The sequence below is a fragment of the Ranitomeya variabilis genome, chromosome 7 (genome assembly GCF_051348905.1).
Source record: "Ranitomeya variabilis isolate aRanVar5 chromosome 7, aRanVar5.hap1, whole genome shotgun sequence".
NCBI classification, from domain to species: Eukaryota; Metazoa; Chordata; class Amphibia; order Anura; family Dendrobatidae; genus Ranitomeya; species Ranitomeya variabilis.
Window position 1 is genome coordinate 43,419,712 of NC_135238.1, and position 121,896 is coordinate 43,541,607.

Genomic DNA, 121,896 nt, shown 5'->3' on the forward strand with positions numbered 1-121,896 from the left:
CCAACGTAGGAATGATCCCCGGCTACTTCTAGTGTTGGCGTTAGGAGAAGATATATGGTCAACCCAGTTACCACTGCCCTATGAGCTGCCTTCCTCTTCCGATCTGGTTCCTGTGTTTTTCCAGAATGTGGTTCGTTTGCACGGCATCCCTGAGAATATTGTGTCAGACAGAGGATCCCAGTTCGTTTCCAGGTTCTGGCGATCCTTTTGTAGTAGGATGGGCATTGATTTGTCGTTTTCGTCTGCTTTCCATCCTCAGACTAATGGACAGACGGAGCGAACCAATCAGACTTTGGAGGCTTATTTGAGGTGTTTTGTCTCTGCTGATCAGGACGATTGGGTGACATTCTTGCCGTTGGCTGAGTTTGCCCTTAATAATCGGGCTAGTTCCGCCACCTTGGTTTCGCCTTTTTTCTGCAACTCTGGTTTCCATCCTCGCTTTTCTTCGGGTCATGTGGAGCCTTCTGACTGTCCTGGGGTGGATTCTGTGGTGGATAGGTTGCAGCGGATCTGGAATCATGTGGTGGACAACTTGAAGTTGTCACAGGAGAGGGCTCAGCGCTTTGCCAACCGCCGCCGCGGTGTGGGTCCCCGACTACGCGTTGGGGATTTGGTATGGCTTTCTTCCCGCTTTGTTCCTATGAAGGTCTCCTCTCCCAAATTTAAACCTCGTTTTATTGGGCCTTACAAGATATTGGAAATCCTTAATCCTGTGTCTTTTCGTCTGGATCTTCCTGTGTCGTTTGCTATTCACAATGTATTTCATAGGTCCTTGTTGCGGCGGTACATTGTGCCTGTAGTTCCTTCTGCTGAGCCTCCTGCTCCGGTGTTGGTTGAGGGCGAGTTGGAGTACGTGGTGGAGAAGATCTTGGATTCTCGCCTCTCCAGGCGGAGGCTTCAGTACCTGGTCAAGTGGAAGGGCTATGGTCAGGAGGATAATTCCTGGTTGGTCGCCTCTGATGTTCATGCGGCCGATTTAGTTCGTGCCTTTCATGCCGCTCATCCTGGTCGCCCTGGTGGTCGTGGTGAGGGTTCGGTGACCCCTCACTAAGGGGGGGGTACTGTTGTGAATTCGCTTTTTGCTCCCTCTAGTGGTTACTAGTTTTTTGGACTCTGGTTTTTCTGTCATCCCTTTTATCCGCACCTGGGTCGTTAGTTAGGGGTGTTGCTATATAAGCTCCTTGGACCTTCAGTTCAATGCCTGGCAACGTAGTTATCAGAGCTAGTCTGCTGTGCTCTTGTCTACTGATCCTGGTTCCAGTTATATCAGCTAAGTCTGCCTTTTGCTTTTGCTATTTGTTTTGGTTTTTGTATTTTTGTCCAGCTTGTTCCAAATCTATATCCTGACCTTTGCTGGAAGCTCTAGGGGGCTGGTGTTCTCCCCCCGGACCGTTAGACGGTTCGGGGGTTCTTGAATTTCCAGTGTGGATTTTGATAGGGTTTTTGTTGACCATATAAGTTACCTTTCTTTATTCTGCTATCAGTAAGCGGGCCTCTCTGTGCTATACCTGGTTCATTTCTGTGTTTGTCATTTCCTCTTACCTCACCGTTATTATTTGTGGGGGGCTTCTATCCAGCTTTGGGGTCCCCTTCTCTGGAGGCAAGAAAGGTCTTTTTATTTTCCTCTACTAGGGGTAGCTAGATTCTCCGGCTGGAGCGTGTCATCTAGAACCAACGTAGGAATGATCCCCGGCTACTTCTAGTGTTGGCGTTAGGAGTAGATATATGGTCAACCCAGTTACCACTGCCCTATGAGCTGGATTTTTGTATTCTGCAGACTTCCACGTTCCTCTGAGACCCTCGCCATTGGGGTCATAACAGTTCTCCCCAGGGTTAATCTCAACCTTGTTACAAAGTAGGAAGCCAGTTACAGCGAAACAATATGGCAAGATATGGAAAAAGTTTCTGTCTTCATCAGGTGCAAAAATAGGGAAAGAAATTCCCCTTAATTCCATATTAGAGTTCCTACAAAAGGGGTTAGAGATGGGGCTGGCCACTAGTACCCTGAAAGTTCACGTGGCAGCATTGGGAGCCCTATTCAATTTTGATTTAGCTTCAAATAGGTGGGTCGCTAGATTCATAAGAGCAGCAGGAAGATCAAGGCCTCTTCCGGTAAAAATCGTTCCTCAATGGGACTTAAACTTAGTCCTTAAAGCCCTGACCAGTCCACCATTCGATCCATTACACGAAGCTTCAATAAAAAACCTATCTCTCAAAACCGCTCTGTTAGTCGCCCTCACTTCTGCACGTAGGGTCAGCGACTTACAGGCTCTTTCGGCTAACCCTCCTTACACACAATTTCTAGAGGATAGGGTCATTTTAAAAACAGACCCAGCATATCTCCCGAAAGTGGCTTCAAAGTTTCACAGGTCTCAAGAGATTTCTCTCCCCTCCTTCTGTCCCAACCCTGTAAATAAGAAGGAACAAACATTACATACACTAGATGTAAGACGATGTCTCTTACGTTACCTAGAAGTCACGAAAGAGAGTAGGGAGGATGCCTCTCTGTTTGTGTGTTTCCAGGGTCCCCGGAAGGGGAAAAAAGCATCGAAAGCCACCATAGCAAGATGGATTACGGATGCCATCAGTCTTTCATACTCGGCAAGTGGGATGTCCGTTCCCGGGGAGGTTAAGGCTCACTCGACAAGGGCAGTGGCATCTTCCTGGGCGGAGAAGGCCGGAGTTCCCATAGACCAGATATGTAGAGCTGCTACCTGGTCCTCACCATCTACATTCTATAGGCACTATAGATTGGACCTAATCTCCTCTTCGGACCTTACCTTCGGTAAAAGGGTTCTGGAAGCGGTGGTCCCTCCCTGAATGTACTATCTATGCAATTCTCTCCGTGGTGCCGTCATGGGCGATCAGAGAAAAATATAGTTCTTACCGATAACGGTATTTCTCTGAGCCCATGACGGCACCCGTACATTCCCTCCCTTCACTTATGGGTGCTCACATTAAATAGTGCCATAGTTTATTCATAGTTTTAAAATCACGCGGTATCTCGTTATGCTAAACAGTTAAAACTAACAAATGTTTTAGTAGTCTCCCATCATTCTCTATGTAAAACAACTGATGCAGGAGAGGTACCGCCTTTTTATCCGTAGGTTTCCTGTCCTTGGTGGGCGGATCCCCTCTCTCCGTGGTGCCGTCATGGGCTCAGAGAAATACCGTTATTGGTAAGAACTATATTTTTCTTATTTATGTTTAATAAATTATTTTAACATTATATAATTTTGCCTTTTCCTCTTTTTCCTTTGTTATATTTACAGAGGATATGGTAAATTATACCTTCCAAACATCTGTTCCATATATAAAGCCCATTAAGTCCTCCCCCTCCCCCATAGTATGATGTGTCCATCACAGCCCCCCGCACAGTATGATTTCCATCACAGTACCCATACAGTATGATGTCCTCCATTGCCCACTCTACAGTATGATGTCCATCATAGCCCCCCATACATATAAGATTTCTATCACAGTCCCCATACAGTATAATGTGCTCTATAACCCCATACAGTATAATATTCCCCACAGTCCCCATACAGTATGTTCTCCCTAACCCCCATACAGTATAATGTCCAGCACAGCCTCCTGTACAATATAATATCCATCACAGTCCCCATACAGTATGATGTCCTCCATAGCCCCACACAGTATGAGGCAGTCCACAGCCCCCATATAGTATTATGCCCTCCATAGTCCCACACAGAATGATGTTCTCCACAGTCTTCATACTGGATGATGTCCAGTGCAGTCCCCCATACAGTATAATGTCCTGCACAGTCTCCATACAGTACAATGTCCACTATGGTCTCTCATACACTATAATGTCCACCATAGACCCTCATTTAGTATGTTTTCCTCTATAGCCCCCCATACGGTATGATGTCTTTCATAGTCCCCATACAGTATGATATCCTCCAGAGCCCCATATACAGTATGAAGTCCTCTATATCCTCCATACAGAATGATGTCGTCCACAGCCCCCCATGCACTATGATGTCCTCCATAGCTCCCATACAGTATAGGGTCCTCCATAGGCCCCCATACAATACGATCACCTCCTTAACCCCCCCCCCCATACATTGATATACCCCACCATCCAACTCCCAGGCCCAGTAATATAAGAAAGATAAAGAAAACTTATACTCCCTTAATTCTTGTGGCCCAACCACCGCAGCCTCTGTCATCATCTCTGTCTTGTCTCGCAGTGAGATGGCTCAGGTGACATGATGCAGTGACGTCATTCCCTGTACAGAGCTAGCATCCAGCAGGCCATAGGCCGGAAGAAGCAAACGAAGGAGCAGAGAGTGGGTGTCTCTGTGCTCCGCCACAGCTATTAACAGAATAAAGACTGGAGCAAAACCCTGAGCCTTGGCAACTACTGGTTAAGGAAATTGGAATGAAGTGAAAAGTAGATCCAAAAGGATGTAGAAGTAGTTCATTGTGAAAAAGTTACTGAAAGGCACGAAAAGGGTAATGGCTGGACCGGCATCTCCATCAGGTCTGGCCCTGACTGTATATTAACAGCTGTCATGCAGATACCGTGGGTTGTAAAAAATATTGTTATTGTGGGAATAACTTATATATTATATTTTATTATTTTTAATTAATTTTCCCTAATATACTGTATATTTCTTCAATTTAAGATACAATAAAGCAGAAAGTGAACCTTGAATTGTCCTTATTCTTTATTTCTTCTTATTCATTATGCTTCGCGACCCCTGGGGAAATAAATGCTAAATGCAAAGTTAATGTCATTTGTGGCCATTTGTAAATCCTACAGCAGAATGTCATCATCTCCTGATTGCCTTGTGGCCGTTCCTACAGGGAGCAGACAGGTATAAATAGTGGTATGTGTGACACACAGGAGAGAATCCGGGGTACACAGAGCTGTTACCTGCACAGGTGAGACCTCAGGACCAGGGGGTGACAGACAGAGATACACACTGACTATACAGTGATTATGAATGACTGACGTGATACAATGTACTTGGGGTACAATCATCCACACACATGGCTTCAGGATCTATTTAGAATGTAGCTTCCATCTCCTCCCTTCTGGTTTATGCAAAAAAAACCCTTAAAAATTATAGCAAACTTACAAGTAAAAATTCCTCAAGATTCCTCCAAAGGGAAAATGAAGTGATAGTATCCACCCTCGATTGCTGCTCGATTGAAATGATGGAATTGGTGGACCTTCCGTTAGAACCTGCACTTTATTATTGAAAGGGAATCTGTCGTGTTATTTCAAGCATCTAAACTGTACCCAGTACGTTGTTAGTGATGCAATTTTTTTAATTAAAAACGGTGCTGCAGTGTTGTCCAAAAAGCACTTTATATAGTTGTATGCTTGTTTAATTACAGGGGAGTACTTCATTTTTTGTTCAATTACGGGTGTCGCCGTCCACTCAATTTGATTGATTTCCCTGGTTGTGCCAACGTCATTGGAATCCTGCACTTGCGTAACGTGGCACTTGGAGTCGCACTTGCGCTGTGTTGAGTGGGCAGCCACACTTGCACAGTGTGTAGCGTGGAGCTAGTCATGTTTGCGCAGTGTGTAGCGGGGACCTTCGCATCACGGCACATTTACGGCTCCCTAATTGCCACGGCGCACACACGGCTCCCTGCTCGACACTGCGCAAGCATGGCCAGCTCCACACTACACACTGCACAAGCATGGCTGTCCACTCAACACTGCACAAGAATGGCTCCAAGCACACCACACAAGCGCGGGATTCCAGTGACAGCAGCACAACCAGGGAAATCAATCAAGTTGAGTGGACGACGCCTCCCGTGACTGAATAGGAAATGAAGCACACCCCTATGACTAAATGAGCAGGTACCATATAACTATACAAAGTGCTTTTTGGACATCATGACAGCACTGCTTTAAATTAAACAAGCGTTAGTGATGCGCATTACATCACTAACAACTATCAGGGGACAGTTTAGATGCTTGAAGTGACTTGACAGGTTCCCTTTAACAGAATCAGCTCAATCTCAAGCAATGGCTACTTGATGGATAAACAATCTGTTGGAAGATCGATATTATCCAAGCCTAGATAGGTCCACCAGGGTCCTGTCCACCATTATCTTGATAGTAAAAAGCCATGGGTTTGCTGTTTTTTCTCTTTGCCTTGTTCCTTCTATTCTTCCGACCATGATGTCCTTCACTCGTGATTGCTCTCTTTGTATGATGTGTCCAGGTAAGTCATAACTTGGTGATCCTTGCTTAGAGTAACATGTCTGCCTTGATTTGTTCCAAAATTGTTTAGTTTGTTTTCCATGCCTTCCATGGTACTGATAACATCCTTCTCCAGTACCACATTTCAGAGGTATCGATTCTTCTTCTGTCTTGTTTCTTTATCGTCCAGGTTTCACATCCATATGTTACTAAAGAAAGTATCAGACTATGTATGAGCCGTGTCTTCATCATCAGTGAAATATTCCTTGATTTGAAGACCTTGTCTAGTGACTTCTTTGCTGACTTGTCCACAGCAATTCTCCTATTGACTCCTATTCCGATGTTGACGCTGCACTATAGGGTCTAAAATAAAGGGCATTTGAGAGATTGCGCCCATAAATAGAGCAAGTCCCAAACAACGGTGCACATGAGACCATACTCCTCTCTGCAGGAAGAGATAAATGACTATCTACTTGTGTTTGCTTACAGGTCAGGCCACCTCCTGGTGCTGACCTTTTTCTGCAGAGACCAGGGCAATTAAAATGTTTAGTTGGGCAGAAGTTGGTGATCACTGATTATATCAGCCATTTCTATGAATTTGTCTTTCCAGGCTTCTGGAGAAATCCATATTCTAAAAGTCTTTTAGATCTTCTGGAAAGGTAGACAATTATGATCAAAATCAATGTAGTCCTCACCACTGGTCCATGATGCCAGACACCACAATAGAACTTGGAACTTTCACAACTTTCACAAGGTTGGCATCACCAGTCCCCATCAGCCTAGTTCTGTATTTTCATAACTTTCATAACCATTACAGGAGAGAAGGTTGGCTTCAACATCAGGACAGGTTTCCTTCCTCCATTTTCCTTAATGATTAATAAATATTTAAACCATCTAAGTTGTATGAGGATGTGTCTCACCAACATTCAGTGTAGACATGTTTACTTTAATTCCCTGATAACTGTTTTTTTCTCTTTTAGCCTACATTCGGGGCTGCTCCGTGATGGTAAATTCTAGTATTTCTGCCCTGGCATTGAAAATTGCGTTGTTTAACTCTAACATCCTCTACTTGTCATTACTAACATTGTTGCTGGTCTCCTTCATCCTGTTCCTCTGCTGTATGGTCATTATGCTGAGCGTGTATTTCACCACCTCCCACATGCACGAGGAGCCCCGCTACATCCTTTTTGCCCACATGTTGATTAGTGACACCATTTACACAAGCACAGGACTCCTTCTCTTCTTCAGTGTGATATATCTAGTTTACTTCCCTGTGCCCATTTGCTATATAGCAGTGACCATAACTTCTTTGGCCTTTAAGATTGCACCATACAACCTGGCAGTGATGTCCTTGGAACGTTATGTGGCCATCTGTTTCCCGTTACGACACACAGAATGGTGCACCCGCCAGAAGACAATTGTGACCATTGTGGCCATTTGGGTAATTGGGATAATGCCTAACTTGGCTGATTTTATGATTTTGTGCCTCTACGTAAAGAATGACTACTTCTCTCTTTACTGTCTCTGCACAAAATCTGAATTTATGAAGATTGAAGCTCAGAGTACCTTGAGGTCTGTTATCCAAGGCTTGAGTTTTTCTTTGGTGGGGTTGGTCATCCTCTTCACCTACATCAAGATCATGTTGGTCGCTAAGAAAATAAACTCTGGAAATTCCGTGGCTTCCAAGGCTGGTAAAACGGTCATGCTCCACGCAGTTCAGCTCTTGCTTTCTTTAACATCCTTCTCCTATAACCTGACCGAAACATACCTGAGACAATTCTTCTTTATGTTACCATTGATCAATTTTTTCTTCTTCATGTGTCTTCCAAGGTTCATCAGCCCCTTAATCTACGGCTTCCGGGATGAAACCTTCCTCAAATACATCAAGCGAATTGTGCTTTGTAAACATCTAAGAACTTTTATAAATTTACGGACATCATAAATTCTCTTGTAGCTTCCTTTCTCTCAATAAAAAGATTAATTTGGTTTTCAAAAATTACTGATTAAAATGTTTGAATAATTAACTTGTATTTAAATGTAATGATAAGGATATTTACAAAGGTTTTGGCAAGATCTGTGGGGAAAGGTTGGTTGATTATTCAGCCAAGGCGACTGTAGTGGAGAAGTTTCTACAAGAAATACAACATTTTAAAAAAAATGTAATACTATTATCATTATTATTTATTGTTATAGCGCCTTTTATTCCATGGTGCTTTACATGTGAGGAGGGGTATACATAATAAAAACAAGTACAATATTCTTAAACAATACAAGTCATAACTGGTACAGGAGGAGTGAGGACCCTGCCCGCGAAGGCTCACAATCTACAAGGGATGGGTGAGAATACAGTAGGTGAGGGTAGAGCTGGTCATGCAGCGGTTTGGTCGATCGGTGGTTACTGCAGGTTGTAGGCTTGTCGGAAGAGGTGGGTCTTCAGGCTCTTTTTGAAGATTTCGATGGTAGGCGAGAGTCTGATGTGTTGTGGTAGAGGGTTTCAGAGTAGGGGTGATACGCGAGAGAAATCTTGTATACGATTGTGGGAAGAGGAGATAAGAAGGGAGTAGAGAAGGAGATCTTGTGAGGATCGGAGGTTGCGTGTAGGTAAGTACCGGGAGACGAGGTCACAGATGTAAGGAGGAGACAGGTTGTGGATGGCTTTGTATGTCATGGTTAGGATTTTGTACTGGAGTCTCTGGGCAATGGGGAGCCAGTGAAGGAATTGACAGAGAGGAGAGGCCGGGGAATAGCGGGGAAGGGGGGGGGATAGGTGGATTAGTCGGGCAGCAGAGTTTGGGATAGATTGGAGGGGTGCGAGAGTAATACGTCACCATTTCCATAGATTTAATGACCAATCTGGTCCATTGCAGGAGATGTAGAATTTTTTTACATCAGATTAATGAAGAGTCTCCCATAAATCACAACAGTAGAGATTACTATGTGCAGACACTGAACAGGCAAAGATCAATCAAAGGAATCAAAGATTGAAACGAGTAAAATAAATATTATTATTATACTGTATTTTATTATAGTTATGTTATTTTGTTAACATATCATCAATCTCAAATCAAGGGACAATTGTACGTCCCACCTTATGTCTCCAACATAAACACAACCGGTTAAGGGGGCAAGCAATTAAAATTTGGATAATTAGATAGTATTGTTGTATCCTACTGGGCCATTTACTAAAGTGACAAGTACTAGATATCTGTCCATAAATTAGACTGGAATTGAATTCTACTAGAATTTTACAAAATTTGTGGAATTTATTTTGTAATTTGCTTCCATGTGGATTCAACAAAGTGGCAGCTGCTGGTTGCCATTTTTCTAAATTGTACAGGGCCATCAAAAGTAAAAAAAAATCCTTAAACTCACTTAATCACTCACTTGTCCGGGCCTTCCGCTCCTTACCATCACCTGTCCGGTCAAAGTTGCATATTCTAATCCCTGCCGCTCACAGGATTTACATATGATGGTGGGAAATCAGAAGATATGACGATGACCGGAAGAGTGGCGGTAACAAGCAGAGGGACAGGAGAGATGAGCAGCGAGGTGAGCATAAGGACTTTTCTTTTTACATATTTCAGACCCCAGAGCATAATAACGGACACTAACCCTTCACCCCAAAACCTGTCTTCACCTTCTTGACCAGGCAAAATTGTACAATTCTGACCACTGTCACTTTATCAGGTAATATCTCTGGAATGCTGCAACGAATCAATGATTCTGAGAATGCTTTTTCATGACACATTGTAATTTATGTTAGTAGTAAATTTAGGTAAAAATTTTTAGCGTTTATTTCTGGATACATCAGAATTTTGGTGAAAATTAAATTTTGCAATTTACATTTTTATATCCTTAAACTAGTTAGTCATGCTGTACAAAATAATTTATAAATAACATTTTCCATATGTCTACTTTACATCAGCACAATTTTTTAAACATAATTTTTGCTGTTAGGAAGTTAGAAGGGTTAAAAGTTAATCAACAATTTCATACTTTTCCAACAAAATTTACAAAACTATTTTTTATACAGACCACATCACATTTGAAGTGACTTTGAGGGGCCTATCAGCCATAAAAAAAAATAAAAGTGACACCATTCTAAAAACTGAAGCCATCAAGTGCTTCACAGGAATTAATGCAATATGGAAGGAAAAAATAAAGTTTTCCCACAGAAATGTACATTTGTCCTCAATTTTACATTTTTTTACAAGGATAACAGAAGAAAATCAACCAGAAAATTTGTTGTAAAATTTCTCCTGATAATGTTGATACCCCATATGTGGTGGACAACTACTGCGCGGCAGGACTCGTAAGGGAGGAAGCGCTATATGACTTTTAGAGGGAAACATTTTCTGGAATAGATAGTGCCATGTCAAGTATTCAGAGCCCCTGATGGGCCTAAGCAGTGGAAACTCCCCACACGTGACCCCATTTTGGAACTACACCCCTCAAGGAATTTATCTAGCGGTGTGGTGACCACCTTGATCTCACAGATGCTACAGAATTTTATAATGTTGAGCTTCGAAAATGAAAAAATACATTTTTGCCACAAAAATGTTTTTTAGCCCCTTATTTTTTCTTTTTCACAAGGGTAACAGGAGAAAATGGACAATAGAATTTATTGTGAAATTTCTCCTGAGTACGCCAATACCCCATATGTGGTTGAAAATGACTTTTGAGGCAGAATACAAAGCTCAGAAGTGAAATAACGCCATATTGTAGTGCAGATTTTGCTGCACTGGTTTGAGGGTGCCATGTCACGTTGTCAGAGCCCCTGAGGTGCCAGAACAGCAGAACCTCATTTTGCAAACTACACCTCTTAATTAATTCATCTAGGGCTTCAGTGATCATATTGACACAACAGGCAGGGCAGGGACGAGGGGTCGGCATCTGCCCAGGGCGCTACCTCCAGCTTACATGAGGGGGCTCATTTTGAAAAAAAAAACAACTGAAATTGCTGAATCCCTGCCTCTGCCCATCACATTCTTCCAGCCGCAGGCATTCAGCAGAGCTATGGATAGGGTGCGGTCACACCGGGTAGCAATGTCAGTCACTGACAGCGCTCACCCCTCTCTCTGCTTGTACCCCGGCCACTGTTCAATCCCCACACTCAATTGTAGTTACATCTGGAGACAGAGCTGCGCTGGACAGTGAGCCTGGATTAGGTGAGTATAAGCTTTTTCTTATATTTTTTCATTATTTTCATAAAGAATGGAGGTTATTATACCTAGGGCCGGTGAGGACATTCCAAGAGGAGCTGGGTATGGAGAGACAAGAGGGGCTGTGGAGACATCACACGAGGGGCTGGATAAGAGGACATAAGGAGATTGCTATAGGGACATTATAAGAGGGGCTGTCTATGGGGACATTATAAGAGGGGCTGTCTATGGGGACATAAGGAGCTGGCTAAGGGGACATTTCCAGTTGGGGCTGCCTATGGGGATATAAGGGGCTGTCTATTGGGACATTACAAGAGGGGCTAGCTATGGGGACAAAAGGAGCTGGCTATGGGGACATTTTAAGTGGGACTGGCTATGGAGACATAAAGGGCTGTCTATGGGGACATTATAAGAGGGGCTAGCTATGGGGACATTAGAAGGGGGCTTTCGGGGCATAATGAGAGGCTGACCATACTGTATTGGATGCTGTTGGGGACCTTATATTGGGGGTTGTGTTACCATACTGTATAGGGGGCTGTGATGGATATACAGTGTGGGGTGCTGTTGGGGACATTATACTGTATATAAGGGTCTGTGAGGCCATTTTACTGTATGGGGTGCTGTGAGGATCATAATACTATATAATGGAAAACTATGATGGGCATCATAGTGTATATTGGGGCTGTAGGGATGAGGACTGCCTTACCCTGTTCTTACCCTTGAAGACAACAGACGTGCTATGTGAATATCGTTGTGAGGTTTTATTTGTAACAGTAATGTGTGCATCATGGTGATGTACAGTACATATGGTATAAGCTAACGATAGGACAGCATAGGGTATAGAATAAGGATAATGGTTTAGCATAGAAAATAAGAAATGGTTAAGGATAGCATTAGACCAGTGGGTGGGCACTAGTGCTGATAAAAGGGGGGTACTTCCTGGTTAGAGGAAGTTCTGTGTCAGCTAGAGAAGTGTATAGTGGAGTTCAAGATCAGATGGAAGGGCAGCATGGGTGCTGGGGGTAGCATGGGCCAAACGTTCAAGGCAGTGGGAGGCTAAATGGAGATCCCAGATGGACATTCCAACAGCGTCTGGTGGAGCCCAGGGCTTGGGCCAGTAGCATGGAGCGGGCCTGGTCTTCCGACGTCACAAAGTCAGTGGACATGGAGATACATGGGGTACAGGTGGCTGGTCCCAGGTTCACTGACGGAGTGGACAACAAATCTCTGAGGCTGATGGAGTCAGTGGGCTTCGGGGTATCCCATAATGAACAAGTGGCAGAACAGAAGAGGAGCTGTACTAAGGAGAAAGGAAGTCTATCCCACCTGTATCCACCTGTTGAACTTGGACTGTTTAGTAAAAGTTTGACAGTTGCAGAACCAGGTGGCCCTTGCATTGTGTGTGGCGGCTCCTAAGGACGGAAGCCTGGAAGCAGTGTAGACCTGCGGCCTACAAGTGAGTTTGAGGTACCCCACACCCTACAGCACAATGGAGCTGCTACACCACTTTTCTGTAAAGTGCCAGAGCATAATCGGACAGCAGTTCAGTCGCGACAACCGCTCTTGGGCACATTACATATGGGTGGCTTTGGTGACTGACACACTGTGTAGGAGGACAGTGTGAGAAGGGGGCACAGTTTGGAGAGAACAACATAGTTGGCTGGCTGAGGATATAGTGTGAAATGGGCACAGTATGAATATGGAGATGGGGCAGAGTGCAATGGGGCACAGAATGGAGAGTGGTTAGCATGGTGGGGGGACAGTATGGAGTTATAGAGTGTAAGAGAAAACTGTGTAGAGGGGACCCCCATGGTGTAGGCCATGGTTTATAGGGGCCAAAGGTGTGGTGGTTATAATTTAAAATGGCAGACACTGGGGATGTTATAGCTGATAATGTCAGACAGAAGGGTGGTTATACTGTAAAACCACAGGGTCCTGGTTCTTACCGCGGCTTTGCTTTCCTCACAGGGAGAGTGATGTCACTCTTGGAAGCAAGGGAAGATCTTCTTTATCAGGTAAACACAAGCATACAACATGTTCACACTCCAGGCCAGAAGGGGGAGCTCTGATCCAGCTTGTGGGTGGCTCCCCTATATATATATATTCTGGTCTGGAGTGAAAGTGAGTTAGTTCCTGTCAGAGAGACAGAGGAGAAGGAAGCAAAGGGGCCGTGCAGCCACGAGAAAGTGCTGCAGCTCCTGGACAGAGATAACACAGAATGAAGAACAGCTTGTAGTGAGTGTGCAGGAGAGCGGAACACAGGAGAGTAAAGAGCTGGGGAGAATAGCTGCGACTCAGCTACCTCCTTGCAGAGTGCAGATACCGGTAGCCAGAAGACCAAGGTTGTTTCCAACTCTAAGAGGCACAGCAGAAACAGGCTACACGTCACCTGTCCGCCATAATACCCAGGAGACACAGTAGCGCATAGAGCCCGGGTCGTGATAGAGTCCCTGTAAAAAGGCTTGAGCCACATGCCATACGGGTTAGTGTCCCACCTTTAAGAAGGACAGAGAAAACAGTGAGGACCTTGACAGAAGCCACAGGCAGCAAGGGACTACACCACAGCGCTAGTAGGAAGGCTTTCAACTCCACCTGGTAAAGGGGACTCTGACCTCGCTTCCAAGCTAGCCGGACCCTGCCTGTACCTGTAATCAGGGACCCTGTACTGTGACAGCCTGTACCTGTAATCCGGGATCCTGGACTGTGGCAGCCTGAAGTCTTCAGTAAAACAGGTAAAGAGACAGCAAACCTGTGTCCTTCGTTTCTTTATACACTACCCACCATCTCCAGCTACACACTGGGAACCACGGGGACCCAACTTCACCTGTGGGAAGTTATACCATCTTAGCTGCCATAACATCACCCCAGAGGACCCCTTTTGAGCAGCGTCGGTCCCCACTGACTGAATACCACAGGTGACATCACGAACACAAACTTTATTCAAATGCCTTTTACATGGGCGCCCAGGGCCATGGACCGGGTCACCGCAGCCGTGACACTTCCCCTTAAGTATTGGACCCGATACCGAGTACCCCTAGGCCCTGGTGGGCATTCCAATACCTCATTAAGGCGGACAGTGTGAAGGTCATATACTACAGGAAGCTTATTTAGGTCATTATATGTATAGATATTTTTATGCAAAGGGAATTTTAATAATACTGCATGTCAGAATGTGCTGCAGAAAATTGGAGAACTGGAAAGTCAGCAGAGAAGAGCTGTTGATATGAAAAGTCACTATGAACGAGATGGAGATGAAAATAAAGAAATTACTAAATCAGGGAGGATGTCACCTATAAGGTACCTGGTGTAAGTGTTTACTTATTTATACTGACTATGTCTCATCAGAATGGAGGTTCCTGTATGGTCCACAGTCTGATAATGACTGATAACAACAACTCCCAGCATCTACTTACTGTTGTTAAGGACATACTTGGAGTTGTAGATTCATGAGATACAAATGTATATGGGCCTGACTTCCGACATTACAACTGATTGCTGTACGAAGCTTGGTGATGTATACATGTACTGATGGTGGTCTGATTTTGTATTTATTTACTGTCAGTGGTTTTGTCATGTATTCATGTAATGATGGTGATTTTAGTGACCTATTAATTACTGATGATGGTTCTTGTGCCATTTTTACGTGCTGTTGATGGTTCTGGTGATGTTTACTTGTACTGATGTATTCATGTAGTGATGATGGTTCAGGTGTGAATACAGCATCAGAACTATCATCACAAGGTGAATACATCACTAGAACCAGGCAAAATTGTACAATTCTGACCACTGTCACTTTATCAGGTAATAACTCTGGAATGCTGCAAGGAATCAGTGATTCTGAGAATGCTTTTTCATGACACATTGTAATTTATGTTAGTAGTAAATTTAGGTAAAAAGTTTTAGTGTTTATTTCTGGATACATCAGAATTTTGGCGAAAATTTAAATTTTGCAATTTAAATTTTTATATCCTTAAACTAGTTACTCATGCTGTACAAAATAACTTATAAATAACATTTCCCATATGTCTACTTTACATCAGCACAATTTTTGAACCATAATTTTTGCTGTTAGGAAGTTAGAAGGGTTAAAAGTTAATCAACAATTTCATACTTTTCCAACTAAATTTACAAAACTATTTTTTATACAGACCACATCACATTTGAAGTGACTTTGAGGGGCCTATCAGCCAGAAAAAAATAAGAGTGACACCATTCTAAAAACTGAACCCATCAAGTGCTTCACAGGAATTAATGCAACTTGGAAGGAAAAATTAACATTTTATTTTTTTCCTACAGAAATGTTAATTTGTCCTCAATTTTTCATTTTTACATGGATGACAGAAGAAAATGAACCATACAATTTGCTGTAAAATTTCTCCTGATAATGTTGATACCCCATACGTGGTGGACAACTACTGCGCGGCAGGACTCGTAAGGGAGGAAGCGCTATTTGACTTTTGGAGGGAAACATTTTCTGGAATAGATAGTGCCATGTCAAGTATTCAGAGCCCCTGATGGGCCTAAGCAGTGGAAACCCCCCACACATGACCCCATTTTGGAAACTACACCCCTCAAGGAACTTATCTAGCGGTGTGGTGACCACCTTGATCCCACATATGCTACACAGAATTTTATAATGCTATACCGGAGATACAAGAGTCAAAAACTGGCCAAAATTTAAACAATCGCCACACATCCAAAGTAACAAGACCGCAACATGTGAAAAAATTTAGTATGTAGAAAGAAACGGTGTGGATCCAGCTCCGGGATAAAAATGCAAAACTTACTGAGGACTAAGGGCATCTTTGTTGCCCGAAACGCGTCCAGGTGCTGGTTGCTCTCCGTCACCTTCATGCTGGTCATGTTCTAGCAGCGTTTTAAATGTTTAAATAAAATTTTGCATTTTTATCCCGGAGCTGGATCCACACCGTTTCTTTCTACATACCAATCAGTGTTGTGGCAGCAACACTCTGTATCCGTGCTCGGACTGACTTCTACCATCTCGTCTGAACTAGGGGTGAGCTGAAATACCGTTCTTTTTTCATGTGCAAAAAATGTAGTAGACAAGTAAAAGGGCTAATTACCCATAAGTTACAAGGTGTCCCGTCCGGCTCCTGGTCACAGACCCCAACGCGCGTTTCGCGTTTGTGTATTGCCGCTTCCTCAGGATGTGTGGCGATTGTTTGAGTATGGTTAGTGCCACTCTGTAAATACAACATCTGGTTTAATCGCTATGCATCAGGCTTATAAGCATTCATGTGAGGGTAATAATTACTTTTTTTTGTTATAATAGCTGATTCAATTTTTGTCCCTGTCTGCTGCACCTGGGTCATTGGTTGTATCCACAGATGTAGTCACATTTGAAAATTTTTGTTTCTTATTATATATGTATGTTTTTAGGTGGAAATTGATTTTTCAATAAATGTGTTTTGTTATTATTACTATTTTGGCCAGTTTTTGACTCTTGTATCTCCGGTATAGCACAATTGTTATTGAGTCGCCTAATGTATGCTATTTACTGACGTTCATTTTTATACAGAATTTTATAATGTTGAGCTTCGAAAATGAAAAAATACATTTTTCCCACAAAAATGTTTTTTAGCCCCTTATTTTTTCATTTTCACAAGGGTAACAGGAGACAATGGACAATAGAATTTATTGTGCAATTTCTCCTGAGTACGCCAATACCCCATATGTGGTTGAAAATGACTTTTGAGGCAGAATACAAAGCTCAGAAGTGAAACAGCGCCATATTGTAGTGCAGATTTTGCTGCACTGGTTTGAGGGTGCCATGTCACGTTGTCAGAGCCCCTGAGGTGCCAGAACAGCAGAACCTCATTTTGCAAACTACACCTCTTAATTAATTAATCTAGGGCTTCAGTGATCATATTGACGCCACAGGCAGGGTAGGGACAAGGTGTCGGCATCTGCCCAGGGCGCTACCTCCAGCTTACATGAGGGGGCTCATTTTGGAAAAAAAAACCTGAAATTGCTGAATCCCTGCCTCTGCCCATCACCTTCTTCCAGCCGCAGGCATTCAGCAGAGCTATGGCTAGGGTGCGGTCACACAGGGTAGCAGTGTCGGTCACTGACACCGCTCACCCCTCTGTCTGCTTGTGCCCCGGCCATTGTTCAGTCCCCACACTCAATTGTAGTTACATCTGGAGACAGAGCTGCGCTGGACAGTGAGCCGGGATTAGGTGACTATAAGCTTTTTCTTATATTTTTTCATTATTTTCCTAAAGAATGGAGGTTATTATACCTAGGGCCGGTGAGGACATTCCAAGAGGAGCCGGGTATGGAGAGACAAGAGGGGCTGCGGAGACATCACACGAGGGGCTGGATAAGAGGACATAAGGAGATGGCTATAGGGACATTATAAGAGGGGCTGTCTATGGGGACATTATAAGAGGGGCTGTCTATGGGGACTTTATAAGAGGGGCTGCCTATGGGGACATTATAAGAGGGGCTGTCTATGGGGACATTATAAGAGGGGCTGCCTATGGGGACATAAGGAGCTGGCTATGGGGACATTATAAGAGGGGCTGTCTATGGGGACATTATAAGAGGGGCTGTCTATGGGGACATTATAAGAGGGGCTGTCTATGGGGACATTATAAGAGGGGCTGTCTATGGGGAAATTATAAGAGGGGCTGTCTATGGGGAAATTATAAGAGGGGCTGTCTATGGGGACATTATAAGAGGGGCTGTCTATGGGGAAATTATAAGAGGGGCTGCCCATGGGGACATTATAAGAGGGGCTGCCTATGGGGACATAAGGAGCTGGCTATGGGGACATTATAAGAGGGGCTGTCTATGGGGACATTATAAGAGGGGCTGTCTATGGGGACATTATAAGAGGGGCTGCCTATGGGGACATTATAAGAGGGGCTGTCTATGGGGACATTATAAGAGGGGCTGTCTATGGGGACATTATAAGAGGGGCTGTCTATGGGGACATTATAAGAGGGGCTGCCTATGGGGACATTATAAGAGGGGCTGCCTATTGGGACATAAGGAGCTGGCTATGGGGACATTATAAGAGGGGCTGTCTATGGGGAAATTATAAGAGGGGCTGCCTATGGGGACATTATAAGAGGGGCTGTCTATGGGGACATTATAAGAGGGGCTGCCTATGGGGACATTATAAGAGGGGCTGTCTATGGAGACATTATAAGAGGGGCTGCCTATGGGGACATTATAAGAGGGGCTGTCTATGGGGACATTATAAGAGGGGCTGTCTATGGGGAAATTATAAGAGGGGCTGTCTATAGGGAAATTATAAGAGGGGCTGTCTATGGGGACATTATAAGAGGGGCTGTCTATGGGGAAATTATAAGAGGGGCTGCCTATGGGGACATTATAAGAGGGGCTGTCTATGGGGACATTATAAGAGGGGCTGCCTATGGGGACATTATAAGAGGGGCTGTCTATGGGGACATTATAAGAGGGGCTGTCTATGGGGAAATTATAAGAGGGGCTGTCTATAGGGAAATTATAAGAGGGGCTGTCTATGGGGACATTATAAGAGGGGCTGTCTATGGGGAAATTATAAGAGGGGCTGCCTATGGGGACTGTTATGGTTACCCCAATGACCAGGGGAATAAAAATACAAAACGGACTAGCTCTCGGGTGATGGAAACTAAGGTCGACCGTGACCTGAACCTGACCCAACACTTACAGTAGCCGGGGGATGTACCTACGATGCCCTAGACACCACGCGCCAGCCGGAGATCTAACTACCCCTATAAGAGGAATATACAGGCCTGCCTTACCTCCAGTGAGGAACCCCAAAAGATGATAGTAGGCCCCCACAGATATTGACGGTGAGTTCAGAGGAAATGACATACGTAGGATGAACAGCAGATTTAGCACAGTGAGGTCCGCTTACTAGATAGCAGAAGGACAGGAAAGTGTTACTTCACGGTCAACCTAAAAACACTATTCAAAAACACCATCCAGAAATTACTTTAAACTCCAGTGACAACTCATGCCACTGGAGTAGTAATTTTCTGTCCACAAGAGCTTCCAGCACTGAAGAGTCACATTGCAGATAGCTGGACAAAAATAGCAAAAACAAGAAACAAAATTCAACTTAGCTGAACTGGAACTTGAGGCAGGTGAATGCAACAGAATGCTACTAGCACATTGTTGGCCGGCATATGACTAACAGCCAAGCAGCCTTAAATAGGAAACTCCCCTAGAGGGTGGCGACAGGTAATCAGAGATGGAGGAAGGCACATAAGAGACACTACCATAACAGACCACCGGGGGAGCCCACAAACCGAATACACAACAGGGGACATTATAAGAGGGGCTGTCTATGGGGACATTATAAGAGGGGCTGCCTATGGGGACATAAGGAGCTGGCTATGGGGACATTATAAGAGGGGCTGTCTATGGGGACATTATAAGAGGGGCTGTCTATGGGGACATTATAAGAGGGGCTGTCTATGGGGACATTATAAGAGGGGCTGTCTATGGGGAAATTATAAGAGGGGCTGTCTATGGGGAAATTATAAGAGGGGCTGTCTATGGGGACATTATAAGAGGGGCTGTCTATGGGGAAATTATAAGAGGGGCTGCCCATGGGGACATTATAAGAGGGGCTGCCTATGGGGACATAAGGAGCTGGCTATGGGGACATTATAGGAGGGGCTGTCTAAGGGGACATTATAAGAGGGGCTGTCTATGGGGACATTATAAGAGGGGCTGTCTATGGGGACATTATAAGAGGGGCTGCCTATGGGGACATTATAAGAGGGGCTGTCTATGGGGACATTATAAGAGGGGCTGTCTATGGGGACATTATAAGAGGGGCTGTCTATGGGGACATTATAAGAGGGGCTGCCTATGGGGACATAAGGAGCTGGCTATGGGGACATTATAAGAGGGGCTGTCTATGGGGACATTATAAGAGGGGCTGTCTATGGGGACATTATAAGAGGGGCTGTCTATGGGGAAATTATAAGAGGGGCTGCCCATGGGGACATTATAAGAGGGGCTGCCTATGGGGACATAAGGAGCTGGCTATGGGGACATTATAGGAGGGGCTGTCTAAGGGGACATTATAAGAGGGGCTGTCTATGGGGACATTATAAGAGGGGCTGTCTATGGGGACATTATAAGAGGGGCTGCCTATGGGGACATTATAAGAGGGGCTGTCTATGGGGACATTATAAGAGGGGCTGTCTATGGGGACATTATAAGAGGGGCTGTCTATGGGGACATTATAAGAGGGGCTGCCTATGGGGACATAAGGAGCTGGCTAAGGGGACATTTCCAGTTGGGGCTAGCTATGGGGATATAAGGGGCTGTCTATGGGGACATTATAAGAGGGGCTAGCTATGGGGACATTATAAGAGGGGCTGTCTATGGGGACATTATAAGAGGGGCTGTCTATGGGGACATTATAAGAGGGGCTGTCTATGGGGACATAAGGAGCTGGCTAAGGGGACATTTCCAGTTGGGGCTGGCTACGGGGATATAAGGGGCTGTCTATGGGGACATTATAAGAGGGGCTAGCTATGGGGACAAAAGGAGCTGTCTATGATGATACTATAAGATGGGCTGCCTATGGGAAGTTCACCTTCCAACAAGACAATGACCCTAAGCACACAGCAAAAATAACAAAGGAGTGGCTTCAGAACAACTCTGTGACCATTCCTGATCGGCCCAGCCAGAGCCCTGACCTAAACCCAATGGAGAATCTCTGGAGAGACCTGAAAATGGCGTCTACCAACGTTCACCATCCAACCTGACAGAACTGGAGAGGATCTGCAAGGAAGAATGGCTGAGGATCCCCAAATCCAGGGGGGAAAAACTTGTTGCATCATTCCCAAGAAGACTCCTGGCTGTACTGGTGCAAAATGAGCTTCTACTCAATACTGAGCAAAGGGGCTGAAGACTTATGGCCATGGGAGATTTCAGTTTTTTCTTTTTCAATAAATTTGCTAAAATTTCTACATTACTGTTATCTTTTCAGTCAAGATGGGGTGCAGAGTGATCATTAATGAGAAAAAAAATAACTTTTTTGAATTGACCAAATGGCTACAATGACACACAGAGGGCATGAATACTTTCCTCACCCACTGATTATACCTATGGCTATACTCCATTTCTGTGTTAGTCTGTGTTGTTGTATACAAGTGACTGGTTCTCACAAACTCTTTTGAAGAAGCAATAAGAAATGGGCAACATTAACGACTGTATACGTAGTGGTCAGCTAATGAAACTTAGTGCAGCAGATGAAGCGCATCATGTTACTTCCCTAATAAATGGGAAGATGCACAGCAGCGCCATCAACTCAGAACCGGCCACAACCAGTGGGAACCAGCTACACTTGTCTACTGTTTGGAGAAGTCTGGCCAGAAGTGGCGTTCATGGAAGAATTGTGGCCAAACGTTAAAAAAAGTGACAAAAAGAAGTGATGGAGGTGATTGCGGTCACCAGATACTGATGATGGAGGGAACGGGCGGTCAGCAAATATTGATTTTATTTAGATTTCTCTTTGCATTTTGTTAATTGATAAACTATTCACACTTCTATTTTTTAAAGAATTCTAATTTTGCAGCATTTTTTTCAAACATGTCTAATAGGTTTGCGCAGTACTGTATATATAGAAGTCACACTTGGCAAACGTTCTAGCTCATAATTATAGGTATCAGGTCAATGACTGAATCACAAGGGTATAATGATTGCAGTTCAGGTCCCACTGGGCTTGATGTTGTGCAGTGTGATTACCCGGGTGGGAAGAGATTTGGAGCGGCCCTCAGAGCAGGGAGGGTATATATATATATGTGTATATGTATATATGTGTATATAGACTTGAGTCATGGGATGTGACTGCTGATCTGAGATGTGGTGAGTGTGAAGAGGCGGCACAGACATTTTGTATCCACTATAACAAGATAAACAAGAATCATTCTACAAAAGAAAAACTTTTATTTTGCCTTTTTGGTTGTGAATTGTTAAATGTATTTACCAAAGCCCCTTATTGGGGAACGTCTGACAACTATTTAAAGTGTATCGCCAGCTTAAAGGGGGTGTTCACCTTTGGGGACATGACTTTTTTTTTAACTTAAATGCATGTAATTAGGGCTAAAAATATATTTTTTTGCAATTGGGCTTCTGTAAACATTTTGCACCTTTTACTTTTTGCAGCCTCTGGTTGCATTGTCTATTGCAATGTGTTAACTGAGAATTCGTCGGTCAGCTCGCTATGACAATCTGATGGAGGACTTTGCATCTTTATTTGATTAGTCTTCTTCTATTGCTCGTTTCATCCGATTTGTAACCGTAAACCACATCAAAGTTAGAAGTGCAGGGACACAAAGAGTCTGTAACAGCCAAAAGGTGCAACGTGTTTATGGAAACCCAATTGCAAAAATGATTGTTATCCGCAAATCCATGCATTTAATAAAAAAAATGTCCCAAAAGGCAGATGACCCTAAACACTGGTGAAGACACAATGTGGACGGAAAGTTTTAGTTTGTATTTTTTCCTTATCAGGGAAACATTGAAAAAGTTTTGATTTTTTTTCAGTTGTGAAACTTTTTTGTTGTTGTTGGAAGCGGATATAAATGTGCGTGAAGGTTTCACAAATGTGATTGTTCATCATATGAAGGTAAGACTGTGTTTTCTTTTTTTTTTTTCAGGAAACCAATTTATATAAAAATATTCAGTTGAAAAAAGAGCAATGCAAAATTCTCCAGCTCTGATACATGAGACAATTATCCGGTGGACAGGTTATTTTTTTTAACTCATCCTGTTGATTAGATGGCTGCCCTAACACCTGTCCTGTCTGCATACTTTATTTTATTCCAGTAGAACATTTCTTAAAGGGATTCTCCATCACTTATCCATTCCACCCAAATGGGTGATGTATGGGACAGTTGCAGGGAGAACCATGCGATGTACAGATACACAGCTCATCTCTTTTAATTCATAGGACATCTCTCTGCATACAGCAAGAAGTCTCCACATTTAGGCAGAAGAGAGAGGAAATCCCTTTAACAAAGCACATAGGTCCTCATCTGTGATACTAGAGACAGCAGAAATACAGGGAACAATGTGAAACTGTGCTCCTGACAAACTGCAAGTCTGACGTTTTTAAATTTTGGAATGGAAAAAGGAAGGAACAAAAATAATAAAACAGAACAGAATGACAATGTTTGGTTTCAGCAGCCTCTATGTATCACTGAAGAATAATAAAGCAGATAGAATAGAATGACAGTGTTTGGTTTCAGCAGCCTCTATGTATCACTACAGAATAATAAAACACATAGAACAGAATGATAATGTTTGGTTTCAGCAGCCTCTATGTATAACTGCAGAATAATAAAACAGAACAGAATAATAATGTTTGCTTTCAGCAGCCTCTATGTATCACTGCAGAATAGTAAAATAGAACAGAATGACAATGTTTGGTTTCAGCAGCCTCTATGTATCACTGAAGAATAATAAAGCAGATAGAATAGATTGACAGTGTTTGGTTTCAGCAGCCTCTATGTATCACTACAGAATAATAAAACACATAGAACAGAATGATAATGTTTGGTTTCAGCAGCCTCTATGTATAACTGCAGAATAATAAAACAGAACAGAATAATAATGTTTGCTTTCAGCTGTCTCTATGTATCACTGCAGAATAGTAAAATAGAACAGAATGACAATGTTTGGTTTCAGCAGCCTCTATGTATCACTGCAGAATAATAAAATAGAACAGAATGGCAATGTTTGTTATTAGCAGCCTTTATGTATCACTGTAGAATTATAAAACAGATATAACAGAATGATAATGTTTGGTTTCAGCAGCCTCTATGTATCACTGCAGAATAATAAAAGTGATAGAAGAGAACGACAATGGTTTCAGCAGCCTCTATGTATCACTGCAGAATGAGTTGCCATTCATATCAGTCTTTGAGCGTGTCCAGCATCGTGCTCAGTACCCTTCATCTTTCTTCTTTGTCTTTGAGATGAGTAGTTTAAATATTATTACTGATCCATTAAAAAATAACTTGTATTAATTTGTTCGTTTCTCATAACTCAATAGTACACATGAAAATAAGTAATTTTGTAATTTATCTTTTCAGAGAAATCTGCTTCTTTCTCCTCCTGAACTGATCTTTCAATCTCAGTACAAGGGTAAAAGCTGTAAAATGTATATTCCGTGAAGACAGATGTGCACAATACTGAGATACTGTAGCTGTTGACAGTTGCTGCCTATAAGATTCTAGAGGAGAGGAGAGAAGGGAAGAGCTGGAGGAGACCCTGACATTCTGCTGCAAGTTCTCCTGAAATGACAGTTACACTTTAAATCTATGTTTTAAAAAAATAAATACAGTTTAAAAAGTAACTGTCATTTCAGGAGAACTTGCGATTGGACAAGAGAGTTGCTGCCTTTAAGATTCTATGGAGCGATAGGGGGAGGAAATGGAGGAGTTAGAGGAGACACTGACATTCTGCTGCAAGTTCTCCTGAAATGACAGTTACACTTTAAATCTACGTTTAAAAAAAAGGAAAAAAAAATTGAAATGTAACTGTTGTTTCAGGAGAGATTGGACATGACATTTGCTGCCTCTAAGATTCTATGGAAGGGAAGGGGATGAGGAGAAGGGAGGAGCTAGAGGAGACACTGACATTCTGCTCCTAGTTCTCCTAAAAGTTGAAATGTAACTTGTTTCAGGAGAACTTGCAGTAAAATGTCAGCGTCTCCTCCCCCTCCCCTCTACGTAGAATCTTTTAAGAACCAATGGTCATCTACTAACACAGTAATGTGAACGTCTGTCTTTCCTAAGTACAGATTTTACCCCTGAATTGTCAGCAAAAGATCAGTCCTGGAGGAGAAAGAAGCAGAGTTCTCTGATAAGATAATTTACAAGGTTGCATATTTGCATGTGTACTATCGATTTATGAAATAAAAGTTAAAGCAATGCTGACTCTTTACATATAATAGTTGCGTTCCTCCACATCAGGTCTCCAAAAGTCTTCTCAACTGGACTCTTCACTTTTTACAGTCTGCTGTGTGCATCCATCAGTAAAGTTAGGAATAATCAGCACAAGTGAAGAAGGCTCCAACCAGGGGAGACAGCAGAACCATATAGGGTGCACGAACACTACAATAACTCATCACTATGCTTTTGAGGTGGTAGTGGCCCTCATACCTTTTGGGCCCCTGTGTGGCTGAACAGGTTGCACCAATGGTATGTCCGTCTTTGTTTCCCTCCATAAACTCTTCTTCATACTTATGCCCAACACAGAACACCTTGTCCTTGAATTATTTATAGAATTGTTTTACACTATGAATGCTTTTGATTTTTCCAAACTTTTTGTATTGTTTTTTTTTTTCATTTTATTTCTTTTTTTCTGAATTTCAGATGAATTTCACAAGTAGTCAAGCAAATTCAACCAAAGTGTCTTCCCAGCTGAGTATGAACCTAGAGGTCCTGAGAACAAGTGGTTTTATCCCGACGTTCCTCTGCTTCTTTTTCTTCTTGTATTTCATAGCTGTGATGTTGAGCATCTTCCTCAAGAGTCCGAGTGCTCGGGAAAGTGCCCGCTATGTCCTGTTTGCCCACATGCTTATTAATGACACTGTGTATCTTGCTCTTGGAATTTTTCTCTTTGCGTTTTACTTTTATCCAATCACTTTTCCCGTCCCCTTCTGTTACATTCTCGTCATCATGTCTTCGACGACTCTGAAGGTCACGCCATTCAACCTGGCAGCCTTGTCCTTGGAGCGCTACATAGCCATATGCTACCCGCTAAGACACGGAGAGTTCTGCACAGTGCACAGGTGCGGTATCGCTATTTTGGTCATGTGGACCATAGTCCTGATTCCCCATATTGTGGACGTCATTATTCTCATCTTTTCAGTTGAGAGAGCCTATTTCCTACTTTATTTAAAATGTGGCCGAATAAATCTCGGATTCACCCCGGCACAGGAAATTATTCGAGTTTTTTCAAATGCTTTTACTTTTTCCCTGGCTGGTCTAATCATTATATTCACCTATGCCAAGATCATGATGGTGGCTGTGAAGATGAACTCCGGTAAAGCCTCAGCCTCCAAAGCTGGGAAAACCATCATACTCCACGCGTTTCAGCTCCTGCTGTGCATGACGTCTCTTACCTACAGAATTGTGGAAATGCAGTTCTTAGATAATATAGTACTGCTGGCCGTCATCAATTTTTGCTTTTTCATGTGTCTTCCAAGGCTTATTAGTCCTTTGATATACGGTATAAGGGATGAGCTTTTCTCTAGTAACATGAAAAAATATTTTTTGTGCAACAGGCTGAAGATGTCTTTTAGAAAGTCTTAAAACTAAAAGGCAATATTGATTATAAAGTGGAGATTGTGGTGATTTTTCCATAGTCAAATAAAGGATTTCTACCAAAAACTCCCTTAAATGTGGTTTGCAAGATGTTGATGGCTCCTTGTTGGAGTCTTTCTTCTGATCGAGCACGTTCTGATCTACAGGAAGGCCAAAATCCAGCCAGTACACAGAAGTGGTCCTTTTAATGGATAAATTCAGTACAGACTTTAAGGGGGTGAATAGTTATGCACACTGATGTTTTCAGCTGTTTTGTCCTATTTGTTTGCTTCACAAGAAAAAGAGAACCAAGGTTTACTGCTGTAGGCATGCTTCATAGTTACATAGGTTGAAAAACGACATCGGTCCATCAAGTCCATCAAGTTCTCCCTTTCTCCAGCAATTGTTCATTTTGTCACTAAATTATCTATACCTTGCAATGTTATGTGTATTGAGGATATTGTCCAGCCCTTGCATAAAAGCTGTTATAGTGTCGGCCATTACTACCGCTTGTGGTCGGCATTCCACAGTCTGACTGATCTACAGTAAAGAACCCTTTCCTATTTATCTTCCTTCCACCCGTAATGAGTGCCCCTTGGTCCTTACTGCGGTCCTTGGAAGGAATAAGTCATGCATCGTCCTCTGTACAGACCACACATATATTTATACATGTAAATGTCATCCCCTCTGAGGTGTCTTTTTTACTAAGCTAAACAAGTTCAACTTTTCCAACCTTTCATCCTATGAGCGGCCTCCATCCTTGTAATAATCTAGTTGACACCTTTGAACTGACTCTAACTTCTGAATCTCCTTTTTAAAATGTGGAGCCCAAAACTGGATCCCATATTCTAGATGTGGCCTCACCAGTTATTTGTAAAAGGGTAATAATACATTGGGATTGTGGGATTTTATCTCTCTTTTTATACATATAGTACTAATATCTTGTTTGCTTTTGCGGCTGCTGTCTGTCATTGAGTGCTGCTGCTCAGCTTACTTGTAACCAGAATCCCCCGTCCTTCTCCTGTTCTGTAGTCCGAAATTGTTCGGAAAACGATCACAAAACATAAATTCGGCACGAATATGGCACATTCAGTTTTGTGATTGGAAACACGGTAACATTTGGTAAAAGTACAGGAAAATATTTGCGTTGACACAAAAGTATTTTCACCACTTTTGCACCGATAATGGTGTTGTATCATGAGTGTTTGGCACGTGTTTGATGAGGGAGGGGGGTTGCAGAGCTCAGAGGCGCGGCATTCTTGTAAATAGTTGTTTGTTTTTTCTCCTAACTTTATGTGTGCACTTTGTGGCTAGCCAATCATGGCGCAGGAACATCCACAATGTCCAGACACAACGGCTTGTGTCATAGGCTGCTGAAATCACATGTCCTTCTCCATATAAATAGCGGACATCTTGTTTTAGCGCCATTTTTACACTGTAACAGCGCAGAGAGGCTGCTCCTGACGCTGGCACTATAAGCAGCAAGATTGTAGCTAGTTAGCTAGGCGGTTCTATATCAGTCACATAGTGTAGCTAGATGGTGTCCGGTGTGGCTGTTAAATTTACCTTCCAGCATTTTTATTTTTTATTGTCATTACTGAGGTCCACAGACAAAGCCAGCAGGGAACATGTCCTACAAGTGTGTTGTGCACTGCTTCTAGTGTGCTCCATGCACGAGTATAGCATTCTAATAAATGTTATTTCACTAGCTAAATGTGATACAGCCCGCTGTATCCCACCTTGTCATTTAGTGCTGTGGTGATATGAAACTGTCTGCAGACCTAAGGCACATTAAAAAAAAAATTACAATTTTTCTGTTGCAAAAAGCCCACTGTATCACACTTTGTTGTTGGGTAGTAAATTAAGCTGTCTGCAGATTTCATGCAGATAACCAAAAATGTTTTTCTGTTGCTAAACGTCATACAGTAGGGGACCTGACTTTCAAATAGTTTGTAGCATCTAGTGTGTTATAGATACCTGATCCAGAGACCACCAAAAAATTCTTGTGTTCCTAACGTCATACAGTACAGGACATCTGACTTTCAAATTCTTTGTAGCATATCTTCATTGTCATACAGGCCTCATCCACACTCAAACAATTCTTTCTTCTGTGAGTAACACGATACATCACGCCTTATATCACCTTGTAATTTACTGTCACTGAAATTCAGCTGTTTGCAGAGGTGGTGCAGAGTTTAAAATCTATTTTTCATGACTTGGAAAAAGCGAGGCTGTTGTTGAAGGGGAATTAGGCTTGGTGTTCAAGATGTATGTGGGGTAGATGGTAAGGTTAGTGAAAACACTAGTGAACCAACGTCACGTCCTGTGCAAAGACATCTGACAACTTCTGTTACAGGACGGGCTACTCCACTACCTTTCTTTGGCAGATGCACAGTGGTACGCCTTGTTGATGAGGCCCTGAAAGACCATGTGCTGGAGTAGATAGCAATCGCAGCTTCAAGTGGCCTTTTCTCCTCATCCTCCACCTCAACATCACACCCAGTACAGTCCACAGAGGTGGCACCCAAATTCCCTTGCTCCCCTCTGTGTCCCAGCTCTCCAACTGTACAACTGACTGTACAGAACCACAGACGGTGGTCTGAAGAGCTTTTTCACACATTCTATGCCATGGTCATCAGAAATGTACTCAAAAGCTTCACAGAGTCAAGAGGAGGAAATCTGCACAACTTTTTTTTTTAGCTTGGATCCTGGGCAGGACGAAGTAGGGTCTGAACGCTATCCTGATCCTCATCATCAGATGTTAACCCCTGGGGGGAGATGATCCTGATGAGACTCAGATATCTGAGGCTCCTGAGGACTGTACTTTGCTGTCAGGGTAGGAAGAGTAGGAGGGCAAATCCTAGGGTGAGGAATGTGATAACAGAAAGGATGATGATGATGAGGTGTTAGATCCCGTTGGTGTGAACATAGAGGCACACAGCTGAGTAGGTCATCTGAGGAGGAAGATGAGGAGGTTATGTTGCGCCATATGTCACAGACACGTAGTGATGCAGCCACAACGAGCAATGCATCCTCAGCCACAACTGTTTCTGTGACCAGCAGTGTCCACGGGTCTGCAGCTCACAGGGGTGGCAAAGGTTGTCTAGCCTGGGACTTTTTTGACACTGCAAAGGATGAGCCAACTCACGTAATCTGCCAGCTTTGCAAAAAAAATAACTGAGTAGAGGTAAAAAGTGCAATATAATTTGACTAGTACATGTATGAACTTTCACATGCGCAATCTACATGTGTTACTGTGGGAATCCCACTGCGCAAAAATGCAGATGAGCAGACCTCAACAACCATCAGCCACCCCATCAATCGCATCTGCTGCTTCTTCCTCCTGCTCTGTTACTGTGCCAACTATTGAGATGCAGGTCTTCGACCGCAGAACCTCGGGTTCTTTACCCTCTCCAGTCATGCTGACTGAAAGGCCGCCTTCAGCTGTAACGGAAGCAGACATACCTGCTGTTTTTGACCGATCTCAGAGAATGAGCACACCACTAGTTTCTCAATCCACAGTAACATCTCCTTCTGCACCTCTCTCATAGTCCAGCAGCTTGTCTGGTTCACAATACTCCACCCCGTCTCAGCAGTGCAGCCAGCCCATGGTTCCCAGTTGTGGTCACGTAAAATATTGTTTCCTCCTATACATGACAAAGCTAGGAGGTTGAACTCCACCATCTCCAGTCTGTTGGCCACAGAAATGCTGCCTTTTTCCTTGCAGATACAGACGGTTTTCGAAAGCTGATGGCCGTCGCAGTCCCCCAGTACCAATTGCCCAGTCGCCATTACTTTTCTAAGAAAGCTGTGTGTGTACTACACCAGCATGTTGCCGACAATGTCACACCTTCCTTGACTAAATCTATGTCTGCCATGGGTGTCCATCTGTTGGATTGGGAGTAGTAGAAGACCTGTCGGTCCCTATTATACTAATTCTACTGTGGTGAAATTGATGCCACTTTTGTGGTGTTTGCCAATAATTTTTGGAAATGTGAACACTCCTGGTTGTGTCTCCTTCATGCGTGTTGCCTGTAGCAGTAGGCCTCCGAGACCGTCAGGCCTCCACTTCCTTGGACTCAACTACCCCTGTTACTGTCCTTAGATTTTTCTGACAATGGCAGTCTACAAAACTGATATTTGTGCCACCTGAGTGTGGCTCAGCATGAAAGCAGGTAGAGGTGTTCCATTTGGTATCAGGCTCCCAGCACAGGAGGTCTACACCGATCCCTCACCCACCTCATCTTACTGTGACGTTCAATTGAAAGCTGTAAATGCTGTCCCAGACCCCAATACCTCATGCCTGGCTGATTGCTGCAGAGCCATCCTACGATCTGTGCTGTGGGTGAATTGAGGCCACTTTCCTGGTGTCTGTCCCTCATGTGATGTGTGTTGGCAGCATTTGGGGCCGTTATGAGGTGTTGTTTTGTTGTGCGTTTGTTCTTTCTTCCCATTGTCATGAATGGCGTTCGGCTATGTTGGGCGAATATTCTACTAATTAATCAGTGAATATTGCAAATTCAGCGATCGTAATCCGAACTAAACACTGAAATATTTGCTCATCTGTAGTCCCGAGTATCCTCCCATCTAATGTAGTTGCAGCCATAGGATTACTCTGTCCTGGGTGCATTACTCTACATTTATCTACATTAAACATTGTTTGCCAATCAGACGTCTTATCCAGATCGTTCTGTAATATTGTAACGTCAAGGTCAGATTTTAGTATCTTACATAGATGGTGTTGTCAGCAAAGAATAGACTGACACTTTACTATCAATCTCATCCACTATTCTTTAGTATCTTTACATGAACTGATGAAATCCCTAAAAAACCAAGTGAAATTCCAGGTTGTAAGATATATAAGACATGCCCAGGTTATACCAGCTGTACATAGAAAATTATGTACAGGAGATACCCAGGTTATACCAGCTGTACAAATATTATTATATACAGGAGATTCCCAGGCTAAACCGGCTGTATATATATAATTATATACAGAAGATGCCCAGGTTATACCAGCTGTGCATATATAATTATATACAGGAGATGCCCAGTGTTACGGAACCACTCAGCACCCAGAATATGTGTGCAGTTATATGTATGTATAATAGGTTCCATGTGAGATGCATCAGCCCACAGACTGCGCCCTTGGGCAGAGGGGACAAGATATCCCCCTTCTGTCCTCCCCCACCTTTGTAATTCCCACAGTAAATATCGGCAGTCTCCGGCCCCCTGCGGCTATTGTAATGTATGCCTGCCGCTTTTCTATTGGCCTGCCCACTGTATCTGTGTGATATATTCTGTGTCCTGTGAATAAAGTGTTGTCAGACTGGAAATACTTGGAGAAGCAGTGAACTTTTATATGCGCCCATGTAATCAAGGAATTCCAGCCAGCGTCCTTCATTCAGACTCCAGCAAAAGCACAGTGGACCTCCTGAAACACGGGGTGGTACTGAAAGAGGTACCCCAGCTCAGTAGACCCCGTTACACTGGTGGCAGACAGCGGGATATGATACCCCTTCTACAGGAGGAAAGGAATGAATGGAAAACAACTACCAGAAGTTAAAGAGGACTACATTAAAAGATCTGGTGGAAGCCCGAGGGTTAATCACCAGCAACAAGACAAAAGCGGATTTGATAGCAGCCATCATGGAACACGACAGTGCAGCGCCCCCCAATGTGAACGTGGAGGAGACTGAATTCCAGAGGGAGGTAAAGAACAGACTGGCGTTCTATGGCCCAAACTCTGCAGTAGAGATCATACGAGAGGTGATGGCTGATGTGCGTACTGATCTGAAGGAAAAGATGGCCGAGCGGACCAGGATAGAGCTAGCCAAGATGGAGATGGCAGAGCGGACCAAAGTGGAGCTGGCCAAGATGGAGATGGCAGAGCGGAGAGAGGAGAGTCAGGGAGCAGGGGGAGCTCTGGCCTCCGACCAGGTACCTTCAACAGTAAGCCACAAAAAGATCCAGTATAATGCCTTCCGACAGTTGGGGGAGGCAGAGGAAGACATTGATGGCTTTCTGCAGGACTTTGAGCGGCAGGGTGCCCTTCATCAAATGAAGCCGGAGGAATGGGTTAAGATTCTGGCCAGCAAGCTGACAGGCTGGGCAGCGGACACCTATCGCACGGTACCTGATGAGGACTGTATGGACTATGAGCAGATCAAAGAAGTGATCTTGGCCCGGTATGCGCTGACACCAGAGGCATACCGCCAAAAGTTCCGCGGACTTATAAAATGAGTAATCGATACCCACGCTGAATGGGCCTGTAAATTATGGCGGTCACAGCTACAGTGGGTACAAGGGAGCCAAGCAACCACTAAGGAGGATGTCCTCCAGCTCGTCTTGTTAGAACGATTCTTTAATGGACTAACCCCTGAGACACAGGAATGGCTTCGCGACAGGCGGCTAACGACTCTTGAGGAAGCCGCTCGTCTGGCCGATGAACATCATGATGCCAGGAGGCCTCAGTTGTCCGGATCAAAGATGGTCACTAGGGGTCCGCCCACGGACCTGGAGGGCCCCAAACCACCGAAGATTGTAAGGGGACCAGCTAGAAACCCGGCCTACCACAGTTCCCCTGGGGCGTGATGCCACACCTGCCGTCAGCTGGGCCACCTGCAAAGACAATGTCCCAACCGGACTCAGTATACCCAGTGGCCAAAGGTGGGAACAGCTACCTTCAGCCGGGCCGCTGTACACTGCTACCAAGGCGAAGCTGACCCAACATTGGGGGCTACGACTAACCAAGGGGTGGAAGAGATGGAGGAAGTGCTGAGTGAAGTGGACCCCGTGCAGGCAGCCCGGGCAGGTAATCAACAACAGCATCGACAGATCGTGTGGGTTAATGGGAAACGTACGCAGGGACTAAGAGATTCAGGGGCAACTTTGACCCTTGTGAAGCCTCATCTCATTCGGGACCAAGAGAAGATGGACCGGACAGTGGCAGTCTGTGTAGCAGGGGGAGCCATACATCGACTGCCCACTGCTAGGATTCACCTGAACTGGGGAGTCGGGGATGGCCTTGTTGAGGTCGGCTTGATGGAGGATTTTCCTGCAGACGTCTTGCTGGGAAATGACTTGGGGCCCATGTTGTGTGCCTTCTTGGTTGCCCCTCTGGCTGAGACATATCCTGTGACCACCCGGAGACAAGCTCAAGCTGCGGAGGCGGAATCACACTCAGAAGAGGCTCAGGTAAGACATCCCAGCCCTACACGTATTCCCATAGCCAGGCACATTTCTTGGGCCACACCAGATGAATTTAAGAGGGAGTTACTTGAGGATCCTTCATTGGAGGGATATCGTGGGAAGGCACAAGAGGGGAGAGGGGTACTGGAAGGGGAACAGTTTATATGGAAGCAGGGACTCCTCTACCGGATCACAGAGCAGCACCACACAGGGACAAGCCCCACTATAAAACGACAGCTGGTAGTTCCCAAGAAGTATAGGCAGGAGTTACTGCGAATCTCTCATGACATACCCTTGGCCGGGCACTTCGGCGTCAGTCGCACCAGGCATCATCTGACACAAAACTTATTTTGGCCGGGGGTAACCTATGATGTTCGTCACTACTACCAGACCTGTGACAATTGCCAGTGCATTGGCAAGAGGGGAGATCGATGCAAGGCCAAATTACGCCCCCTCCCCATTGTGGAGGAACCATTTAGCCGAGTAGCAGTCGATCTGATAGGGCCATTAGCCAAACCCAGTCCGTCAGAAAAGGTATATATTGACAGTGGTAGATTATGCCACACGGTATCCAGAGGTGGTTGCGTTACCTAACATACTGGCAGAGACGGTGGCGGCTGCCCTGCTCCAGGTTTTCTCACAGGTTGGATTTCCCCGGGAGATTATCTCGGACAAGGGTACCCAGTTTACAGCAGAGGTGACCAACCAACTGTGGAAGCTGTGCGGCGTAAAGTCCATTAGAAGTGCCCCGTACCACCTGCAAACCAATGGGTTGTGTGAACGCTTTAACGGGACGTTAAAACAACTCATTGGGACTTTTACCAGGACCTACAGGGACTGGGAGAAATTCTTGCCTCACCTCCTGTTTGCCTATCGGGAGATGCCCCAAGAATCCACGGGGTTCTCCCCGTTCGAACTGGTATATGGGAGACGGGTAAGGGGACCCCTAGACTTAGTGCTAGAACACTGGGAAGGGGAGGGCCTCATAGAAGGGGTACCTATTGTACCCTATGTGCTGGAATTCTGGGACCACCTACAGGAGCTGACCCAGGCTGTACATGGGAACATGCAGGTGGCCCAGTGGCGCCAGCGTGTATGGTACGATCGGAGGGCCAGAGAGCGCACCTTGGAAATAGGACAGAAGGTCCTGGTGTTAGAGCCCACCAGGCAGAACAAGTTCCAAGCTGCATGGCAGGGGCCCTACCAGGTAGTGGGGAAAATAGCCGACACAACCTGTAATGTCACCGATTGTGATGACCCCAGGGTTATCCGCATGTTCCACGTGAATATGCTGAAGCCCTACCGGGAGCGCCCTGAAGAGGTAGTGGCCATCTGTGCACCTGAAGCAGAGGATTTAGCCGGACTTCCATCGCCTGATGTTTTAGAGGAAAGGACTCAGTCTAAAACATGGGACCAGGTACACTTGGGTGAAGACCTAGGCCCCGGGAGAGACAGAAGGTGGAGGAGTTGTTGAGGCAGCGACAGAGGATGTTTTCGGGGAAACCAGGTTACACTCGCCTGGCATAACACAAGGTTGGGACCCGGGATTAGACCCCCCTGCGACAACCCCCCTTCCGCTTCCCTGAGTCTGTACGAGAAGGGATGCGACAAGAGATACAAGAGATGTTGCGTTTAGGGGTCATTGGAAAGTCAGATAGTCCCTGGGCATCCCTCGTAGTGTTAGTGCCCAAGAAGGATGGGACTACACGGTTTTGTGTAGACTATCGTAAGCTCAATGAGAAAACAGTGACGGATGCGTATCCCATGCTGCGTGTGGATGAGTTGTTAGACCGGCTGGTGGGGGCAAAGTATTTGACCACCATCGATCTATGCAAAGGCTACTGGCAGATTCCCCTTAGTCCTGACGCTATTCCCAAGTTGGCATTTGTCACCCCGTTTGGCTTATTCCAGTTTCGAGTTATGCCATTCGGGATGAAGACTGCCCCGGCGACCTTCCAGAGGCTGGCTGACCGGCTTCTGGATGGTCTCCAGGACTGTGCTTGTGCCTATCTGGACGACATTGCCATCTACAGCGCAACATGGGAAGAGCATCTAAATCACCTAGAGACAGTATTGGACAGGATCCACAAGGCCGGAATCACCCTGATCCCAAACAAGTGTCACGTGGGCAAAGCAGAGGTTCAGTATTTAGGGCATTGGGTGGGAAGTGAGAAACAGAGACCAGAACCAGCCAAGATTGAGGCCATAGCCAAATGGCCCACCCCTCACACTAAAACCCAGGTCATGGTGTTTCTAGGGACAGCGGGGTATTACAGGAAATTCGTTCCCAATTACAGCAGCGTAGCAAAGACCCTCACTGATCTGACCCGTAAGAACAAACCCCGCCAGGTAACCTGGACCCCAGAGTGTGAGAAAGCCTTCCGCCAGCTAAAGGACGCCCTGACCAATACCCCTGTATTGGCCGCACCCGATCCAACTAAACGTTTCCTTGTTCACAGAGACGCTTCTATGTTTGGATTGGGGGCAGTACTGAGCCAAGTCGGGCCGGACGGCCAAGAACACCCGGTAGCTTACCTGAGTCGGAAACTACTGCCCCGTGAAGTAAGCTATGCTGCCATCAAGAAGGAGTGCCTGGCGGTAGTATGGGCACTCAAAAAGTTACAACCATATTTGTATGGACGACAGTTTTCCCTCCTAACGGACCATAATCCCCTAGTCTGGCTTAATCGGGTCTCCGGAGACAACGCCAGATTACTGCGGTGGAGTTTAGCCCTACAACCTCTGGACTTCACCATCCACTACAGACCCGGCAAACAAAACGGTAACGCCGATGGACTAAGTCGACAAACGGAACTTGTACCAACCCCATAAACTTCGGTCATCCCCAAACCGATCCGTTAAGGATCAGACTGTGTATGCCGATCGCGTCGCTGAAAAGTGGAGCCATGTTACGTGTTACGGAACCACTCAGCACCCAGAATATGTGTGCAGTTATATGTATGTATAATCGGTTCCATGTGAGATGCATCAGCCCACAGGCTGCGCCCCTGGGCAGAGGGGACAAGATATCCCCCTTCTGTCCTCCCCACCTTTGTAATTCCCACAGTAAATGTCGGCAGTCTCCGGCCCCCTGCGGCTATTGTAATGTATGTCTGGTCTGCCGCTTTTCTATTGGCCTGCCCTCTATATCTGCGTGATATATTCTGTGTCCTGTGAATAAAGTGTTGTCAGACTGGAAATACGTGGAGAAGCAGTCAGCTTTTATATGCTCTCATGTAATCAAGGAATTCCAGCCAGCGTCCTTCATTCAGACTCCAGCAAAAGCCCAGTGGACCTCCTGAAACACAGGTTGGTACTGAAAGAGGTACCCCAGCTTGGTAGACCCCGTTACACCCAGGTTATACCAGCTGTACATATATTATTATATACAGGAGATACCCAGATTATACTAGCTGTACATATATAATTATATACAGGAGATGCCCAGGTTATACCAGCTGTACATATATAATTATATACAGGAGATGCCCAGGTTATACCAGCTGGACATATATTATTATATACAGGATATACCCAGATTATACCGGCTGTACATATATAATTATATACAGGAGATGCCCAGGTTATACCGGCTGTACATATATAATTATATACAGGAGATGCCCAGGTTATACCAGCTGTACATATATAATTATATACAGGAGATGCCCAGGTTATACCAGCTGTACATATATAATTATATACAGGAGATGCCCAGGTTATACCAGCTGGACATATATTATTATATACAGGATATACCCAGATTATACCGGCTGTACATATATAATTATATACAGGAGATGCCCAGGCTATACCGGCTGTACATATATAATTATATACAGGAGATGCCCAGGTTATACCGGCTGTACATATATAATTATATACAGGAGATGCCCAGGTTATACAGGCTGTACATATACAGTATAATTATATACAGGAGATACCCAGGTTATACTGGCTGTACATACTGTATATAATTATATACAGGAGATGCCCAGGTTATACCGGCTGTACATATATAATTATATACAGGAGATGTCCAGATTATACCAGCTGTACATATATAATTATATACAGGAGATGCCCAGGTTATACCGGCTGTAGATATATAACTATATACAGGAGATGCCCAGGTTATACCGGCTGTACATATATAATTATATACAGGAGATGTCCAGATTATACCAGCTGTACATATATAATTATATACAGGAGATGCCCAGGTTATACCGGCTGTACATATATAATTATATACAGGAGATGCCCAGGTTATACCGGCTGTAGATATATAATTATATACAGGATATTTCCAGACTTTATTATCACCGCAGCTCAGGTCCCTTTGGACTGGATTCTGTGCAGTGTGGTTATTTGGGTGTGAAGGATTCAGAGCGCTCCTGAGAGCCGGAAGGGTATAAATATGTGGAGTCCGGTAGTGATTATCATCAGATGGAAAGAGAATTACAGGACTGGACGTATGGTAAGTGGGAGGTGCTGGCAGAGAATGGAAACTATCAGCAGGTTCCTTTATTCATGTACAGTATTTGTTGGCTGAAAAGTCTAGATTCTACTCATTTCTTAAAAATATTGAGGACCCAAAAAATGTATATATATGACATAGACAGGTTATTGATGTTACTGCCCACCATGCAATACTCTGCGTCCCCTGTGGAGGTGCTGCAGGGAGATCAGATCTCTGTCCACAGCTGGTTGACTGGAGTCCTAGTAGCAAGAGACTTCAATGGGTGTATTATGGACCCTACTCACGAAAAGTGATCATTTCATGTGGACAACCCCTTCACCTCTCCTGTAGGTTGTCTGGATTCTCTGGACGTGATTTGACGTTATTGACTACGGGGGGGGGGTTACCATGTAGATCACACGTATTCATCCTCATTCTGACCTATACACTGATTTGGGTGACTACCTGGATGGGAACGGTGGTTTTCTGATACATTTTTCAGTGCGTTTTTAATTGATTTGAGTGAAGTAAAAAACGCACAGAGAATTAACATTCAGCAGATTATTTTCTGCACCAAATTTCCAAGTCAAAAATACATAACGTGTGCAGGACGCGTCAGGTTTCTAACTCACTTAGCTGGCATCAGGTTTTGTGACAAATCCACGCCGAAAAAAGAGATAAAAATGCACCAAATCTGCAATGTGTGCACACAGCCTAAAATTTTTAACAGGTTTTTTAAGGGTTATATTATAGCTCCCACCCATCCCGGATACAGCGGGACAGTCTTGATTTGGACACTTTGCCCCGCAGTCCCGGCCGGGATCTCCCTCTCCCACTCTGCAGTGAAAAGCAGCCGGCGCCCCTCTTGTATCAGGCTAAGCCCCCTCTGTCTGACCCTCTTCTTATCTAGCAGTCATATCATGTCCTTCCCTTCTCCTCCTAGATTCAGGTATTTTCAGCAGCGAGAGCAAAAATGAAACCACCAGCACCAGCAGCAGCAGCAGCAGCATTAGTAGTAGTAGCAGTGCTTGTGTGCTCTGCTCTGGCTGCTTCCTACGAGTCCCCTTGTGTCTGCTGCTTCTTCACTGCTGTGTCTGCTGCAGGCACATGGGGACAGAAGACAGGATTGTCTCCTCTTTTGCAGGCACAGCATTGGGTCAGTGACATGACAGAAGCATCGCTCGCAGACAGCTGCCAGGTCCTAGCTGGATCTCTGCTAGTGACATTTCCAGGAAACTGCAGCTCCTAGACAGACTCCGGTACAGGGTGCAGTAGAAAATACGTAACATAAATAAAGATCTTTATGAGCTTTCTGGTGGTTGATAAATCCTCTGAAAAATCTGCGTATGTATGTGTATAAATATATTTTTTTTTCATAATTTTAATTAAGTTTATTAAAGGGGTTCTCCAGGCTCGAGTTAAGTCTGCAGTCGGGGGCGTAACTACTAGAGTCGCACAGTGTCGGACTGGAGCACCAGAGAAAATAATTCTTGGAGACCACTTTGTAACTGCATAGAAATAAATGCAAGACCACCAATTGTAAAATACACTAATATCAGGGTATATAATATAAAGTAGTACATGTCTCAATTATGCAGCAGGGGTTGGAGTAGCCCCCCTCATAAAATATAAAGTAGCCCCTCATAGGGTACAATGTATCCCCCTCATAGTATATAAAGTAGCCCCCTCATATAGTATAATGTAGCACCCTCACAGAATATAATGCAACCCTCATATAGAATATAATGCAGCCCCCTCATAGCAAATAATGCAGCCCCCATACAATATAATGTAGCCCCCAATAGAATATAATGCAACCAGCCTCAGAGTATAATGCAGCACCCCATAGGATATAATGTAGCCCCCTCATAGGATATAATTCAGCCCCCTTCAAATATTATAATAGTTTAATACAGCCCCCACAGAATATAATGTAGCCCCCTCAGAGTATAATGAAGCCCCTCATAAGGTATAATGCAGCCCCTCCATGGAATATAATGCAGCCCACTCATAGGGTATAATGCAGCCCCCTTCAAATAGTATAATATTATAATACAGCCCTCCCCACAGAATATAATGTAGCCCCGATCAGAGTATAATGCAGCCCCCTCATAAGGTATAATGCAGCCTCTCCATGGAATATAATGCAGCCTCCCACAGAATATAATGTATCATGCTGCCCCCCTCATAGGGTATCATGCTGCCCCCCTCATAGGGTATCATGCAGCCCCCCTCATAGGATATCATGCAGCTCATCCCCGTAGGGTATCATGCAGCTCCCCCTCCATACATCTAGGACTCATTGATATATATCTTTATATATCTATATATATAATTGTCTAAGGGTTTTTCTGTCTGTCCTGGAAATCCCGCGTCTCTGATTGGTCGAGGCCGCCAGTCTTCGACCAATCAGCGACGGGCACAGTATTGACGTAGATGTCATAATGGTTGCCATGGCAACGATGATGTCATAAAGGTTGCCTCGACCAATCAGCGACGGGCACAGTCTGCCGCGAATTCTGGAATCATCATTGTCCATATACTACGGGGACATACATATTCTAGAATACCCGATGCGTTAGAATCGGGCCACAATCTAGTAAATATATATATATATATATATATATATATATATATATATATATATATATATATACTCACCTCTCCTCCTCACTCCCACACTGATTCCGGCGGTGGCTCTGCTCCGATGTCAGGAACTACGCTGCAGTCGGTCTGGCACACAGCAGGTACGCGATAAAGTGACGTCATCGCGCACCCGCTGTGTGTCAGAGACAGAAGGGAATGATGGGAGAGGGAGAGTCATCTGACACTTTCTTCTCCATTATTGCGCAATGGGGGGAGGCGCTGACGCTGGGACCCCCTGGCTTATGGCCCCATAGCAGCCGCATGGGCTGAGGGTCCCTGTGGGAGCGGGGGCCCTGATAGCTGACAGTGTTAGCTGCAGCCTGCGGCAAACACTGCCCCCTATTAAGAAATGAAGTCACTTCTCTCCATGCCCATGGGGGCGTGGAGAAGCGTGAATATTCATTTCACTTTAGTAGTTGGAACAGGCTTAGGCTTCCTGCCACCCGCTGCTGCTCCACTGGCACCGGGGGCCCCATGGCATCTGCGTGGTGTGCCGCTATTAGCAACACCCCACTGCCTGGGGGCCCCTGGAGCAGTGGGGGCCCTAGGCAGCTGTTGGCCCTGTATGCCAGCAGGTGTCAGGGCCTGGGCCCACTGGAAAATCCTCCGGTTCTCTGGTGGCCCAGTCCGATCCTTTTCACAGAGGTCACCACCAGGCCAGCTGATGCCAGCAAATACTTTGGGTGTTTTGCTGCACAGAGACCCGTTGGGTCCATGCCGGCAATACATACTGCCGGCCAATCAAAGGCCAGCAGCTGACTTCAGTGTGCACATGACTGTGGGCGCATGGCAGAGGTGTCATGTGCTCCCGTCGCTTGCACATTGAGATCAGCTGCCCGCTTCAGAAGAGGACGCCGCACGGCGAGGGAGAGGAGAGAAGGTGGGTAGAATTAGGTTTTTTTTCGATACATGAAAGAACATCAGAATGGAGGACATATGTACCAGAATGGGACCCAGGATAAGGGACATATGCATATAACCCATCCTGGCCTGGTGATGTTCCTTATCCTGCGCCCCATCCTGGTGTATATATCCCCATCCTGATATCTACAACTGCTTCTCACTAAATTAGAATATTATCAAAAAGTAAATATATTTCAGTTCTTCAATACAAAAAGTGATACTCATATATTCTATAGAGTCATTACACACGGAGTGATCTATTTCACGGGTTTATTTCTGTTAATGTTGATGATTATGGATTACAGCCAATGAAAACCCAAAAATCATTATCTCAGTAAATTAGAATACTTTATAACACCAGCTTGAAAAATGATTGGAAAATCCGAAATGTTCCCTACTGAAATGGGCACCCAGGGCCACGGACCGGGTCGCAGCCACCGTGACATCCCATTTAAGTACCGGACCCGGTACCGAGTACCCCACGGCCCTGGCGGGCGACTCATATATATATATATCAGAGTGGAGAGGGCTGTGCTGATTCTCCAGTGTCAGCAGGGGGCGCTCATGCGACTTCGAGTATACGATTTGCATACTCCCAGCAACATTCCAACGAGAAGTGTTCGCTCTCGCTCAGTACGCCTGCATTGAGCAAGGACGCGCTCATCTAGTCAGCACCTGACCACCCACCCGCTATCAACACTGGAGAATCTTCACAGCGCACAGTGCTGTGGCTGTTAGGATTCAAAAGTCTGACATTGACCTCAAGACTGGACATCCCCTTTCAGACAAAAAAATAAATTTTATTACGTAATAAATATATTAACGAGTTTGTACACTACCTGGACAACCCCTTTAAAAGTAAAATAGTTCCCTTGTCAAATAAAAATACCCTATATAATACTCTCCTCTTTTACTGGCGCAGTTCCAGTGATGTCAGCGCCTGGTCTCCCGAGGCTCACATGACATTATGCCACATGAGCCCTGCAGCCATTCAGCGTTTTTTTTTATACGCTGCTATTTTTGCATTTACTCATTGTTTTCTATGGGTGAAAAAAAGCTGAAAAAACATTGAAACAACCCTGAAAGAAGTGACATGCTGCTTCTTTCAGCAGATTTACAAATCAGTCAGGAAAAAAAAAACTATGTGTGTGCATGGGATTTCTGAAATCTCATAGCTTTTCATAGTATTGTAAAGCACAGCTTAAAAGTTGCATTAAAAAGATACAGCAAAAAATGCACCATGCTTTAATTTATCCAATTTTTGGACAAAGGAAGTAAGAGTGCTGCAGCCTGATAGCAGCTGCTGATTGGCTGCAGGGCACATGTGACATAACGTCATGTGAGACCTGGCGCCAACAATGCTGTAACACTGCCAGCAGCAGAGGTGACTGCAGACTATTATTATTTTGTAAGTTGGAATATAGTCATTGAGAAGGGGTTGTCTGAGTAATGGACAATTCGTTTAATTCTATGGCCCAGTGTTCAGTTGTGTCTCTCCACACCCAATGTCATGTCGGATGGTAGAGCACAAACATCAACATTAGAATTATGCAAAGTCTTGTGTTGGTGCTTCCAGTGCCAATGCAGAGCACAGTAGTCGAGATAAGATTGTCCTCGCCTGCTACACTCTGTATAGGCAGTGACCGAACTGACATAAGATGAGCAGCTAACGAATGAAAACTGTGATGAATTATGTGCAGTATTAAGAGAGGCTTTTGTGATTTAGCAAATTTTGTTGGAAATATTTTTTTTTCTGACTTTGATTATGGTTTATAAAACAATGTGATTGGCAGTGCTGAATGGGTGTGGTTAAGGGGATGGTTTAAACATTTGCCACGGTGCACTTAGCATGCCGCTATCTTTGACCCTCTTTGCTTCACTGAAAAGTTGGGAGATATGATTATAGACCAACAAAATGCACTCGAGACCATGGAAGTCTATGGATGAGTAATATAATACGATACATTTTTTAACAAGTTTTTTTGAGGCTTTTATAGCAATGAAATCTACCCAAGAATTTGTAAAAGTCTATGGATGAGCAATATAATACCAATTCATGTTTGGACAAGTTTTTTTTGAGGGTTTTATACCAAGGAAATGTACTCCAGACCATGGATTAGTCTATGGATGAACAATATAATAACAATAACATTTTGAACAAGTTTTTTTGAGGGTTATATAACAACAAAATGTATCCCAGAAGACAGAATCATGGATGGGTGACAAATTTAACATAGAAAACATTTTTAACGCTTTTTTTGGAGTGTTATATTTCATAAAAATCTACCCCAGAACACAAAATAGTGTTTTGGTGAGAAATGTAACCCAGCTAAATTTTGTAACACTTTTTGGAAGAGTTATATATCGTAGAAATGTAGCCAAGACCAAATAACTCTCTATACCTGAAAATATACCCCAGCAAAATTTGTTAACACTTTTTTGAGCGCTATACATGATAAAAATGTACCCCAGGCCACAAAATGATGTATAGGTAAGAAATGTAACCCAGCAACGTTTTTAAATGCTTTTTTGGAGTGTTATGTATCCAATAAATGTAACCCAGACCACAGAATAGTATATGGGTAAGAAATGTAACCAAGCCAAATTTTTACGTTTTTTGGTACTGTTATATACTATCAACTTGTGGCAGAAATCTCATAATAATCTATGGATGAGTAATATAATCCATAAATATTTTTCAATGCTTTTTGTGAGTTTTATATACCACCTTAATGCAATAATAACCATGTTAAACTGTATGGATGACTCATTGAATCCATAAAAAATGTAGAATGTAAATATTTTGAAAGTGTAGTTGATGTACTTATACAGTCATAAAGGCAGGCTTTGCAGGAAGTGCAAAGCCAGGCAAAAATTATAAGGAGCATCATCGATAAACCTCTAAAAGGCAAGAACTCCCAGGTCTCATTAAAATATTAAATATTAAAAACACTTTATTGACTGCTATGCCTGATCATGCTGGTGTTAGATAGGTTCTTAGTGGTCAGGCCCCACTGATCTTGGCATGGCACAGGTTGCAATTGGCCATTTTGCTTGTCTCAGAACTCTTTAAAAAAGTCCCAGACTGAGGAACAAAAAGCTCTTTGATGGAGAAATTCAGTAGTGTCAGTGCTCTCCTGAACAGTTGCCCACCTTCTCCCCCGAGGTCACCCCACCGCTTCTTCCTGTCTTCTGACAATTTCTCCCCATCAGCCCTGCTGGCCTTGCTCTGCATGCCAGCTTCCCAGGTTTGGTCGGTGACTTTGTCATCCACCTCCTCGTCTTCCCTGGTCCTCCTCACTTTGTAACTTAATAACAAACAGACTTAGCGGCAACTGTGTCTCATCATCATCATCTTCCTCCTTAGTCAAAATTTGCCGTTCCACACCATTTTTTTGTGGATGTGACAGCTCTAAGTTTTGTGGATCACTAAGCAGCTTGTCTTCCTGTCCCTCTTGGAGCATGCAGGTTGAGAGGCCATGATCAAGAAATGTTGTAAAGAGCTCCTCGGAGTGTTCTAGTTTGGGATCACTAGTCTCCTGGGACTCAACATGGTGGGAGGAAAGAGAATCAGGGTAAGGATTAAGTGATCCAGACTGTAGGCTGTTTATATTGGACCATGTTGAAGACTAGGTGGTGCTCCCAAGCCTGCTGGAAGCATTATCTGCTATCTAATCGACCACGTGTTCACACTGTTCTTGCTTCAGAAGTGGTGTATGGTGCCTCCATGCAAAGGAAACTATGTGTCATGGATGGGTGTGTTCCTTGTGAACCAGCAACAGGCGTAGTCGCACCTTCCCCATGTCCTCAGCATTCACCATCATCAGCACTTCCACTTCCTCATCCCTTCCCGCACGGCTTACGCATTTCGCAATTGCTAGGTCTCTTGAAACCAAGTTTATTTTTAATTTAAAAAATTAAATTTAATTTAACTTCTGCAGAAGTGAAAGCATTTTTTGGGAGTTTAATACCATCGTAATGTAACAGAAAAAAAACAAAAGTGTATGGATGACAATCAAATTCAATCCAGAAAAATGTTTCAACCCTTTTTTGGAGTGTTATAAGCCACAGAAATGTACCACAAAGCACGTAAAAATTTAAGATTGAGAAATTTAACCCAGTAAAATTCTGAAAAGCTATTTTGAAGTGTTATATATCACAGAAATGTATTTACATAGTAACATAGTTAGGCCAAAAAAAGACATTTGTCCATCCAGTCCAGCCTATATTCTGTCAAAATAAATCCCAAGATCTACGTCCTTCTAAAGAACATAATAACTGTAAGATACAATATTGTTACGCTCAATTTCATATTACGTAATACTGTATGGCTGAGAAATGTAAACTTGCAAAAAATGTTAATGCTTTTTTCAGTTTTATAGATCACAGGAAATATACCCCACACCACAGAGTAGTGTATTGATGAGAAGTATAATCCAGCCAATTTTTTTACGTTGTTTTGTAGTATTAGATAATATCACAGAAATTTACCTCACAAAATGGAATAGTGTATGTGAGTGAGACATGTAAACAAGCTAATTTAGTAAAACTTTTTTATGTCACAGAAATGTACCACAGAACTGAAAAATATAAGACTGCAACATTTTTAAAGCTTTTTTTCAGTTTTATAGATCACAGAAAATGTCACCCAGACCACAAAATAGTATATGGATGAGAACTGTAATCCAGCCAATTTTTTAACTGCTTTTTATTTTGTAGCGTTAGATAATATCAAAGAAATTTACCCCAGACTACGGAATAGTGTATGGGTGAGAAATGTAATCCAGATAATTTTTAATGGTTTTTTTGAGTGTTAGATATCACAGAAATGTACCACAACACACGTGAAATTGTATGGCTGAGAGATTTAAGGATGCAAAAATTTTAAATGTTTTTTTCAGTTTTATAGATCACAGAAATGTCCCGCAGACCACGGAATAATGTATGGAAGAGAACTGTAATCCAGTCAATATTTTTTAACTTTTTTCCTCTGTTAGATAATATCACAGAAATTTACCTCAGACCATGGAATAGTGTATGGGTGAGAAATATAATCCAGCTAATTTTTAAAGACTGTTTTGAAGTGTTAGAAATGTGACAGTGACGCTCAGGCAATCCCTGCATGCTTATTTGGCTGTTCAACAGGTGCCAAAAATGCAAGGTGGGGCATTAGAATTTAACCCCTTTCTGACTTTGGACGTACTAACCCGTCGAGGTGGGGTGGGCCCGTATGACCACCGATGGGATAGTACGTCCAGCGCGATCGGCCGCGTTCACGGGGGGAGCGCGGCCGATCGCAGCCGGGTGTCAGCTGACATCCGGCACTATGTGCCAGGAGCCGTCACGGACCGCCCTCGGCACATTAACCCCCGGCACACCACAATCAAACATGATCGCGGTGTGCCGGCGGTACAAGGAAGCATCGCGCAGGGAGGGGGCTCCCTGTGTGCTTCCCTGAGACCCCCGGAGCAACGCGATGTGATCGCGTTGCTCTGAGAGTCTCTTACCTCTCCTCCCTGCAGCAGGCCCGGATCCAAAAGGGAGGGAGGTGGCTTACCGAGTGCCTGCTCAGAGCAGGCGCTTGGTAAGCCTGCAGTGCTGTAAGTCAGATAGGTGATCTGACAGAGTGCTGTGCAAACTGTCAGATCACCGATCTGTGATGTCCCCCCCTGGGACAAAGTAAAAATGTAAAAAAAAAATTTTCCCAAGTGTAAAAAAAATAAATAAAAAAATTCCCCCCCAAAAAAGCAAAAGAAAATAATATATTGTTCCTATAAATACATTTCTTTATCTAAATAAAAAAAACAAAAAGAATAAAAGTACTCATATTTAGTATCGCCACATCCGTAGCGACCCGACCTATAAAACTGTCCCACTAGTTAACCCCTTCAGTGAACACCGTAAAAACAACAACAAAAAAACGAGGCAAAAAACAACGCTTAATTATCATACCGCCAAATACAAAGTGGAATAACACGCGATCAAAAAGACGGATATAAATAACCATGATACCGCTGAAAACATCATCTTGTCCCGCAAAAAAAGAGCCACCATACAGCGTCATCAAAGAAAAAATAAAAAAGTTATAGTCCTCAGAATAAAGCGATGCAAAAATAATTATTTTTTCTATAAAATAGTTTTTATCGTATAAAAGCGCCAAAACATAAAAAATGATATAAATGAGGTATCGCTGTAATCGTACTGACCCGAAGAATAAAACTTCTTTATCCATTTTACCAAACGTGGAATGGTATAAACGCCTCCCCCAAAAGAAATTCATGAATAGCTGGTTTTTGGTCATTCTGCCTCACAAAAATCTGAATAAAAAGCGATCAAAAAATATCACGTGCCCGAAAATGTTACAAATAAAAACGTCAACTCGTCCTGCAAAAAACAAGACCTCACATGACTCTGTGGACCAAAATCTGGAAAAATTATAGCTCTCAAAATGTGGTAACGCAAAAAATATTTTTTGCAATAAAAAGCGTCTTTCAGTGTGTGACGGCTGCCAATCATAAAAATCCGCTAAAAAACCCGCTATAAAAGTAAATCAAACCCCCCTTCATGACCCCCTTAGTTAGCGAAAAATTAAAAAATTAAAAAAATTTATTTATTTCCATTTTCCCATTAGGGTTAGGGCTAGGGTTAGGGTTAGGGTTAGGGTTAGGGCTAGGGTTAGGGCTAGGGTTAGGGTTAGGGCTAGGGTTAGGGCTAGGGTTAGGGCTAGGGTTAGGGCTAGGGTTAGGGCAAGGGTTAGGGTTAGGGTTGGGGCTAGGGTTAAGGCTACAGTTAGGGTTGGGGCTAAAGTTAGGGTTAGGGTTGGGGCTAAAGTTAGGGTTAGAGTTTGGATTACATTTACGGTTGGGAATAGGGTTGGGATTAGGGTTAGGGGTGTGTCAGGTTAAGGGGTGTGGTTAGGGTTACCTTTGGGATTAGGGTTAGGGATGTGTTTGGATTAGGGTTTCAGTTATAATTGGGGGGTTTTCACTGTTTAGGTACATCAGGGGCTCTAAAACGCGACATGGCATCCGATCTCAATTCCAGCCAATTCTGCATTGAAAAAGTAAAACAGTGCTCCTTCCCTTCCGAGCTCTCCCGTGCGCCCAAACAGGGGTTTACCCCAACATGTGGGGTATCAGCGTACTCAGGACTAGTGTTGAGCATTCCGATGCTGCAAGTATCGGGTATCGGCCGATACTTGCTGTATCGGAATTTCCGATACCGAGATCCGATATTTTTGTGATATCGGTATCGAAACAACATTAATGTAAAAAGGTGTAAAAGAAAGAATTAAAATAAAAAATATCGCTATACTCACCTCTCCGACGCAGCCGGGACCTCAGCGAAGGAACCGGCAGCGTTGTTTGTTTAAAATTCGCGCTTTTACTTGCTTACGTGAATTCCCGGCTTCTGATTGGTCAGGGCGGCCATGTTGCCGGGACGCGGACCAATCACAGCAAGCCGTGACGAAATTACGTCACGGCTTGCTGTGATTGGTCCGCGTCACGGCAACATGGCCGCCATTAACCAATCACAAGCCGTGACGTCACGGGAGGCTGGACTTGCGCACTTTTTAAAAAGCGCGCGTGTCCAGCCTCCAGTGACGTCCCCGGCTTATGATTGGTCACGGTGCCATGTTGCCGTGACGCGGACCAATCACAGCAAGCCGTGACGAAATTACGTCACGGCTTGCTGTGATTGGTCCGCGTCACGGCAACATGGCCGCCATTAACCAATCACAAGCCGTGACGTCACGGGAGGCTGGACTTGCGCACTTTTTAAAAAGCGCGCGTGTCCAGCCTCCAGTGACGTCCCCGGCTTATGATTGGTCACGGCGCCATGTTGCCGTGACGCGGACCAATCACAGCAAGCCGTGACGTAATTTCGTCACGGCTTGCTGTGATTGGTCCGCGTCCCGGCAACATGGCCGCCCTGACCAATCAGAAGCCGGGAATTCACGTAAGCAAGTAAAAGCGCGAATTTTAAACAAAAAAACGCTGCCGGTTCCCTCGCTGAGGTCGCGGCTGCGTCGGAGAGGTGAGTATAGCGATATTTTTTATTTTAATTCTTTCTTTTACACATTTATATGGTTCCCAGGGCCTGAAGGAGAGTTTCCTCTCCTTCAGACCCTGGGAACCATCAGGGATACCGTCCGATACATGAGTCCCATTGACTTGTATTGGTATCGGGTATCGGTATCGGATTGGATCCGATACTTTGCCGGTATCGGCCGATACTTTCCGATACCGATACTTTCAAGTATCGGACGGTATCGCTCAACACTACTCAGGACACATTGGACAACAACTTTTCGGGTCCAATTTCTCCTGATACCGTTGGGAAAATACAAAACTGGAAGCTAAAAAATCATTTTTGTGGAAAAAAAAGATTTTTTCTTTTCACGGCTCTGTGTTATAAACTGTAGTGAAACACTTGGGGGTTCAAAGATCTCACAACACATCTAGATAAGTTCCTTGGGGGGTCTACTTTCCAATATGGGGTCACTTGTGGGGGGTTTCTACTGTTTGGGTACATCAGGGGCTCTGCAAATGCAACATGACGCCTGCAGACCAATCCATCTAAGTCTGCATTCCAAATGACGCTCCTTCCCTTCCAAGCTGTGCCATGCGCTCAAACGGTGGTTCCCCCCCACATATGGGGTATCAGCATACTCAGGACAAATTGGACAACAACCTTTGGGGTCTAATTTCAACTGTTACCCTTGGAAAAATACAAAAGTGGGGGCTAAAAAATAGTTTTTGTGGAAAAAAAAGGATTTTTTATTTTCACGGCTCTGCGTTATAAACTGTAGTGAAACACTTGGGGGTTCAAAGTTCTCACAACACATCTAGATAAGTTCCTTGGGGGTCTAGTTTCCAATATGGGGTCACTTTTGGGGGGTTTCTACTGTTTAGGTGCATTAGGGGCTCTGCAAACGCAATGTGACGCCTGCAGACCAATCCATCTAAGTCTGCATTCCAAATGACGCTCTTTCCGTTCCAAGCTGTGCCATGCGCTCAAACGGTGGTTCCCCCCACATATGGCGTATCAGCGTACTCAGGACAAATTGGACAACAACTTTTGGGGTCTAATTTCAACTGTTACCCTTGGAAAAATACAAAAGTGGGGGCTGAAAAATAATTTTTGTGGAAAAAAAAGGATTTTTTATTTTCACGGCTCTGCGTTATAAACTGTAGTGAAACACTTGGGGGTTCAAAGTTCTCACAACACATCTAGATAAGTTCCTTGGGGGTCTAGTTTCCAATATGGGGTCACTTTTGGGGGGTTTCTACTGTTTAGGTGCATTAGGGGCTCTGCAAACGCAATGTGACGCCTGCAGACCAATCCATCTAAGTCTGCATTCCAAATGACGCTCCCTCCCTTCCGAGCTGTGCCATGCGCTCAAACAGTGGTTCCCCCCCACATATGGGGTATCAGCGTACTCAGGACAAATTTGAAAACAACATCTGCTGTCCAATTTCTCCTGATACCCTTGGGAAAATACAAAACTGGGGGCTAAAATATAATTTTTGTGGAAGAAAAGGATTTTTTATTTTCACAGCTCTGCGTTATAAACTGTAGTGAAACACTTGGGGGTTCAAAGTTCTCACAACTCATCTAGATAAGTTCCTTGGGGGGTCTAGTTTCCAATATGGGGTCACTTTTTGGGGGTTTCTACTGTTTAGGTACATTAGGGGCTCTGCAAACGCAATGTGACGCCTGTAGACCAATCCATCTAAGTCTGCATTCCAAATGACGCTCCTTCCCTTCCGAGCTCTGCCATGCGCTCAAACGGTGGTTCCCCCCCACACATGGGCTATCAGCGTACTCAGGACAAATTGGAAAACAACTTTTGTGGTCTAATTTCAACTGTTACCCTTGGAAAAATACAAAACTGGGGGCTAAAAAATAATTTTTGTGGAAAAAATAATAATTTTTATTTTCACGGCTCTGCATTATGAACTGTAGTGAAACACTTGGGGGTTGAAAGCTCTCACAACACATCTAGATGAGTTCCTTAGGGGGTCTAGTTTCCAAAATGGTGTCACTTGTGTGGGGTTTCAATGTTTAGGCACATCAGGGGCTCTCCAAACGCAACATGGCGTCCCATCTCAATTCCTGTCAATTTTGCATTGAAAAGTCAATCGGCGCTCCTTCCCTTCCAAGCTCTACCATTCGCCCAAACAGTGGTTTACCCCCACATATGGGTTATCATCGTACTCAGGACAAATTGTACAACAACTTTTGGGGTCCAATTTCTTCTCTTGCCCTTGGGAAAAAAAAAATTGGGGGCGAAAAAATCATTTTTGTGAAAAAACATGATTTTTTATTTTTACGGCTCTGCATTATAAATTTCTGTGAATCACTTAATGGGTCAAAGTGCTCACCACACATCTAGATAAGTTCCTTAAGGGGTCTACTTTCCAAAATTGTGTCATTTGTGGGGGGTTTCAATGTTTAGGCACATCAGGGGCTCTCCAAACGCAACATGGCGTCCCATCTCAATTCCAGTCAATTTTGCATTGAAAAGTCAAATGGCGCTCCTTTGCTTCCGAGCTCTACCATGCGCCCAAACAGTGGTTTACTCCCACATATGGGGTATCGGCGTACTCAGGACAAATTGTACAACAACTTTTGTGGTCCATTTTCTCCTGTTACCCTTGGTAAAATAAAACAAATTGGAGCTGAAATAAATTTTTTGTGAAAAAAAGTTAAATGTTCATTTTTATTTAAACATTCCAAAAATTTCTGTGAAACACCTGAAGGGTTAATAAACTTCTTGAATGTGGTTTTGAGCACCTTGAGGGGTGCAGTTTTTAGAATGGTGTCACACTTGGTTATTTTCTATCATATAGACCCCTCAAAATGACTTCAAATGAGATGTGGTCCCTAAAAACAAATGGTGTTGTAAACATGAGAAATTGCTGGACAACTTTTAACCCTTATAATTCCCTAACAAAAAAAAATTTTGGTTCCAAAATTGTGCTGATGTAAAGCAGACATGTGGAAAATGTTACTTATTAAGTATTTTGTGTGACATATCTCTGTTATTTTATTGCATTAAAATTCAAGGTTGGAAAATTGCGAAATTTTCAAAATTTTCGCCAAATTTCCGTTTTTTTCACAAATAAACGCAGGTAATATCAAAGAAATGTTATCACTATCATGAAGTACAATATGTCACGAGAAAACAGTGTCAGAATCACCAGGATCCGTTGAAGCGTTCCAGAGTTATAACCTCATAATGGGACAGTGGTCAGAATTGTAATAATTGGCCCGGTCATTAACGTGCAAACCACCCTTGGGGGTGAAGGGGTTAATGTAGGACCCCGCCTATTACTCACTGAGTAACGAGTACATCCGAGCACTGTGATAACCGAGTGTCACCGAGCACGTTTGCTCATCCCTATTGCGGACTTGTCTCACCACCTTAGCCATTCTGTCCAGTCTTTTCTTTCTTACAGAGAATGATGTCCTCTCAGGACTACTTCTCTCTGCATCTGGGCTACTGGCGCCGAGTATACTTTTTATGCCAGGAGATGTATCACCCGCTGCCTAAGTCAGCACCTCGGTGGCGAATAGTGTGACATCAGAGGTCTCCTAAGTGCTTTAAGCCCCAGTGCAGAGGGTACGTTAGTGCAGCGCCCCAGAGTCCTGGTCGTTGCAGTACTGTGGCTCCGCCACTATGGGGAGCTACGGTGCGTCCGATGGCACTGAAGGAGTTCATCTGATCAGGTATCACAGACACCAATACATTTCACAGCTGGGCCTCTGGGGGGAGCTAAGGGTGCTATTCATTAGGCCACTCCCCACCATAGTGGGTAAACTGGGGGTCAGGCAGGAAGTTAGATCAGAAAGCTGACTGGATTGGACAAAGCAACACCTGGTGGCAGAGGGTGTTGTGGAGGAAGAGACAGTAGGGTCTCTGTCAGGGGTGGGATCCTGACAGAGGCTTGGCATAGAAAAGAACGTAACGGGTCCGCGCCAGCTCCGGGAAGCGGCGGGGCCCAAGAAAGGACTAGAAGCGAGATAGATTGTGCTGAGTGAGAAACGAGATCAAGCAATAGGAGAATACCAGTAGGGGTCGTGCTGTAAGACCGGAGCAACACCCTACTGAGGCGCATTACCGGTGGCCGGAACGCCGAGGGAGTATCATAACATTCAGCTTCAAGCAATACTCTAAACAGCGGCAGGACAGTCAGTCTAAGGCGGGCTGTCTCACACAAATCACCTATGAAGTCTTGGGGGGCACCTTGTGGAGAGGGGCGACTCTAGGGTCCCGGAAGAGCTCCGAGCCTACCCGTCAAACGGGTGCCGTCCCAACCAGAACATCAGGGAGGGACGGAGGATTAGAAGAACATCATTTAATCGAGTTGTGAGGGAACTTAAGAAACAGACACAACGGTTGTGGGGACTTTCCGTAAGCACAGCAGGGAAGGACCGCAACACATAGCGCTAGAAGGAAGGCACCGATTTCCACCTGTGAAGAGAACTCTGGAGGTGCCATTGGACCGGCCGGACTTGCGCAGCCTGGTGAACCGTATTCTGGACTGTGGACTCAGAGATCTTCAGTAAAGAGGTAAAGAGACTGCAACCTGGTGTCCTCGTTATTTACTGCACCGCACCACCACTACCACCATCCACACCTATCATTCACTGTGCGCCCCACGGCAGGGTCACGGACCGGGGCCTAGCCGCCGTGACAACCCCCAGAAGCAGAGACCCGTAGGCCCGGTGCCGGGTACCCCTCGGCCCTGCGGCGGTGGGGGCGCTACAACTTGGCGTCACGAACAGGATCTACTTAAGCCTGAAGAATCAGGTCATGTGTGCCTTGGAACTGTGATTTATCGTGCTTGGACTGTACTTTATTGCAAGGACTGTGCTGCGCCAGTTGCCGCCAAAATCCGCCGCCATTGCAGCGCTGAGGAGAGCGCAAGAAGAGAAGAGGGGCGTGAAGTGGGCGTAGGCAAGCTGGAGAGCGCGAACAGCAATGGCCGCCCAGTCTAAGTATTTCTGTGTCCTGAGGACGTGCCCGTCAACAGCCGAGGTCCGCCTCCTGATCCTGGTTGGAGGGTGGAGACCATGGGGACGGGGCCGCCCACGAAAGAGACCGCGGGAAGAAGACGCTGGAGAAGAGACAAAGATGGCCACGCCAGAAGCCCCGCATGAGAAGGATCGGGCGCGGAGAGAGGTTGGACAGCCCAATGTAGCCCAGGGTACGCCGGCACTGCGGGGACTGACCCTAGCAGGGCCAACGATGGGCCGACCTCCCCGGCCGCCGTCGGAAGAGAGCATGGCCGCGGCCGAGGCCCGGCAGATTGCCGCCCGCCTGGAGGCCGATGCCCGCGTGATCGCTAGGCTGGGCCGACCCACGGAGGTCTGCTTGGCTCCAGTATCCCCTGCTTCTCCCAACCCGGCCGCGGCTGAAAGTGCGCTGCAGACATCAGGCCTGAAGATCATGCCTGAGGCCGAACACCTGCGGCGCTTGATGGCTGCATGGCGAACCCGACCCCAGCCGGCCGCGCAGGTTGACCTGACCACCAACGCGGAGGTTCCCTCATCCCACTGGGGGGTAGTGGTCTCCTTCAACCCCCAATATGGACGCGGGGTTATCCAGGAAATCGGGGAGCCGCTACAAATCCACGTGGATCGGGAGGAGGTGGAGCCCTGCAGCGGAAGATTTCCCCGCGATCTGGAGCCCGGTGATGCGGTGACTTACACCCGATGGAGGAGGGCTACGGGAGAGGCTGGCTGGATGGCGCGAGGCGTGCAGCGATGCATTGCCCTCCAGGCTGCTGCCGGAACACCGGAAGAAGATGATCCCGTGGGGAAAGCAGCAGAGCCCGGCCCTGCGGAACCTCGAGAAGACCAGCCTCGCCGTGCCCCGGAGGGACGTGTGCGCCTGCCAGCGAGAAGGGCCTCCCGGCGAGGGATCTTATCGTTGCTGGGACCGGAACCGCGTCCTGGCTCACCAGTGCGATCTGTTGGCCTGGTGAGACCGGATAGGAGACCACCACAGTAAGATTTTACTGTACTTTCTTACTTGTAAATAGTTACCGTTTTATTGCTTTTATGTGGCTGCTAAAACCCGTCCAGGGTAAACTCTTAAAGGGGTCCCTTCTGTTGACCCGGGATCCCTATTGTTTTTGGTTATTTTCTATTTTTCCTGCATTCTTCAAAAACTGAGAAATCATGAACAGTGCATGATCAGAACTTCTTTGTACATAGTTTGCACCTTATTAAAGGCGCTCCCTACTGGTTTTACTTAAAGAAGGACTCTTTGCGAAGATACCGCACTGGAACCTTTGCTGAGTGTGGACTGGTAGCTTGAGAAGATACGCTACCTCATAGAGACTTGGTCCTCTCTTAAAGGGGATGTTCATTTGTCACACTTCGATAGTAATATTGCTTAAGATAAGTAGCAATAATGTCTTGACCAAAGGAAATGATGATAATGTTTATATGAGAAAAGTTATATGTGTTTAATTAGTTAAATGTGAAGAAATACTGATAATGTGCTCTGAGAAGAAAAAGGTGAAAGATAGAAGAAGGATGCAGTGGACCCGTAGGGATAGACGTGGTGTCCAGCATGCATAATAGACAGAAAGAAAGAGAGAAAGATAATGAGAAGGCTTAATGTTCGATAGAAAATGTTTTTGATAATGCTGATAGATAGTTAATGGGGATAGAAGGTAAACCCTGAGTTCTCATAGGAGTCAAGAAAAGATGGCTCAGTGCTATAAAACTGAAAGTAATGTTATGTTCTATACTGTGTATAGTAGTTGAAAAGGCAGTAGGCCCTGGCTGAACGGGGCGGTCCTGTAACAGAAAGGAGAGGCAGTAGGTCTGGTGCCGATAGGACAGGCGGTCCTGCAGATCCCAAGTAGGAGAATGTAAAAGTTAAAAATGCCTTATAATGTGATTATAGGAAGGTCTTTAGTGGATGCAGAGTGTATGTCCTTAAAGGCAATGTTAAATTATTGTTCAACAGTTTTGCACTTAGTAGAATACCCGGTTGGGTAAGAAAAGCTAATTATAGCATGTTGCTATGATATTTAACCATGTTTGTAACGTTCAAGTGTCCGTACCTCCCATAAAGGGAAGCCTGTTCAAGTATACTTATTGTTATTGCACTCAACAAAATTGTATGTCTTTTTGCTAACTTGTATTGTTGTTTTCTTCCCAGTCCCGGAGTACTGTGTTTAACCAGGGGGGAGTGCAGCGCCCCAGAGTCCTGGTCGTTGCAGTACTGTGGCTCCGCCACTATGGGGAGCTACGGTGCGTCCGATGGCACTGAAGGAGTTCATCTGATCAGGTATCACAGACACCAATACATTTCACAGCTGGGCCTCCGGGGGGAGCTAAGGGTGCTATTCATTAGGCCACTCCCCACCATAGTGGGTAAACTGGGGGTCAGGCAGGAAGTTAGATGAGAAAGCTGACTGGGTTGGACAAAGCAACACCTGGTGGCAGAGGGTGTTGTGGAGGAAGAGACAGTAGGGTCTCTGTCAGGGGTGGGATCCTGACAGAGGCTTGGCATAGAAAAGAACGTAACGGGTCCGCGCCAGCTCCGGGAAGCGGCGGGGCCCAAGAAAGGACTAGAAGCGAGATAGATTGTGCTGAGTGAGAAACGAGATCAAGCAATAGGAGAATACCAGTAGGGGTCGTGCTGTAAGACCGGAGCAACACCCTACTGAGGCGCATTACCGGTGGCCCGGAACGCCGAGGGAGTATCATAACATTCAGCTTCAAGCAATACTCTAAACAGCGGCAGGACAGTCAGTCTAAGGCGGGCTGTCTCACACAAATCACCTATGAAGTCTTGGGGGGCACCTTGTGGAGAGGGGCGACTCTAGGGTCCCGGAAGAGCTCCGAGCCTACCCGTCAAACGGGTGCCGTCCCAACCAGAACATCAGGGAGGGACGGAGGATTAGAAGAACATCATTTAATCGAGTTGTGAGGGAACTTAAGAAACAGACACAACGGTTGTGGGGACTTTCCGTAAGCACAGCAGGGAAGGACCGCAACACATAGCGCTAGAAGGAAGGCACCGATTTCCACCTGTGAAGAGAACTCTGGAGGTGTCATTGGACCGGCTGGACTTGCGCAGCCTGGTGAACCATATTCTGGACTGTGGACTCAGAGATCTTCAGTAAAGAGGTAAAGAGACTGCAACCTGGTGTCCTCGTTATTTACTGCACCGCACCACCACTACCACCATCCACACCTATCATTCACTGTGCGCCCCATGGCAGGGTCACGGACCGGGGCCTAGCCGCCGTGACAACCCCCAGAAGCAGAGACCCGTAGGCCCGGTGCCGGGTACCCCTCGGCCCTGCGGCGGTGGGGGCGCTACATTAGCAAAGAGGACATTATGCACTGGAGGAAAGAAGAGGCCGAATGGAGAGGACGATCAGTGGTCGGCACAGCAGTGGTGGAACAGATAAGTGGCGAGTTGAGTATTATGGTGTTTTTTTTACATCCTATGTTTCTTATGCTTTAGGGTCTACAGAGACCCCACAACATAATAACGAACACTCAATGTGCACTGAATAGCTTAAAATTGAATAAAACGTTCTTGACAATTTGCATAAACAATCTATTACTCATCCTAGTCACACTTCCTTGCTACTGGTTTCAGGACTTCCCTCGGGCTTCAACAGGACGTGTACCGAGTTTGATCTCCACTCATGGGTATTCAAGAACATTTTCGTCTTATTGCTATCAATTTTGTAGAACCTTTCTTAAATGGCTTATAGGACGTTTGCGGAGGGACACAGATGTACATGGATGGGACAGTGATACATTTCGTCTAGAATATTTATCTCTCCAGTTACTTTAATGATTCTCTTTTTGTCCAAGTGGCCATGGTTTCCCTTTGACAACTGGCCATTTGCTGCTATCTTTGGGCCGTCAAATTTAGTACTAAGATTAACATCTGTAGGTTTCCTGATTTGCATTCAATTAAAGTTGGCCAACAGTGATTTTTTCTGGGTTGGCCAATCATTTATTGTGTATGGGGTCTCCCAACACTTTCCAACTCTTTCCGACAGATGATGTCAGGGTAGAGAATGACTGGATGTCTGGACATCTAAAGTGATCTAAGTAATGATAGAGCGATAATGTGGCTAAAAAACGTAGGTTATTACCTTTATAATCCAAAAAGTTTAGAATGCAAATGTTTTTTTTAGAAGAGGATTTTACAAAAGTAATGCAATTGCAAAAAGACACAGTCATCAAGTTCCACCAAGTGATGGACGAGCATAAAGGTAGGCGCTACAGTTGCAACCATAATGCATCTAACGGGACTTTCACACTGCATTTTGCCATCTATTCGTTGGCTCCATTTGGGCTTACGTCTTAACCCCCTGCCAAACAGTATGCAGGAGTATGCCCCGACGGGACCATAGACTATAATTCTGCCGACAGAGTAAACATGTTCTCTGTCATGCATCATTTTCGGGCATACATGCCTATTGGGGATGGACACCAAGGCGCAGTTTCATCCAATTAATTAGATGAGACCAGCTGGGATTTGGATGGTTAATTCTGCAACTGTCCCTCCAGCATCCAACAGAGTCTGTTTGAGCCTGATGTCAGGCTGTAGTGTAATGGATCTAGTAAGATACGCAAGGGACAGTGTGAAGGTTTTCCCCCGAGTACGGACTTTATACTTTCAAACAGTAGGTCTTAAATATTGAATTTCAGTAACGGATTGGGAGCGCCCCCAGACGCAGGGCCGTGGGGTTACTCGATACCGGGCCTCTCTGTCTCGGTCCTGGGGTTGTCGCGGTGGCTAGACCCGGTCCGTGACCCTGCTAAGGGGCGTCCAATGAAAGGTGTGATGGTGGTGCACGTCGCGTTGAATAATGAGGACACAGGGTTGCAGTCTCTTTACCTCTTTACTGAAGGATCCACAATCCAGAGCACTGCTAACAGGGCTGGCTGAGACCGGCCGGTCCGAAGGCACATCCAGAGTTCCCTTTGCAGGTGGAAATCAGTGCCTACCTTCTAGCACCTGTGTGTTGTAGTACTTCCCTGCTGAGCACCACGGGATAGTCCTCACAACTGTTGTGTCTGTTCTGATGATATTCCTCACAACTCGTATCTGTTTTGATGTTCTTCTCCGTCCCCCAGATGATATGGCTAGGACGCAACCGTATGGCCTAATCATGAAACCCTTTGCACCCCCTGGTGGCCGGAGTGTGACGTGTAATGTGTGACTGTGATACCTGGTCAGGTGAACTCCTTAGGTGCCATCAGACATACCATCACTCCCCTTAGCGGCGGAGCATCAGTACTGCAACGACCAGGACTCTGGGGCGCTGCAGATTTATGACCACATCAACGTTTGATGTGGTCATAAATCATATGAGTACACTTCAGGAAAAGAGAAGTATGAATTCAAGTGTACTAATTGAACACTGGTAACTCATTCTGCAGCCATCTATGTACAGTGATACGTAGAGGCTGCAGAAGACAAAATGATTTTTACTCTAAATGTATGCATTTAAAGGGTTTTTAGTCTCCAAATTGAAAGTTATCCTGTATTCTATTACTGATTGTTAGGGGTTCGAGCACTATAATGTCATTCATTGTTTTCAGGGTTAAGGGAGAAAGGCAAATGGCATCACTCAATGGCCGCTCATAAGTTTGGTGATGCTCATCTTTGGTTAGAAATTGGCCAGAAATTCCCATACACTCCCAGCAGTTAGAATCGTTGTCAAGTATGCATGTTTATTGCCATGTACCAACACAACTTTTCCAGCAGCCTCCACTAATTTTAATTTGGGTCTCCACCTGACCCATATGTACAAAAAAGTCTGTTTCCACACAAGCCCTCCAAACACCCTCTCTAAGGGGCTTAGAAATAGTTTTTGGCAAGTGAACTAGGTTTTATCCAAAAACTGAGGATAAATTGTCCATAAATTGCTGCATTTCTTTAAAATGTCTTATGCTGTGAATGCTTTTTTATTTTTCCAAATTTTGTTGACATTTATTTCTAAATTTCAGATGAATATCACAGTTGGTCAAGAAAATACAACCAAAGAATCCTCCCCACTCTCAGACCAAGTTGTCAGAATGACAGTTTTTATTCCGACCTTCTTCTTCTACTTTATCTTCTTGTATTTAATCGCTGTTCTGTTGAGGATCTTCTTCAGGAGTTCGAGCGCTATGGAAAGTGTCCGCCATGTCTTCTTTGCCCACATGATTATTAACGATACTGTGTTTCTCACTTTCTCACTTTTCCTTTCTGTCCTTTACTTTTATCCCATTGCCTTTCCCATTTCATTCTGTTACCTAATAGTCACTGTGACCTCAACGACTCTGAAGGTCACGCCATACAACCTGGCAGCCTTGTCCTTGGAGCGCTACATAGCCATATGTTACCCGCTAAGACACGGAGAGTTCTGCACAGTGCACAGGTGCGGTATCGCTATTTTGGTCATGTGGATTATTGGACTCCTCCCCAACATTGCAGATTTCATGATTGTCATCTTGTCAGTTGAGAAGAATTATTTTGTACTTTATGTAAAATGCAGCCGCTTCAATCTCAAACATAACCCCGCACAGGACATAACAAAAGTTTTTGACAACGCGTTTCCTTTTTCCTTGGTCGGACTAATCATTATATTCACCTATGCCAAGATCATGATGGTGGCTGTGAGGATGAACTCCGGTAAAGCCTCAGCCTCCAAAGCTGGGAAAACCATCATACTCCACGCGTTTCAGCTCCTGCTGTGCATGACGTCTCTCGCCCATAAAATTGTGGAAATACAGTTTCCAGATAATATAGTACTGCTGTCCAACATTAATTTCTGCTTTTTCATGTGTCTTCCGAGGCTTATCAGTCCTTTGATATACGGTATAAGGGATGAGCTGTTCTCTAGTAACATGAAAAAATATTTCCTGTACAACAAGAAATCTCCAAGAGTGGATTCAAACTAAGGGCAATAGATTCTCAGAGACCTGTTATAATATTATCAGCTTGGAACATAGTGAAGGCTGCGTCTTCTTGTAATGTAAATAAAAGTTGAGAAGTCTTTGGGCTTTATTGCGAAAACTCACTTGGACATGTAAGATGTTGAGCGTACCGCTTTGGAGTCTTACTGAAGATCAAGAAATGGACATCAGGGAGAAAAGGGTTTTAGCCACAGTCTGGCCCCAGCGCTGAACCATAAAGGGCCATCAAAAGATTGAAAAAAAGTACAAATCCATACACACCTCATCACTCATCTCCCCGGCTTCTCCTCTCTTCACCGCCACCCATCCAGTCCTCACTGCATCTTCTGATCCCGGTGCTGATCAGACTCTATGTGCACGGAGGGCTACGGCGCGCGTCGTGGGCGTATGACGCCGTGACCTTCCGAGAACTTGTGTAGAACACTCCCAGGCCTCATGAAAGCTGGACGTGCCGGTTGAGTCTGAGATGCCCGGGGATTCTAGTGTGGGCAGTGAGGGATCAGAAGATGCAACACTTAGGGGGGTCGTCCATTCTGGCGCAACATCTGCTAAAACACTGGATAATCACCGTTCCCAAGACCCCACTGATCATGCAATGTTAGCGCTGCTATTTCCAGCAGGTGACGTGACGGCGGCAGATTATCAGAGGCTCCTGTTTGGCCACAGTCCTTACTATTCTGTAAGGGTCGGACAGCCATGCTTTATTGACATCTGGTGCAGAATACAGTACAGATCAATCATGTCGGCCTATTACTGATGATCGAGGACAGTACAATGCCAATAGAAAATAAAATGCCCATATGCCAGCAATAAATCCAAAACATCATAAAAGGAAATCCTTCAACATACAAAAAAAATAAAACATAACAATTAGGAAGGAACACGTTGCTCATTTTGGTCTTGACGTGGGGGAGTGCTGGAGTCAGAGGTGCCTGATTCACGAGGAGGTGTGCGCCTCGCCACTAATATTACTCTAGTCAGAGACTGGAGTAAGATTTCTGGCATATTGTAAGTCTCACCCCTGAAAGCAGTACAGTTGAAAATCCCCATAATGCCGGGATCCCCGCAGAACACTGCGCAGAGCATCACACTGCCGGTCCTGGTAGGCTGGCTGTCAGGAAACCATGATGCCTGGAGTCTGATGATACTGTCAGGGTAACTGTGCGCAGTGACCCACCAGCCCATATGACACCTGTAAGGGCAGTGCAGGTGGTCACTACACAGGTGGGATACCGCCCAGTACAACATGGAACAATAAAGGAACACCCGGAGTTACAGAAGAGGCTATATGGGGGTTATCCCCTCCTTCTGGGACATGCTCTACCAGCCTCACCCGCTACCTATCTGCGCAGGACACACTCCCAACCATTTTCATATTACTCCCAAAGAGAACTTATGACGCCCTTTATAACACCCTAAAATAGGTGCAGACCAGTGGCTTAACAGTTGCCGTAAGTATCAAAGTCTTTGAGGGACCAATGCCCCAATGTCAAGTGAACAGCCCCACAGATCAAAGTTTTGATTGCCTGCCCAGCGCTGCCTATGCAGAGCGCAGAAGTCGAGACAAGTTTGATATTGGATTTTAATAGGAAACAACTCAACTAAAGTGACAAAGCTCACACTAACTTTAAGTGAGATTTGTTGTGTTGGTTGCTGTCTATGCAGAGTGCAACAGCCGAATACAAACCCATCTCAACTCCTGCACTCTGAGATGCAATATCCGAGATGAGAGTGGCTCAGCAGCTAATGAATGAAGGCAGCATTGAATCAGGTGCACTGAAAATTCATTGTCTTTATTCCTTACTAAGGGCAGATCTTATATTTCTTATGTTTTTACTAGAGATTCAACATAACCAGTTTTGCAGAATTTTGCTAAGATATCTGTTTGTGGAGGATAAATTTGTTGCTGGTCAAAATAAATTCCCAAACCTCCAACTGCACTAAACAAAACAACTTGTCGGGGGTTGTGGGTAGCCAAACTGGGCAATTGCCCAGGGCCGCCATCCAGAAAGGGAACTCCTGCTTCTTCAGCCCCACCATGGAGTGTAGAGAAGATGTCCAGCATTGCTTACAGTGTAACGCCATGCATCCTCCACAGTCAAAGAAGAGTTAGAGAAGGAGGGGAAGGGGCCACCACACAGCAATCAGGACAGAAAGTGGCGCAGTCCTGTCTGTGCGGTGTCCCCCTCTTCATCATGTCTTTGGGTACGTGCACACGATGCAGATTTGCCTGCAGAATTTTCTGCACAGAATCTGCATCTCTTGCCACGGAAACATCAGCACGGATTTGATGCGGTTTTTATGTGGATTTTCATGCGTTTTTGAAAGCTGAATAAAAAACTATTATTGAACAAAAAAAAAGATTTGTGATGTCATTTCTTGTCCAACCTCTTCATTTACATACTCCAATGAAGAATAATGTTTATTGAGCGCCCGCTAGGGCCGTGGAGTACTAGGGCCGGGTCCAGCGGTACTTAAAGTAGTTGTCACAGTGGCAATGACCCAGTCCGTGGCCCTGGGCGTCCGGTTAAAGGGGATGAATGGAAGTGGAGAATAAAGTCTATAAAGGATAATTTGTGACGCCAACTGTGGTATTCGGCCAGGGAAGGCCGACGCTGCTTAAAGGGGTCCACTGGGGCTGATGGAGTTGCAGCAGAGTTGTTATAGCTCCCCTCAAGTAGAGCTTAGTCCCCAGGGCTACCGGTACAGTTGGTAAGAGGGATGATTGATGGTGGGGTGCAGGAATGAGGGTGCAGGAAATAATTGAAGGACACAGAGCTGCAGTTTCTTTTACCTTTTACTGATGAAATGCAGGTACAGTCCAGGGTACAGGCAACAGGCGATGTGGTCCGGGCAGCCTGGAAACAACTTGGGATTCACTTAGCCAGGTGGGTTCGGAGGCCTTCCTTCTGCGCCACATATCTGACCCTCGCTGCCCGATGCTCTACACAAGTCCTCTCAGTGTCTGTACTTCCAACCCGTATGGCTGACAGCCTGAGCTTGTCTTGGACACTGCCTTCTCATGGGAGCCCCAGGCTCCTGACCTGCTGTGTTGCCTCTGGATGTCAGGTGGGGCCTGGAGACTTGGAATCTCCTGCCCTCCGGATTCGGTGGCTGAATATGAAATCTTCTCACCATCACGGACCCTGGTGTCCGGTCTCTGCGCTTTATCTTGGGGTGAACCCAATCACAGCTCCAGACCCCAGGCTCCTATCTTTTGCTTCCTTTCCCTTCAGTGTCTCACACTAAACTCACTAACCCCATCTCCAGACCAGAACTTATAGGGAAGCTACCCTGAAACCAGGATTAGAGCTCCCCCTTCTGGTCTGGAGTTAGGAAGGTGTTGTGTGTTTGTATTACCTGATTAGGAAATCCCTTCTTGTGTCCAGGCATGATATCTGTCATGGTTCTCAATGGCAAGAGAACATAGAAGAGCATAAATAAGGACTAGCTCTTGGAAGATGGAATCTCGAGCTGACCGTGAGCTAAACCTACCGCACAACTAACAGTGGCCGGGTAGCGTGCCTACGTTTTACCCCTAGACGCCCAGCGCCAGCCGGAGGACTAAATAACCCTAGCAGAGGAAAATACAGACCTGGCTTACCTCTAGAGAAATTTCCCCAAAAGGCAGACAGAAGCCCCCACATATATTGACGGTGATTTCAGAGGAAATTGACATACGTAGTATGAAGATAGGTTTAGCAAATGGAGGTCCGCTTACTAGATAGTAGGAAAACAGAAAAGGGAACTTCACGGTCAGCTGAAAACCCTTTCAAAATACCATCCTGAAATTACTTTAAAGACTCTAATATCAATTCATGACACCAGAGTGGCAATTTCAGCTCACAAGAGCTTCCAGCCACAGAAATAATCAAACACTGAGGACTGGAACAAAAATGCAAAACAAACTTAGGACTAAAAGTCCAACTTAGCTGATAGTTGACTAGGAGCAGGAACATGCAACAGAAAGGCTTCTGGTTACATTGATGGCCGGCATAGGAGTGACTGAGGAGCAAGGCTAAATAGAAAACTCCCACATCCTGATGGAAACAGGTGAAGCACACAAGTTCAGTACCACCAGAGACCACCGGGGGAGCCCAAAAACCAAATTCACAACAGATATCACCCCTCCCTATGAAGAAGGCAATGCCAATGTGGCAACCAGACACCTGGGGTGGCACATTCCCCCCTAGTACAATTCAGTACTCCCGGACTGAGGAAACATAAAGAAAACATGTTAACAGGTGAACAATTATTAAAGGGTTACAAGGTTTCAAAAATATAAAAATTTACAAAAACCAAGCTGGTTTTCAGGTTGGTCTTCAGTCTCTGCTGCTTCAGGTGCAGTTGGTTTGGGAAAGATCAGGACAGGTACTATGATGGCTTGATTTACCTGTTTCTATGACTGGGGAAAGTCTCCAAGAATGGTATGGATTTTCTTTTCCTTCTCTTCTATGGGTTGAGGGGTATCTTGGTCTTTCTCTCTGTCTCTAAGTTGGTCAGGCCATACCTTCAGATGATCTCTTGATACTGCTTTTGAGGTCTCTCCTCCATCTTGACTGATGAGGCACACTTTGGTGTTATCAAAGTTTGAAGGCATGACGGTGTATGGTTCTGCCTCCCACTGATCATCTAGTTTGTGAATTCTTCTTTTTCTTTTTAGAACTTGTTCTCCAGGTGATAAAGGAACTGCAGGGGCATGCTGATTATAGTTCCTCTCCTGCCTCTGTCTTGCTTGGTACAAGCTTCTTTCCACTTTGCGGTATTGCTGCTGCTGCTCTGTATCCCAGTCTGCATTTGGTGATGTGCCAGGCTGGAATTCAGTTGGTGGAATTTACCGGGATATGGTTGTATAGATCTACAAAGTCCAGTAATTTCTCTTGCCATTGGTTTCTCTCTTCCAGGGGCAAGGTCTTCAACAAGTCAATTACCACCTGGTTCATTTTCTCACACATGTCAATTGTCTGTGGATGATATGGCGTTGTGTGATTTTCTTGCATCCGTACAGGTTACAGAACTCCTGGAACACTTCTGCCTCAAAGGCTGGGCCTTGGTCAAGGAGCACCTTTTCAGGGTATCCATGTGGTCGACAAAAGTGTTGTTGAAATGCCTTGGCTGCCCTCTTTGCTGTTTGGTCCTTGATGGGCACAGCTACCAGGAACCTTGAGTAATGGTCCACTATGGTCAGGGCGTAGACATAGCCTGAATGGCTTGGGGTCAGCTTCACGTGGTCCAAGGCTACCAGTTCAAGCAGCTGTTTGGTGACCATGGGCTGTAGGGGAGCCCTCTGGCTGTTACGGTCTTTCCTGTGCAGCTTGCAGGGGCCACATTCTCGGCACCATGTCTCAATGGCTATCCTCATGCCAATCCAGTAGAATCTTTCACGAAGTAGAACCTCCAACATCTTCCATCTGAAGTGTCCTGCTCCATCGTGGTACACTTCCAAGACCATTGGCACATCTCACCTAGGGACCACCACCTGCCAGACCAGTTCGTGAGTGCATTGGTCGATGTTCCTCCGACACAGCTTACCCTCATAGATGAACAGCTTGCCCTTCTCCTTCCACAATTTTTGTGTCTATTGTGGAGCATCTGGACCACGGTGTGAATCAGCTTGTGTCAGTAGCTCCTTTACTAGGCGGACTGCTGGATCACTATCCTGCGTTTCTGCCCATCTGTGGTGGGGCAATGGGTTCAGTGTGGCTTCTCGCCTGTCATTGCGCTGGCTCCTCACACAATGGGAGTACTGGGCCTCCGGGGCGGTGGAAGGCTGGTAACTTGATCTCTTTGAGTGCTTCCGGATCTTCTTCCTCTTCTGGTAAATTGGGCATCCTCAACATTGAATCAGCATTACTGTTCTTATGCCCTGCTTTTTACTTGATGGTAAACTCGTAGTTAGACAAACGGGTTATCCATCGCTGTTCCAATGCACCTAGCTTTGCCGTTTCCAGGTGAGTCAGCGGTGAATTTTACTGAAGCTAGGTAGTGCTTGAAGCCCAGACTATGGTGAGAAACTCCAACTTAAAGGAACTATAGTTGTTGGGGTTCCTTTCGGTGGGATGAAGCTTCCTGCTGGTGTAGGCAATCACTTTCTCTCTGCCTTTCTGCACCTGGGACAGCACTGCTCCGAAACCCATGTTGCTGGCATCTGTGTAGAGTATAAACGGTTGGTCATAGTCAGAATAGGCCAGGACTTCATCTCCCATGAGAGCCAACTTCAAACGGGTGAAGGATTCTTCCAACCTGTCATTCCACTCGAACGGAGGAGTCTTGCTCTTGGCCTTCTTAGATTGGCACACTAGCAAGTCTTGCAGGGGTGCGGCTAGCTTGGTAAAGTCCTTGATGAATCTTTGGTATTAGACTACCAACCTGAGGAACTGCCATACATCATGAATGTTGCTGGGTTTTGGCCACACCGGTGCCACACCTTAGTCGCTTACCACGTGACCTAGGTACTGGACCTTGGGCTTCAGCAGGTGGCATTTGGACGGCTTCACCTTCAGGCCAAAGTTGGACAGGGCTTCAAACACCTCAGCCAGGTGCTTCAAATGGTCTTCTTAGGTTTTGGAGAATACGATGAAGTCATCCAGGTACAGCAGAACAGTCTTAAAGTTCTTGTGCCCGAGGCAACACTCCATCATCCTCTTAGACGTCCCTGGTGCATTGCACAGCCCGAATAGCATGTAGTTGAACTCGGAAAGACCCATTGGTGTTGTGAAGGCAGTCTTCTCTTTATCTGACTCTGCCACGGGAAGCTGCCAATACCCACTGGTGAGATTTAAGGTGGGGAAATAGTTAGCGGATCTCAGTGCCGCTAACGGCTCCTCAATTCTAGGTAATAGGTAGGCATTCTTGTGTGTAATGCTGTTGATTCACCTGTAGTCAATGCTGTTGATTCACCTGTAGTCAACACACGTTCTCATGGTACCATCTTTTTTTCTAACGAGGACTAATGGAGCTGCCCAGGGGCTACAACTATCTTTGACCAGACCAGTCTCCTTCATCTCCTGTAACATATCTTTGGCACAATGATAGTGAGCGGGGGTTACAGGCTGGTACCTTTCTTTAATGGGTGTATGTTCTCCAGTGGGGATATGGTGTTGAACCCCTTTTACCTGCCCAAAGTCTAGTGGGTGTTTGTTGAATACCCGCTCATACTCCTGGACCACTCGGTAAGCCCCATGCTTTTGGTGCAAAGGAGTGGAGTCAATGCCTACGTGCAGTTTCTGACACCAATCCTCCAGCTGTCCTGCAGAGCCATTGTCCTCCTCCTGGTTGGGACGGGACCAAGATCTCTGCTGTTTGTATGGCATTGTTACTGACAGTTAACAGTTTAGCAATGGTGGCATATCTGGATAAATGGACCTCTTTTCCCCCACAATTCAGGATGTGTATCGGTACCCTCCCCTTGCAGACATCAACTACCCCTTTGGCTGTCAGGATGGTCGGCCTACAATCAGAATACACAGGTTCTACCAGGGCCTGGTATCTATCTATCAATCACCGATCCATTATCTACCTATCTATCTAACTAGTATGTTTCTATTATCTATTTATCTATTATCTATCTATTTATTATCTATTATCTACCTTTTATCTATCTTTCTATCTATTTTCTGTGCTTATACTGCGGATCTCCTCACAATTCCATAAGGATAAATCAAGGTTCAACATCTGTAAGGCTGAAGTCTCTTGTGGGTTATTACTTCCATGATGTTCAGAAACAGAATTTTGATGTCAAAACCAATCTCTGACATTACTCATCCTTTGGAATACATCAGGGGCTGAGAAGCAGATATATAGAGCTCAGCCCCTCCATTGTCCCGTATCCTTCTCACTATATAGATTATGCAGCTTGTTGATGTAAATGGAAACACTTACATAATCCTCGTACAGTAAGTAGTAGAAACTGATAATGGGGTAGCTAGAACCATTCCAGTAGGTCTTTAGAAACCTGTGATGCCCAGAGGCAAAACCCAGATATATGGGTGCAGAGGTAACAATAGCACCAGGAACCATATTTAGGGTATGGGGGACAAATACTATGAGTTTTGATGGTACTTTATGAGTGTCACTTTATGCTGTATATAATGTGATGTCTGTTAGACTTGCTGCATGGTAAACGATGGTTGAGGGAGGTTAGCCTGCAGCCAGAGCTACATTCTGGAGGTTTCATAGCTGAAATTTCCCTTCAAATTCATTTTTTTTCACATGTGCAGAATGTGATTTCAGTTGTAGGAAGTGTCATCTTAAAAAGGCATGGTGCAATTACCTGCCCCTTGTATTTTAGTAATAATTTGGGGGGATCCTTTGCCAGAAATCTAATGTGTATAGATACTTTCAGTCACTAGAAGAAGAATTCCTCACTAGGACTCTAATATCTCTAGAGTCCATTTGGTTGCCTACAAGTTGTCCTACTCTGATGACTTTCATGAATTTCAATGAGAAAAGCAATGTAGCAAACTTTCTGCAACTTGAGGACCATCAATTTAGGTCTGATAACTATTGCCTAACTGTTGCTTGTGCTTTAGGTTATGACTGTCCTTTTTCTTTAGCATGAGGACTTCAACCAGAAGATTTTCTGTTACTATTCTGATAATGGTCAACTTCACTGAGGTCAGCAACAAGACGAACAATCAAACTGTAGAAATCGTGAGGAGTACCCTGCTTGCCTTAGTGCTCCTGTCCTTCTGTGTCTTCATCTACTTTGTGACAATCATCTTGTACGTCTTCTTCACCACTCCTCATGTTCGGGAGAATGCTCGCTACATCCTGTTTGTCCACATGCTCATAAACGATACCTTGCTACTTTCTGTGTTGATATTCGTCTCTCTTGTAGCTATATTTGATGTGTACATCCCTGTGCCGATATGTTATGCCCTCGTCATGTACTCCACAAGTTCATTTAAGGTGACAGCCTACAACTTGGCCATCATGTCCTTTGAACGTTACTTTGCCATTTGCTATCCGTTAAGACATGCACAAGTCTGCACCATGCAGAGGTCTCTTTTGGTCATTGGAGTCATGTGGCTTCTGAGTAGCACTCCTCTGGTGCCTGACTTTATCGCCATGTGTTATTCAATGCCAAAGAATTTCTTCTCCACCAGCTTGATATGTCAGTGGTCAACATTTGCAATGAACAGTTTTCAATTAACCCTAAGGTCATTGATGGAGATCACCACCTTCATCTTGGTGGGATTGGTCATCCTTTACACCTATGTGAAAGTTATGGTGGTGGCTCGGAAGATTGGATCTGGGAGGTCTTCTGCTTTTAAGGCAGAGAAAACTGTTCTTCTTCACGCCTTCCAGCTCGGACTCTGTATGATGTATTTTTCATATTCCTTCACTGATGCTTACTTGAGGAAATATTTCTATTTTATACCAATAACCAACTTTTTCTTATTCATGTGCATCCCCAGATATATCAGTCCTTTGATTTATGGTGTAAGGGATGAAGTGTTCCGAAAATATATAAGGAAGATGAACTTCTTTGTATAGTTGGATGGATGTCACTAAATAAGGCCAAACTTTACAACTTTTTGCAAAATGGGTGCAGCCCAAAAGGATGGTTGGACAATATTTATTAGGTAGACTAGGAATGAAAGGACCCATATCTACTTGCCCACTATCAGGTATAATACAACACATATTATAATAAATTTGTCCCAATCACCCAATTTAATTTTTTTTACTTAAAAAATATGTTTTAGTAGAGGTGGGCCAAATCTTGGGTAGGTTGGCAGTATGTATAGTATTCATCTTTTGGTTCTACTTTAGTTCAGGCATTGGTGGGCAGATCCTACTCCTGTAAACAAGCAGTATCCAGTGTAGAATGCCTTTTCACTCCATGAGAAGTTGAAAAATACATTTTGCTTTGATCCCGATATGACTATTGTAGATGGGAGCCAACAGAGGACCCTCCAACTATGAAAAACACGTGACCAGTACTATTATTATCATACAGCCAAAGCTCACCGGAGGATTTTCAGGTATTCTTGTTTGGTCCTGAGAAGCCACATTCGAGATATCTGTGAACAATACTCCAATCTTAGAGACTGATATTCTGTGTTTCCATTTCTAAGAACCAAGTAAAACTGTAAAAGTGAAAACAAAAAAACATGAAAAACTTAAAAAAAAAAAAATTGAAAAATCTTGTGGAATGTAAAAATTTGTGAAACTCAAAAATTTGTAAAATTTCAATAATTTGAAATTTTTAATAATAATGAAAACATTATTAATGTTTGAATAATTCAATCTTATGGATAGAATTGAGCAAAATGATTTGTACTGCCCATATTCGGTGTTGAGTCCTCCAAGGAAGTCAGGCCAGGAGGGGCAGTGTTCACTTCTGTATCCGATGTGTTCAGCCCTGTATCTGGATTTTGCGACGTCTTTATGTCTTACTCTATGAGATGCCTGGGATGCTGGCCCCAGGAATGCAGTCTGCCCCGGAGTAACTCCTCAGTAGACTGGAAGCCAGATTAGGGGAGAGCGAATCTTTTGCTCAACTCTAGTTGTAGATCATTATAGTCTCCAGAGACAAATAAGAAAACAGGGAACTGCATACAGATTTGTGTGTATAGAATAAAATGTTGTTATTCTGCTTTATCGAAGGCTTCCACAAATACCACAAAACTTTTATTATCATCTAATGAGAATGAGAGGACTCTGCTCATCTTGCCACAGTCTGTACAGACAAACTGACTGAGTGAGCTACAGAAAACGAAAAGCATCAGCCTTACGTGAAACCAGAGTGTAATCTATAGTATTATTTTCTATGAGGATAATAAAGAAAAAAAAGATCAACATTGTCATACTTAAAGGGGTTGTCCTACTTGCTTCCTTTTCTAGTACAGGGTCAAGAGAGAAAAAGCTGATTACATGGTGTTCCTAATACACAGCGACAATCTGGGTAACGCTCAACATTTGACCCTTCTTCCAATAGCACCACCAAAAGAGAAATGAAGCGTTACTCATGTATCATGGACTCTGTGATGTATAGATGTGCAGCGTACTCTAAGGAGGGTGAGAACATGACTGTGCGACACTGGGGAAGCCATATGAGGAATAGAAAGGCGCCTTATAACTCTACATCCTGAGTACCGTGCTGTACCTACAAGACATTGTATTCTGTAGCGTTGTGCCTAGCAAAGATGCAACCAAAAGCTTATCTTCCCTGATTCAGCACCTGAACTGGTCCCGCAACCTACCAAATGCATATAATACACGTGCCTTCTATATGCCAGAAGGGCTTGTGGGTACCATGGAACACCAGGGCTCAGGTACAAATGCTAGAATTCCCTATCCTGCCCTTATTCGATGACCAGACTATGGACATTTGTTTTGGATCGGCCCAGAATCGGTCTGTTTTGAGGTTTTATGCTATTTTAGTAGATTGTCCCTTTTGCATTTTCTGCATGCTCAACATTGTGATTTATGATGTTGTTCCTTTAGTCATTGCCACAATCCTCTTGATCCTCCATGATTCGGCTTTTGTATGTACTGAACGACGTTATTGGTCCACTAGTTGGCCCCAGTGACATACCGAACAGCAGGCCTATGACGGCTTTATTAAATTTATTGGCTGCATGGAGCACAATCTTCCCAGAAGAAGGGGCAAGCACTTTCCTTTTATTCTGCAAGAATTTTCAACTATTTTACAGAAGTAGAATAACGGGGGGGGGGGGGGGGGGATATATCCTTTACAAAAACAGAGAAGATGCTCCAAGATCACTTTGTATTAGGCCTCATAAGCCAGTAACTGTAGAGGATCAGGTTAGCGTAGAAGAGTCACAAGTTATAACCTGACTTAATGTTATACCACACGCTGAAGTAAGCCATTGTAACGGGGCTCAGGGTGGTAGCTGCAGGTGAGGTACTCGTCTTCTGCGCCCCGACCCACTAGAGAAAAACGGGGTCTTACGTTAGTGTGTGTGTGTGTGCATGCGTGCGTATGTGTGTGGACATGTTACCATAATGGACACCTCCTAGCTCTTCTTGGTCTTCCATGCATTGCACGGCTCCGCTCCTCTTTACAGACACTCTGTAAAGACACTCAGGAGATGCAGATGCCTTTCTCTTGGTTTCAATACAGTGAAATGTTTTCAATTAACATTTTTCAGTGGTATAGTTGGTGAACTGCAGAACAGGTTAGAGCATTTCAACCATTCTAAATATAGAGACAATTTAGCTGAGCTCTTTCAGTAACCATTATCCTTTATGACATTTTTCGTGATCTGCGTACCTACAGATGGGCGAACCCAAACAGTAAAGTTCGGCGTTCATACCGAACACCTACTGTTCGGTCACAAACACCGAACACGGACTTCGCCAGGAAGTGAAACTGTTCAGGTTCGGCCCCCCAAACATTTTGTCGCCCTTTCATGGCAAACACCATTTCTGATCGGCAGCAAAATCATCACCGCCAGTAAGACAGCCGCGGTTCTCACGCTGTCAAAAGACAGCTTGAGCGCACAGCAGTGATCAGGGGTATAAACTTCACCTCCGGTCACTGGTGTCAGCTGATGGGACTACTGCTCCCAACCAACTGCCGCCGGCTCCTGCACTGTAAATAAGTAATTAGAAAAAAGAACAGTGTGGATTCCCCTGTATTTTTGATAACCAGCCAGGCAAAACTCACAGCTGGAGCTGCAAATCTCAGCTCTTAGCTTCAGCAAGGCTGGTTATCAAGAATAGAGGGATCCCCATGCCATATCTTTTTAATTATTTAAATAAATAATTAAAAAAAACAATGTGGTATATCCTCCATTTTGAAAACCAGCCTTGCTAAAGCAGACAGCTGGGGGCTGATATTCTCAGGCTGGTAAGAGGCCATGGATATTGCCCTCTCTGGCCTAAAAATTGCAGCCCACAGCTAGAAAAGACACATCTGTTAGAAATGTCAAGTAGAATTCATATTTGTGGGGTTGATGTCACCTTTGTATTGTCCGGTGACATAAAGCTGATGGATTAGTAATGGAGAGGCGTCTATAAGACACCTATACATTACTAATCCTATATATCTATGGTAAATAAAGACACAGCCAGAATAAAGTATTTATTTGAAATAAAACAAAACACGCTTTTACTTTTTTATTTAAAAATAACAGTTATGCTCACCTAATGCCTATTCTACTGAATCCCTCGTCTCCTGTAATAAAACAAAAATAAAAAACAACCATACCCTTCACCTGTCCTTCGTTCTGTCCCACATAATCCATGTCTGGAGATAAACAGCTTTCAACCTGGATGGTGCCAAGATTTGACCATCCAGGCTGAGAACCACTGGTGACTGAGCTGCGGCGAGCGCAGCATCAGTGACTAACAGTGACATAACTGAGGTTACCGCAGGTCACTGAGGCTGCGTTCTCAACCGGTCTGAACTGTGGTGGCCTCGGTAAGATGCCCACTAGCACCGTGAGAAAATCTCATGGTCAAGAAGCGAGTTCATCGTAGTTCACGAGGAGAATTTCACTGTGGTGGATTTGAACTGTGGTGAACTCACCTCTGCACCATGAGACTTTCTCACGATACTAGCAGGGATCTTACCAAGGTCACAGCAGTTCAGCCCGGTTGGGAATGCAGTCTGTTTTCTGACAGGAGACGAGGGATTCAGTGGAAGTAGGCGTTACGTGAGTATAACTGTGTTTGTTATTTTTAAATAGAAAAGTAAAACTATGTGTTAAGTGTCAAGGTCCCACCACAGCCCAGGGGGAATCTCGAACCACCTCTGCTGCGGTCTCCCATTCTCCTCCTGCCGCAGTGGAGCCTGCTCAGCAGAGACATTGGTCCCAGCACCTGGCTCAGGCAGATGCTGTGCGTTTGGTTACTGCTGCTCCTCCAGGTTCAGCCATAGTAACCAGCACTGTTCAGCGGTAAGCTGAGTTGTTGACTGTTGATGGACTAATCTAGCGCCAGACAGTGCTTTTCAAGCACAAGACCACGATCCTTACAGCATCTATCCAGCAGCGACCGGCAGTGCGGCGCCATGCGCAATCAGTGCGCTTTCCTGGCCCTAGACAGGGTGGTTAGTGGCGTTCGCCAGTGCGGCGATGTACGCACTCTTGTGTGGTAAATATTAGTTAGTTTTCCCCTGGCACCACGGTTGTGGCACCGAGCACTAGTGGTCTAGAGAGACTCTTCCCCCTGTCCTTGGGGCAGAGTTCTGTGACTTGGCTCTAGTGCTCACTCTGCGGCTTGGCGGCCCTGTGAAGTAACAGGGTTCGTCTCCCTTTTCATACCGGGTGAAGCTAACCCGTGTGTCAACACGTTATACCGCCATTACTTAGCAGAAGGTTCCATCTCTGCATGGTGTACCCCGGGCTGCGAACGCACCTCTTATCACTCATTATATTATTTGGTGCGTTCCACCACCCCTAACACGATGCTTTGTTTTATTTCAAATGAAAGACTTATTCTGGCTGTGTCTTTATTTACCATATAACAACAGGATTACCAATGGCTAGGTGTCTTATAGACAACTCTCCATTACTAATCTGTGGGCCTGATGTCACTGGACAATATAAAGGTGACATCAACCCCACAAACAAGAACCCCACTTGCTACTGCTATATGGCAAATGGGAAGAGCCAGGCAAAGCACCAGAATTTTTGCATATAATAGATGTGCTTTTTCTGGGCGGCTGCGGGCTGCTATTTTTAGGCTGGTGGGGGCAATATCTATGGCCCCTTACCAGCCTGAGAATACCAGCCCCCCAGTTGTCTGCTATAGCAATGCTGGTTGTCAAAAATGACGGTGACCCCACACCCTCTGTTCTTGATAACCAGCATTGCTTAAGCTGACAGCTGAGGGTTGCAGCCCCCCACTGTGAGTTTTGCCTGGCTGGTTATCAAAAATACAGGGGAACCGACACCATTTTTTTTCATTAATTATTTACAGCACAGGAGTCGGCTGATGAATACTCCCATCCGCCTCTCCCGCTCTTATTGTTATTAGTGGCAGCAGGCGTCAGCTGATGGGAGCAGTAGTTCCATCAGCTGACACTAGTGACCGGAGGTAAACTTTATACCTCTGATCACAGCCGTGCCCTCACGCTGTCTTTTGACAGCGTGGAACCGTGGCTCTCTGACCGGTGGTGATGATTTTGCAGCCGATCAGAAGCCGTGTTTGCTGCATTGTCATGCATGACAGCGTGGCAAACACTGGATGTTCAAGCCCCCATTCAAGTGAATGGAGTCCTGGTTCAGGATGGGGGAGTAGCCGTGGGCTAAACTCGAGTAACAAGTACACTCGCTCATCACTACTCCCAGCTCTTCTGGTCTGTGACCCATTGCACAACTCCAATTACTGTGACCGCATGAACAGAAAACTACACCCATCCATAAAAACAAAATCTTCTTTAAATGGCAGTTTGACTTGTACACAAAGAACAGCAGGAGATGCCTTTCTCTTGATTACAATACAGTGGCATGTATGGGGCAGCACGGTGGCTCAGTGGATATCATTGCAGTGCTGGGGTCTTGGCTTCAAATCCCACCAAGGACAACATCTGCAAGGAGTTTGTATGTTCTCCCCATGTTTGCGCAGGTTTCCTCCGGTTTCCTCCCACATTCTAAAAACATACTGATAGGGAATGTAGATTGTGAGCCCCACCGGGGACAGCGATGATCAGGGCCGTATTTAGAGTTTATGCTGCCCTAGGCACTTTTCGTGGTGCCTCCCCCATTGGTGAGTATGACTAATGCAGACCCTGTCGGCAGTGACTAAGGCTAATTTCACACTAGCGCCGTGCACTGCGTCGCTATGCGTCGTTTTGCAGAAAAAACGCATCCTGCAAAAGTGCTTGCAGGATGCGTTTTTTCTCCATTGACTTGCATCAGCGACGCAGTGCGACGGTTGCGTCGCCACCAAAAAACGTTGCATGTAACGTTTTTTGGTGCGTCGAGAACGTCTTTTCCGATCGGCCATGCGCGGCCGGAACTCCGCCCCCGCCTCCCCGCACCTCACAATTGGCCAGCGGATGCGATGAAAAACAGCATCCGCTGCCCCCGTTGTGCGGCGCTTTCAACGCTAGCGTCGGTGCGCCGCAACGACGCATAGCGACGTGCAGTGCACAACGCTAGTGTGAAAGTAGCCTTAGGCTACTTTCACATCAGCGATTTTTGCCATTTGCGGAAGATCTGGCAGTTTTTCTGCATCTGCCACATAGCAGATCACTTACGGCAACACTGTGTTCGGCCTCATTCATTCCCTATGGGACTTGCAGACATGTGCAGCACTTGCGGTTTTGCCGTGATCCAGAAAATGCGGTACTTGCAGCAATGGAAAGAAAAGTTGCTAGCAGTGTTTTTTGTATCACCACAAGTGCCGCACATGTCCGCAAGTAGACATCACTACCTGTCCCTGCACCTTGCTAGCTCATCCCTAGCATCCCTCTCTGACCTAAAACTACACTATAAAGCTTTAATAATAATAATAATAATCTTTATTTATATAGCGCCAACATATTCCGCAGCGAATAGAAAAACAATTTATTAACCGACATTCCTACGATAATGAGGGCTCCAGGCTACAGCGTAAGTGCATTGTTTTCCCTGTGGAGGGATTCAGGAAGACGGCCACCACAGGCGGCGCATGTGCAGACTGAGATCGCATCTGGACCAAGATCCGAATCTCCACCTTCGGTGGCTCACAGCTTCAGAAATATGGCCGGCAGGAAAGCAATGCGCTTCACTTAGCTCTTACCGCCAACATTGGGCCCGCAGCATTGCACGGATGTGACACCCCCTCCTCCCATTCAGGGCCCGCTGCATTGTCCCACTTCTGCCACTGCAGACTTCCAGAGGAGGGGACTCAGCCTCCTGTGATCCTGTTTACAAGGCGGGAGACCGCTATTACTGGATCGGGGACGCTATTACAGGGCAGGGACATGTGTATGTATGTGCACACACACACACACACACACACAGACTGCACAGGGGGCACAGTAGGCACACATACATAGACTGCACAGGGGGCACAGTAGGCACACACAGACTGCACAGGGGGCACAGTAGGCACACATACATAGACTGCACAGGGGGCACAGTAAGCACACACACACAGACTGCACAGGGGGCACAGTAGGCACACATACACAGACTGCACAGGGGGACACAGTAGGCACACACAGACTGCACAGGGGGGCACAGTAGGCACACACACAGACTGCACAGGGGGGCACAGTAGGCACACACACAGACTGCACAGGGGGACACAGTAGGCACACACACAGACTGCACAGGGGGACACAGTAGGCACACACACAGACTGCACAGGGGGACACAGTAGGCACACACACAGACTGCACAGGGGGACACAGTAGGCACACACACAGACTGCACAGGGGGACACAGTAGGCACACACACAGACTGCACAGGGGGACACAGTAGGCACACACACAGACTGCACAGGGGGACACAGTAGGCACACACACAGACTGCACAGGGGGACACAGTAGGCACACACACAGACTGCACAGGGGGACACAGTAGGCACACACAGACTGCACAGGGGGACACAGTAGGCACACACAGACTGCACAGGGGGACACAGTAGGCACACACACAGACTGCACAGGGGGGCACAGTAGGCACACACAGACTGCACAGGGGGGCACAGTAGGCACACATACATAGACTGCACAGGGGGGCACAGTAAGCACACACACACAGACTGCACAGGGGGACACAGTAGGCACACACACAGACTGCACAGGGGGGGCACAGTAGGCACACAGACTGCACAGGGGGGCACAGTAGGCACACACACAGACTGCACAGGGGGACACAGTAGGCACACACAGACTGCACAGGGGGACACAGTAGGCACACACACAGACTGCACAGGGGGACACAGTAGGCACACACACAGACTGCACAGGGGGACACAGTAGGCACACACAGACTGCACAGGGGGACACAGTAGGCACACACAGACTGCACAGGGGGGCACAGTAGGCACACATACATAGACTGCACAGGGGGGCACAGTAAGCACACACACACAGACTGCACAGGGGGCACAGTAGGCACACATACATAGACTGCACAGGGGGACACAGTAGGCACACACAGACTGCACAGGGGGCACAGTAGGCACACAGACTGCACAGGGGGGCACAGTAGGCACACATACATAGACTGCACAGGGGGGCACAGTAGGCACACACAGACTGCACAGGGGGACACAGTAGGCACACACACAGACTGCACAGGGGGGCACAGTAGGCACACACACAGACTGCACAGGGGGGCACAGTAGGCACACACACAGACTGCACAGGGGGACACAGTAGGCACACACACAGACTGCACAGGGGGGCACAGTAGGCACACATACATAGACTGCACAGGGGGGCACAGTAGGCACACATACATAGACTGCACAGGGGGGCACAGTAAGCACACACACACAGACTGCACAGGGGGCACAGTAGGCACACATACATAGACTGCACAGGGGGACACAGTAGGCACACACAGACTGCACAGTAGGCACACAGACTGCACAGGGGGGCACAGTAGGCACACATACATAGACTGCACAGGGGGGCACAGTAGGCACACACACAGACTGCACAGGGGGACACAGTAGGCACACACAGACTGCACAGGGGGCACAGTAGGCACACAGACTGCACAGGGGGGCACAGTAGGCACACATACATAGACTGCACAGGGGGGCACAGTAGGCACACACACAGACTGCACAGGGGGACACAGTAGGCACACACACAGACTGCACAGGGGGGCACAGTAGGCACACACACAGACTGCACAGGGGGGCACAGTAGGCACACACACAGACTGCACAGGGGGACACAGTAGGCACACACACAGACTGCACAGGGGGGCACAGTAGGCACACACACAGACTGCACAGGGGGGCACAGTAGGCACACACACAGACTGCACAGGGGGGCACAGTAGGCACACACACAGACTGCACACACCCATCACAAGCCAGTGCCACCAGAGCTCAGCAGTCTCCAGTGAGCAGTAGAGCAGAGCCTCAGCAGGATAACCCCGCAGCAGTGTGCCGGCATGAGTGCCTCACTTCAAGCCGAGGTCTGGCTCTGGCCCAGTGTTCTCCACTACCTGTCAGACCCCAGGACCGTCCTAACCAGCTGCGATGTGGACTGGGGACGCTGTGCCACTCTGGATCTCCTCCTTCCAGTCAGGTGAGTTCGGCAGACACTGACTGCACACAGAGTGGGCGTGTCTGTAGTGCAGGGATGCAGCTGCCGACACCCAGCCTTTAACCCAGCAAGCAGCCAGAAGCTGGGGGACCGTCCCAGGGGCATCTGAACCCTGCGCCCCAGCCCAGCCTGCCCCTGGTGGGATCCGATACTCCCACAGCAGCCGGAAGACAGGTGGGTGGGCGGCCCGACACAGGACTATGAGGCAGAAACTGAACTTGGCGCCTCAGCGAGGAGGGGGTAGGGCTTGCACTGTGACTTGTTTCCGGTGTTCTGAAATTTGTCGGCATGTCGTAGATAGTAGGGATGGGCGAGGCTACGGAGTCACGTGGCGCAAACTGACCAATCACGGCCAAGCAACAGCTGAAGCTGCAGGGTGGAGAGAAGAGGAGCTCTGGGCGGCAACATGCCTGAAAATTTCAGGGACGGGCGTGAGTATGGCACCTGGGGGCCTGGTTAAAACCACAATAGTGAGGGAGGGGGCGTGACAAAGGGAGGGGGACGCCCTGAAATTTCTGAGCATAGTAACGCCCCCCTCCCTTTGTCACGCCCCCTCCCTCACTATTGTGGTTTTAACCAGGCCCCCAGGTGCCATACTCACGCCCGTCCCTGAAATTTTCAGGCATGTTGCCGCCCAGAGCTCCTCTTCTCTCCACCCTGCATCTTCAGCTGTTGCTTGGCCGTGATTGGTCAGTTTGCGCCACGTGACTCCGTAGCCTCGCCCATCCCTACTATCTACGACATGCCGACAAATTTCAGAACACCGGATCCCTGTGCATTACACATGAGGGCGGCGCGCTGTATCTGACACCCCCGCAGCAGCCATAAGACTTAGGAGGGCGGGAGAAGGGAGGGCGGGAGAAGGGAGGGAAGGAGGGCGGGAGAAGGGAGGGAAGGAGGGCGGGAGATGGGAGGGAAGGAGGGCGGGCGGACCCGGACTATTTAAAAAAAAACAAAAAAAAAAAAACACCTTGCCTTGCTCAGGTGCCGCCCCCCCCGCATCTTACCGCCCTAGGCACGTGCCCTCAAGTGCCTAGTGGCAAATACGGCCCTGGCGATGATAATGTGTGCAAACAGTAAAGCGCTGTGGAATATGTTAGCACTATATAAATAAAGATATTATTATTATGTCTTCAATAAACATTTTTCAGCGGCATAGCTGATAAATTAAAGAACATGTTAAAGACCTTCAACCTTTCTAAATATAGCTAGCTCTTCCAGTGACCATTACCCTTCAGGCTACTTTTCGGGAACCACATACTGATGCACGTGTGGCTGCTACCATACTGAATGTGTCCCCATCCTTGCTGACTCATCTCTTCTCAGAACTGCAGCTTCAAAGACCTGTCTGACACTTATTCATTCCCCAGAGACCTTTAGGGACTCTACCAAAGTTCCTGGCAATACATCCCCTTCAGCAACTCGCCTGCTAAAAGTATTTTGCTGCCACTGATGAAGTTCTTCTTATTTGCTTCCTCTTCCTTTCTGCTCTTTTCATCCAAACACCCCCCCAGGTTCTGATCACCTTAACCATAGGGTATCTGTACTTCTCTCTTCCTATTACTTAACTAACTTAAATAAAACATTGGGAGTTGTTATAGAGGTGGAATGCCATCCTCTAACCCCTCACACTCCTCCATTCTTTAATGATGGTCATCCGTGACCATCCAGGACCTTTAAGAAGGGTGAGCGTATACACAATAAAACACAGTAAATCGATCAGGACTGAAGGCTTAATATAGATGTCTTCTCCTCCACTGATTGGCTCCTATAGGTTAAGGGCCCCAGAAGACCAACAATACAGTCCTGAGCACAGTCCATAACTTTTTAAAATTTCTACTAAGACTGGTCCTTTTTGATAAGGACCCCAGAAACCACCAGTGTCCCTAAAAATAACAGTATCTGTTATTAAGGGTATCAGACACCCACAGATGCACCAGCATCTGCAGTCCAGCAGAAAACGTTACAAAAGGCATATCAAAACAAAAATCAAAAACAAAGATCTAACCAATTTGGCTATTACAGACTCATCTGGCCTTGTGGGTGTCTGGCCGCACACTGCATTGATCTCTCGGCCATGGGGTAATGTGACCGTTGTTTTTGACCCCTGATGAACCCTCAACAACTTGGAGGGGGAAACGCGTCGGGTCCTTCTTCTACCTCCCGCTGATAAGTATTGACTTTCTATTTTCTCTGATACCGGCCCCCTGTGATATTTTTTCCGGGTGGAGGCTATGTGTAAGGCGATTGATGGGAGACTTTTTTTTCTTGGATCGATTGTGGGTCCTTGATTCGATCTGTTATGATGAATTGTACACATTTTGTCAGCGTTTAGGTATTTAGATTTGTGTCCTATTGGAATTGTGTCTTTACTATTTCTGATTTGTACTCCGTAGGGCATTTAATAATATCATTGGGTGTGTTTAAATAATAAGTGCAATATTTGGATCTGCAAAGTAAGGGATCCCTGTGTAGACATTTTTTGGAAATCAATAGGTATGTATCAGGTGGTCATTGTTTTGAAGCAGAATACTCTTTTGAATACGAGATAAGTCTATTCAAGCTGCTTCTTTACCCACAACTTTTTTTACTTTGAGATAAGAGATACCTCTAATCAGATTTTACTCACCAGATAGAGCCCAAACACAGGCTCATAGAATTATTAGCTGCTGCAGATCAACCTCTCCTCGTGACCAGCCAGAGTAAAAAAAAACTGACCATGAAGGGCCGGACAAATGCCACTGCATACCACCGTTTTTGGCACCAGCACTTTATGAATTCGACCATCTCCCCGGGGTAGAGACTGTGTAGCCAAAGGGGGAAGGTACCTCCACTTGACAGTGCTTCTGATCACATAAATACGGTCTTTGGTCTCTTTTTTCTCTAAGAAACTGAAGCCTCACTTAATATCAAATTCTAGCACTCGGCCCTTTGTCTGGGCTTCCTACCTGGTCATGCGGCAGTCTAAGTTTGAACCTTCCAGCCACTCCCTAATATAGATATTAAATATCCATCCAATTCCTCCCCTCCACTACGTCATCATACCCTGCTAGACATTCCCACCACAGACTTTTCAGAGGATGGCTAGGGGTACACTCTAGTGGGGATGAATAGAATCACATCTTCTTCCAGTAAATTTCCAGCTTGGGCACTTCTGCCCCATATATCTTTTAGCAGTGGTACGCATGCGCTGCCCATGGACCTGTGGGATTGGCGGCTGGCGGTCAGTTGCGAGTGGTGCTCCTACGTCTTCTAAACAGATGATCTGGGGCTTCCGACCGTGTGACCGGTGGCAGTCAATACCCCCTTTTGTCTCAGGTGCCGTTAGGACGGCGCATGCGCCGAATGTACTGCTGAACATATTGGGTTCATTATAAGTCTACCACTTAGGCGAATGCGCATGAGGCCCACATTTGCCACTTCATATGTGGTTTCCGGTGTCCATACGGAAGTACAGCTATCTCAACATTAGGACATATGCCCTGTCCATACGCAATTACACACGGGCGCATGTGCAGTCCAGACACATAGTTTTCTTTCCTCTTACACAAACAGGCAGCAGCAAATTAACATCGCAGTGCATACTATTTAAACCGGCACACCCCCTGCCCTGACACGCCTCCCGAAGAAGCAGTTGTGAAACGCGCGTCGGGGAAGAGGGACGCCGAGAGAATTCCACGTGGCTATACATAAGGTAATAGTGTAGTTTTACATATATTTATAGCTGCAGCACTATAGCACTTTATACATTAAAATAATAAGGGTCAAATATTTAGGCACCCAGCTATATGGAAATGCCCAGTTAGCTTATACCTTATAGTCATTATGCTATTTCTGCTTCAGTGTGAATAAATCGTATTTACTCTATTAATAGCCCATAGAATTTTTAGGAAGACTCTATGGCTGTATAGTCCCTCGTTGTAGGATTGAGCACCCTTCCTTTTATGTTTACTTTTTGTTTTTGATTTTAATATTAATTAATAAAAATGATTTTTATCTATCTAATACTATTGTGGTGGATCAGTTCTTATTATTACTAGGTCACCATATAGTGAAAATTAGCTCACCTCTACTAGTCTGGCTGTTGCCCCTCCAGATTCTTCTTTCTCTTACGGAGATTCTGCGTCCATTCCAACAGCTTGCTACACAATTGCTGGAACTGGAACGGCCTCTTCAGAGGGTGGTGCCACAAAACTGACTGCCTCAAGAAGTGTTCTTTTGGCCGCATCAGCGGAGTCTGGTTTGGCTGCTTTTGGCACACCGCAATGCTGGCGGGCACCTCTTCCTCTGGTATAAGGCTCCAGTATCACACCCAGAGTTCATAGACCAGAAGCCACATGTCCAATTTTTATATGGAGAGGGACATGTAACTTAGGCAGCCAATGACAGAAGTCCTTGTGTGTGGACGTTGTGGATGGTTTCTGTGCCCTTATTAGGCTTCCGGAATTTCCACACATTAAGTTAATAAAAAAAAAAAAAGAATAATAGTCCGCCACTCATCTGACCTCTCGTCACCACCTCCCTTCATCAAACATGTCCCCCTCGCTCATCAAACAGCACCACTATCCAAGCCAAAGTCTTCACAAAAGCATTATTGGAAAATTGATCATTTATCTAACTTTGGCTTAATTTTGACGAGTTTGAGGAAAATGCTGCGGAACATTAACACAAATCCGAATGTTCAAGGTTCTTGCCGAATTTGAGGTTGGCGAACTTATTCTGAACAAGTTCGCTCATCTCTAATCGTCAGCTCAACATTTCTGAAGGCCTTGAAGACCAAGTTACAAGATGGCCATGACTGAGAGGTATCATCAATGCTCAAAATCACTGAGCTGGAAAAAAGAGATAATTGCAGTTCATTCAAGCCAGAGTTACTCATAGCAGATGGGCTGTGAAAAATGTGCTGAATTCCTAATTGTAGTAGAATTCACTTTAAATACCGACAATAACCAATTAGTTTGTAAGGAAAATGCCAAGGTGGGGTCCTGTAACAGAGCCAGAAGGCAAAACTCTATAAACCTAAGTACAAGGTACAATACCAGATGGGTTGCATCTAACGATGAGGGGATCAGGGAAATTTCAAATTCGCCAATTTGTGCAGTTTTTCCTGGTTTGGGGTCTTTGCAGAGCTTAGAGCGTAATATTAAACATAACATTAAAAAAAATTATAAAAATCCTTATACTTACCTCACCGCTCACCTCTCCGGCCCCACCGGTCCGGTCCTCAACGCATATTCTGATCCCTGCTGTCTGTGCTGAAATCCCGGCTCTGATGAAGCCAGGGAAGATTCTGCACAGGTGCACAATTAGGGCACAATGTCATTACATATCGAGGTGCACCATGACCTTGCACACACATTTGTAGAGTCATCCCAAGCCTCAGCAGAGCAGAATGCTGGCTCACTGCCAGAAACCTTGGGATTTCAGTATAAGCAGCAGTGATGATAAAATCCATGAGGAATAGAAAAATCTGCAATTTGGAGAACACAGATTTTTGGAGCATTCAGGTAATGTAGAATTCAATTCCACTCTAATGTATTCCCTTATTTGTAATTTCATCAAAGGTAGAGCCTTATCTCATAACCCAGTAGAAGCTAAGGCCGGGTTCACATTACCGTTTCTGTGCGCAGCGTATGATCCGCATACATCCTCATGCGTCATGCGTAAATATCTTTAACATGGTGCACACAGAGACATGCATTTGCATGCAAATTAATATGCATGCATCGTTTCACGGTGTCCGGCAAACGCAACGTGTTGCATTTTTTTTAGGCGTCAAATATTGCGCAATCATGCGCATGGGGACAATTGCGTCAAAACAGCGCATTGTCTATGGAAATGCATTGGTACGCAAGGACATGCATACGCATGCGTTCGATACGCATGTGTACTTCAGACTGTGCATGTCCAGGAAATGATGTCACCGCCTCCACCATGCGCATAAACAACGAAAACGCATGGCAAAACGCATTTAAATGCATGCACACGCAGTGTTTTTTTGGCATCATGCATAAGATGTGGAGGCGCAAGCATGCGTTTGTGCATGCAGATGATATGCTGCGCACAGAAACGCTAATGTGAACCTAGCCTAACAATCTTACTGGTGAAGAAATTGGAGACATCAAGGTCCCAACATCGTGCTTAAAGTCGAGAAAATAGCGCAGACTTATCAACTTTTTTTAATTGTTCACAACTTTAGTGCTGAACCCACGGCAGGACCAAGGGGTGGAATGGAGCAGCAAAGAATGCCGCAGAAAAGGCAATGCGGGTACTGTCACTGGGAGTGCAATGTTTGGGAAGATGCTGAGGGAGTACCTTGCTGACCGTACCAACGTCCTCGGTGATTCCTCTGTGCCTTCTAATTATTGGGTATCCAAGTTGGACACGAGGCATGAACTGGCTCTCTACACCTTGGACGTCCTGGCCTGCCCTGCCACTAGTGTTCTGTCAGAGCGGGTTTTTTCCCTCATCCCACAAGAATTTATATAGCTACGCTGCAAATACCAGACTCTGTGAACACTACTCATTCCCCCCTCCCAGAGTCATGTAACACAAAATAGTTAATAAATAACATTTCCCACATGTCTACTTTACATCAGCACAATTTTGGAACCACACTTTTTTTGTTAAGAAGTTATAAGGGTTAAAAGTTGACCAGCAATTTCTCATTTTTATAACAAAATGTACAAAACCATTTTTTTAGGGACCACCTCACATTTGAAGTGACTTTGAGGGGTCTATATGAAAGAAAATAGCCAAAAGTGACACCATGCTAAAAACTGCACTCCTCAAGGTGCTCAAAACCACATTCAAGAAGTTTATTAACCCTTCAGGTGCTTCACAGAAAATAAAGCAATGTGGAAAGAAAAAATAAACATTTCATTTTTTTTCACAAAAATTTTCTTTTAGACACATTTTTTTTTCAGTTTCACAAGGGTAGCAGGAAAAATTTGCCACCAAAATTTGTTGTGCAATGTCTCCTGCTGAAACCCAATATCTGGAGGAAAGCCACTTGGGCGCATGGCAGGGCTTAGAAGGCAAAGAGCGCCATTTGACTTTTTGAATGTAAAATTTGCTGGTGTAATTAGCGGATGACATGTCATGTTTGTAGAGCCCCTGATGTTCCTAAACAGTGGAAACTCGCCACAAGTGATACCATTTTGGAAACTAGACCCCTTTGGGAATTTATTTAGACGTGTATTGAGCACCTTGAACCCCCAGGTGCTTCTCAGAAGTTTATAAAGTTGAGCCATGAAAATAAAAAAATCACATTTTTCCCACAAGAATGATTTTAGCCCCAAATTTTGAGTTTTCATAAAAATAACAAGAGAAATTGCATCATACAATTTGTTTTGCAATTTCTCTTGAGTATGCCGATACCTCATACAGTATGTGGGGAAAACTACTGTTTGGGCGTACAGCAGAGCTTGGAAGGGAAGGAGCGCCATTTGACTTAATGAATGCCAAATTTGCTGAAATAATTAGCAGATGCCATGTCACGTTCGAACAGCCCCTGATGTGCCTAAACAGTACAGTGGAAACTAGAGATGAGTGACCTTGTTCGGAAAATGTTCATCAATCTCAAATTCGGTACAAACATAGCTCATTCTGATTCATGTTTTGATTCTCGAGCATTTTTCCTCAAAGTTGGAAAAATTCGGGCACAGTTCGGTAAATGATCGCATTTTCACTAATGCTTTTATTAGGACTTTGGCTAGGATAGTGGTGCTGTGTGGTCAGAGGTGGGGTACATGCTTTATGAAGGGAGAAGGTGGCGAGAGATCAGAGGAGCTGCGGACTGTTCTTTTTTTAATTAACTTAACGTGTGGAGATTCCGGCAGCCAATCAGGGTGCAGAAATCATCCATGATGTCCATAAACAAAGGCTTCAGTCATTGGCTGCTGAAGTCACAAGTTCCTCTTCATATAAAAAAAGACATGTTGTTTTGGTAGTGCCATTTTTTCAATGTAACAGCGCCGAAAGGCTGATCCTGCTGCAAGTGGTCAGATAGTTAGAAAGGAATTTTATTGTCAGCTACTTCAACTAGATAGGAACATGTGTGAATTCGACCTTCCAGCATCTACCTCGTTTGTGTTAATACTGTGGGGCAGGCAGGAGGACACATTTCCAAATCTAACTCGTTTGTGAGACTCAGTACAAGCAAAAATTGCAATAATTTGACTACTACATGCATACCTTACTCTGAGATTCTCACTGCGTTAAAATGCGGACCAGCGAGACTCGCCAACCACAGGCCGTCCCATCAACCGCATCTGTTCCTTCTTCCTCCTCCATCACAATGGCAAGTGTTTTCGCACAGGTCTCTGGACACAGAATCTCCACTTGTTTGACCCTACATAGTCAGGGTGAGTGATGACCCATCAGCTATTATGGAAATAAAGATGTCTGCTGTTTTTGTTTCACAGAGCACACCACACCTTTCTCAAACCACCATAACATTTCCACCTGCGCCTCACTCACAGTCCAGCCATCCTGTTCTCCATACTCACAGCAGCACAGCTCTCGGTCCCGCAGTTGTGGTCACGTAAAAGAATGTTTCCTCCTACACATGCCAATGGTAAGAGCTTTAACTCCACCATCTCCATTCTGTTGACCGCGTAAATGCTGCCTTTCTACCTGGTGGATACATACAGTTTCCAAAAGCTGATGGCCAAGTTAGTCCCCTACTACCAGTTGCCCAGTTGCCATTATTTCTCTAAGAAAGCTGCGCCTGTGCTACACCAGCATGTCACAGACAACATCACCCGTTCCTTGAAAATATCTATGTCTGCCAGGGTGCATTCCACCACTGACACACAAACAAGCAAACATGGCCAGGGGAATTAAATCTGGCTGACTGGGAACTGGGTGACTGAGGTGGCTTTGCGGGCAGGGGGGCAAGGGACTGCTCCACATGTCTTGGAATCCAAGGCTTACGGGACAAACCTCTGTATCTAACACTTCCTCCGCTGCTTCTACCTTCTCCACCTCCTCTAGGGCGTCCACCTGCACCCTCAACCTCTCCCTTAATAAACCACATGTTCCAATAGTGCAAAGAGAATCCCCCCTAACCCTGTACTGCGCAGCCAGGGCTCACTGCAATTAGGCAGTGTTTAAATTAATATGCCTTGGAGATCGCAGATACACAGCTCAAGAGTTGCGGACAGCTATCAAGGACAAGTTAGGGCAAAGGATGTCTCCACTGAGTGCAAATCTGGTGGTGGACATACGCCAGGGCAATCTCACACATGTGCCTTGCATGGCTCATGTCCTCAACCTGGCGGTAGAGCAATTTCACCGCCACTATCCCAGCCTGGATGCACTGCTGCAGAAATCACGATCACTGTGTGCTCACTTCTATCATTCGCACACAGCAGGTAATTGACTTGCATCGTTACAGAGGTCTTTCGGCCTACCAGTTAGCCATTTGACATGCGATGTACAGACATGGTGGACTTCCACTCTGCACATTTTGCACCGACTGTGGCAGCAGCAATGAGCCCTGGTGCACTAGGTCCTTTTGCATAGCCTGAGCAAACACAGTACTGATGGGGTGCAAATCACACTTGTGGAGTGGGAACAGATGAAGGACCTCTTCACCCCTCTGTGCAGTTTTAAAATAGTCTGCAGGAGGAGGTGGTGGTCAGAGAGAGATGGAAGCAGAGGAAGATGCGGAACGGATAATAAGATCTCTGTCATGGCTTGGACAGGGTTAATACCCTGCCCTCTCAGGGTTAATTGTTGTGGCCTCTTTTTGGAACCGGGAGGGATATTTATACCCACTCTGGACTAGGATTCTCTGTCAATTATACTTTCGCTCTGAGTGCCTGACCCCTGGTGTGCGTGTGCATACTGTGGTCTTTGGTCTCCGTGCTCGATCTGGTCTGTTGATTTTCTCGGCTTTCTGACCTCCGGCTTCCACCTTACTACCCTTCTGTCTCACCCTCCAGTACCTCCCAGTTATTGACCTCGGCACGTTTGACTACTCTCTGGCGCTGTTCGCCTCCTTTGCACCCCGGCATCTGGCTCCAACCCTGGCCACTCCCCCTCTGTCACATAGTTCAGGTCCGGCTTGCTGCCCAGTGAGTTCTTCGCCATTTTGCGCTGGGCTCCCTTACTGCGGTGAGTAGCCTCCCAGCAGTAGTTACACCCGGGATCCTTGACAATCTCTAAGTTCCGGACTGTCATCGCACAGATGGGTGCCATGGGAGGGTGGATTACAACGATCGAGGGGCTCTTATAGTGATGGGTGCGCAATAGTCAGAAGATAGAGAGGATAATGATCTCCTCTCTGTTGTCCGTGGTTGACGGGAGGGCACGGAGGAAGCAACCTTGAGTGTTACCCCTCCACCAACACACCATGGACTTGGACCTCATGGAAGCGCAAGTCACATGAGCACCTTCTTGCTGCACTATCTGCAACATGATGCCCATATTGTTAGCATTAGAAATAGCGCCGACTACTGGGTTATCTCTTGGTTAGATCAACGGTACAATAGTAAATTTTACCAGATGCTTCCTCCCCCGGAGAGGGATGTGCACTTGCTGCAGTATTGAAACACATTTGTAGACAAATTTAAGAGTGGTTTTCCCCAAGACAGCAGTTAGACACACAGTGTGCAACACAGGTCTAAACTTCCAACCCAGGGAACATCGAGGTGTCATTGCAAAAACATTAGCAGCAACAATGTAAATGGCAGAAGGAAATTCTGTAAGTTGTTTCCCACATTTTTTAGACCAGACCACGCACCAGCAGAACAGAGTACAAGTCTGACACGTGGAGTGAGGGACTGGAGGGGATGGTGCAGGAGTATCTGGAGCTCAGTATCAATACCATCAGGTGAATTTGACCATTTTGAATTTTGGTCTTCAAAAATTCAAGAGTGGCCTGAGCTCGCCTGTCACACCTTGAAGATTTTGTCATGTCCGGCAGCAAGCATTCTCTCAGAACGTGTCTTCAGGGCTGCTGGTGGTGTCCTGATGGACAAGCGCACTCGGCTGTCCCCTGAAAGTGTAGACCTCCTAACTTTCATCAAGATGAACAAGTTGTGGATCTCCAATGACTTCTGCAACCCAGTCTTAGACTGGGCAGACTAGGCGATGGTGTCATTTTTATTGTGATGCATTGATCACGCATTATTGCAGCCTGTGAAGCTTTTGCCATGGCTTCTGTGCCTGCTGTTGCTGTTGCTGCTGATGTTACAATTTTTTGAAATGTGGAGACTTCAAGCTGGGTCTTCATCTGGCGGGTTGCCTGTAATGGATGTTGTGTCACAGGCCTAATTTACGGTTTCTACTCTGAGGAAATTGATGCCACTTTAGTGATGTGTGGCAATAATTTTTTGAAATGTGGAGTCTCCTTCATGTGTGTTGCCTGTAGCAGTATTGCTCCCAGACAGGCAGGCCTGCACTTACATTAAGTCAACAAGCTGTGTTACTTTCCTTAATCTTTATACCAATAGGAGTCTACAAAGCTGATATTTCTGCCACCTGAGTGTAGCTGAGCAGAGAAGCACTTTGAGCTGTTGCATGAGGTATCAGAGCTCCCAGCAAAGAAGGCTTACACAGATCCCTCACCCACCTCATCTTAATTGAAACTTAAGGTACCGTCACACTAAGCGACACTGCAGCGATAGCGACAATGATGCCGATCGCTGCAGCGTCGCTGTTTGGTCGCTGGAGAGCTGTCACACAGACCGCTCTCCAGCGACCAACGATGCCGAGGTCCCCGGGTAACCAGGGTAAACATCGGGTTGCTAAGCGCAGGGCCGCGCTTAGTAACCCGATGTTTACCCTGGTTACCAGCGTAAAATGTAAAAAAAACAAACAGTACATACTTACATGCGTCCCCCGGCGTCCGCTTCCTGCAATGACTGAGCGCCGGCAGTAGCAGGGCACAGCGGTGACGTCACCGCTGTGCTGTACTTTCACTTTCATTTTACGGCGCTCAGTCAGTGTGGGAAGCGGACGCCGGGGGACGCATGTGAGTATGTACTGTTTGTTTTTTTTACATTTTACGCTGGTAACCAGGGTAAACATCGGGTTACTAAGCGCGGCCCTGCGCTTAGTAACCCGATGTTTACCCTGGTTACCAGTGTAAAATATCGCTGGTATCGTTGCTTTTGCTGTCAAACACAACGATACACAGCGATCGGACGACCAAATAAAGTTCTGGACTTTATTCAGCGACCAGCGACATCACAGCAGGATCCTGATCGCTGCTGCGTGTCAAACTAAACGATATCACTAGCCAGGACGCTGCAACGTCACGGATCGCTAGCGATATCGTTTAGTGTGACAGTACCTTTAACCTCTAAGCTGTAAATGCTGGCCCAGACCCCGATACTTCATGCATGGCCCATGCCTGACTGCTGCTGTGCTATTATCAAATTTCTACTCTGGGTCAATTTGTCACTTTTCCTGGTGTGCACCTCTAATTTTTAGATATGTTTGGACTCCAAGTTAGATCTCCTTCATGTGTGTTGCCTGAATTTGGCAGACATCTCAGAGCACCAGGCCTACACCTGTCACTCCTCCACCTGTTGCTAATCAATGTTTCAGCCAGAAATGCTGGTCTTGGCCCTGTCCCAGGCCTCCATGCTACCTAATTATACTATTTGCAATCTCGGTCAATTTATGCCATTTTCCTGGTGTCTCACCCTAATTTGAGCTCTTTTGGCAGCTTTTTGGCCCACCTGAAGGTGTTATCTATGCGTTTGGTTTTGCCTCCAATTGAATTCAGTGGGGTTCAGTATGTACAACGAACATGTTTGACGAACATTAGGGACATTCGCGAACATCGGTCCCCAAAGAAGCTGGGCGAAAAGTGCGCGTCGAGGCAGAAGGCAGGAGCTCCCTACACTCTGTTTACGCAGCGGTTTACCAAACAGGTATGCTAAAAGTCGTTTATCATTTTTTCAGCTAGCATTTACAAGTAACGTATTCATGATAGATAGCCAGCTAATGACATCTGACATGCGCAGATATAATTTTAATCATTGCACTAATCAGCAATATGTCTTCTTGTCTACTTAATAAGATTTAAAACAATTGCACCCATGTATGTATTATTAATGAGGTTCAATGATGATGATAGTTATGTTTAATTTCTAAACACATGGTTATCTCAGTATACTACAGTGATCTTCATTGTTTGTGTCCGATGGTTTCTATAAGAACAAGCACTTTACACCTATAAATGTTTCATGCCATCTGCTGGTAACACTAAGTTGCTGCAATTGGTTATTTGCTTTTCTGATGAGTTGTTAGTGGAAATGGCAGGATTATAAAACTAAGAGTGTGCAGTTCCTTGTGTGATACATTTATTATCCTTCATGTAATAAACTCTTAGATCCAATAGTCAATTGTATGCCTATTCTGATATCAATTAGTTGTGATTTGCACAACCATATTGTCATTGTACTCCTCGCTGCTACCAACATATAGGAGTTTACAGCCTTCTATTATTTCCAGGACCTATTCCTGAATTTTATTATAAAAAAAAGTTTATTGACTTTTCTAAATAAAAATTGTGTTTTTATGTTAACCCCTTTCTGCCAGCTGACGGAATAGTACATCAGCTGGCAGATCCCCGGCTTTAAGGTGGGCTCCGGCGCTGAGCCCACCTTAAAGCCGCGACATGTCATTTATCCAGCGCTCTACACTGAGCACTTACTTTGAGGTTTCCATAAAAATCTCTGAGTGGTTTGAAGGGTGAATCCCCCAAGGGATCCATTCACTATAATGAGGCAGCAGAGTTACTCTGGACTCCATCTGGCCTCTGTCCAGCCGTGTCCTTCTTTTCAGAAGTGCAGAAAACTTTTATGCTCACCTAAAAGACAAACACTGCCAGACCACAGATCCTATGGCCTCCACAGGAACTGCTTGTGCCTCATTATAGGGAATCTTCCATTGAAGGTTCCACCTGAATCAAGGATTTCAGAGATTTACACAGAAACCCCAGTGTAAGCGCTCAGAGCAGAGAGCAGGATAAATTTGAGTTGGGCCTTACTACGATCTTTGGGAGGCAGAATGAACAAATCCACAGCAGGTGAAGAATTGGTTTTATTCATTTTTTTACACCATTCCTTGTGCGGTATAAGTGATTTGGCGACTTTATTCTTTGGGTTGGTGCAATTACAATGATACCAGATTTATATTGGATTTTTATCTTTGGCTGCTGTTACACACTAAAAGACACTTTTCATTGCAAAAAATAGTTTTTGCATAACCATGTTTTGAGAGCTATAATTTTTCCATATTTTGGCCCAAAGAGTCATGTAAGGTCTTGTTTTTTTGTGGTACAAGTTGACGTTTTTATTGGTACCATTTTTGCGCACATGACATTTTTTGATCGCTTTCTATTCTGATTTTTGAAAGGCAAAAAGAAAAAAAAACAGCAATTCAGGATTTTTTTTTCATGCCATTCCACATGTGATAAAATTGATAATTTAGCTTTATTCTTCGGGTCAGTACAATTAAAGCGATACCACATTTATTTTTTTATGCATTGCAGCTTTTACACAATAAATACTATTTTATAGAAAAACTAATTATTTTTGCATCACTTTAGTCTAAGAGCTATAACTTTTTTATTTTTCTGCTGATGGAGCTGTATGGGGGCTTGTTTTTTTGTGGGACAAAATAACATTTTCAGCGGCACCATGTTTTTTTTACACTCGCCTCTTTGATCACATTTATTGCACTTTTTATCGGCGGTATGATGAAAAAGCATTGTTTTTTGCCTCTGTTTCCTTTTTACGGTGTTCACTGAAGGGGTTAACGAGTGAGACAGTTCTATAGGTCGGGTCGTTTACATAAATGTATTTATTGGAATAATATTTTTCAATTTTTTTTGTTCTTCGGGGTTTTTTTTTAATATATTTTTAATTTTTTTTATACTGTCCCAGGATGGGATACAAGCCACCTTTCCTCCAGGACCCTGAAGGACCCCACAGCCATCTTGTGGCCCGGGGTCACCATGGAAGCACAAATGTGTAATGGAAACACCCAAGGAGCTCACTCCCTGTGCGATGCTCCTCAATGTCATTGTCGCTATTGACAGAGGCATCAGAGGGGTTAACCCTTTAACACCAAGGGTGGTTTGCACGTTAATGACCGGGCCAATTTTTACAATTCTGACCACTGTCCATTTATGAGGTTATAACTCTGGAACGCTTCAACGGATCCCAGTGATTCTGACAATGTTTTCTTGTGACATATTGTACTTCATGATAGTGGTAACATTTATTTGATATTACCTGCGTTTATTTGTGAAAAAAATGGAAATTTGGCAAAAATTTTGAAAATTTCTCAATTTTCCAACTTTGAATTTTTATGCCCTTAAATCACAGAGATATATCACGCAAAATACTTAATAAGTAACATTTCCCACATGTCTACTTTACATCAGCACAATTTTGGAAACAACATTTTTTTTTGTTAGGGAGTTATAAGGGTTAAAAGTTGACCAGAAATTTCTCATTTTTACAACACCATTTTATTTTAGGGACCACATCTCATTTGAAGTCATTTTGAGGGGTATATATGATAAAAAATACCCAAGTGTGACACCATTCTAAAAACTGCACCCCTCAAGGTGCTCAAAACCACATTCAGGAAGTTTATTAACCCTTCAGGTGTTTTACAGGAATTTTGGAATGTTTAAATAAAAATTAACATTTAACTTTTTTCACACAAAATTTATTTTAGCTCCAATTTGTTTTATTTTACCAAGGGTAACAGGAGAAAATAGACCCCAAAAGTTGTTGTACAATTTGTCCTGAGTACGCTGATACCCCATATGTGGGGGTAAACCACTGTTTGGGCGCATGACAGAGCTCGGAAGGGAAGGAGCGCCATTTTACTTTTCAATGCAAAATTGACTGGAATTTATATGGAACGCTGTCCAACACAACTGATGGTCCCAACCCCATTTATAAGGCAAGAAATCCCACTTATTAAACCTGACAGGGCACACCTGTGAAGTGAAAACCATTCCCGGTGACTACCTCTTGAAGATCATCAAGAGAATGCCAAGAGTGTGCAAAGCAGTCATCAAAGCAAAAGGTGGCTACTTTGAAGAACCTAAAATATAAGACATATTTTCAGTTGTTAAAACCTACAAGAGAAAAAGTAAGCAAAAACCCTGATGTAACTAAGTAAAAAAGCAAAAGTGCATTTAAATAACACAGAGTTTTCAGTAATACTCTTTTTTGATCAAAAAATAGCACAAAAGCCATCCCACCGCGTAAAGGTAACTCTGATCGGGACAGTCCTACACTGTATAATATTAAAACTTTACCATGTGTCAATGTTGACCTCATTGTGACTAAGGGCAGACAAAAGGACTGGGCCCAACCAGTGAACACCAGACCGGGGATCTCACGCCGTTAACGGTGATAAAGGGGCAGGACGGCATACTGGGACTCACACCTGTCCCTGCCACTATAAAGGGGCCCTGGCTTACCCTTATCTCAGGGGTACCTATAATGGTTAGGAGGCCTGAGCCGCCAGCGTATTCCTGTCTCCTGTGCAGGCCCTATCAGTGGCCCCCTCTCCCCCCCCCAGGGAGGAGGACTGCACCAGTGGATTAATATGACAAGTAAACAGGGTATGCAGACAAGGTAACTAAAATCTCAAACTCACCAAATGCTCACACAGCCACAGAGGAAACACAGAGAAGGGAAGAGGGAGGAAAAAACTTAGGAAGGAAAACAGGTTTAACATGCAACCAAAACAGCAGACAACAATCTCTGTAAATAAACCTCCAAGCTCCTAACACCATGCTGCTTCCCACTTCAAGCCAGGGAGAATAACTGATCACTGACAACAGTTGTAGTCAAAGCTGAGTCTATATAGGAGAGGAGATTACCAAAACCAATTCAGCTGAGAAACCAAGCTCTCAGCAACTTCAGCAACAAGGTTTAACTCCTGCCTTGCTGGCACAAGACAGCCAGTATATTCACACACAGTTGCTCAATATACCACAATAGCAAATCCCTCCCAAACGAAGGGTATATGTACCATCCAACTAGAACCTACACATTAAGTGTGATCTATAGAATAAATCGATCTCCACTATGGTACTGATATAATACAATCAATTTTATTAAACATAGTAATAAAAACATAAAAAATTGAATTACTACATGTAAGAAAGGTACAAATCCACAAAAGGATCCACAAAATTGATTGTTTTATATCAGTACCATAGTGGAGATCGATTTATTCTATAGATCACACTTAATGCGTAGGTACAAGACAGCCAGGTCAGAATTCAGAAGAGCTTCTGTTCACCGTGTGTGAACGAGGCCCAGAGTGCTGCGGTTCTCTGGAACCTCTCTGTCGCAGTAGCCCCGTGACAGTACCCCCCCTTCTACGAGGTACCTCCAGAACCTCAGGACCAGGTTTCTCAGGATGAGCTGTATGAAATGCCCTGACTAACCTAACCTCAGGGACATCGGCTGCAGGTACCCACATCCTCTCCTCAGGACCGTACCCTTTCCAATGTACTAGATACTGTAGAGACCGGCGAACAAATCGAGAATCCATGACCCTGGCTATCTGGAACTCGAGATTTCCATCAACAAGGACCGGAGAGGGAGGTAAAGGTGATGGATTAGGTGACGCCACAAACCTCTTGAGTAAGGAGCGATGAAAAATATTATGGATCCTAAACGACTGAGGTAAAGCCAGCCAAAATGCAACAGGATTGACGACGGCCACAATCCTATAAGGGCCAATAAACCTAGGGCCCAATTTCCACGAGGGAACTCTCAGTTTAATATTCTTTGAGGACAACCAAACTCAATCACCCACACATAGGTCCGGACCTTCCATACGTCTCCGATCAGCCGCATTCTTATATCTGGAACTCATCCTCTTTAATTTATCAAGAACCCCTTGCCATACGGACGTGATGGATTAAGAAAACCTCTCCTCTTCAGGAACCCCTGAGGAATCCTTCCTATTAAATGAACTGAATTGAGGATGAGAACCATATGCCCTGAAAAACGGGGACTTACCAGTAGACTCATGAGTACAGTTGTTTATTGCAAACTCTGCCAACTGTAAGTACTTAACCCAGTCCTCCTGATTTTCTGAAATGAAACACCTGAGAAGTTTCAAGATTTTGATTTACACGTTCAGTCTGACCATTGGATTGAGGATGAAAAGCTGAAGAAAACGACAAATGAATCCCCAGCCGGCTGCAAAAAGCCCTCCAAAACTTAGAAATAATTTGCACCCCATGGTCTCACACAATATCTGAAGGAACACATGCAGTCTCACAACCTCCTTGATAAAGATCTGTGCCAGAGTCTTGTCATTAGGTAACGCGGGAAAGGCAATAAAATGTGACATCTTGCTAAATCTGTCAACTACGGCTAAAATAACTGTATTACCCTCAGAAACCGGCAAGTCAGTGATGAAGTCTATTGACAAATGGGTCCAAGGTCTATTGGGCATCTCCAGAGGTTGGAGAGACCCAGACAGGCGAGTACGAGGGGTCTTGGAATGCGCACACACACTGCAGGCAGCGACATATTCCTGTACATCATGATTTACCCCAGACCACCAAAAACGCAGAGTGATAAGGTCCGTGGTAACTTTACTTCCAGGGTGTCCGGCCAAAACCGAATCATGATGTTCATTGATGACCCTAAGACGAAGATTAGCAGGAACATAAAGTTTACCTAAAGGACAGGCTGCTGGGGCGTCCCCCTGCGCCTCTACCACCTCTCTCTCAAGATCCGAATTAATTGCGGCGACAATTACACCCTTCTGTAGTATAGGACCTGGCTCACAATTATCCCCACCCCCCGGAAAACAGCGGGATAACGCATCAGCCTTGACATTCTTGCTTCCTGGCCTATACGTAATATAGAAATTGAACCTGGCGAAGAACAGAGACCACCTAGCTTGCCTAGGTGTGAGACGCTTCACAGATTCTAAATACAACAGATTTTTGTGATCTGTGATCACCATGACTGGGTGAAGTGTTCCCTCCAAAAAATGGCGCCATTCTTCAAATGCTCATTTAATTGCCTTTGGTCTTCACCATAGTGGAGTTTGGAGTGTGACTGTTTGAGGTTGTGGACAGGTTTCTTTTTATACAGATAACAAGTTCAAACAGGAGCCATTACTACAGGTAATGAATGGAGGACAGAGGAGCCTCTTAAAGAAGAAGATACACGTCTGTGAGAGCCAGAAAGTTTGCATGTTTTTAGGTGACAAAATACATATTTACCACCATAATAGGCAAAATAAATCTTGCCATATCAGGCAAGATGATTTTCTGAATTTGTTTTCTCAATTTTGACTGTCATAGTTGTGGTCTACCTATGATGTCAATTACAGGTCTCTCTCATCTTTTAAATTGGGAGAGCTTGCACAATTGGTGGCTGGCTAAATACTTTGTTTCCCCCACTGTATATCACCTGAACAACAAAAAATACAGAAATGCATCATCAGAAGCCCTAGAACAATCAACAGTACATAAATACAAAAGTACTGAAAGTACTGAAATGCATCACCAGAACCACCATCAGTACAGAAATTCATTAACAGATGAACCAAAAGTACAGAAATATAGCAGCATAATCACTATTGGTATATAAATACATTACCATAACCACTATCAGTACATGAATATATAAAAAGAACCATTATCAGTACTGATACCAAGCCATATATTCTTCTCTTCTGATACTTATATAGCAGTGTATTCCATCTGTGCAACGCAGAAGTGATGTTGACGTTGCCCTGACCCCGAATTGCTTCAATTGTGCTAGTTCCTGAAAGGCAATTCAATCTAGGGAGTCGGCATTTTCCACAGTTTGGAGAATGGCCAAGGGGGAGCAAGCGAAATGCAGTCACCTGGGAGACACTTCAACCCACCACATCAGGCAGCCGGACAGTCCAATCAGATGTACCCAGGGCAAATGCATCACCTAGATAGGCTTCTTTGCAAGGCTATGCTCCCATTGTGCAAAAACATACACTTATGGAAAACCTGCTGCATTTTAAAGCAGAATCATATGACAACGCATGCTGCAGAATGCACTCACTCCGGGTGAGAGGCGCAACATGTCAATTTATGCTGCAGATGTACTCGTGAATTTCAACCTTTGCAATGCAAAAGATTAAAATGTGCGGATCCCCCAGTTATTAACTTGCAATGATATCTGCAGCAGAAAAAGCCGCAGCGTTATTCGCAGAATCAATTACCGCTACGGGAGATTCACAGTGGAGATGCCTAATGGGAATGTAACCTACTGGGTTTGTAATTATTGTCAACATTGCTCCACCTGAGGGCTCCAGGACACTATGTTCTCACAAAGATGGTCTCCAGCCACTCCTTACTGGACCACCCGTCACCAAGACAGGAGCTGATCATACACAGTGCACTAATTATTACAACAACTGGTTAAATTCAAATTTTCTGAAATATTGATGGTTTTTTTTGCATTTTCCGAGTACAAAAAAAAGTCTGTTTTGACCCATTTCTCTTCGGAACATGTAGAAATCCAGCTTGCTTGTTGTCTAGACTGGGCACGGAGTGACACTGTGCATTATCTGAGCCCTGGCACGCTGCCCCCTCCCTTCTATTGTATGGTATCAGGGGATAAATGCAGGGGCAGTGTGATCATCTGGGCATCAGCACCACACCACCATGCGCTGCCTCGGGACGCTGGCCCTGCTGCTCTTGTTTACTGCGATTCTGCTGCTTGGTTCGTATACTTGTTGTCTTCAGAGCATGACTGCCTTCTGTTGGATGTAGCAGAGCTGCATGTGTTATTTGTGGAGCGTGACACCTGCCTGGGGTAAGGTAGGGCTTATCATGTAGATTTATCCTGCCATAGAAGTTGTATACCTTTATCATACGACCTTCATGGAAGCCATTACACCTCGTGCACGGTGGAGTCATGGTGGACAACTCATGGTGGACAACCCTTTGTATTGTGGATTCATGAGGGACACATAGAATCAACGATTAATCTGTGAGGACCCATGAGTTGACACTGGTGAAAACCTCAGAATATTGTGCTTGGAAATTTCCAGATCTCCAAGAAAATATTCACTATAGTCCCTGTTCAGACTAACGTTGGCAGATTTTTTTTCCAGAATTGGAGCATGAGGATTAAATCTAAAATTCGAGTCGCTATTCAAAGTTTTGACATCTGGAGAAAGGGATCCCACCAAAAGAAAGAAGAGTGACCTCCTAGAAGGAACCTTTATTTTTCTTGCAGGATGCAGATTGGTTTTGGACCATAAAAAAACAACAGTGTCCTCAAACAATATTGTGGTCTTATTGTTTTTTTCCTTCTTGTATCCCTTTTGTTTGGAGAAAAAAGCAAAAACAGAATGTAGATTTTTAAATACATCTTTTATTCAAAAATTACTGAGCAGTAGTGATAAGAGAACACAAGCGAGAATTGCAGCTGCGGGGACTCCAACATATTTTTCGAGCATGCCGAAGACACTTGGTTAGCACACCGGCATTAAAATGTAATCTTGTTACCTATAGAGTTGAGCGACTTTAACTTTTTGGGGGTCGAGTCGGGTTTTGCGAAACCCGACTATCTCAAAAGTCGAGTCGAGTGCAATCGGCCGATAATCGCGTAAAGTCGGGGATCGATCGAAACACGAAACCCAATGCAAGTCAATGGGGAAGCATAGTCGGCAGTGAGTGGGGGCCAGGAAAACACCTACAGTGCCCATTTTGATGGCAAAAACATCCATTCTTGGTTGTGAAGCTTGTCAATCTTAATTAACTTTATAATAATAGTTAGGCATTGGAAATTGGAGGTCATTTGGCTAAAGTTGTGGGGGTAGGGCCGGTTCAAGTTTTTAGTGGGCCCAGGAAAGGTGGACTACGTCACGGCGGTGGAGCAGTGAGAGGTAAGTATTTCCACTTTGCAAGTGCTGTGATCCTGAGCAAGCAGGGGGGGGGGGGCACTCGTTCGCATTGGCACTGGCACAGGGCCCCTCAAAGTATGGCGGTGTGTTTGCATGGCGGGGGCGCCTCCCACCGGCAGCGACACTTCTGCGGGCCCTGTGCCTGTGACGTCGTCAATGAGTATGCACTTTCTTCTGCACCTTTCTCTTTGTCCCTGTGTAAGGTGGTATAGTATGCGGGAAGCGGAGCCTGACTTTCAGCAGGGTCAGATTGTGGCTGTGTAGCGTGCAAGGGGAATGTAGTGGTCTGGGTCAATGTACCACAAGAGTCATCTAGCACTGGCTGGGCAATGGGCAGGATGAGGATGAAACACAGATATAGGCCCAAATAATAAAGTGGGATAAATGCAGTTCAAAATTGGTAACAGGACTAACCAGGCGCCATTGGTTTGTTTAGTGGAGAATAAAACACAGGAGCGGCAGACACCGTTTTAAGGGCCCAACCACAGTAGTAGGCCAAATGCAGTTTAATATTACAAATAAAGGCCGAAAGCCTGAAGATTGAAGCTCTGGAAAATAACACAGGGCAACACCAAGGTGCTATGCAGCTTCCATTATGTGGCAGGAGTACACAGGCAGCATTGGTGTGCTCGGTGGAGGACAATTGGAAGGAGGGACCGCAGACAGTAAGTACTCCAAAAAACTAAATACACTGTGTTCCAAATTATTATGCAAATTGGATTTAAGTGTCATAAAGATTTAATCAATTTGTTTTTCAAATAAACTCATGGATGGTATTGTATCTCAGGGCTCAATGGATCACTGAAATCAATCTTAAATACATGTGATAATTGGTTTTCCAGGTGATTCTAATTAAAGGAAAACTACTTAAAAATGATGTTCCACATTATTAAGCAGGCCACAGGTTTCAAGCAATATAGGAAATAAAAAGGATCTCTCTGCTGCTGAACAGTGTTAAATAGTGCAATGCCTTGGACAAGGTTTGAAAATATTAGATATTTCATGAAAACTTAGGAGTGATCATCATACTATGAAGAGATTTATGACTGAAACAGAGTTCATGCAGATAAAGGCATATTGAGGAAGGTTTCTGCCAGATAAATTCATTGAATTAAGAGAGCAGCTGCCAAAATACCATTACAAAGCAGCAAAAAGTTATTTGAAGTTGCTGGTGCCTCTGGAGTCCCTCAAACCTCAAGGTGTAGGATCCTTCAAAGGCTTGCTTTGGTGCAAAAACCTACTATTCGGCCACCCCTAAACAGTGATCACAAGCAGAAATGGTTGCAGTGGGCTCAGACATACATGAAGACTATTTTTCAAGCAGTCTTGTTTACTGATGAGTGTCGAGCAACCCCGGATGGTCCACATGGATGGAGTAGTGGATGGTTGGTGGATGGCCACCATGTCCCAACAAGGCTGCGACGTCAGCAAGGAGGTTGAGGAGTCATGTTTTGGTCCAGAACAGCTGGTAGGGCCCTTTAAGGTTCCTGAAGGTGTGAAAATGACCTCTGCAAAGTATATAGAGTTTCTGACTGACAACTTTCTTTCATGGTATAAAAAGCAGAAATGTGCCTTCAGGAGCAGAAGCATCTTCATGCTGACAATGCACTATCTCATGCTGTCATGCTGCAAAGAATACATCTGAGTCATTGGCTGCAATGGGCATAAAAGGAGATAAACTCATGGTGTGGTGTTGTGAATTCAGTTTGTGGGCTCCCCCAGTGGTCTGTTATGGTAGTGCCTCTTATGTGCCTTCCTCCATCTCTGATTACTTGTCGCCACCCTTTAGGGGAGTTTCCTATTTAAGGCTGCTTGGCTGTTAGTCTTATGCCGGCCAACAATGTATCAGTAGCATTCTGTTGCATTCTCCTGCCTCAAGTTCCAGTTCAGCTAAGTTGAATTTCGTTTCTTGTTAATGCTATTTTTGTCCAGCTATCTGCAATGTGACTCTTCAGTGCTGGAAGCTCTTGTGGACGGAAATCACTACTCCAGTGGCATGAGTTGTCACTGGAGTTTAAAGTAATTTCTGGATGGTGTTTTTTGAGTAGTGTTTTTTAAGTTGACCGTGAAGTAACTCTTTCCTGTCCTTCTGCTATCTAGTAAGCGGACCTCACTGTGCTAAATCTGCTGTTCATCCTACGTATGTCATTTCCTCTGAACTCACCGTCAATATCTGTGGGGGGCTACTATCACCTTTTGGGGTTCATCACTGGAGGTAAGGCAGGCCTGTGTATTCCTCTTATAGGGGTAGTTAGATCTCCGGCTGGCGCGTGGTGTCTAGGGCATCGTAGGTACATCCCCTGGCTACTTCCAGTGTTGTGTCAGGTTCAGGTCACGGTCAACTTAGTTTCCATCACCCGAGAGCTAGTCCGTTTGTTATTTTTTCCCCCTGCCATTGGGGTATCATAACAGTTTGGCCGGCCAGTAAAAAATCTATGTGTAAAATATGCACTAAAGCAGGAAGGAGGAGAAAAGTTTTTTTTTTTTCTGTGTTTGAAAGTGCACCCTGGTTGCTCATTGTATTTCTTGCTTAAACTGCAGTCTTCAGCCTTTTTTTTTTTTTCCTCCTCTCCTCTTAACCTCTGAATGGCTTGGGTTACACCCATCTGAATCATGGATCCACAGAGTTTAGTTGCAGGTTTGAATAACCTTGCGACAAAAGTACAGAACTTACAAGATTTTGTTATACTTGCTCCAATGTCTGAACCGAAGATTCCTCTGCCTGAATACTTTACCGGAGACAGATCCCGGTTTTTGAGTTTCAGAGAAAATTGTAAATTGTTTTTGTCTCTGAGATCTCACTCTGCTGGTGATCATATACAACAAGTTAAAATTGTTATTTCTCTACTGCGGGGTGACCCACAAAGTTGGGCTTTTGCATTATCGCCAGGGGATCCTGCGTTGTTAAATGTAGATGCGTTTTTTCAAGCTTTGGGGTTGCTTTATGAAGAACCTAATTTAGAGAGTTTGGCTGAGAAAGCCTTGATAGCTCTTTCCCAAGGGCAAGATGAAGCTGAGATATACTGCCAGAAATTCCGTAAATGGTCGGTGCTTACTAAATGGAATGAGTGCGCTTTAGCAGCTAATTTCAGAGAAGGTCTCTCTGATGCCGTGAAGGATGTCATGGTGGGGTTCCCTGTGCCTACAGGTCTGAATGATGCCATGAAATTGGCTATCCAGATTGATCGGCGTTTACGGGAGCGCAAATCTGTGCACCATATGGCGGTGTCTTCTGAGGAAAAATCGGTGCACCATATGGCGGTATCTTCTGAGCAAAAACCTGTGCACCATATGGCGGTGTCTTCTGAGAAAAAACCTGTGCACCATTTGGCGGTGACCGCTGAAAAGGCACTAGAGCATATGCAATGCGATCGTGTTTTGTCTAGAGGCGAACGTCAGAATTACAGGCGCAAAAATGGGTTGTGCTTCTACTGTGGAGATCCAGCTCATGTTATATCTGCATGCTCTAAACGTATAAATAAGGTTGATAAAAAGGTTGATAAATCTTTTTCTACAGGTACCTTGCAGTCAAAATTTCTTTTGTCCGTGACATTGATTTGTACCTTATCATCTGTTACTGTGAATGCTTATGTGGATTCTGGCGCCGCTCTGAGTCTCATGGATTGGTCCTTTGCCAAGCGTTGTGGGTTTGATTTGGAGCCGTTGGAAGTTTCTATTCCCCTGAAGGGTATTGATTCTACACCTTTGGCTAGCAATAAACCACAATATTGGACACAAGTGACTATGCGTCTTACCCCAGACCATCAGGAGATTATTCGTTTCCTTGTGTTATACAACCTACATGATGTCTTAGTGCTTGGATTACCATGGTTACAGATTCATAATCCCGTCTTGGACTGGAAATCTATGTCTGTGTTGAGCTGGGGATGTCGGGGTATTCATGGGGATACACCTTTGGTTCCCATTTCTTCATCTACTCCCTCTGAGATCCCAGCATTTCTGTCAGATTTTTATGATGTCTTTCAAGAGCCTAAAATTGATTCTCTCCCTCCTCACAGAGAGTGTGACTGCGCTATTGAATTGATCCCCGGTAGTAAATTTCCTAAGGGTCGCTTGTTTAATTTGTCTGTACCTGAACATACTGCTATGCGGGAGTATATTAGAGAATCTTTGGAAAAGGGTCATATTCGCCCCTCGTTGTCTCCACTAGGGGCAGGATTTTTCTTTGTGGGTAAAAAGGATGGTTCATTGAGACCTTGTATCGACTATCGACTTCTGAATAAGATTACAGTTAAATACCAGTACCCGTTACCTTTACTGACTGATCTGTTTGCTCGCATAAAGGGGGCTAAGTGGTTCACTAAGATCGATCTACGTGGTGCGTATAATTTGGTGCGGATTAAGCAGGGGGATGAGTGGAAGACCGCATTTAATACGCCTGAAGGCCATTTCGAGTATTTGGTAATGCCTTTCGGTCTCGCGAATGCTCCTTCCGTTTTTCAGTCCTTTATGCACGATATTTTCCGTGAATATCTGGATAAGTTTATGATTGTGTATTTGGATGATATTCTTGTTTTTTCGGAGGACTGGGAATCTCATGTTCAACAAGTCAGGAGAGTTTTTCAGGTTTTGCGAGCTAATTCTCTTTTTGTAAAGGGCTCAAAGTGTAGTTTTGGAGTTCAGAGAATTTCCTTTCTGGGATATATTTTTTCCCCTTCATCTATGGAGATGGACCCTGTCAAGGTTCAGGCTATTTGTGATTGGATACAACCTACTTCTTTGAAGAGTCTGCAGAAGTTCTTGGGTTTTGCTAATTTCTATCGCCGATTTATAGCGGGTTTTTCTGCCATTGCTAAACCTTTGACTGATTTGACCAAAAAGGGTGCTGATGTTGCTAATTGGTCCTCTGCGGCTGTGGAGGCCTTTCAGGAGCTTAAGCGCCGCTTTTCTTCCGCTCCTGTGTTGCGCCAGCCTGATGTGTTGCTTCCGTTCCAGGTTGAAGTAGATGCTTCGGAGATCGGAGCAGGTGCAGTTTTGTCGCAGAAAGATCCTGACTGCTCAGTGATGAGACCATGTGCGTTTTTCTCCCGAAAGTTTTCGCCCGCTGAGCGAAATTATGATGTGGGAAATCGGGAACTTCTGGCCATGAAGTGGGCGTTTGAGGAGTGGCGTCATTGGCTTGAGGGTGCTAGACACCAGGTGGTGGTCCTCACTGACCACAAGAATCTAATTTATCTTGAGTCGGCCAGGCGTCTGAATCCTAGACAGGCGCGCTGGTCGTTGTTTTTCTCCCGATTTAACTTTGTGGTATCATATCTGCCTGGGTCTAAGAATGTGAAGGCGGATGCCCTCTCTAGGAGTTTTGAGCCTGACTCGCCGGGTGATTCCGAACCTACCGGCATCCTGAAGGATGGGGTGATATTGTCAGCTGTCTCCCCAGACCTGCGGCGTTCTTTGCAGGAGTTTCAGGTGGATAGGCCTGATCGCTGTCCGCCTGGTAGACTGTTTGTCCCTGATGATTGGACCAGTAGAGTTATCTCGGAGGTTCATTCTTCCGCGTTGACAGGTCATCCTGGAATTTTTGGCACCAGGGATTTGGTGTCTAGGTCCTTCTGGTGGCCTTCTTTGTCTCGAGATGTGCGCATGTTTGTGCAGTCTTGTGATGTTTGTGCTCGGGCCAAGCCCTGCTGTTCTAGGGCTAGTGGGTTGTTGTTGCCCTTGCCTATTCCTAAGAGGCCTTGGACGCACATCTCTATGGACTTTATTTCTGACCTTCCGGTTTCTCGTAGGATGTCTGTCATCTGGGTGATTTGTGACCGTTTTTCCAAAATGGTTCATTTGGTACCTTTGCCCAAATTGCCCTCCTCCTCTGAGTTGGTTCCTCTATTTTTTCAGAATGTGGTGCGTTTGCATGGTATTCCTGAGAATATAGTGTCTGACAGGGGTACTCAGTTTGTGTCTAGATTTTGGCGGACGTTCTGTGCCAGGATGGGCATCGACTTGTCTATTTCGTCTGCATTCCATCCTCAGACTAATGGCCAGACTGAGCGTACTAATCAGACCTTGGAGACTTACTTGAGGTGTTTTGTGTCCGCTGATCAGGATGATTGGCTTGACTTTTTGCCATTGGCAGAGTTTGCCCTTAACAATCGGGCCAGTTCTGCCACTTTGGTTTCTCCATTTTTTTGTAATTCAGGGTTTCACCCTCGGTTTTCGTCCGGTCAATTGGAGTCTTCGGATTGTCCTGGAGTGGATGCTGTGGTTGATAGGATGCATCGGATTTGGGGACAGGTTGTGGACAATCTGAAGTTGTCCCAGGAGAAGACTCAACAGTTCACTAATCGTCATCGGCGTATTGGTCCTCGTCTTTGTGTTGGGGACCTGGTGTGGCTGTCTTCTCGATTTGTTCCTATGAAGGTCTCGTCTCCTAAGTTTAAGCCTCGGTTTATCGGCCCTTATAGGATTCTGGAGGTTCTTAATCCTGTGTCCTTTCGTTTGGACCTCCCAGCATCTTTTACTATCCATAATGTTTTCCATCGGTCATTATTGCGGAGGTATGAGGTACCGGTTGTTCCTTCTGCTGATCCACCTGCTCCTGTGTTGGTTGAGGGTGAATTGGAGTATGTGGTGGAAAAAATCTTGGACTCCCGTGTTTCCAGACGGAAACTTCAGTATCTGGTTAAGTGGAAAGGTTATGGCCAGGAGGATAATTCTTGGGTGACAGCATCTGATGTTCATGCTCCCGATTTGGTTCGTGCATTTCATAGTGCTCATCCAGATCGCCCTGGTGGTTCTGGTGAGGGTTCGGTGCCTCCTCCTTAAGGGGGGGGTACTGTTGTGAATTCAGTTTGTGGGCTCCCCCGGTGGTCTGTTATGGTAGTGCCTCTTATGTGCCTTCCTCCATCTCTGATTACTTGTCGCCACCCTTTAGGGGAGTTTCCTATTTAAGGCTGCTTGGCTGTTAGTCTTATGCCGGCCAACAATGTATCAGTAGCATTCTGTTGCATTCTCCTGCCTCAAGTTCCAGTTCAGCTAAGTTGAATTTCGTTTCTTGTTAATGCTATTTTTGTCCAGCTATCTGCAATGTGACTCTTCAGTGCTGGAAGCTCTTGTGGACGGAAATCACTACTCCAGTGGCATGAGTTGTCACTGGAGTTTAAAGTAATTTCTGGATGGTGTTTTTTGAGTAGTGTTTTTTAAGTTGACCGTGAAGTAACTCTTTCCTGTCCTTCTGCTATCTAGTAAGCGGACCTCACTGTGCTAAATCTGCTGTTCATCCTACGTATGTCATTTCCTCTGAACTCACCGTCAATATCTGTGGGGGGCTACTATCACCTTTTGGGGTTCATCACTGGAGGTAAGGCAGGCCTGTGTATTCCTCTTATAGGGGTAGTTAGATCTCCGGCTGGCGCGTGGTGTCTAGGGCATCGTAGGTACATCCCCTGGCTACTTCCAGTGTTGTGTCAGGTTCAGGTCACGGTCAACTTAGTTTCCATCACCCGAGAGCTAGTCCGTTTGTTATTTTTTCCCCCTGCCATTGGGGTATCATAACAGTGTGGCCACCATCCTCCCCTGACCTCAACCCTATAGAGAACCTTTGGATTATCATCAAGCAAAAGATCTATGAGGGTGGGAAGCAGTTCACATCAAAACAGCAGCTCTGGGAGGCTATTCTGACTTCATGCAAAGAAATACAAGCAGAAGCTCTCCAAAAACTCACAAGTTCAAAGGATGCAAGAATTGTGAAGGTGATCTCAAAGAAAGGTTCCTATGTTAACATGTAACTTGGCCTGTTAGGATGTTTTAGAGTTAAATAGCTTTTTTGTCCAGTGAATGTGACCTCCTAATGCTGCAAATTCCACAAATGAGCATTTTCAGTTCTTTAAAACATATCAAATGTTTAGAAATCCTACTGTGCATAACAATTTGGTACAGTGCATTTTGAGTTTTTATTCCTGCCTATTTTAAATACTCTTTCTGATAGCACACTAGCTGCTGGGCAAGCAAGCTCCTGCAATGCATATTCGGCCAATTCAGGCCAGGTGTCTATTTTGGATGCCCAGTAATCAAAGGGGAATGACGGTTGAGGGAGAACATCGACAATGGCGGAAAAATAGTTAGTAACCATACTGGACAAATGTCTCCTTTCACTTTGAATTGATGCTGCAGTACCTGTCGTGTCTGCGGTCATTGCGAAATCACTCCACAACCTGGTCAGAAAACCCCTCTGTCCAACGCCACTTCTGATTTGTGAACCTCTAACACCTCTGCCCTGTTGCCCCCTGCAGCTCGTGTGAAAACCATCACCGGCGCTGTGTGCTGGGAATGCCTGAATCAAACGGTCTACAAGAGTTGCTTGTTTGGTTGCCAATATTTGTTCAAGGTTCTCATGTGGCATGATATTTTGCAATTTGCCTTTATAGCGAGGATCAAGGAGGCAGGCCAACCAGTAATCGTCATCGGTCATCATTTTAATAATGCGTGGGTCCCTTTTGAGGATACGCAAGGCATAATCCGCCATGTGTGCCAATGTTCCAGTTGTCAAATCTGTGCATGTGTTGGGTTGAGGAGCACTTTCGGGCAAATCAACGTCACTTGTCTTCCTCAAAAAAACAGAACCCAGCCTTGCAACGCCAGCAGTTTCTGTTGCCCCCTGAGAAGCTTCCTCATCCAAAAAATATTCATCCCCATCATCCTCCTCTTCGCCCGCCACCTCGTCCTGTTGACTTCCCTGAGCAGACAATGGCTGACTGTCATCTAAGCTTCCCTCGTCCTCAGCTGCAGACGCCTGCTCCTTAATGTGCGTCAAACTTTGCATCAGCAGACGCATTAGGGGGATGCTCATACTTATTATGGCGTTGTCTGCACTAACCAGCCGTGTGCATTCCTCAAAACACTGAAGGACTTGACACAGGTCTTGTAGCTTCGACCACTGCACACCTGACAACTCCATGTCTGCCATCCAACTGCCTGCCCGTGTATGTGTATCCTCCCAAATACATAACAGCACGCCTCTGTTCGCACAGTCTCTGAAGCATGTGCAGTGTGGAGTTCCACCTTGTTGCAACGTCGATGATTAGGCAATGCTGGGGAAGTTGCAAAGACCGCTGATGGTTCTGTATACGGCTGGAGTGTACGGGCGAACGGCGAATGTGCGAGCAAAGTCTGCACACTCTCAGGAGCAGGTCGGGTAACCCCGGATAACTTTTCAGAAAGCACTGCACCACCAGGTTTAAGGTGTGAGCCAGGCAAGGAATGTGTTCAGTTGTGAAAGGGCTATGGCAGCCATAAAGTTCCTTCTGTTATGACTCACTACCTTGCCTGCCTCAAGATGTACAGTGCCCAGCCATGACTGAGTTTCTTGCTGCAAGAACTCGGACAGTACTTCGGTAAGGTGTGTCTGTTGTCCCCCAAACACTTCATTGCTAATACAGCCTGCTGACGCTTGCCACTAGCTGTTCCATAATGGGACACCTCATGTGCAACAGTGGCAGCTGCGGATGGACTGGTCGTGCGACTGCGGTCTGTGGACGAGCTCTCACTTCTGCTGGAGGACGAGGAGGAGGAGGGGTACGAACGCCTACAGCCAACTGTTTCCTAGACCGTGGGCTAGGAAGAACTGTCCCAATATTGCTGTCCCCTGTGGACCCTGCATCCACCACATTAACCCAGTGTGCAGTGATGGAGACGTAACACCCCTGGCCATGCCTACTGGTCCATGCATCTGTTGTCAGGTGCACCTTTCTACTCACAGATTGCCTGAGTGCATGGACAATGCGGTCTTTTACATGCTTGTGGAGGGCTGGGATGGCTTTTCTCGAAAAGAAGTGTCGACTGGGTAGCTCGTAGCATGGTACAGCGTAGTCCATCAGGGCTTTGAAAGCTTCGGTTTCAACTAACCGGTAGGGCATCATCTCTAACGAGATTAGTCTAGCAATGTGGGCGTTCAAACCCTGTGTACGCGGATACGAGGATGAGTACTTCCTTTTCCTAACGAGAGTCTCATGTAGGGTGAGCTGGACTGGAGAGCTGCATAGGGTGGAACTAGCGGGGGTGTCGGTGGACATGGCAGACTGAGAGAGTGTTGGTGATGGTATTCTTGCTGTTGCCCTACATACAGTGTTTCCTACCACGAACCTGGTGATTCCCTGACGGCTTTGGCCTTGCGACGAAACCGCCACATTTACTGCAGGTGGTGTGGTAAACGGTGGGCTTACAGTGAGGGAAGGGATGTAGCGTTGCTGACTAGCTTCATTGCGAGAGGGTGCTACAACGTTAAGGGACGTTTGGTAGTTAGTCCAGGCTTGCAAGTGCATGGTGGTTAAATGTCTACGCATGCAACTTGTATTTAGATTTTTAACATTCTGACCTCTGCTGAAGGTCCTTGAGCATTTCTTACAGATGACTTTGCACTGATCATTTGGATCTTGGTTAAAAAAATGCCAGACTGCACTCTTCCTACTATCGGATACCTTTTCAGGCATTGCACACTGAGCTACTTTAACCGGATGGCCACGCTGTCCTACAACTGGTTTTAGTTTTGCCACACGTTTTTGACCAGATACGGGCCTGCCAGATGGAACCTGTTGTGATGTTGATGCCTCCTGCGGCTCCTCCTCCTCCGCTTCAGAGCTACTGCTGCCTGCACCCTGTTCCCCCAATGGCTGCCAATCGGGGTCAACAACTGTGTCATCTATGACCTCCTCTTCTATGTCCTGGGCATCTTCCTGTGGGTCACCGTGTAAGCCGGTGCTATAGTGTTCGTGATGGGGCTTAATAGTGTCATCAGGGTCAGATTCTGGATCAGTACACTGCGAGGGCAATGTTCTGATCTGAGTCAAAGGAACAGCATAATAATCTGGCTGTGCATCTGTGCACTCCATGTCCGATTCATCTTGTAATGGGCATGGCCTGTTAACAATTTCACTTTCTAACCCAGGAATGGTATGTGTAAATAGCTCCATGGAGTAACCTGTTGTGTCGCCTGAAGTATCCTTCTCTGTTGTTCTGGGTGAAGAACACAAAGAAGCGACTTGTCCCTGACCAGGAACATCCACTGACTGCTTTTACATTTGGTACTTTCCGAGGAGGAGGCGAAAGAGCTAGAGGCAGAGTCAGCAATGAAAGCCAAAACTTGTTTCTGCTGCTCCGGCTTTAAAAGCAGTTTTCCTACTCCCAGAAAAGGGAGCCTTCGAGGCCTTGTGTAGCCAGACGATGCCGCTGGCTCAACAACTTGAGCCTTAGGTGCTATTTTGCTTTTCCCACTACCACCAGATGCTCCACCACCACCATCATTACCAGCTGGCAATGACCGCCCACGGCCACGACCTCTTCCACCAGACTTCCTCATTCTTGGAAAAATTTAACCAAACTAACAACCATTATGTGGTCCTGTACAAGCAGGTAGAAGGTGTACGTAAACTTGTTGTGAATTTAAATCTCCCTTTTTTATGTGTGGGAGAATGCTGGAAAAAATGGGGCCCACTGTATTACACTACACAGTTTGATTGGCAGAAAGAGGCTGGCAGATATGCCACGAACAGGACTGACGCACGCAGATGCACACACTGGCAATAGAAATCTCACTCTTTATGTGTGGGAGAATGCAGGGAACAATCAGGCCCACTGGATTACACTACACAGTTTGATTGGCAGAAAGAGGCTGGCAGATATGCCACTAACAGGACTGATGCAGATGCACACACTGTCAATAGAAATTTCCCTCTTTATGTGTGGGAGAATGCAGGATTTAATCAGGCCCACTATGTCACAGTATAGTTTCTGTGGCAAAAAATGAATGACAGATACCACAGACAGCACTGGCACAGATGCACAGATTTGGCAAGATTATTCTCCCTTTATTTAAATTTTTTTTTATATGGGAGACAAGTGATTTAATCAGGCCCACTATATCACAGTATAGTTTCTGTGGCACAAAATGAAAGACAGATACCACAGACAGCACAAGCACAGATGCACTGATTGGCAATATAAATCTCCCTTTTTAGGTGTGGGACAGTGCAGAAAAATACAGGCCCACTGTTTTACACTACACAGTTTCAGGGGCTGAAAGTGGCTGGAAGATAATAATAATAAAAAAAAGGGACTGTACTACAATCACTATCTCCCTACAATAATCTCTGAAAAGTATGGCAGGCAGCAATAAAAAGGACTGCTGCACACAAAAAATGAGGACAAACAAACAAGATAGCTGTGCAGAAAGGAAGGAGCAACAGGATTTGTGCTTTTAAAAAAGCAGTTGGTTTGCACAGCGGCGTACACACAGCAATGCAGCTATCAGGGAGCCTTATAAGCTACAGAGCTGTTGCACAGAAATCTTGCCTCCACTGTCCCTGCAAAGAAAAGGTGGTGTTGGACAGTGGAAATCGCTACAGCACAAGCGGTTTTGGGGTTAATGGACCCTGCCTAACGCTCTCCCTGCTTCTGACGAAGCTGCAGCAACCTCTCCCTATGCTCAGATCAGCAGCAGTAAGATGGCGGTCGGCGGGAACGCCCCTTTATAGCCCCTGTGAAGCCGCAGAAAACAAGCCAATCACTGCCATGCCCTTCTCTAAGATGGTGGGGACCAGGACCTATGTCATCACGCTGCCCACACTCTGCGTGCAGCTTCATTGGCTGAGAAATGGCGCTTTAAGCATCATATGAAATGCGACTTTGGCACAAAGATCGCGTACCGCATGGCCGATCCCATGCTGGGATCTGGTCGGGTTTCATGAAACCCGACTTTGCCAAAAGTTGGCGACTTATGAAAATGACCGATCCGTTTCGCTCAACCCTAGTTACCTAGCGTATAAATGCTGCTGTTTTCCTGAATTTGGCGATGTTTTTCTTTTGTTCCTGCTCCTCTCCGTTCCCGAGATACGGCCCCATCTTCCTTGTCTATAAATTTGTCTTTTGGCCAAGTGTGCATGAAAGAGGAGGTCACATCTCAGGAATGTAGAGGAGCAGGAACGAAAGAAAAGCAATGCTGGATTCAGGAGAACAGCGGCATTTACACCAGGTAACAAAATTCCAAATTTTTGGCATGTGACAGGTCCAGTGTAAACTGGTATCACATCCCTTGTAGCTACAGATCCACTTCCTATCACTTTCTCCACTCATCTGCTAAACTTTGAGATCTTAAGGCTTTTCTTGACATTGGGTCATGACCCTCAAACATATGGAAGACCTCCAAAATGATTCCATTACTGGAAAATATATTTGCGTTAACCAGAATTTATTGTGCAGAACATCTAGTCAGATTTAAAGTAATTACATTTTGTGATCATCATTTATTGAATGGTCAGACACCAGCAATGAATGTCTGGAGGACACTTCAGAACATCTACCTTGGATGGACTCTCGGTTCCTAGATTTCTAAAACTTGGACTCCATATCCATTAATAAACTACTTATCCATCAAGAGTCCTCCTCCTCTCAATGCTCGGTGACAAAACTACATTTTAAGATTAGCCTTTGGGTCACAAGCCTTGAGTCGTTTGTAAAATTAGCTTTAGGTCTAAATTTCAAGAAGATTGCACTTCTCGTAAATGGTGGCTCTGGAGTCCATATGGTTCCAGGAGCTTCTCGGCCTACTTTTTAGGATGTTTTAACAAGTTTTCTTCTTAAGGAAGCCAGATAACTCCACTTCTTGATTTATGGGGGTGGTAGAACATATTTCTCACGAGAGTTTTAGCCACTTTCTTTGCTCTCACTCAGCAATTTTCAGAACTTTCACAGCAATGGAAAAAATGTGCTCAAACGCGTCCATCACTCAATTACTGAGAGCGCGCATCGGGGTCCTCTTCTAGAAATGGATGCAGATGGTACAAAACAATTACACATAAGGTTTCTGCCACTCAAAGTCACACCCTGCTAATCAGTTATGCTGGGAAATGGGGCGATGATGTGACAACTTCCTATCGATTTACACTATGTAGAGAGGCAGGTTGTCAACACTTGCACATGGAGCGGCTGATGCTTTAGTACTAGGGCTCAGTATCTTAGGAACATTGTTAATCCTGTGACAGAAATCAGAGTGTCGATGGAGTTCCCCTTTAATAAAGTCATTATTATTGCAGCTGGCAGCAGTAAGGACCTGAAGTTCTCCTTATGGACATGTGGAAACCACCAGGGTTACTGTCGTCGCTACTGCTTTACCCATGAGAGCTCCGTAGGGGCATTTGGTTGTCCTCGAAAATTCAGGTAGCGTAAAGTTTTCCTGGTGCTTGGAGCGGTCGCAATATTTTCTTGTAAATTAGGTCCACACTTTTTTTTTACAGTCATTTTTCTGTCTTATCTTTTTGTCTTTGTCTAGTAGATTATTCATCTTTAACTGCACAAAATAAAATCTTGATAGCAAGAGTTTATAACTTATTATCTTCCTTCTTCTGAGCTTTTTATAGCCAATTTATGACTATAGGATGGTTGGACTGAACTTTGTAGAAATAAATCAGCCAAAAGGAGCTTAGAGGACGGAAGGTAAGTGTTAAACTCTCCCATCAGAAGCCGCTCACTGATGGATTCTCAGTTAACTCAATGCTAAATTTAAAGGGATAGCCAAAAAATTTTTGAAGGCTTCTTTCTCCTTTAAAGGGAGCCTGTCATTAACTAGTGGCATGTAGGTAAAGGGGCTTTAATCCTGATTAAATCCTATATTCGCACAAAGAAATCTGCAAGGTAAGGATTTTCTCAGCAGCAACGTGTCTTTACATACATGAAATTAGTTTGGGGTATAGAAATCCCGATTTCCAATTCTCTTTAAATGCATATACAGTGGGGCAAAAAAGTATTTAGTCAGTCAGCAATAGTGCAAGTTCCACCACTTAAAAAGATGAGAGGCGTCTGTAATTTACATCATAGGTAGACCTCAACTATGGGAGACAAACTGAGAAAAAAAAATACAGAAAATCACATTGTCTGTTTTTTTAACATTTTATTTGCATATTATGGTGAAAAATAAGTATTTGGTCAGAAACAAACAATCAAGATTTCTGGCTCTCACAGACCTGTAACTTCTTCTTTAAGAGTCTCCTCTTTCCTCCACTCATTACCTGTAGTAATGGCACCTGTTTAAACTTGTTATCAGTATAAAAAGACACCTGTGCACACCCTCAAACAGTCTGACTCCAAACTCCACTATGGTGAAGACCAAAGAGCTGTCAAAGGACACCAGAAACAAAATTGTAGCCCTGCACCAGGCTGGGAAGACTGAATCTGCAATAGCCAACCAGCTTGGAGTGATGAAATCAACAGTGGGAGCAATAATTAGAAAATGGAAGACATTCAAGACCACTGATAATCTCCCTCGATCTGGGGCTCCACGCAAAATCCCACCCCGTGGGGTCAGAATGATCACAAGAACGGTGAGCAAAAATCCCAGAACCACGCGGGGGGACCTAGTGAATGACCTGCAGAGAGCTGGGACCAATGTAACAAGGCCTACCATAAGTAACACACTACGCCACCATGGACTCAGATCCTGCAGTGCCAGACGTGTCCCACTGCTTAAGCCAGTACATGTCCGGGCCCGTCTGAAGTTTGCTAAAGAGCATTTGGATGATCCAGAGGAGTTTTGGGAGAATGTCCTATGGTCTGATGAAACCAAACTGGAACTGTTTGGTAGAAACACAACTTGTCGTGTTTGGAGGAAAAAGAATACTGAGTTGCATCCATCAAACACCATACCTACTGTAAAGCATAGTGGTGGAAACATCATGCTTTGGGGCTGTTTCTCTGCAAAGGGGCCAGGACGACTGATCCAGGTACATGAAAGAATGAATGGGGCCATGTATCGTGAGATTTTGAGTGCAAACCTCCTTCCATCAGCAAGGGCATTGAAGATGAAACGTGGCTGGGTCTTTCAACATGACAATGATCCAAAGCACACCGCCAGGGCAACGAAGGAGTGGCTTCGTAAGAAGCATTACAAGGTCCTGGAGTGGCCTAGCCAGTCTCCAGATCTCAACCCTATAGAAAACCTTTGGAGGGAGTTGAAAGTCCGTGTTGCCAAGCGAAAAGCCAAAAACATCACTGCTCTAGATGAGATCTGCATGGAGGAATGGGCCAACATACCAACAACAGTGTGTGGCAACCTTGTGAAGACTTACAGAAAACGTTTGACCTCTGTCATTGCCAACAAAGGATATATTACAAAGTATTGAGATGAAATTTTGTTTCTGACCAAATACTTATTTTCCACCATAATATGCAAATAAAATGTTAAAAAAACAGACAATGTGATTTTCTGGATTTTTTTTCTCAGTTTGTCTCCCATAGTTGAGGTCTACCTATGATGTAAATTACAGACGCCTCTCATCTTTTTAAGTGGTGGAACTTGCACTATTGCTGACTGACTAAATACTTTTTTGCCCCACTGTATTTTGGGCTTTCAATTGTTTTGTTTTTCAATTGAGTTTCATCGAAAATTTAGCATAGAATTAACTGAGAATCTGTGATCGAGCTGCTTCTTATAGGATAGTTTAACACTTATGTTACAGTTCCCTTTAAAAGGAGAAACACTTTTTTTAAAAAAACAACATTTTTTCCCTTAAAACTTTACATATGATTGGAAACCTCCTTAAATCTGCATAAAATCTACTCAATTTCTTAAAAGAACAGTCTAAGAAAAAAGTTTTTGGAGTCAATATATTCCCTACAGAGACAGAAAACTGTCTGGATAGGGATACACCAATCAGGACAGTAGAAAATCTGAGTGCCCGCCCCCAAGGGATCTGTAATGGGGTCTGACAATCGTTATACTGTTCTTTGATCAGAATTCTCTGCTCTTCCAGATGTTGCATCCCCGGGACTTAAATCTTCCTTGTTGAGACTGAGGATCGCCTACAAGTTGCGGGTCCAATCATAAAAATGGCCTGACGGTTACAGAAAGAAAATGCAGCAGAAGCCTTCCAATCCCTCAACAATGTGAACGAGATACTGAAGTAATAAAATTTATTTATTAGAAATCTGTGTATCCGGTTGGCAGGTCCGTCTTTTTTATGCATGGTCTTGTCCCTGGCCAACATGATTTCCCTACGAAAAAAGGATCTGCTGAGGACGAAGTCACCTTAATGGAGAGTGCTCAGTATCGGGCAGTATGAGACCAGGTGTCCGGTGCTGCTCACTGGCCAGAAGTATTCAGTGCTGGGAGTTTCTGCTGGGAGAGGGGCAGAGGAAGCTTTATCAGCCGTAGTCTCAGATTTCATTAGTGAAGGTTCCGATGTGTCAATGTGAAAAAAGAAATGTCTCTGACTTGCACTCCGCAGTCCATCATGAATGGAAACAGCAAATGGATCAACGATACTGGAGTTGGAATAAGTATCTTATATCACTGGGCTGGCATGCACTCGGACCCCACACTTCCTTTACAGCTTGACACATACTGTTTAGTTACTGATTTAATTGAATAGTGGTAGAATTTCTACAAATACAGCGCCACCTCCATGTATGGGTCATGTGTGGTATTGCAGTTCCGGGTCATTCACTTAAATAGAGCTAATCTGCAATACCAGACATAACCTGTGGCCAAATGTGGTGCTATGTTTTTTTTTTTATATTTAAGCCTCCATGGTTTTTAATTAGTTCACCATCTGCAGCAATTGCTGTAGATCCTTCATCAATGGAACTGCAACATTCTTTACAGAAAAAGGTTTGGTAGGTCACGGAGGTCATACAAAAAAAAGGCAAATGGAGACTGAGATGAGCAGTAGAGGAGGGGAGAAAAAAAAAGAAAGCCTTGGAGAAAGCGCAGACTAAGTTTCACACGTCCGTTATTTTCCAGTACCAGAGATGACAGTGTTAGTGTCCAATACTTGCAGCACATGTGTGGCAACCATGTGCCACATCAGTACCACACAGACGGGCTCCAGGGAAGAGGCGCTACAGTAAGCGCTGTTCCCCGGCGCCGGGTGCTGAAGATGACTCATCATTCTCCCCTGCTCTGCCAGTGATTGGCGCGAGCAGGTGAAAATGATGAGTTATATTCAACTGATAACAGCGAGAGCAAGCAGTGGCTGATGGGACTACTACTCCCATCAGCCTTCACCTGCTGCTGCTAATGACAGTGACAGCAGGAGTGGCTGATGGGAGTATTCATCATCCACCACCTGTGCTAGGTGGATTCATGAATCCTATGTCTAATAAAACGTAACGTCACTGGCTGCAAAATATCATTAAGTTTCTATACACAGGTAAAGCTCATGGCATCATCTCACTTTTATGGTATGTGTCCATGGGCCATATTACATCCGGAATAGCTGCGGATTGAACGCTGCATAGAGCCGCAGTGTTCAATCCGCAGCGTCCAGATGTTACAGCATAGTGGAGGGGATTTTGTGAAATCCCGTCTCCACTATGTGTGCGAACACGCACCCAGTGGCCCCGCATTTCCGGACATGCGGCGCGTCTTTTTAGAACGCAGCATATCCGTTTACCTTGTGGCGACATTGCGCCGCCGCAAGGTAAAACACAGGGCCCTATGTGTGGGGTGCGATGATTCTGGATGTGTGCAATGCACATCCGGAATCATTGTGTCTACAGAAGGGGGCGGCACTTTGGGCGGAGCGAGTTTTCCGCTCCGTCCAAAGCGCCGGCCATCCTGAACATGGATACATACCCTAATTGTTCCACTCCTGGTTTTGTCTTATAAATACTGATGTGAAATAATGACCAATACTGACCGTGTGAACGCAACCTATGCCACCACCTTTATCTGCTCCTACAAAAGTGTTAATCATCTCCCAACTTCCCCTGTAGACCCCCCCAAAATACTATTTCAATTCACTCCTGGAGTCCTCACTATTTCGATTCACTCTGTGCGTCCTCACTGCAGCGTCTGTGCCTCTTCTCTGCTCTTAATCACCGTCCTCCAGCTCTGATTGCTGCGGCTGCGCAGTAGCATCACCAGCCTGAGCAGGCGCACTTCCACTGGAGCTGGAATGACGAGTTTTTTGTGCACGAGCAGTGATGTCCTTTGCTCTGCCCA

General features: G+C 45.1%; 2 protein-coding genes and 1 long non-coding RNA gene across 3 annotated transcripts; all 3 read left to right on the plus strand.

Annotated features, from left to right (window-relative positions):
- Positions 1-25,294: 25,294 nt before the first annotated feature.
- On the plus strand, positions 25,295-26,672 carry LOC143786198 (odorant receptor 131-2-like). Its single transcript, XM_077275486.1, has one exon. The coding sequence runs from the start codon at positions 25,659-25,661 to the stop codon at positions 26,670-26,672; it is 1,014 nt and encodes a 337-aa protein (XP_077131601.1). The 5' UTR covers positions 25,295-25,658.
- Positions 26,673-70,428: 43,756 nt separating this feature from the next.
- LOC143786199 (odorant receptor 131-2-like) lies at positions 70,429-71,328 on the plus strand. The gene has a single exon (XM_077275487.1). The coding sequence runs from the start codon at positions 70,429-70,431 to the stop codon at positions 71,326-71,328; it is 900 nt and encodes a 299-aa protein (XP_077131602.1).
- A 9,589-nt stretch (positions 71,329-80,917) lies between these two features.
- Positions 80,918-119,876, plus strand: LOC143784917 (uncharacterized). The gene is made up of 4 exons (XR_013217907.1): positions 80,918-81,203; positions 93,712-93,919; positions 116,993-117,116; positions 119,705-119,876. It is a non-coding gene; the product is annotated as an uncharacterized LOC143784917 (long non-coding RNA).
- Positions 119,877-121,896: the final 2,020 nt, after the last annotated feature.

What these genes read in the sequence shown, in the direction of transcription:
- LOC143786198 (XM_077275486.1), top strand. Translation starts at nt 25,659, where the DNA reads ATGCTTTTGATTTTTCCAAACTTTTTGTATTGTTTTTTTTTTTCATTT.
- LOC143786199 (XM_077275487.1), top strand. Translation starts at nt 70,429, where the DNA reads ATGGTCAACTTCACTGAGGTCAGCAACAAGACGAACAATCAAACTGTA.